The 141,711-nt window shown below is 38.6% G+C and overlaps 14 protein-coding genes and 1 pseudogene across 16 annotated transcripts in view; 11 read left to right on the top strand and 4 right to left on the bottom strand.

Moving 5' to 3' along the window:
• Positions 1-5,459: 5,459 nt before the first annotated feature.
• LOC117815518 (dual specificity testis-specific protein kinase 2-like) lies at positions 5,460-31,308 on the top strand. The gene is made up of 10 exons (XM_034687278.1): positions 5,460-5,666; positions 17,215-17,267; positions 21,332-21,380; positions 21,611-21,757; positions 22,553-22,635; positions 23,919-24,009; positions 24,235-24,318; positions 24,612-24,698; positions 26,338-26,431; positions 27,105-31,308. Exons 1-10 carry the CDS (start codon positions 5,460-5,462, stop codon positions 28,343-28,345), a joined length of 2,136 nt encoding a protein of 711 aa, XP_034543169.1. The 3' UTR covers positions 28,346-31,308.
• A 2,045-nt stretch (positions 31,309-33,353) lies between these two features.
• Positions 33,354-34,849, bottom strand: LOC117815524 (annotated as a pseudogene).
• Positions 34,850-36,527: 1,678 nt separating this feature from the next.
• Positions 36,528-37,969, top strand: LOC117815525 (GTPase IMAP family member 4-like). The gene is made up of 2 exons (XM_034687287.1): positions 36,528-36,592; positions 36,948-37,969. Exons 1-2 carry the CDS (start codon positions 36,577-36,579, stop codon positions 37,967-37,969), a joined length of 1,038 nt encoding a protein of 345 aa, XP_034543178.1. The 5' UTR covers positions 36,528-36,576.
• A 5,867-nt stretch (positions 37,970-43,836) lies between these two features.
• LOC117815526 (GTPase IMAP family member 4-like) lies at positions 43,837-46,799 on the top strand. The gene is made up of 2 exons (XM_034687288.1): positions 43,837-44,343; positions 45,997-46,799. The coding sequence occupies exons 1-2, from the start codon at positions 44,316-44,318 to the stop codon at positions 46,797-46,799; spliced, it is 831 nt and encodes a 276-aa protein (XP_034543179.1). The 5' UTR covers positions 43,837-44,315.
• Positions 46,800-50,465: 3,666 nt separating this feature from the next.
• LOC117815527 (GTPase IMAP family member 9-like) lies at positions 50,466-51,748 on the top strand. Its single transcript, XM_034687289.1, has 2 exons — positions 50,466-50,556; positions 50,916-51,748. The coding sequence occupies exons 1-2, from the start codon at positions 50,487-50,489 to the stop codon at positions 51,746-51,748; spliced, it is 903 nt and encodes a 300-aa protein (XP_034543180.1). The 5' UTR covers positions 50,466-50,486.
• Positions 51,749-51,924: 176 nt separating this feature from the next.
• LOC117815528 (GTPase IMAP family member 9-like) lies at positions 51,925-52,846 on the top strand. The gene is made up of 2 exons (XM_034687290.1): positions 51,925-51,935; positions 52,060-52,846. The coding sequence occupies exons 1-2, from the start codon at positions 51,925-51,927 to the stop codon at positions 52,844-52,846; spliced, it is 798 nt and encodes a 265-aa protein (XP_034543181.1).
• A 4,781-nt stretch (positions 52,847-57,627) lies between these two features.
• On the top strand, positions 57,628-58,476 carry LOC117815529 (GTPase IMAP family member 9-like; the record flags this gene model as incomplete). The annotated part of the gene is made up of 1 exon (XM_034687291.1): positions 57,628-58,476. A coding segment is annotated over one exon (849 nt), but the record flags the coding sequence as incomplete, so codon positions are not given.
• A 172-nt stretch (positions 58,477-58,648) lies between these two features.
• On the top strand, positions 58,649-61,841 carry LOC117815530 (GTPase IMAP family member 8-like). Its single transcript, XM_034687292.1, has 4 exons — positions 58,649-58,683; positions 58,788-59,635; positions 59,988-60,819; positions 61,802-61,841. Exons 1-4 carry the CDS (start codon positions 58,649-58,651, stop codon positions 61,839-61,841), a joined length of 1,755 nt encoding a protein of 584 aa, XP_034543183.1.
• A 903-nt stretch (positions 61,842-62,744) lies between these two features.
• Positions 62,745-66,627, top strand: LOC117815637 (GTPase IMAP family member 4-like). The gene is made up of 2 exons (XM_034687445.1): positions 62,745-63,259; positions 64,913-66,627. Exons 1-2 carry the CDS (start codon positions 63,232-63,234, stop codon positions 65,938-65,940), a joined length of 1,056 nt encoding a protein of 351 aa, XP_034543336.1. The 5' UTR covers positions 62,745-63,231; the 3' UTR covers positions 65,941-66,627.
• A 2,649-nt stretch (positions 66,628-69,276) lies between these two features.
• LOC117815531 lies at positions 69,277-77,498 on the top strand. Its single transcript, XM_034687293.1, has 4 exons — positions 69,277-69,501; positions 69,859-70,969; positions 75,277-75,371; positions 76,006-77,498. Exons 1-4 carry the CDS (start codon positions 69,405-69,407, stop codon positions 77,085-77,087), a joined length of 2,385 nt encoding a protein of 794 aa, XP_034543184.1. The 5' UTR covers positions 69,277-69,404; the 3' UTR covers positions 77,088-77,498.
• A 4,185-nt stretch (positions 77,499-81,683) lies between these two features.
• LOC117815638 (UPF0687 protein C20orf27 homolog) lies at positions 81,684-92,397 on the top strand. Its single transcript, XM_034687446.1, has 6 exons — positions 81,684-81,943; positions 83,866-83,946; positions 85,221-85,354; positions 86,624-86,777; positions 88,374-88,499; positions 90,310-92,397. The coding sequence occupies exons 2-6, from the start codon at positions 83,928-83,930 to the stop codon at positions 90,408-90,410; spliced, it is 534 nt and encodes a 177-aa protein (XP_034543337.1). The 5' UTR covers positions 81,684-81,943; positions 83,866-83,927; the 3' UTR covers positions 90,411-92,397.
• A 5,887-nt stretch (positions 92,398-98,284) lies between these two features.
• Positions 98,285-106,515, top strand: LOC117815634 (sterile alpha motif domain-containing protein 9-like). Its single transcript, XM_034687443.1, has 4 exons — positions 98,285-98,424; positions 100,090-100,158; positions 100,307-100,361; positions 100,456-106,515. The coding sequence occupies exons 1-4, from the start codon at positions 98,324-98,326 to the stop codon at positions 105,319-105,321; spliced, it is 5,091 nt and encodes a 1,696-aa protein (XP_034543334.1). The 5' UTR covers positions 98,285-98,323; the 3' UTR covers positions 105,322-106,515.
• Positions 106,516-110,336: 3,821 nt separating this feature from the next.
• btr01 (bloodthirsty-related gene family, member 1) lies at positions 110,337-116,035 on the bottom strand. The gene is made up of 11 exons (XM_034687444.1): positions 115,980-116,035; positions 115,060-115,638; positions 114,569-114,749; positions 113,883-113,978; positions 112,506-112,595; positions 112,244-112,387; positions 111,951-112,098; positions 111,581-111,625; positions 111,428-111,454; positions 111,151-111,326; positions 110,337-110,714 (listed from the first exon to the last, which is right to left on the bottom strand). Exons 2-11 carry the CDS (start codon positions 115,632-115,634, stop codon positions 110,352-110,354), a joined length of 1,845 nt encoding a protein of 614 aa, XP_034543335.1. The 5' UTR covers positions 115,635-115,638; positions 115,980-116,035; the 3' UTR covers positions 110,337-110,351.
• Positions 116,036-124,805: 8,770 nt separating this feature from the next.
• On the bottom strand, positions 124,806-128,185 carry LOC117816479 (G-protein coupled receptor 35-like). The gene is made up of 4 exons (XM_034688765.1): positions 128,125-128,185; positions 126,227-126,609; positions 125,505-125,563; positions 124,806-125,400 (listed from the first exon to the last, which is right to left on the bottom strand). Exons 2-4 carry the CDS (start codon positions 126,577-126,579, stop codon positions 125,021-125,023), a joined length of 792 nt encoding a protein of 263 aa, XP_034544656.1. The 5' UTR covers positions 126,580-126,609; positions 128,125-128,185; the 3' UTR covers positions 124,806-125,020.
• An 8,563-nt stretch (positions 128,186-136,748) lies between these two features.
• The window catches only part of LOC117815664 (zinc finger protein 638-like), a 23,708-nt gene continuing 18,745 nt past the window's right edge, over positions 136,749-141,711 (bottom strand). For 2 of the 3 annotated variants that reach the window (XM_034687508.1, XM_034687509.1), the window contains exons 19-24: positions 141,624-141,711; positions 139,783-139,972; positions 139,420-139,683; positions 139,132-139,260; positions 138,919-139,040; positions 136,749-137,028 (exon numbers count right to left, since the gene is read on the bottom strand). The exon at positions 141,624-141,711 is cut by the window's right edge and continues 83 nt beyond it. In XM_034687508.1, coding sequence (XP_034543399.1) covers positions 136,972-137,028; positions 138,919-139,040; positions 139,132-139,260; positions 139,420-139,683; positions 139,783-139,972; positions 141,624-141,711 — 850 coding nt within the window. In that variant the 3' untranslated portion in view covers positions 136,749-136,971. The remainder of the gene's footprint in view (positions 137,029-138,918; positions 139,041-139,131; positions 139,261-139,419; positions 139,684-139,782; positions 139,973-141,623) is intronic. The other variant, XM_034687510.1, reaches the window with a different exon arrangement.

Genomic DNA, 141,711 nt, shown 5'->3' on the forward strand with positions numbered 1-141,711 from the left:
AAATGAATAAATAATAGTCAACTCATATAGGTGATTTTGTGTTGAAAAAAAATTATACCAAGCATGGGCATGTTACAAAACAAATTATATTGTTTACAAAAGCAAAAGCAAAATTACTCAAAATCTGTCAAAATAGGCCGAGACCTCTAAGGGTTAATGATAAATATAGTTATATTCCCACCAAAGGGAGTTGTTGATTAAGATATTGGTTTTTCAGAGGTGTGGTGTGACCATGTTGCTGATGTGTACATGAACCTATCTGGTTCTTTTTAACAGTAGAAGTTGCCATAGATGTTAAATATCTTTCTGAATGCATTCGTGTGCTCTTCAGATGGTCCCAGTTTCTAACAAGAGTGGAAAAGTCTGACTTTTGTTTGTTTGTGTGCTTTCAATTCAGAAAGTTAGGTTTTACTTCACCTGACTGTCTAAAGTGTGTTTGGGAACCAACTTAAACCTCCTCACATGAGCTTTAGAGACCAGAGAAAAGAGATCTCTGTGTAAACCTCAGTTTAAATTAATAGCATTCATATTGTTGTACTCTATAGCGTAACTGAGTCATATATCATATTTTAAAGAATGTGACATTTTTCACTCCTGAGTGATTAGGTTCATAAAGGTGTATATTCACTTGTATGATGCAATTGTGAATCAACGTTATGATGTCATTAAAATGAAGGGGATGTATTACACCTGAAAGTGAAACCAAACCATGATGTCATCTTTTCTTACATCAGATCAAACTCTGTCACTACTTTCAAACCTCTGTTATCCCTCAATAAAAGGTAGAACAACATTATTTGTGGTGTTTTTGTTTGATATCACTGCTCTAAAATGAGGATATATGTTTCATGTATATGTTTATCTTAATAAAGGAGACAAAGGAAAATGTACATTTTGTGTCATGGCAATGCCCCATAGTTACAGTATGTTATTGTAATTATAGATTCAGCAAAAATTAGCTTTCTGTTTTCATCATTTTCCTGGAGTTTTGTAAATTCATTAATACTCATTTCTAAGTAATGATATGCATAAACCTGTGTATGATCTCATGTATGATCAAATTATGACTCAGAATTATGATGGAATAAAAAAGATGGGATGATTGCACCTCCAGGTGAAACAAAACCATGATGTCATTGCTGCATTTAAATCACATTTGATGTGCCACTATTTAGAAAAAAAGGGAAAGTCAAACATGATGTGATCTTCTGTATTCACTGCTCCTTATAAAACATGTGATAAATGCTCAGTTAAAATGATGACAGCATGTGCTTTTTTTCTGCAGCATTGCTAAAAGGAAGCTGTGAAAAATAAATATATAAATGCAAGTTCCATCATCACTTCCTCCAACGTGAGCAGGAAAATCATGTCAGTAGCACAGAGGAGGAGGGAGAGGAGGAGGAGGAGGGGGATGAGATATGGAATTAATCATATACATTTTTATTTTGAACTAGGTCTCTGAGATAACCCCTCTGTTGTCACAGAAAATCTTTAAATACTCATAATGGTTGTTAAAATAACATTTCACAACCTTTTAAATGAAATCATCGTCTTATTTATTTATTTTAGGGCTAAAATGTGTGTCATTGTCGGTGCTCCACTTCCGGATCAGCAACTGGTCCTGGATCTGGTTTTGGTCGTGAGTCTCATTCTTCCACTCATAGTAAACTGACTCCAGATCAGCTGTCAGAGCTCCACTTTGCCTTCTCCTCTTCTCCAATCAGAGCCGCTGGTGGAAGTGTGTCAGGCGTCAAGCTAGACGGAGTTAGGAAGAGATATACAGAAAGTTTACAGGAAGTCTGACTGATTCTAAAATGTAAGTGTTATAGGGATAAAACGAAGTCAATATAATACTGTTATAATCTGTGAAATGTACTATCACTCACGTTTTCATGCACAATGTTTAATATAGGACTGCAGACATTTTATCAAGAGCTTTCGGTCTTTTATAACTTTCTTTCCTTTAGGCCAGGGGTTCCCAAAGTGTTGGTCAGGAACCCCTGGGGGGTCGCGAGACACAAATGGGGGGTTGTGAGATGTGTTCCAGATGTATTTTTTCTTAATTATCTAAAAACAGTACATTTTACCCATTATAGTAAAAAAATATCGGAAAAATAGTAACTAAACCTGAAATAAAACCTTGAAAATAGAAAATGTAATGAGTTTTCTGCCTTTCTTTTTGTCAGATGACTCCTAAGTTTAGGGATAGTGAACAGTTAATTATCAAAAGCATCAGTAGCAGTAGTTTAGTTCATAAGGGCACAGGAAACACAGGCACATGCTCATATAGGTAGGCTAATTTTCTGCAGACCAGCTAAATGAAGCCACATTAAATCATTTTGAGGGACAGTGGGGGTTGTGATTCTTTGGCACAATGTGCTCCCAAAATAAATAAGTAATAAATAAATAAAAAATAAAACCACAAACAAAACAATATTCTACCTCAAAATGTTTTTCCCATAAGAATGTCAATGAAGCAAAACGATATGGCACTTTTATCTTCTATGTAAAAGGAGGTTCACTTACACTAGGAGGGCAAGATCGAACCGATATCTTAGATCATTTGTGCTCTCAGCTGTTGGGCTTTTAAACAAGCTGCAGGACCTTACCTTGGTCTCATGCACAGGAAGAATGATGTCATCCACGGGGGTCAAGTTATATGGATATGTACTTGAATTGATTTGTGAACTTGTGTGTATTGCTTGTATGTATAGGATGTGTGGACTGCTGTTGCAACACAAATTGCCCCTTGGGGTCAATAAAGATTTTCTAATCTAATCTAATCTTCCAATGAGAGGCACAGCTGACTTGATTATTATTATTATTATTATTATTATTATTATTATTATTATTATTATTATTATTATTATTATTATTATTATCATTAAAAAACAGACAGTTGACATTTTTTTTATTGTGAAAGGTCTAAACGGAAGTCTTCTGTGTCGCAGGAGCGAGCTTGATTCCGGGCTGTTTCATTATGGTCGCTGTCCCAACTAGCGGCTCGTAAAGCAGGAATCCAGACGGGATTATCAGCAGCAGACACTGCCGAGCTGCAGAGTGATATCTCCGGCCACAGATCACCTTCAACAGTCGGACCGCCATCAACACCTCCATCAGGACTTCATTTAGGAGAGAGGTAAGCATCCAGTCCTGCTTCTCTGCCTGCTGGTCTTTCACGGCTCTCGTTATTAACGATGGCGATAATATTCTTTTCGAAATGAGAATTAGAGACGCAGACGCTACATTATCTGGTTTATTCAGCCATTTCCGTATTATTATTTTAAATGTGCAGTTGTTATAATTAAAATTGAATTTTAACGTGTTTGAATGAGGCCTGTAATTAATTCTAAGCCTAACAGTCCGGCTGAGCAGAGCAGGTCGATGTTATCCAGTGGATAGTGATGGGCTGTACGAGAACGAGTCGGCTAAAAGAACCGGCTCCTGTTTTAGAGCCGAGTATTGTTCATTTCTCCTTTTTTGTTTGTAAATTATTATTATTATTATTATTATTATTATTATTATTATTTAATATTCATTATTATTATTATTATTATTATTATTATTATGATTATTATTATAAGTACTAAAATAGAGTTGAAGTGCTTTACAGCAATTGAAAATAATAATAGTTATAAAAACATTCATAATAAAAATTTGAATAAAAATAAAATAGACTAATGCACACCAACAATAAAATATGTGTAATTAAAATAAGTTAAAGCATCAAAATTAAGAATACAAATAGTTAAAATAAATAGATTTAAAAAAGGGTAAGGATAAGAGTTGAAAATAAAACTAAGGCTAAAAATCTCAATAAAACTGAGTAGATAAATAAAATAAATAAATGAATAAATAAATAAACAAATAAAATTGGAAGAAGATAACAGCTAAATTTACTAAAATAATAAAGCAACACTTAAATCAATATTACAGTAAAAGGTAAGTAATAAAATTGTTTAATACAACCCAGAAACATCTCAATTTGTGTGGCATTTAAAATCAATAACCGTGAGACTTTGTAAGTTGAGTTGGTTGAGTCCTCCTCCTGTCTTGCAGTCCTGTTCTCCTGTTAGGTCACTTCTAAAATAATGTTCACACCGTTACCGTTCATACATCATTCCTCCCATCGCGCATTATTTAGTAGTTAGTTTCTTGCCTGATTCTTAACCCTTCACATCAACATCCAGATTTCATAGTGTCTCACGGACGAAGTGTCTTTTAATTGCTTGCAGTATATAAGAAAGTAAACACTTCATGTGGCCTAAGTTTTATGTTTGAAATATGTATTCAAAGTAGCTTATATATTGTTGAACAAAATGGTTAATCATGGTTTTATTTGAGTTATATGGCATAAAATGATTATATTAAATAATTAGTCATATATGTGTACTCCAACAAAGGTTAAAACATTTCTAATTTTGAATTAATTTAACATTTCCAAAAGTGGTACAGAATGAAGAGCCATTTATTAGCTAAAAAAGTTGAATCTTAGAGCCAAGTGAGTCAAATGGTCGAACTCACTAAAAGGAGCTGAAATTCCCATCACTAAACCAAGTGGTGATTACTAGTGGCTACTAGCCGTCTGCGCTGCACACATCCCACAAAGCCAGCAGGTGCTCACTGTAGAGGAGGCTCTAAAGTGGGCATTACTATGATATTACTTATATAATTACATGGTTTTATATTTTATTCTTGTATTACATTATATAGCTGCTGTAAACCCTGTGTATGACGCTGTGTCTCTGTAACAGTCACATCATTCCTCCATACGGACTGCTTGTATGGCTACTGGCTGCTCTGCTCTCCTACCCTCCTCGGATGTCAGCTGCAGCATCCATCATCTCAGCCTCCACACTAACGCAGTGACGGAAGGAACCGAGCCCCCTCACGTACTGACACCATGCCAGGGAGACGTTCAAGGGCTGCAGGAATTCTGAACGCCCTCTCTAAAAGCCTGATTCGAAGATACTTCAAGCTTAATTTATGAGACTTTCAAACATTCTTGGAAAGGGGGATTCACTGAAAATCCAACCTGGAGCTGGTCTGAACTTGGAGTCTTGCTCAGGGTCGCTTTTACTGATTGGATGAATAAACCTGAGAGGAATGTTGGACTGTTTTCTTTAACTTTACCTCACATCTTTTCAAGAGGAGAACTAATCAGAATTGTGACTCTCTGTCGTAGAAAAACTAGTAATATTATCACTTTTTGTACTATTGTTAGATCTCCTGCAGCCCTCATACACCTCTTTAGCAGGTGTAGTCGGAGTATTTTCTAGAACCAATAAATTACCAGTTCAAAGGTCATCCATATAACCTACAGGTGACATTTGGATCATTCTGATACAATGATGGTGGCTGCCACTATCACCTTGTTCCTCAGGACTTTTGGGGTCTAACAGACCTTCTTGTTCCCCACTGGGAAAGAACAAGAGCATTGGTCCACTTGTGCCAGCACCATGGATTACCATGCTGAGTGCTTCCTCTGTGATCCAGAGGAGGGGCATGGCGACCCGGATGAGCCGCCGCTCCACAGTATCCATGCGCCCAACCGGATACGCCCATCATCGTACCGAGCCCTGAGGAGCGCTGTGTCTAGCCTGGCTCGCATCGACGACTTCTTCTGTGAGAAGATCGGTTCAGGCTTCTTCTCAGAGGTCTTCAAGGTATGTAAGCTTGTTGAGGGTCTATAGACCAGGGGCTGCTACCTGCAAGATAAGAGAAAAAATGTGGTGTGACTAATACTTAAAATCGAATTGTTTAGCCATTCAAAACTGTTTGGAAGAACATAATAATGTGAAGCAATTCTTACCAGTGCCTTGATTTGGATGAGTTTAGATTACTCATTGACATCCCTTGATCCCTGGTTAGTGGGACAGCATATTTGCACTTTTAGGGAGGTTCAGCTTGGTTACTTTCTCTGTTTCATTCAGGTCCTGAATCAGGAAACTGTGAATCTCAAAGCACTTGGTGATGTTTTAATTCTGTTTGATAAAAGGGGCAAATTACTTTTGACTTGTCAAATGAGCCATCTCTGGGAGGTGTTTAAGGTGAAATGTGCCATTCAGAAGTGCAGTGGTGTCGGTATTTTTCATCATGGAGGATGTAAGGGAAAGGCATCTGTGGCTTAATTATATTGTGCCCAAAGGGAATGGAAATAGCATGCATGAAAAAAGGCGTTCATTTTGGACCTTAATCACATAGTAATTAACACATTAACGCCGACAGCACTGGAAACAATTGACCTGTGTTGCTTTGGATCATACTTTCCAAAATACATGTGGTATTTTACATATGTTTTGGGCTCTGAATTTTTTCAATAATTTATTAATTAAGTGCCTAAAACTTCCATGACATGACGAGGTGTGACATGAATGCTTTTGAATATAAAATTTTAATTTAGATTACTTTTCTCAATTAACATCTTTTATCATATCTATCAATCCTTGCTTTCTTATACAGCATTTCACTTTGCAAGATCATCAAATTTATTGATTGTTTTTCATCATCATCATCACAATGAAAAAATACATAGGAAGATGCTGGTCCCTCATCTTCAATACAATTTAGATTTTTTAAGAAATCTAACACAATCCTAGTGATTCTATTTATCCTGCTATTTTCCAAATGATCTCTACTTTGCCTCTTACTGACACGAGTCACACAAGTGTTACACCTTGTGATGAACCACACCACTTCACATTTTTTTATGCAGAAACTTGTTACGCATGCGTTTGGAATCAATAGGTCAGTGGGGATTTTCTAGAGTTGAGTTAGAGCAGTTTTTACCTTTAGACTGACAGTCATTGGACAACTGGACTGAGTGCAAGAGTGGATCATACAGACAACTGAGCTGAGCCAAAAAGAGTATTAAGCAGCCAAATGTTGAGCTATAAAGAGAAAAGGAAAAGCTTGGACAATGTCAGGACCTGATCATTTAGGAGTTACTGGAATAAATCTGGAGTGAATGGCTTCGTTCTCATATGCAGCATCTTTGAGTAACTTTTAGTATAGTCTTGCAGGGCATGTGTAGCAGTTTCGTGTGGACTTTTCTTCACATGTCGTGCAGAGTGAGAGATTGATAAGTGTTAGACATGTTTCCAGCTACTGAAACACCTTGCTTGTTTTAGATGGTAGGTGGTAGGTAGAGCATGCAGGAGGAAGAGCTTCTTACATCGCTGCCCACGCACTATTACACAGCGTGTTTACAAATAATCTCACAAATATCTTATTGACTTTGTGTATGGGGGGTGGCAGGTTAAGCTATGTCCATTTCGGATGTGGACACTTAAAAAAAAAATTACTAAGTGATTCACAAAGGCAGTAAAATAAAAGAAGACGAAAAAACTGCATTAACCAGAAAAATCTGATATTTTCCTCGGTTTTTACGATAGGTCTTAAACAGTGGCTTTGAATGCATCTCAGTTTTTATAGTGACTCAATTAAATACAGGCTAATAGGGAGTAGACCAGTTAACAGCTTCAACTTCAAACTAAGTATTGTAGTAGTATTACTCCTTCTGTTCCAGGCTGATTTCAAAATATTTAGTAGGAAGTGTGACTGAAATGGTCATGACTGAAAAAAGAGATGATCTTTGCACCTAGTTCAGAGAGTATCATCTTCCTAATCCTTTATTTTAGCTTGGAACTTCTCTGATAGTGTAGAATTATTTCCCCCAGATTGAAAGAATTTCTGCTTGGTGTTGGAATGCAAATATTCAGACTTAACAACCATGTACAGAGATGGCTGGATTAGATGCGATTGAGCCCTTCACTCATAAACTCTTGAAGTTTTCGAGACAGTTTACAGAAATTTAAGTCCTGAAATGTTCCTGAATAGTTGGAGATTTTTGTCACACCCACTTTCATACCTTGAAATACTCCTTTAGGTTTAAGTTTGGTTGGTTCCTGGCTAGTGCATGCATGAGGGGTAGTGTTCAATAATCGGGACTGTTTCTCGATAATACCACTCCAACATGTATAAAGATGTTTTCACAAACACAGCTGTAGAAATCATAAGAAGGACACCTTGGCGAGCAGAGTAAGAGAATAAAGCAGAGAAGCTGAATACAAACTGTCATCACTCCAGCCACTCTGTCATCGTGACTGTTACCTGCTGTGTTATCAGCTCACCCCAACTTCGCTCACCACATCTTCTTTACTAGGAAAAAGTCTGCGTTTAATTCAGGTGAACAGGTTTGGTTGTTTGCGTTCACACACACAGTTGACGCTTGCTGTGAGTGCATGTGCTAAAGAAAAAAAGCCTGCACTCATAGCAACACTTCCCAGATAATACATCCACCTGCTCTTTTGATGCAGTGTTGTTGTTGATCTAAATTCTCAGTAAGCAGGTAGGTGGTAGCCTAATCTACACAAGTTAATGGCCCCCCCACTTGCATTACCTCCCCTGCAGAGAGGCGGCTCAATCCCATTAAGAAAAGCTGCTGTTTGACTACACCGCTGAGCTTTGTGTTTCTCTGTTGCTCCTCATTATCTGCAACAATATCTGAACAAATGGCTGATACAGTTAAAGCAGCTGAAAGACAGCAGGTGGATTACTGTCAGACATGGAAGCTTTACCTGGATACAGCCTCTTTACCTGGATACAAAAGTAAAGGGAGCTTGACAACTCCCAGGAAATATATGGATACATCTCACGTACAGGGAGATTATATGACATGTAATTTAATATGACATACAGGAGTATAGAGAGAGAGAGAGAGAGAGAGAGAGAGAGAGAGAGAGAGAGAGAGGAGAGAGAGAGAGAGAGAGAGAAAGGAGCTCTGTCCACAAATTTCTTGAAGTAGAAATTTCTGGTAATTAAAACAATAAGCAAAGTGATTAGATTTTTGCTACTGAACAGAGAAAACTGTACCACTAGAGAGCACAGTGTCCAGTTTCCCAAGTGCATTCAGGTTTTTGTGACAGTTTTGAGAACTGAAATGTATTAGGTAAAAGTTTTGCTTTTTTTTTTTTATCATGGAATACTTTACCGATATTGAGACTTAAATCATTTACATTTTAACTTGGGATGTGCTCGTTGACTCGAATAACATTGTCACTCTTGCTAGCACCAGAATTTGCTTACAGGTAAGCAAAGTAGTTATATTTTTGCAGGCCTGAAATGCCGGATGCATTTTGTGTCTAAGCTGTAGTGCTGCTAACTGCCACGACCTGGGGCCATAGCTCTTATTAATGGTAGCTGCTATAATGCTCTACGACCTGGATGTAAACACAGATGACAGATAGCATCTCATAGCGGGGTAGGGTTTGTCTGAATTTTTATGTAGAAAATGGGGATAAAGTTGTGCGTAGGCTGTGGAGAATGTGTAACCAGCACAGGCGTGTTGGCGTTAAACTTCAAGGAGGATTGAGGCTGGTGGTGCTAGCTCTGCTCGGGGTAGCCATGCTCTGCAAACCAATTGGACTTTGTTTAGACTTTGTGATCCCATGTTTAGCCATGTTGAATAAATTGTGGTAAATTGTGACTGTTTTCTGAGTATTTATAGTACAAAAAGTTACTTCAACAGGATTCACATTTCTGTGAAAACGACCAAGAAAATAGTTGCATCCGATTATGTGTTATTTAAGGGATAATGTACGGTTAGATTGTTGTTATGGGAAAAATTTCCCCAACAAGGTGAGACAAGACCCCTCCGCGACCAACCTGAAGTGGTTCTTTTTCTCATAACAACTGCTAACCATGCGTTATCCCACTAATTACCCGGCTACTAACTTAAAATACAAACACGCTGTCAAAAAACTTTGATTAAAGATGATTTTATTAATCTAAAATGATTTATGTACACAGTTTTTAAAAATAGTCCCAGTGATTCAACTGCAGTTAGCGTCCCATGGTGATGGATTCTTATCTGCCTGTTGCGGTGGATTTAACATGAAGCTGTCCTCATTCAGCTCTCCTTCTTCTCTGAGCGCTGTGGTTCACACACCTTTAAAAATAAACTAATGTCACAACTTTGAACCCTTCTGCTATCATCACCACCGCTCATGGTTTAAGTTTCTTTGTAGAGATCGGTAACGTAAAGTTTATCTAACCTGCTCCGCTCCTCTCCTCTGCTCTACAAACATCTGTAGCCTGCCGATTTAGCATGCTAACCGAAGCTTATGTTTTAGCCACATTGTTTACCAATATGATGCTAACAGAAGCTAACGGTTTTACCTCATCTTACGGTCTGTGGTGTCGACAAGCAGAAGCTAAATGTGCCGGAACTCTTTTCCACGGATTGATTTGACATGACATGTGATCAGTTTGACTCTGGTGTTGCTCATGTTAAAGAAAGTTATTAACCGGTGTCAAGGGGTTATCAAGGGGTTTGGACCAATCAGAATCAAGCATCCTACACAACCAGAAGATCAGTAAGAGAGCCGGGTAAAAATGTGAGGAGCTGTTTCTGGCTGTTTCAATAGATTCTGGTGCCCTCTGTGGTAAAAGCAGTACCCCTTATTTCTTTACTATTTTTTTTACATTTGGAAGTCATGTTTTTCAACAAAGAATCTTCTCCTTCCTATTGGAACTCTTTAAAAATATCAGTCATTGAAACTCTTTACAGTGGAAAATGCTATCAGAGGCTGTTACAGTGTGCAGTTACAGATGCACACCTCCCACCAGGGGTTTCAGACATTAAATATAACTGTATAGCTACAGTCAGTATATATGGACCATGACTGCAGCCCTGCAGAGTGTTAGGGTTATGTTTCTTTCATCCGTTTTCTACATAATGCATACATATGTGATATAGATGGGTCACGTGTCTGTTCCATCTGTGCCATGGTTTTCATGTCAATATGCGCGTATGTTCAGTGCTGTATATGGTATAGTGTTTAAGCATGTGAGCCTGTCTGTGGGTGTGGTTTTTGCTTTGTGGTGACAGTCTGGAAAGTGGGACTTGCCCTCCAATCAGCTTAAGTAGATTACTCACACACCTCCGTCCAGACGAGCGTTTTAGCACAGATTCAGGACTAATCTCTCTGTCCATTCTAACAGACCTGAAAACAGATGTCACATGACTGTTCGTGTACACTGAGCATGTGCGTGCCGGTGTACACAGCCATACACAAAGCTGATAGGGATGATAACACACAGGAATCATTCCAATAATAGCTTCCCTCTTGTGTATGTAGACAGTAGTAGAGCTGCAAACGCCGTACAACAGCTCGCATGGAAGGTCAGCAGTGCCTGCGTTGATTCATGCAGTTAACCCCTTCAGGCCAACACTGATGATAGTTATCTGCTAGTAAAATGTTAAAGTGCTAGGGGCATATAGAATCAGGAAAGGACACGTCATGACCAATAAGACCAAATCAGAAAGTGGAAGTCGTTTGTGTCACTATTCCCTAAAGCATTTGTTTTCAGGCTCCAAAATGTCACAATGAAGAGGGAGCTGGGCTTAAATGTAGTAAAAGTTATGTTTTTATTCTATGACTGTGCAAACAAAGTGGACATGGCCACAACAGCATCATCCATTGGTTTGTTACAATGTCATTTTACAATGTTACAATGTCATTTATCAGACGCTTTTATCCAAAGCACATACGAGAACAAGAAGAACACAAGCAAAGATCTAGACAAGAGGAAACAAGATCAGTAAGAGTAACAAAGTGCTTCAAGTCAATTTGGGTGCAGGTACTGCCAAGCAGTGTAAAGGCAATGCACAAAATAAGTAAGGAATTTTTTTTTTTTTTTTTTTTTGTGAACCCTTAGTGAAGTTTATAGCATCCAGTTTGGCATTTTAGAATCAGCATCTCAGGTTTTTCTAAACCAGAAGTGACTTGATTTAGACAACCTTGTAGATGTGCATTGCTGTTTCCCTGTCCCAGCATTGAGATAGACTGTATGAAACATAAATGTAGTCTCAGTGACGTCACCAACCCAACAATGGTGGTCACCATTTTGGAATGCTGACTCCAACTAACGCTGTCAGTCAAATCAGCAATGCCCCTGACTAAACCTGTCACAAACTCTTAGCCTTCATTTAATAGATTAATATAATAAAAACTCATGAGTTATGAAAACGACTACCTATAAAAATTATCATGAACAAATAAATTAGTTAAAGGGACCAAAACAGATTTTTTTGCATCAGGCTGTAAACATATTTAAGGACATGTGTCAGCCAAGTGGCAATCTCTGGTCTCAAAACATGAAGCCCATGCGGAATCCGCTTGAGGCTGGCTGCAAAAACACCGGAAGCCACATACACTCCAATTCAAAAAAGACGATATTTGCAGCAGAAATAAACATGTTTACAGCCTGGTTCAAAAAATGGCTTCAGTCTACATAGCTAATCTCTCTATCAGCACACACTGTACGAGTGGTGATTTTTTTTCTAACACAACGGTTCAGAAGATATTAAGATTACGAGTTTTGCCAAAATAAGGACATGACTGACTTGACTCCCAGATGGGAACACATAGCTAGTGGCTAGGGGGCTCAAACTCTGCCTCTTTACCTCACACTAAGTTTGGATGAGTTCAGCATCACCAATATGACACCCGCCAATGATTGGCTCCCAAACAGCGCTCAGGAACAGATGGGTGATGTCACGGATACTACGTCAATTATTTATACAGTCAAATGGTGTTTGGTACTCTGGCATTGCTCATTTACCGATGCTGTCTGTGCAAAAACACCCTCAGCGTCAGCATTTTTTTGTCCATTCACTGCACTCTGATTTAGAAATGGTTCAACCTTTGGAGCACTGCTGGGCTTGTCAATGTCCCTACTTCACCACTGACCAATCAAAACCAAGAAAGGGCGTGACTTCTGATATTTACTTTGTCATCAATGATAGTGGAGGTCTGTACAGACTATAGCTGCTGCAAATTTTGATTGATTGTTTTTGATAGTTTCATATTACATTTATTCTGACCCGGCCAAGATACTTCTATAAATACGCACGTTAAAAGACATTAAAGCAACACAACACAACATCACAACAACTTTAAAAGGTTTTCAAACACAGAAATGATTCAGTCACCACATATGATACTCCTTCATTTGATAAGTGATATTTGTATGAATCATTTTAGCTCTATTTCAACATTTTTGATGTCTGAGGTAGGGATGGGCATTTCAAGCCAAAATACTATTTGATAAACATTGGTATCTATTCAACAATTATTCAAATACCACCCCACCCCACACACACACACCTGAATATTTAATGTATTTTAGCAGAGTGTATTACAAATCAACACAACAACATCAACTCTGAGAGCAGGTGACGCTTACACTACCAGTTAAAAGTTTGTACACACCTTCTCATTCAATGTTTTTTATTTATTTTAATTATTTTAAAATTGTAGTTTAATACTGAAGACATCAAAACTATGAAATAATCTGGTTTTGCCATAATATGGATTACAACAGTAGTCAAACAGGGCTATCCATTGTGTACGAACCCTACCTCTGAACAACACAACTGATGGTCTCAAACACATTAAGAAGGCAAGTCATTCTACAAATGAACTCTTGACAAGGCTCATGTTAATTAGAAACCATTCCAGGAGACCACTTCATGAAGCAGACTGAGAGAATACCAAGAGTGTGCAAAGCTGTCATGAAGGAAAAGGGGGCTACTTTACAGAATCTAAAATGTAAAACATAAACATCACAACAATTTTAAAAGGTTTTCAAACACAGAAATGCTTCGGTCACCACATATGGTACCCCTTCATTGATAAGTGATATTTGTATGAATCATTGTAGCTCTACTTGAACATTTTTATGTCTGAGGTAGGGATGGGCATTTCAAGCCAAAATACTATTTGATAAACATTGGTATCTATTCAATGATTATTCAACGATTATTCAAATATCAGCCCACACACACACCTGTCCCGTTAACAGCTTGTTTGTGTGGCAGTTGAGTTAACCTGCACCGGGACAAGGTGCTGCTAGTAGCGGGCACTGACAGCGTCTGTCTCAACCTTTACATTGGTGTTTCTGTGACGTGGCGTGGCTTCTTCTTTTGGTATTTAATGCAGTTAGCATTTTCTTCTTCTGTTACTTAATGCGGTTAGGAAACAGCTTTAAGAGGCTCTATCGCCATCGTCTGGCGGGAATACTGTTTTACCAAAAAAAGGATGAAAAATTGTTCTTTTAAAATGAGAAAATATTTGAGGTAACTCATTGATTTTTACAAAGTGAGTGAATATTCGAATATTCGAAAATCATTATCTATCCCTAGTCTGGGGTGCATCATTTGCATTTTTCCCTAGATCCATCAAAACTCAGGGTACTTTGATAAATAAATTAGCTCCAAGTTGTTTATTTTTGTGGTCATTTAGATGAACAGGGGAAGAATATTTAGGAAAACTGGGGGGACTCGAAATGCATACAAAGCCTAATCAGCTCCTGAATGTGCCCCTATCAGTAACATCAATCAGATTATTAGTGTGCTCTCAGGTTAACCTGTTTCTTCTGAACTGTGCAAGGTGTGTCTGCATGTATTGTTGCCTCCTCTCTGCTGCTGGACGAGGCCTCAGTAATGGCCCGGTGGATTTGCGCAGATCAGGAGGGGTGATGGGAAATCCAGAAAGCCTATTAGTCCTACGCTATTAATACACACACTCTCACGCACAAATACATGCACACACACACACACACACACACACACACACACACACACACACACACACACACACACACACACACACACACACACACACACACATAAACCTGCAGGTCCAGACACTGAATGGATTGTTTTCTCCACCTTGGCCTGGTGCTGCTCTGTGTGCTGAGGCCAGAGCTCTACAGATCAGTATTTTATCTGCCTCTATGTGTTAAAGTTTCATTCTGGGACATGGTTAAAGATATGTTAACATCTTCCTCTCTTATTGGCAAAGAGCAGTGGAGAAAACATTAAGGTTGATGCTATTTGAATTGCTGGCAGCAGCATACATAAGCTTATTAAGGATAATGTTTTAATACTGATCAAGTTGTAAATAAAGTTTGGTTGTTGTTGAGTTGTTTGCTTTCTGAAAGCAGAGTTTAGGCTCAGATAGAGCTTGTACAATAAGTTGCATCTGCATCAACTCTTTGCAACTGTGAGTGCAGTCAGTCCAAGCTTCTCCAACAGAGTGAGACATCTTCTTTCTTTCTGAGTCTTAAGAGTTACACTAAACTTCACTTCAAACCAGAATTAATTACAAGGTGAACTCCATATGATTTTAATAAGGGCCCTTCATATTTTGGGGTCTAAATGTCTTTCAGGTGAAAAACATTTCGGAGTTATTCCATCAGATTGCTTAAGCCAGCAGTTAAAAGAGGCAGTAATGGCTCTTTCATGGCTTTTAAAATCTGCCTTCTTTGTAATACAATACAACTTAAATCTCCTCCATGCTCACAGGCTAACTGTAATGTTGCACATGATGATGCCGGTCTGTCTGTCGCCTTCTCTGGCACCATCTCTGTCTTAAGGCCTTTGTGTTTTTCTTACTGCCTTCTCCTGGTCTGGCGGTGCAGTACAATCACTTTTGTTGCATCTCCATACATCACTGGCCTGATTTGCATAATATTCGCGGGACGACAATGGGCCACAAAGACTCTCAGTCCCCTAAAGAGAAGTTCCTGTAACTAAAAGTTCCTGGTACTTCTGGCTCAAAAGCACCTTTATTGTTCTTGTTTCTTTAACGTCAGGCTGAGGTTGGTATTCTAAGATTTAACAACATTACGGAGAGGATCCATACAGAAATATACATTTTACTGCTGTTATGTTTCATGAGGTAAAATCACTGTTTTTATCTGGTGATTCTTGGAAAGAAAAAAAATCTAACTTTTTGACAAAAATGTCTCTTTCTGTCTTTAACTAGTGTTGTAACACACTAATAGCAATCTGAGTCTGTTAGTGACAAACACAAGCACTTTTAGTGGATGCACTTTGATTAGGATCATTGCTCTGAAAGATTAAGTTGCAGCCTTTAAGCCTATTTTAACTGCCTCCGGCTGAAGCATTCTGCTGAAGCAAATCCAGAAGTTTTTTTGTACCTTGTACATTTGTTCAGTCCCATGTTAAGTAAAACTACTACTAACACTATTTTAATAAAATATATGATTCTGTCAAGTCCGTTGTGAGTATGGAAACCCCAAGCAGACATGCATCCATACACTTTGTTCTCTCCATTTTCCAGGGATAATGTGTTATCTCCAGTTGTATTCTTAAGATCTTGAGTTAACATCAGCTGATCATAACTTGTATTTCAGAGTTTCAAAAGCACAAAACAAACACAGAAACAGGCTTAACCTTTCTCGTTAGTAGAGGTGCAAAGATCACAAACCTCATGGTTTAGTTCACAGATTAGGATCGAGTAGCAGAGCATTCCCACTCTGCACTCTTAACGAACTTGTAGCACACTTAGTCCACAAACATCTGCTTGGCATATTGGAACATTCTGCACTACTTGATGTCCTGTTGCTGCCACTGTTTTTTCTGAAAGAGCCAGTAATGAGGATCACCCCTGTTAGAGCTAGTAAAATGCTGTTCTTCTTCTTTTCTTCAGATATTTTGTAATCATCTATAGAACACTGAAGCATGCGCTCCCACCTTTCTTCCCTCACACACTCTCAGCACAAATGGGACATCTTTCACTTGCTCATATGTATTGAGGAAAAAGCAACTTCTTATAAAGACAGGAAATCAAGCTGCTCATTGTTTTTGTGCCGTACACCATGAGGATAAAATTTCCATAGATCCTTGGATCACTGTTGAGAGTGTTCCTAACAGGTCACAACTGTGATCCGTCTCACGAGCAGTAATTAGCGTGGCCTGTTGCAGCATGGCATGTTGCGATCTGGCTTGTCACATTGACCAGACGTTTGTTTTCAAGAACACCAGAAATGAATCCCTTTTTAGAAGCTAGAAAAGCAGCTTTAGCTTTGTTAGAAATTCACACATTTGCAAGAATAATGCTGTTTAGGACTGAGCAAGACACAGATGATCCGTTAAGTGACCAAAAGCTGAGATGATTTAATGTCCCTCCAGTGTTTTGAGGAGCAGCAGGCTCAGCATAGTTCAGCCTGTGTTTGCATCTTTAAGGTAGTACAGGAACACAACTGTTACTCATGTAGCTCATCATATCCCTTTCTGTGACTTTCATTAAACCTCCTCTGCTCGTTTCCCAGGTGCAGCATCGGATCACAGGGCAGGTGATGGCTCTGAAACTGAACACCCCTGGCCAGCAACAAAGCTAACATGCTACGAGAAGTGCAGCTAATGAACAGGCTTTGTCATCCCAACATCTCAGGTATGTCAAATCCCTAGCCTATTCACTCTGCTCATAGAAAGACAGTAAGCCTTTTACTGTATTGCATCTTCAATAATTAAGTTGATAATGTAGTTTTTCTTTCTCAGCTGCAAGTAAAAAGTGGAACAGCTACGTCACAGCCTTACAAACACTGCAAACAAATAGGAATGAAAGAAAATCATGGTACTGCTCTTGGCCCATGTGTAAAAATTTTTACACATTTTAAACTTTCTGATCAAGTAGCTCTCCATTGTTGTCATAAGATGTTCTTTTAAAACAATCAGGAACAGCACAGCACTTAAACTAAGGTAAAACTCGGTACTCATGTTTATTATCCTTTTCTTTGGATAGTATTAAAATGAGCATGTGCAAAATTAGTATTTCAGTGACTTACACATTTAATTTTGAATGATTACATAGAGATCTACAGAGTCCCTGATGCCCAACAAAGGTGGTCATTTTTTATCCACAAAAGAAAATAACTTGTGTATAAAAGATAATGAGCTACGTTCTCTTATGCCATGTGTGATGAAAAGGTGTAAACTTTCACTTTTGGCTTGAACACAGAAGGTAATAACTTGACTAGCTAACTGTTGCAGGTAAGATCTAACATAACGAGGTGAGCCACAATTCCTCTTCTGCAAATCCATATCACCACTTGAGTGTTTGACATTCAATCCAGAGGTTCTCTCAAAAAAGATCACATGGATAAAAGATCCTCTACTCAGTAAAACTGACTTATTTAATGCATTTTAGCAGAGCGTATTACAAATCAACACGATATGGGCTCAACTCTGACAGCAGGTGACGCTTACACTACCAGTCAAAGTTTGGACACACCTTCTCATTCAATGGTTTTTATTTATTTTAATTATTTTCAACATTGTAGATTAATACTGAAGACATCAAAACCATAAAATAATCTGGTTTTGCCATAATCTGGATTACAACAGTAGTCAAATAGGGCTATCCATTGTGTACTAACCCTACCTCTGAACAACACAACTGATGGTCTCAAACACATTAAGAAGGCAAGTCATTCTACAAATGAACTCTTGACAAGGCTCATGTTAATTAGAAACCATTCCAGGAGACCACTTCATGAAGCAGGCTGAGAGAATACCAAGAGTGTGCAAAGCTGTCATGAAGGAAAAAGGAGGCTACTTTACAGAATCTAAAATATAAAACATATTCTGCTTTGTTTAACACTTTGTGTTCATTAAATAATTCCATATATGTTCTTCATTCATTGTTCCTCAAATCAAATCACTGAAATTATTTGACCTCGTAGATTGTAAAACTGCACAAATTGTGTACAAGGCTAGAAAAATCTCCTTCCAGGAAATATTCAAAGATTATTCTTTGAAAGAGAGGGGGGTTATAACTTCAGAGGGAAGTTGAGATTAAAGATGATGAGTGTTTGGACCACAAGGAAAAGCTTTTGTATTTCAGTCTGTGGTGTTAAACTATGGAACAGTCTCAGTATGGAACTAAAGCAATGTCTGAACATAATTCAATTCAAGAAGTACAAAGAAATGATTTTAATAAGGTACAAGGAGGAAGACAAGTGTATATAATCACGAGGGGTTTACTTTTGTTTGTTAGCATAAATACGAAGATATAGATGAAGATTTTACATGTGGGACTGCACTCATATAATGGCAGAAAATAGTGAATAGAGGGGTAGGATTAGATAAGTTTTAAACTTCTTCCTACTCCTTTTCGTACATGTAGAGTAAATTGTTTCACTGCTTGCTATATTGATTTTGTTTCTTTTGTAAAACTGTTTCTTTTTATTTTATGTTTGTATAACTCTTTCTTCTTTTCTGCTTTTTTTTTAATTGTATTTTTTTTACTTTTACATGTTCGAAATAAAGTCATCAAATCAAATCAAATCAAATCTTTCATAGTTTTGATGTCTTCAGTATTAATCTACAGTGTTTCAAATAATTAAAATAAATACAAACCCTTGAATGAGAAGGTGTTTCAAACTTGTGACTGGTAGTGTATGTGATGCACAAAATACCAGTCCCATCGTAATGCTCAGAAAAAAACATTAAAAACAAAGTTCACACAACTGAGAAAAACAATCAAATTGCTGGCAAATGATGATAAATAATGGCAGTCAATGGCAAACAGAGTCATTAAACCCACTGCAGGTTAATTACTTATGCACACAAAAATGCTCTCCTTATGGGACTTTAGGGGCTCTGTAGAATAAACTAGAGTTGATGTCAGAAGACAACAGCTCACTCATTCAATTAACGGCTTCAGCCTTGGTAACTCACATTTGGTGTTTCACTTGTTACATGTGAAATGAAGCTTTCACTGCATTTCATTTCTCAGGTATTTCAGGAACAGGCCCACTAAATCCAGGAGAGACTGAAAACAGTTGATGTCAGACTTTTATAATCAATTGACATCAGTTTTTATCTCAAACTTATAGTGAGATTGTTTTATCATCAAGCCTTAGTAAGAGTAGCTCATAATCCATTTAACCAGGTTTCAGGTAAGAGCTACAGATCAGCTCTTGACCTGCACAGTCTGCAGTATAAATTAGCAAGAGTGAGATTTTGTGTTATTTTTGGACGTCTCAGAATCGCTGCTAATCACTGTCATCCAGTCTTTCAGTACGTTGTCATCAGTTCCTCTGTCAGTGTTCATTTTACTTCAGCAGGGAACATAAAATGCTTTTCAGCCTTAGTTTGATTATCTTTTTTGCCTTTAATAGAGTCAAATATAAGACTTTGAGTTTTTGAAGAGGAGCCTCAGTCCAAATGTTTCTTATCAACAGAAATAAAAAATATAAAGCTGGACATCATTTACCAAAGTCCCAACATCAAGACAGGATAAGATCCAGTCCCATCTTAAAGACATGAATCAGTCTGATCTCAGTAGAGTAGTGTAGTATGTATTGGATAATAGTTGAACTAGAATTGGTGATACCTGCATGGACAAACAACAACTCTAAAAAAAAAATAAAGCAATAAAATCAGCAAAATAAACCTAAAAAATGAGCACAATTACAGCGTATGTGACTATAAGTGTGTTATCCGCTGTCTCCTGAGTCTCCTGATATTTTGGGGTCTTTTGTGCCTTTATTTAGCGAGGATAGGATAGTGGATAGAGCAGGGAGAGAGAGTGGGGAGTAACATACGGGAAAGTGGCTGTAGCTTGGAATCCTGCCTGGGACGCCCAAATTGAGGACTATAGCCTCTGTACACGGGGACCAGTACTTAACGACTTGGTCAAACCACCAGCTCAAATCTCCTAATATCTTAAAACTAGTTCATCCACACTGAAACCAAAGGATTTCTTTAAATGAAGAAGGATCACAGATCACACAGGGAAGGTGCTCTAGTTTCCTGATCCTGTACTTTTACCCTGAAAATAAAGCTTTATGTTAGTAAAATATATCTCATTAACTGTTTCAGAGATTGAAGGATCGATTTTGGAGTCTGTATTTAAAAAAAAAGTGAGGCTGCAACCAACTTTATTGCCATTTACATTTTGGAATGATGGAAATATAAATTTAAAAACTTGTGATTCACTTTAGTTTTCAAAAAAATGGTTCACATAGCAGTTTTGGAAGGCTTGAAGTGTTCATGATATACTTGTTTTGTTTTGTTTTGTTTCATTACACTTTAGTAGCTGGTAGCTTTATTTAGGAAAATGTAGGCTAGGCTTAAATAAGCTTTATTATTCTGCCTAGGCCTTTTCAGTCATCACTAGATGCACTAATGGTGCTTTATTGAAAGTGTCTGTTCTGAAAAAAATATTTTGTTATGTTTGATGACTGAATAAAACCCACCTCTACTACTACTATTATTATTGATAAATCTTTGTAACTTTAATCTTGGAATGTTACTCTTCTCCTCCGGCTCCAAATGGCTGTAATACACCGTATGTTTTGGCTGTTTGCAGGTTGATTGAAAGTTTGGATGATTCTGCATTTCCAGCCCACCATGTTCCTGTTTAATCCAGTGATATGCACATTGTTGCAGCTCTTTTGTAATACAGTGTAAGGTGCTGTATTTGTAATACACTTGTTCATCTCTCTTCAGGTTCCTCGGGGTATGTGTGCATGAAGGCCAACTCCACGCTCTGACAGAGGTAAAAGAAACCAGCAAATAGCTTCTATGAGAGCCAGACCAAAAATACATGTAAAGCGTAACACGACACCACCAAAACTACCAAAATATCAGTATTCACATATGAGAAAGTGTATGATTTTAAATCAAGGGGTTGTATTTATAATTGTAGTGATGTGTGTAGTTTGGATTCAGCAGAGAACAGGGTTAGCGTGAGCTGATCCTGCCCTGTTGTTGTCTCTCTCTCTGTAGTATATAAACGGGGGGAACCTGGAGCAGCTGTTGGATAGCGACCTGTACCTGTCGTGGGGCGTGAGGATGGGTCTGTCTCTGGACATCGCCCGAGGGCTACAGTACCTGCACAGCAAGGGCATCTTTCACAGAGACCTCACCTCCAAGGTACAGCACACAGGAATGACGCACGGTGTGGATCAGGGGGATGGAAAAGCCACAGTTTGATTTGACTCTGTCACTGCTGGATGGATTCATGGAAGGATTCATGGTCGGACGGATGAATGGATGGTTGGCTAGATGGATGGGTGGAAATTGAGTTTCAGCAAAAGGTTATCAAAGCAAATAAGCCACAGAGAAAGAAAAACTCTATTTGCACCAACATTAAAAAATAACTAATATATACACCATGGATTTTAGAACAGTAATAAATAGCATATTCAAAGATAGCAAAACTTCAATATAAAGTTGAATATTTATAGAAATGTAATATGGTAAGCCTTACAACATATCTGGAGAATTGAATGTTATTTTATGTTGATGCTTTGGAACCCGAAAGATATGAATAAGTTATGAATAACTTCAGATACAGGTGACCTCTGCTCACCTCACTGACAGTCTTTGTTTTTATCTTTAGGTTTTTGTAGAAATAAATCAACAAAGAAATGTGATAATAAAGAAAAAGAAAATCACATATTTATTTTTGGGTATTTTATGTATTTGCACATATTTCTTCTATTGTAGTCTCTTTAAATTTCCCCTTTAAATTTTTGCTTTTTTTTTTACAGATTATTATTATTTATTTTTTATTCATTCCCAGAAATGAAAGCTATTAGGACCTTCCTTGTGCTGATGTAGTGCTGTAAAAGAATTACAGTTGTAGTCTGAACAAGAGTTTAGAGCATTTGTAGTAAAAAGTGATGTGTGATATAATAATTACCTCCTTACTACTTCTCTGTGCAGAACTGTCTGGTCCGCTGTGATAACGGCACATTCACTGCTGTGGTGGGAGACTTTGGCCTGGCAGAGAAGATCCCTGATTACAGGTCAGTGGAGGAGAATGAAGGATCACGTTGTTTTTCTGCTGTATTAAACTTTGTTTCAGTACAACAGCAAAAAAGCATTAAAAACTAAAACAGTGCCATCAAAATGGAACATTTTCTCAGCTTAATCTGCGGGCTGCAAGATGGTACATGTTCCGCCTACCAGTAAGCCATTGTTGCGCGTTCTGCCCACAAATACAACATCAGTACAGGTTACGCCCACTACAAGTCTTTTTAAAGATACCTAATTGTTACAAGTTACGCCCACTCGCCTTTTTTTAAACCAACTTTATTCCACCCACGATAAGTTACTCCAACTGTGTTGATAGCGGCAATCATAACGGCCTAATGCCTTGATTATTTTTATTTAATTTAAATCATTAAGTATATTATCTTGCAATTATTTCCTCAGAAGATTTAGTAATTTGCTCAATCTAAGCAAACTATGCACTCACTCCAATTACACATGGTTGTATTACTACTGGAGTTGAATAGCTTTGTTTTGAAGTAAGCAATCTTAATGTTTATTAAATTAATAATGTTAATCAACATTCAAAAAATTTACATTTCTATCACCCAAACAAGACTTAATAATTGCCATCTCGTGTGATTCTGTTTGATTTGGACAGCGATAAGGTCCGACCCCTACCCTGTTACACATTTTGCCCACTCATACATACACACTCCACCCCTCTATCGTGGCCTGCGACCCCTCTCAGCACAGAAGCAACCTAGCTGGCAGAGCTGCAGGACTGACATCACACCCCTCAGAAAATGTCAGGGATTCCTCTGGTGGGTCCTGTCCACAGCAGAACAGATTCACGTGAGGGTTTGAAGCAGACACTTATGGTCAAGGAAAGTTAATTGACTCTTGTGTTATTGAGAATGCTGCCGGGGTCTAATTTCTGTCAAATTTCACGTCACATACCTCATTTTAGCACCAAATAACGTAATAATACTTATTGTCTCAAGAAAATCAACACTTGGAATTAAATCGACATGAAAAGAGCTGACTGCTTTGATAGACACCATGTTTAAGAAACAATTATTTGACGCATTGTTTGGCTTTATAGTTTGACCCATGTTGCATCTGGAGGTCAGCATTTTTTTTTGGTTATTTATTGGCAGATCTTATTTCATGCCATGAAGATATAACTCATTCTTAACTTTTGTACTCACACACAGCCCACCTAACATCATTAAAGCTTGTGAGGGATGGTTTAGTGAGGGTTTAGTGCTTTAAGGTGGATATTTAAGTTTGTGTGAATGTCTTTGTCTCTTTGCAGTGACTGTGTGGGGAAGCAGCCTCTGGCCATTGTTGGCTCCCCCTACTGGATGGCTCCTGAAGTTCTGAGAGGAGAGCTGTACAATGAGAAGGTAGCCCTGTTTTTTATTGTGGAACTGCAGGTGTTAAACAAACTGGAGCAGTTTTATCTTGACTTAAAACTGATTTTATGTTTTGATTAAGTATTTACTGAAAGATTAGCAGGTCTAACTAAAGACTCTTCTTCGTGGAATCAGTAATCTACCTCTCTGAAAGTAGTACCATGTAATGTCTGGCTTCTAGACATATCTGACATCCACTCCTCTATCTCTGTTCAGGTGGATGTGTTTGCGTACGGCATCATCCTCTGTGAGATCATTGCCCGGATTGAAGCTGATCCAGACTTCTTACCGAGGACAGAAGTAAGTGCAAACTGACTTTTAGACTCCAGATTACAGAGCCATGGACACTGATTATAGTATTACTGTGTAAGACTGAGACCCATGAAGTGTCATTCTATCGTTCTAAATACATTCTAAATCTTTTAAGCTTACTAACATACTTATGACTTTTTGTTTTATCATTTGTAACAAAGTATGGAAGAATACATTAAATATACCAAATATCAAAAACCCTTGGTTGATTTATTTAGACTTTTGACTCTGTATTGTATTTATTACACTGACAAAAGTTTAATTTGTGTTTTTCTGTGCAGGATTTTGGTCTGGATGTGGATGCGTTTGAGAACATGGTTGGAGATTGTCCACCTGTGTTCTTTAGTCTTGCTGTCACCTGCTGTAACGTAAGTGTACACACACACGTACACACGCAGACACAGGCTTAGAAGCTGTTTTAAATGTTTTCACTTTAATGTCAACACATGTCTGACACTGTCACAGGTTATGACACCTCTCAGAGCCACTGTGTCTTAATTTTTATTTTCACCACAGAAACTTTCCAAGGGAACCAGGGACCTTATGTGTAAATGGTGTGAACATACTAAGATGTTACATATGCTATGTTTCATGCACACGTCTGGGTGTATAAAAATCTGTGTGACGTGTCACGTGACAATGTGTGATCCCTGTCTCTAGACCAGCCGGATAGATGTGCAGGCCATCCCGTAAACTCTATCGAAAGCACTGAAACTCACCAAATGTGCCAAAATACATTTTCCACTCAACTTAGTTACTGAACTATATTTATGAATCGAAGAACCAGTCTGGGTTTTCTGGATAATCTCGATCATGTTTAAGACACACAGCAATGTCTGCCTTCTGATCACGCCCTTGTCACCTGCACAAATGTATTGAGTTAATGAGCAAAGACTGAAGTTAAACCGGCGGCTCTCACACAATTACCAAATATTCTCATAATCAGTCTCAACACAGGGCAAGCTGTCCACGATAAAACCAACACATTTAAACTTAAATTCACAGATCAGACCTCTGTCACAGTACATCATTCAGAGGGAGAGAGACCAGTGGTTAATGTGAGCACTCTGGTCTCATGTTAAAGAAACCCTTGTGGGTCCTGTAAACATACATACTCTACAGTGACACTCATGCATAATGATGAATGATGGGTGCACTAACACTCCTGAAGGACTAAGTGAATTTGTCTTGACTTGTTTTTTATTTCCCTTCCTACTGTATGAGACAAATGAAATGTGCTTCATTAATGAGCACCTCGATTTCTGTGTTAAAAACGTAAGTTTCTACATCCTCCACTGTGTTGTTGCTGTGATTTAGCGTAACCTTTGATCTGCCGGCTGAAGGTGCCTTGCATTTAATGTCTATGGACGAATGGGAGCATGTAGAGGGTGGAATATAAGACTGAACCATGTGCACATATTCCCACTTGGATTGTGATTTCTAAAGGGAACATTTCCATGTTTTTGTTGTGAATACAACTTTAGTAAGAATTCTACTCACTGTTTTATACATGAGACCCCAAAAACCTGTTGTTTCCACCAGAGGGAACATAGTCTAGATGACACAGCCCCTGACTCAAAAGTAGTACTTTCTTAAAGTACAGTTATTTGAAAGACTGAACTTTTCAGGCTTCTGTCTTTCACGTCACAACTTTGCGCATTCACTGATGGCATCATAACATTACTTCTCACGCCATGAGTTTGATGCCTGTTATTTTACATGGTGTCACTAGTCTCAAGTGTAAAACAGACGCTACGCTTCTTAATAATTTGACTTCCTTAAGGTTAACAGGTTAAAAACACAGACAACCTCAGGGCATAGGAAACGTTTACTTCTTGAAAAAGTTGTTCTTCGAGCTCAAAGTTCTTTTTACACAAGTACTTTGTGTAAAAATGGGACTTTTGTTTGAAGTTTGTGACCACAAGTGTTTGACTGATGTAAAGATACTCATTTATCAACATCACTACTGCATGTTTTGTGAGCTTTTTTGTATTATTTTGCTTTCAGATGAATGCAGAGAGGCGTCCTTCATTCTCTGATATTGTGTTTACGCTGGAGAGCATAGAGCGAGAAGAAGAGGGAGAGAAGCCCATCGCACTTGGTAAAAATATCAAGTCAATGCTTTTTTTCCCCCTGCTCTGTAATACTGAGATCCAAAGTTTCAGCATGCTGTAAGAGGGATAGGGCGTTTATCAGAATTTCTGTGTCACATGGGGGTGTGTATTATTTTAAATAGCTGTACAGCTACCTTTTTAACCACTGTTTAGCATTAATGCATACAGTCATTCTTACAGACAGACAACTTGTTCTTGCCGAAAAGATGCTACCTCCATAAACATAGTGCCCCCCCCCAACCTTTGGATCTCTTGTTATTTAACATTGCTCATGTGTACATTTAGCATCAAACTAAGACTGAAAGTTGGGTTCTTTACCTGAATGTGACAGAAAATAGAAATGAACTGTGTTAAAAAAAAAACGTTCTTACCCAAAACTAAATCAACAGAGCAATGCAAAACCTCTTGATCACCCGTAGAGGATGTTAGTGATGAGAGGGCCTGAATTCTATCAGAGTTTTATGCAGTATTAGCACACATCTTGAAACATACATATTGCTGTCAAGTTTATTTGATAATGGGAAGGCCAAAATTGGGATTAAAATCTGATAGATTTAGCTGACCAGCTTAAGACCCTTATTGCTACTGTAAAATGTGGGCTTTAGTTGTCTCATTTCTACTCAAATTTACATTTCTTTCCCTTCTCTCTCTCTCACTCAGAGCTAATAGCCGTAGACGTCAGTCCATACCGGCGCCTCAGCTCTCCTTGTCATCTCAGTGACCGCAGCCAGCAACGGCAAGGCTTGGCAAGAAGCCAGTCGGACATGCTGCCCCCGGCAAGCCTGGCTTCTCCTCTCCTTGGGACCCCAGCTCGTGTCAACCCCTTCTCTCTCAGACAGGACTTAAATGGGGGGAGATGTAAACTCTTAGACACCCCCAGCAAGTCTGTCATCTCCCTGACTTTCACCCTCCCGGCACTCCGGGACCCGTGTGCCTCCCCCCACCTCCTGAGGGGCATGCCAGGGACGAGGGCTCCACCGAGGAGATGCCAGTCGCTCCCCTGTACCCCTGAGCTCAGCCGGACTGTAGCCTTGTCCAGAGATACTGTAGAGAAGGAGGAGGAAACAGAGGAGAACGTCAGTGTTGGGAGCATTACAGAAAGGACAGGGGAGGAGGAGGAGGACAACTTGGGGAAGAAAATTTCAGAGCAGGATGAAAGGTTGCTGGTAGACCACATAAAGGAAACTGAAAAGAAAGAGTTGTTAAAAGAGAATGGTGGGATAGAACAGGACTCAGGTCCTTTTGTTGGACTGGAGATGGTGTCTCTGGAGCGGTTGGAAGAGGAAGAAGAGGATGACGAGGTGGAGGAGAGTGTGTGTCTAACTGAACCTATGGACTGTACCAAGTCCCCAGAGCCAACAGAAAGAGCCTTGGACTCCACACCTGGAAGGACCCTGCTCACCTGCACTTCCTCCTCCTCCTTACAGACCAATGGCTGGAGACTTCCCATCTCCAATGGCCCGCCCTCTTTGCCTCCTCTTCCGCGACTGGACAACAACAATGGCACAGCTGCTGTGATTGGCCAGCAGGTGCAGTGGGGTGTAGGTGGGTGTGCTAATGGTTACAACAGAACCCAAGTCCTGTCCTCCGAACCGAGTGGCTCCTCTGAGCAGGATGAGGTAATTTCCTGTCCTGGTTGCTGTCTGGTTGGTCTGAGTTTCCCGTCACTGTGCCTCCGTGGTTCAGCTGCCATGCCTCCCCCTCGCCGAAGGGCTTCGTTACCACGGCAGCGCCCTTTCCGGAACCTCAACGGAACCATAACTGGTGGCAGCGCGTCATCAGCAACAGCAGCTGCCACAGCAGCCAAAACTCTACTTTGTCGCAGCTCTAATGGACTAGTAGCAGCTGGGCCCTCAGTGACATGTGAACCGGGCCGGTCTCTTCCAGAGGCCCAGACATAAGCCTGCTCAGAGTGCCGTTCATCATTAGCACTACATGTGACAACAATGCAACTTTAAATGTTGCGTTTTTAATACTGAGAACCTAATACCTACCCCTGCATACGAGTATGTTGTTAATTCTGGGCACAAAGTAATAACTGTTGATTGAGCGCCACCTGGTGGGCAGGAGGATTAAACATAACAAATCACTGTGACAGCAGAGAACATGGTGCTGTGAAGTGTGAGGGCCTGAAGGCAGATAGAGGTTACCTGGCCCAGAGAGGTTCAAACTAAGGGAGGAACCGACTCCCAATTCTGTCAGATGAATCAGTTTGTCTTTTTGATACAAAGCTTTGGCTATTTGTTAACTTTTTGTTGTTGTTGATTCTTGTTTCAGTTACCAAAGTGGTTTTTCCATAAGCAGACATTTAAACAAAATCAGCCATCTACCTTTTCGGTACTGCGATTGAAGAGACCCATCAATTTTTTTAACTAAATCAATCAAGCAGATGAAGGATTTCAGAGAGCAAGAGAGATCACGTTAGTTGCAGCTATGGCTCTCGCACTGAAGAAAAGCAGGAGAAATATTCATTAAATAGGGGCATATCTCTGCTGACATTCAATAGCCTGTTATTGAATTGATACAGGGGGGTTCAGTTAAAGCTTTGAAGGTTTATAAAGTCTACAGCCTGCCATGCTTTTGTTTCTTTATGCAGTGAGTTCTCTGCTTTGTCTGACAGAATGTGAGTCGGTTCAGTCTTTTTGGTTGACGACTGAAATGATCAGGTGTTAAAGTGGCAGCTCTGGTTCAAACACACAGCCAGGGCCAGAAACTCACCACTGGTCCTGATCCAAACGGAGCAGCTAGTCCGACTGACAGTGATGCACACGTCATCTGTACTGAACCAAATCAAACTGAAATCAGTTTGCACTCAACGGTGCTAAATCCTGTTCTTGAGGCTGTCATGGGGGGAGAAAAGAATTTGGGGCCAATTGAATAAGCTAATTTTTAGTGAACTTACAGTTTCTTACAACTGAGGTTGTATATGGCTTTTTCCTTCTTTCTAAGGACAATGAGAATATTGTTTTCATAAGATCTGTGAACATGTTGACTTGATTAAAAAAAGGCTGTATTTGAAGAGGGTGGACAGCATTATGATCTTATCTATTCCTTGTAAACATCCATTGAAGTTTACAGACAGGCGTCCTTCTGTAACTTTGACAGAACTCCTGTTGGATACACTGCTGCTGCCCTGCACTGTTAAGCGGTGTTCAGATCAGAAGTTTAGCAAATTTAAGCCCTGCACTGCTTATATGTTTGATAGGGGGCGATGATGCTTGTGACAAACAGGTGGTTAGTTTCCTGATGTGTCTGTGTGAACTGTCCTGCTACTCCCAGCTGACCAGCGCTCCGTTTCACCCAGCTCAAGATTGTGACAAAACTGGGAGACACACACAAGTTGGCATTTACAAAAGAGTAATTTATTTTTACAAAGACATGAGTTAAATCAACATAAGATGTCATCAGTAATGTAAAGTGTGTGTGGGTGTGTGTCACATGTCACAAGGTCTGAAAGGTCTATCATGTAGAGCACACCAGACCCAGATGCAGCTCGTACAGCTGATTATCTCCAGCCAGGGCACACCTCTCTCTGCAACACAACACAGAACCAGGACAATCCAGTGGCCAGGCAGAGAGGGGTCCCACCGGTCAGCAAGGAACAGTACCATGATTTCTCTGATGGACACTAGCTACTGTTTTAGCTGTGCAGCGCCCATCATCCTGTCTAAACTGATACTCAGTTTCACCTCAGAAAAAACAAAACAGACTTTGTTGACTTAGCAGCAATATTTAGATACAATAATGTTTTGAGAGGTTACTGAAATAATTAAAGGATGATGCTGTTTTTTAAAAAGTAAATGTGACTTGTAACATCGGCCTGCAAGTTAACGTACTATTTTAATATCAGTTTCTAATGCAGCCTCATAATGATAATTGTATCTCAGTGCTTTAAGACTTTTAAGACAAAGTAACGGACAAAATGAACACCTGTATTTAAGAAATTCTTGTAGTGTGAAAGCGTTTTATTGCACAATTTTCCTATTGCCCTCGATTTGTATTGCTCAATTCAAGCGAGAACTCTATCCTCGTCTATTTTCCTCTTCTCATTGACTGAGAATGTAAAAATGTCCTTTACTTTTTGTCTGAGCTCAAGCGTTAGTTCTCACGGAGCGAACAGAAGATGATGAATAGAGTTGACCTCAGCCAGCATTGTGTGGCTGCAGGTTCATGGACATACAGTATGTGACTTTAAAAAAAGGTTTTGACTCTATTTAACTGATTAACCGTAGCTTAGTGGGGGATATTTATAAAATAAACAAAGATGATCTACTTCCTACATTTTTTATAGCAGTTGACCTTGAATGAGTGTGTTTGTGTGGGTGTGTGTGTGTGTGTGTGTGTGAGGGAGGATGAAAGAGAGAGAGACTGGTTTCTGTCACAGGGAGAAGTTCCTCCTGAGCTCGTCATGTGAATTCTTTATTTTTGCACTTCAGTTTGGAGCACTTTGCGGTAAAACACCAGGCTTTTGCTCAACGGTGCTTTATTTAAACCTGTGCTACTGGTGTTTTACATTTGTGTGCTTCTGGCCCAACAATAACACAGCTTTCATTCTTTGACAACTGTTCCTCTCTTACATGTATCTCGTGTATGTACATGTACATTCTGATTACTCTGTTGTAATTTATAAGTGGCATGTGAAGCAGGTATGACTATTTATTGTACAGATCATTCCACACACTGTGTGTGTACAGTATGTGCTTTTGAGTGGAAGGAAGAGAGATGGATACTCACAGGATCATTTTTATCCCGTCATTTCTGATGTTTAACCATGTTTCTCGCTTTATTTCTAGTTTTGTTCTGTTCTTACAGCTAGAAACCTGCGTGCAATAATCTGTAATAAACACATTTGGTTGTGCATAAACCTCTTTTGGCTGCAAATTATTTGTAATATTTATGGTAGTTGTGTACACATACATGCGTTTTTTTTCATTTAAATTAATAGGGTGATAAGTTGCGATGATGAGACATCAAAATTTGAGAGTTGAGTTTTAAATCAACTCGAATTTTGAGTTTCATGCTTTAACAGTCTTACTGGAGTTAGTTCTTTTTAACTGGAGAACTAGAGACACTTGTATTTCATTATGTATTTCATGTGCAAATAGCAGTGAAATGGAGTGAATCGTTTTTATGATAAAACAACATTTTTGATTGGGTTGAGATTTAATATATGACAGAGTTTTAACACTAATAAAATAAAAATCATAAAGCAAATAACTGGTTGCTTTTTATTATTTACTTTCCGATTCATTTATTTTATTTCAAATTCTCTGGGGCTCCATTCAAGAAAATTATCAGTCAGGGATGATCTAAAGTGAGCAGACTATTAACTGGCTTTCTTACTAATTACCTGGTTGTGTTAAATGCTTTATTCTGATTGGTCAAAACAGCAGACAACAGTTATTAATTGTAGATAGCAAAGGCAACACCAGGAAAAATCTGATCATACACATCACACATGCCAAATCAATATGTTGAAAGGAGTTCCTGCACATCTAATCTACCGTGTATGATTTCACCTATTCCTGGTGACAATGTGACAAAAATGCTACTTGTGGGTATAGGCAACTTGGAGGATGTTTTTAATATTACTCTCAATTTATAGAGAGTGAACTAGGCAGCTACAAACCTTTGAGGTTTAGATTGGACAGCTTATTAAGAAATTGAAAAATTTTCAGTCTCAGTATCACATCTTTATTTTCTGATTGAGTTTGGTGAAAACACATTTGTTCTTCATTGACACAGATCATCATAACTTATCATGACATTAATGATCTGATTAAACTGAAAATAACAGGAGGAAAAGATCAAATGGCAGGACTTACAAATGTTACAACACTTAAAAGTAAATCTGACTTAACAAAAGGGAATCAAAAACAGCTTATACCATATGAAACATACAGTACATCATTAAATCTTAAGGTTGCACCATCTCTTATAAATTAACACAAAAGGCCCTCAGAAGACTAAGAATCTGTAGTAAAACAGTAAATGTTGTCAATGATCATCAAAATTTAAAACAAATCAAGTCTAATTTTAAGCATTGCCTGAGTTATGAAAGGATCATACAAATGCCAATCATACCCAAACAATTCAGATGGAAAGCAAAAGTCTAATTCGCCTCCTCAGAAAATGATGATTACATGATTAAGAGCTTCTTCAGGGTTCCTTTGTGTGAAACAGCCTGCATATTGGAGTACTCAGTCAAAGAGACTATCAATTTTCCCTGCAACCTTGAAGCAGTGGCGGTTCTAGACCAGTTTTATTGAGGGGGCCATGCTGGGGCCAAGGGTGTTGTCAGAGGGACACATTCAACCCTGACAAAAGAGACTGAGAAGGGTGAGGACTGGCTGAGAACAAACTGGCAAAACATCAGTGCATCCCTATATACTAGACATATACTGTGTACTATATCGAAATGCAGACTGACAGCAGCTGGTTGGCTGTTTACACTCAACACGAGTCCCTTAGCGCTCTAAGAGACTGGGATCAAGTGCCACACGCGTGTTCCGCCTGTAACAGTATCGGCACGATACCGAAGCTTTTTTTATCGTATAATATTATTTTGATGTGGAGGGGGGGGGTCACAGTGGGGTCCAGGTTCAGTTTTACAGGGGCACTGGCCCCTGTTGGCCCCTCCCCAGAACCGCCACTGCCTTGAAGACACTATTAGAAAGCAGTTTTCCAGTTCCAAGTATTCCATTCGTTATATCAAGAATTGGATTTGAATCTTCGGCTTCCCGTCTGACAATGATCACATGCCTGTGCATCAGCAAATCTTTTTCATCTCTTATCTTCCTGTCAGACTGTTCACTTAACTCATTCCTCATGTTTGTCAACTCCCTATATCTGTCCTCTCTCTCTCTATTTCTCTCTGATTCCATCTCTTCGCTCATCCTCTTCATGTTCTTATCCATCTCCCCCTTCATTCACTTCCTCTGCTCCTCTCTCTCTCTTTTTCTCCCTTTCCCTCTCAGCCTTGACTTGATCATTGATTTCCTTTATCTCTTTTTTGTTTTTTAGCTGTACTACCTTCTCTATTTCTGCTCTTTCTTTACGTATTTGCACTTCTTTCTTTTTCGGGAGGAGCTGTTTCTCCTCCTCCAGTTTCCTCTCAGCCTCCTGAAACATCTCGTTGGTGTAGTGTTTTCCTCCATTCTTCTTGCAGATCTTCTGGAGCAGCTTAGTGACCTGAGAGCGATCTTTTTCCCTATTATTAAAGACATGGTACTGGCCGTGACATGTGTCCACTAGTCCCCGCAAGTCTTTGCTTTCATCCAAGAATTTCTCAATCGTAGTTCCTTCCGTCTGCAACTCGTCACCACCAGTGAAGAGAACCATGCTGTATCTGTCTGCAGCCTGGCCAAAGATCTCTTGAATCATTTTTACCGTCTGCTTCTCCTCTTCAGTGTATCTGCCCAGCCTGATGACCACCAGGAACACATGGGGACCAGGAGAAGCATAAGCGACGCACTGGCTGATATCTTTGGCTGTCTGTTCCTTTTCAATCTTGGTGTCACACAGGCCTGGGGTGCCACCTTTTGTCCATCCACTGTGCCATTGCCCTTAGAACACTTTGTAGTAATAGACTCTGCACAGATCTTCGATACAAAGCTCTTTGGGCCAAGAATGGTGTTTCCAGTTGCGCTTTTCCCAAATTCCAGTCTTCCCTACCATCACTATCCTCAGCTCTGTGTAGTAGAATGAATAATACCAGATACAAATTAATTCTCCAAGTATTCACAAGTCAAATTAAAGTCAGCATTGGTCTGCTTCCTGCATGCCGGGACAAACTGTTTGGTCTATACTCAAAGTTTGATGAGCCCCTGTGGGAAAATCTTTAAGAGCTATTTTTTTTTTTATAACTTTGGGATCAATAAACAACTAATTTAGGGACTGAATTATAAAAGCTGTTTCTTAATGGAGATATGCATCAATGTTGGATGACCATGGTGATCTGGACACTGAGGATTCAAACATTAATGCCTGTGGCTGTGGAGCTTTGTTTTAAGTCACTCTCAATCTTTGTTCTGTTGACTGAATTCCACGGTGGCCCTGAGAGCTCACAGCACTGCAACTTATTTAACATCCCTCGCCTCATCACAGTAACCAATGGACGCTCGGTGAAAGAGAAAGTCAAGCTTTTATTGCAGTTACATAATCTTTATCTATTAGTCATTTATCTTTGTTGCTTTTTTAGGCCAAAAGAAACTCTGATGGAAACATGTCGTTCAGCAGAGCAAAATCACAAAACTGTCTATCGGCTTTAATATCTTTGAACTTTGTTATCTGACTTCTCTTGTCTTTCAATACCTGCTCTATCTCCAGGTATTCACCTTGTTAACTTTACCACTCCCAGCTTTGCTACCCTCCCCTCCCTTACCATTTACAAGAAATGGTGGCATTACTTCAAACCAGCAGACACAGCTACACAAAGCAACACACAGCTCTCTGGTTATCTGCGGCAAAAAGAGTTCAAACTAATAATGAGACAACAGCATCACATTACATTACACATAAATACCTTTATAAAATTTTTGCTCTTTTTGGCTATCTTTTAAAGTTATTCTAAAAAACATTAGTTTTTACTTTCTGTTTAATTATTATATTATGTTTATGAAATCAATCAATCAATCAATCAAACTTTTGTATAGCAACTTTCATACAAATCAAATGCAACCCAAAGTGCTTTACATCGATTGAAAACAAGAAAGAAGCAGAAAGAAAATAATGGCAATACATTAAAAAAAAACTTAAATTGATTTTTAAATATAGACTAATGCACACCAACAATAGTAAAATATATAAAATAAAATATGTGTAAATAAGTTAAAGCCTCAAATTAATATTAAGAATACAATAGTTAAAATAAATAAATTAAAAAAGGGTAAGGTTAAGGATTAAAAATTAAATTAAGGCTAAAAATATCAATAAAACTGAGTAGATAAAATAAATAATTGAATGAATAAATCAATAAAAAGAAAATAGATATAGAGTTAAGATTTAATAAAATAATAAAGCAAAATTTAAATCAATATAATAGTAAAAAGTAAGTTAGTATGTACACAATGATGAAGCACACATGTTGGCCTTAGTTTTCTACTAAGAAAAACAGTCAGACTGTCATCCAAAATATAGTATTAAATTTACAAATAATGTCAAATTCCACCAGAAATTCTTAGTTACCCAGTATTATAACCAGCTCTACTAAATGTCCAGCAGAGGTCTCCCCCACCTTTGATAAAAAGCGTGAGTAACATACATTATGCAACTATTCAATGGCATGATGGAGCAACAAAAAATGAAAACAACACTGTAGAGTTACATGAGGCATTAGTAGTAATAATCTCTGTACTGCTAATAAAAGTGAAGACAAAGTTTAAATTAAGACTCATTTTTTCAGTCAAAGTGTTGTATACAGTACTTGATATTTTTTAAAGAACGTCTTAATTTAATATCAAACACTCAACTGATGATATGGCTTTGCTGTGTAGAGTAACTGCAGATTACCACATTATGCTTTATTAACTAGATTATATCTTCATCATTTATCCCTATGATGTGGCAATGCAGGTCCACAATTAGTCAAATGAATGCTGTCAATGTTCAAGCATTTCTTAAGCTTATTACTTCCACAATTTCAGGGTTAGAGACCTCATATACTCCTGTTGCTATCCAAATAAACATTGTGGGGAAGCCAAAGTTAAATGTTTATGTTATGTCATGTTAATTCTTAGCTACAGTATCAAACCAAATGTGCTTGATAAATTGTGTTTCAAATATGTCAACGTAGTTTTGGGTCCATTTACTGAGAAATGTTTTTTAATCTTCTTTATTTCATCAGGGGAACCAAGTGAAACTGTCAAGAATTCATCAGAACATTCTGTATCATCAAAAAGCCTGCATGCAGTAGGTGGAGCCGTTTAAATCATATCCTCAATCAACTGAAAACAGCCAACAGAAACTTTAGTTTCACATTCATCTGACATGTGGAAGCCGTTTGTTTGCTGATGCTGATTCAATATATAAGGAGCTGCAGCAGGCTTGTGAGCACAGTGTCTTCACTTCAGCCACGGCATCTGCTCAGCACTCTCCAACACAACAAACAGACAGCAACTCTTACAACCACAACATGGCCGGCAACTTTGGTAAGTCATGGTAATTTCTCCATGTTATAAATATCAATAATGCTCCTTGTTTTTGGATACCCACACAGTTTCCAATGTGTTGAGTTTCTTCCATTTTTTAATACCCTGTATTGAGTATAATCTAAGATCAACTTGTCATACATCATAGTTTGATGTTCTTCCTTTTTCCTAGCAGGTGAAATGAATGACTCTGAAGTACATCGCTAAAATTATATGTCAGAAAAAGATGCATCAATCACATCAGGGCACAGCAATAGATGCTTTTTTCCGCATCTATGTTTTAATTTTATGCAGTCCAACAGAATTTGCATTTTTTATTTTAGCTTCTTATTCATTGTCTTTTATTTTTACACAGGACGCACTTTAACAAATGATGAGGAGCTGAGAATAGTGATGGTGGGAAAAACTGGAAATGGGAAGAGTGTCACTGGAAACACCATCCTGGGTAGAGAATGCTTTGAATCAAAGTTCAGTTCAAAGTCTATGACTGTAGACTGTCACAAGGGCAAAGGCACAGTTGAGGGACAAAAGATTGCTGTTATTGACACCCCAGGTCTGTTTGACACCAGGTTTGGAATGGACAAGACAGCTAAAGATATCAGCCAGTGCGTCACTTATGCTTCTCCTGGTCCCCATGTGTTCCTGGTGGTCATCCGGCTGGGTAGATACACTCCTGAGGAGAAGCAGACGGTGCAAGGGATTCAAGAGCTCTTTGGCCAGGCTGCAGACAGATACAGCATGGTTCTCTTCACTGGTGGTGACCTGTTGGAAGAAACCACGATTGAGGATTTCTTGGCTGAAAGCCCGGACTTGCAGGAACTTGTGGACAGATGTAACGGCCAGTACCATGTTTTCAATAATAAGCAAAAAAAAGATCGCTCTCAGGTCACTGTGCTGCTCCAGAAGATCAGAGACATAGCTAAGAAGAATGGAGGGAATCACTACACCAATGAGATGTTCCAAGAGGCTGAGAGGGCAGTGGAGGTGGAAAAACAACGCATCCTGAAGGAGAAAGAAGAACAAACACGCAAAGATAAAGAAAAGCTGGAGAGGGAAGAACAGCGTAAATATGAAAGAAAGATGACTAGAATTAGAAGGCAACACCAAGCTGAGAGAGAGAGGGAGAGGGAAGAGAGAGAAAGAGAAAGACAGAGGGAGCGGCAGAGGAGGGAATGGGAGAGGGTGATGGAGGGACAGAAAAGAGAAGCTGAGAGAAGAAGAGCCCAAGAGGAAAGAAAGAGGGAGACTGAAAATACAAGGATGCTTTTACAAAGACAGCAAGAAGAAGAGATGAAAGAGATGGAAGAGGAAAGAGAAAGGCAGAGAAGAAGGCAAGCAAGTCAATCTGAACCAGACAACGATTGTACTATCCTGTGATGACTTTATTGTCTTAGTATTTTATTTATGTGCCTCTGTTTTGAAGTGAAATAAAATATTCACCTATTAGAATTTGAAGTTTGATAAGAATCAAAACTCCCTCCGTGGTAAAGCACTTGATTAACCAAACATCAAAATGGCAAATGTATTTACTAATACATTCATAATTTAAGAATGACAGGAAAAGTCATGCACACTTTTGCCACTATTTATATGAAAAATGAATATGTTTATAACTTTTTGGTTGTACACCTTAAATCATTTGATTATTGAAATTCTAAAACGTCACACATGCTGAATAATACTCGAATAAACAGTGGTCAATGTACTTAAATATATACAATATGGGACACTTTAAAAGCACTGTGAGCAGTTTTTAATTGTTCTTTAAAAATTCACTTTCTTCATGACCTCAAAATAAAATGATCAATGATAAGCTTGGTTATTTCTTTGTACTGAATTTAAGTGCCTCTGTTCTGTCAGATTTTCTGTGTCAACTTTTACCTAGTCTCTATAACCATCATGGAGGATAAAAAGCATCAAACAGAAACAATCATCTTAAGTCTGAGCAATCTCTTTGCCCCTCTGTATCACAGAGCAGTCCAATAAATCGATATTTAATGCCTTTATGTGCATTAATCCCATGGCTGAATCTTAATCTGTTTGTTTGGTTTCTTTATTTTAATTTTTATGTGTAGAAGTGTTTTGATAAGAAGCCTTTTTCTGATATCTAGGCGTTGTTCAAATAAACACATCTTGGCTTACAGCCTTGCATCATGATGTAATTCCTATCTGTGATCTTATTCAACGGACCAGTGGGAACATGGAGAATATCAGATATTAAAGAATCATACAAATTATAACTAAAACAATCATAGACAAAGTAAATGGACCCAAAAAGTATGAAGTAGTGTTAAAAGTAGTAAAAGAGTCAAGGTTCTTATATATTCAAACTTTTAAAAACATTTCATCACAGTGGTATGAACCTATAACAACTTTTACCATCTGATATATGGTGCCATATGTAATTTTCTTTTCTTCTTTTCTTCTTTTTGTGTGTTTTGGTGTCTCCTAAGTTAAGTTCAGAGCTTTCAAAGTAGATGCAGCAGCTGAGGAGTTGAAACAGTTTTCAGAACATCTGCTGCAGCTCCTTATTTAACATCCCTCGCCTAATAAGAACAGTACAATACAACGGACTACCTAAAAAATTTGCACATTGTACATTTGCACCTTCAATTGCACTTCTACATACCAAACTCAAATCAGTCTATTCTTCACATACGCACAATATTTATATTTGTATATTTATGATGGTTTAGGTATGCTGCTCCTTGCAGTGAAAATGCTCTTCCTTGTCTTCTTTTTTATTTGTGTGTCATATTATTGTGGCTTTATACAGGACCTGAGAATCAAAAGTTCGTTCCATATCAGCTTGTGTTGGTATGACAATAAAAAACCTTGAATCCTTAAATCCCTGAATCACAGTAACCAACGGATGCTGGGAGGAAAGACGAAAGAGAAAGTCAAGCTTGTATTGCAGGTACATAATCTTAATCTATTGAAATCCTCTGTACTGTCCTTCGTTACTTATCTTTGTTGCTTTCTTAGGTCAAAGGAACTCTGATGGAAACATGTCGTTCAGCATAGCAAAATCACATAACTGTCTATTTGCTTTAATCAACTTTGAAGGTTGTTAGCTGACTAATCTAGTCTATCAATACCTGCTCTATCTCCAGGTATTCACCTTGTTAACTTTAACACTCCCAGCTTTGCTCCCCTCCCCTCCCTTACCATTTACAAGAAATGGTAGCATTACTTTAAACCAGCAGACACAGCTACACAAAGCAACATACAGCTCTCTGGTTATCTGCAGCAAACTAAAAATGAGACAACAGCATCACATTACATTACACATAAATACCTGTATTGTATTTCTTTCTCTTTTTGGCTGAACAAAATAAAAGGTCAGTTTGAGAGTGATTTGAGAGAGCAGAAGAAAAAACTGGAGGACAGGTATGACACTGAAGCCAGAGTGGAAGCTGAGGAGTCCGATCCATTACACCATTTGATGAAAGCTGGTGAAGCAGTTGTTGAGGTAGGCAAACATGTAGTCAATGGAGTTGCAGCAGTGGGAAAGACAATTTGGGGATGGTTCAAGTAAGTGGTGTAGTTTAACGGTGGAGAATCCCTCAAGAAGATCTCAGAGGACAGAGAGTAAAGAGTTAACAAATTTAATTTGCTGTTACCCTTTCTGTAGTTATCCAAGTGAATGAAGAAAAGAAATATATTTGTATTATTGCAACAGTGTATGTTGCAGGCTATAATACACTCACATTATTGCTGTTCAATGCATTTTACATAATCTTTGGCATAGGAAATAACAGCTCTGCATGTATCACATCAAAAGCTTAGATTAACTTAACATTGCTCTCTGTTTTGTTATTTCATTTTTGTCAGTTTCCACTGTGCTTTGGCTGATTGATAGTTATGCATTATCAGGAATATGTTCTCAGTCACAGTCTCAGTGTTATGACCTTTTGAGTTTTCTGAGACATGTTGCTAAATACAATCGCAAGGAAAAATCTTACTAAATGCTTGATGCAAACTGTATTAAATCTCCTGAGCTTGTTAGGTCAAACTTTTAATAATTTGTACGCTGTTTTTTTGTTGTAATGATGATTTATGCCTTTTGACAAGAAATACTTGGATGTGTTCATGGGCTAAACTGAACCTGAAATAAAGACGTGATAGTGAGACTAAACTTTTGTATAAGCAGCAATTGACTGATCTTACAGTTCACATAAGTTGTTTGAAACTTTTCATATTATATTCTTTATTTTGATTAGACTTTTTGTCTTCAATATCAATTTACCTTGAATCACCTCTCAAAGATAATCTGATAGTGTGATCTGATAGTTTTTAAGTTTTTAAAATGCTTACTTTTTGTGTAGTTTAGTAAAGTTTGGGTTTTAATTTAGTTTTTGGTAGTATGGAATACTTGTCAGAGTTAAGGTATTATTTCAAATCCATCACAAATACTCAGCTTGTGTATTATGTATTGTCTCAGTAAAAAGCTGAAGACATTTTCTCTCAATTCTTATCTTTGGTTAGTTTTGTAATCACACATTAACTTTCAGCAATTACTTTTTATAATGCTTTGTTATTATTTTATATCAGTTAATAAAAAAGCTTTTGACATCAAGTTTTTGTTGGTTTTCATCATTGACAGTAACCTTGACTTTAAGTAACACAGATGTGGTAACTCTGAAATAGCCCACTGCATTTCAAATAAGTGCAGATGAGAAAAATAATAAAAAACATGAATCTATCTTCAAATGTAATCTGAAATGAGTACAGCAAATTCCCCTATAGTTCTGATTTGATTTGAACAGTTACTGTTTGTACATAAAAAATAAACAAACATCTCTTTAACCCTCAGTTTTGCCTGAACAATTTTGTTAACGCTTGAAATGCATTGAAATGTGTTACTTGGAGACACTCAGCTATAAACAATTAAAGTGCAGTACCATGGTGTCAGATTAGCAGGAGAACTGTAACTGTTACACATATCTTAAAAGAACTGCTGCTGTTTCTTGTAAATGCGGATTAGGGGTAGAGCAGGGTGGGAGGGACAAGGCAACACGGGATGTTTTTGTGTATAAGGCAGGAAATAACCTATAAAAAACACCCAACAGGAACTCCACATGAAATCAGTCGCCCTTTATGGTTTCTCTTCTATGTTTGATCAATTTTATATTTAAATACTTAAACTGCCATACATTTTGAGTATAGCAACTAAAAACTATTGTAGAAGTTTGAAGTTTGAAGTTTTATTTTATCCAAGTTTTATCTGTCCACCACAATATTTCAGTTTTTTTACAGGCAATTTCTCTCTCATACTAGTTTGTGAGTTGTGTGATTTGAATGAAGTGGAAACAGAGACCCGTTTTCTTTTGTACCGTACAGTCTTTTTTCTACTGGGATTTTTTTTAATCAACAGACCTCAATGGCCAGAATAAGAATACCAGATCTTAACTGTGCAACCAAAGATCTCTGGCTTCTAGATAAAAGAGATGTTATAAGTAATTGCTTGTGATCCTTGTATTACTTGATTGTTGTGCATTTCTAAGGTTCAGAAATTATGCACATTAAGAAAAGTCATGTTTGATGTGCTACGCTGAACCAGAAATGTAACAAAGTATGACAATACTTTAGTTAGCTATTCATGCAAAACCTGGAATATGAGTGGCTCTGGCACATAGGGCTCAGTCTGTTTTTGGGGCTACCAGAAGGAAAAAGATATCATCTGCCTTCCTGCATGAAGACTTCTGCTGTGTTATAATAAGGTGTTGTCCTGTCCTTCTTTTACCATACACTGATTCTAATGAATATAAGAATAGGTCATCCTCGTCATACATTAAACTGCCAGATGACACATAATCATTAAGTTGACCGTGGGTGCAATGTCTTAAAAACACAACAAGTGACATTTGGCCCTCTATAAAGCAAAAGCACAACGAGGAACAGATCCACCGCAGCAGGTAACAGGAAACACTTGACAGAAAGCAATAACAGAAAAGACGTTAATTTCATTTTTTTTATTCAAAAAAAAAAATCAATGTTACAGTAAAATACCAATATCAGTCAATCTGTAGATGTAACTCAATTCAGTTCATCTGTAAAATAAAATAAATCAGCTGGATTTTTTCACACATTACAGTTTACATGATATAGATGATGTTTTCTCCTTTTTATTCAAACAAAATCAATTTTGCATTTTATAATTTTTGATCAGTTGTTCTGATCATGGCTTTAAAAAGTTCCTTACAGTTCTCAGGGGTGAAATCATTGGTTTTAAATTAAACAATAAATGGTCTCTTACTTGGTGATTTATGGTATATCTTCTGTTGCTTAAATTTAATATAAACATGGAACATGGATACATGTTGTTCAGCATAGAAAAATCACATAACTGTCTATTGTCTTTAATAAACTTTGAACTTTGTTAGCTGACTAATCTAGTCTATCAATACCTTCTTTATCTCCAGGTATTCACCGTGTTAACTTTACAACTCACAGCTTTGCTCCCCCCCTCCACTCCCTTACCATTTACAAGAAATGGTAGCATTACTTCAAACCAGCAGACACAGCTACACAAAGCAACACACAGCTCTCTGGTTATCTGCGGCAAGCAGAGTTCAAACTAATAATGAGACAACAGCATCACATTACATTACACATAAATACCTGTATTGTATTTTTTCTCTTTTTGGCTATCTTTCAAAGTTGTTCTAAAAAACATTAGTTTTTACTTTCTGTTTAATGAGGATACTATGTTTTTGAAATATATGTACACAATGATGAAGCACACATGTTGGCTTGAGTTTTCTACAAGAAAAACAGTCAGACTGTCATCCAAAATATAGTATTAAATATCAAGAAATTTACAAATGATGTAAAATTCAACCAGAAATTCTTAGTTACCCAGTATTATAACCAGCTCTACTAAATGTCCAGCAGAAGTCTCCCGACGCCTGAGATAAAAAGCATGACTAACACTCAACATTATGCAACTATTTAATGTCATGATGGAGCAACAAGAAAAGAAAACAACACTGTAGAGTAACATGAGGCATTAGTAGTAATAATCTCTGTAATGCTAATAAAAGTGAAGACAAAGTTTATCTTATTACTTCCACAATAACAGGGTTTAGAGACCGCATATGCTTCTGTTGCTATCCAAATAAACATTGTGGGGAAGCCAAAGGTGAATGTTTATGTCTGGTTCATCACACATGGCAGGCGTACAGCTTGTTATCTTGTTTGCACATGATTAAGTTATCATCTTTGTGGGGTTCAGAGTATTTGTAGGTTAATATGAATCTTATACTTTGAATATGTTCACTTCTTTCATCAGTGTAGTCTCATTCATGAACTTATTAACATCTTGACAAGTCAAATGTAGTTCTGCATACAGTGAGAGCAATGTGAGACAGATCCCCCAGCATGTTTAAGGAAACACGTGATAGGAAACCTGAACAGGAAGTTTTCACTGCAGTCTTACACTGTATTCATAAAGTCTATGGTCCTACACTGCAGTTTTTACAGTCTATGAGTTTTTAAAGGGAGCAAAAAATCTCTGAAGTTGATCCGACTGAGGCTGAAATGTGAAAACCAAAACGCATAGCCTTGACACAATGTGCCCTGAATAAAATTAACTTTCACTTTCGCTTTTGGGTGTGGTTTCCAACGCTGCCTGATAACGGAGAAAAGCGGCAGAAAGACGGACTTCTCAACCCTCGACTGAGCCTGTCTCAGTCTCAGTACCTGCATTTGAAGTCCAATCATGGCCAGCAATTATTACCACTCTTATGGTGAGTCATGACACCAAAGATTTGACATGTAGCCTAAAGCTAGGGCAGGCAATTTACTTTGTATCTTTTGAACCGTTCAACATCCAGTTACAGGCAGGTCTATCATAAGAGAGTCCAATTGTTTTATTAAGCCCAAATGAGATGACTGGATGGTTTACCTGCCTGCTGTCTGATAACATGCCTTTCAATGTCATACTCGTTGTGCTCCTTCATCACAAGCAAGAAAAGTTTCCTCATGGTGCAGCAAGGGGAGCTATTCACTAAACAGTGGTAGAAAAAGCTGGTGGAATACAACACTATAAAAACACTATTAACACTATTAACACTATTCTTGTAACACAATAAATAATCAGGGATAATAGGGTTATAGTTGTTATAGTTATGTTTGTTGTTATAGTTGTTGAAAACTATAACCTGCACTGTTATACCTGATTACTTCTTGTGGTCTCCTCTGGACTCCAACAACACCATAAGTTGGGGGTGTCCACATAAATGTGTTTGAGTTTGGTGTTGACATTCACTAGATTGCCAATTACAGCGTAAACACTTAAAGCTCTGTAATGAATTAGGTATGTAAACATTGGGAATCATTCACTAACAGTGCGTAGGCTAAAATATGTGCTTAAATGGTGCGTACAAACGTTTGAAGCATAAATCTGAGATTCATCAATATATTATTACTTGAATTTATTCTTAGACTGCGAAAAAAAATATCACTTCCTCAGACCATGCGTACGCACAAATGATGACGACCAACTTTCTCAGAAAATGTGATCACATACTCTTTTAACTAAATACATGACATATTTAAACTACTTTCAGTCAAAGAAAAAGACTTTAATATAATTAAATAATCAAAATATGGTTATAAACATAACTATGAACACAATATGAAATTTATTACAGTTCATGTCTTCCTTCTTTTCTGTTCTGCTAGTGTTTTTTTTTTGCGTCCACTTTAATATCAAACAATTTTTTCTTAACCTGAGCCACGGTGCGAACCTCAGGAGACACAGCATTAACAGTTTCAGTAATTGAAACCCAGGCTTCTTTTTTTCCCGTCATGGTGACTCCTCATGATGCGCTTCAGAAAAGTGTTGGTTTTCTTGCCTCGACCTCTGCAACAATCACCTCTATTTCTGACGAGGTGAAATTCTTCTGTTTTTTTTCCTTTCGAGGCCATCTTTAGCAACTTAGTTTTTCTACAACTCAGCGCTCTTGTCTTGATGCACTGAACAGAAGTCCTTATATAGAAGAATTGGGGCAAGGTATAATGCTAATTGCAGATTGCGGGCACGTGCCTGTCAATTCAGTATTATTCTGATTCACTAATATAAGCGAGGTGTTCAGAACAAAATTGGCTGGTACACACATGTCATGAATCCGACAGTGATTTTGTGTGCACACTTATTTCATGTGCAGAGTAAGAACATTTCCACTCATTTATTAGTAAATGAGGCCCATTGCACTTAGGGTTGTGTATGGTTAACCAAAGCTAACATGACGCTGGGTAAAGTTTTAGATCATCCAAAGCATCCATTCAAACCTAATTTAACATGAATTCACGTATCATTCATCCAAAGTATTATGGCTTGAGAAAAGTGATGGCGGGGGAGACTTTAATTTCAGTGTTTTTTTTCGTTTCCCACACAGTGTATGGCAGTACATATGATGAGGAGCTGAGAATAGTGATGGTGGGGAAGACCGGAAATGGGAAGAGTGCCACTGGAAACACCATCCTGGGAAGAGAATGCTTTGAATCAAAGTTCAGTTCAAAGTCTATGACTGTAGACTGTCACAAGGGCAAAGGTACAGTTGAGGAACAAAAGGTTGCTATTATTGACACCCCAGGCCTGTTTGACACCAGGTTTGGAATGGACAAGACAGCTAAAGATATCAGCCAGTGTGTCGCTTTTGCTTCTCCTGGTCCCCATGTGTTCCTGGTGGTTATCAGGCTGGGTAGATACACTGAAGAGGAGCTGCAGACAGTGCAAAGGATTCAAGAGATCTTTGGCCAGGCTGCAGACCGATACAGCATGGTTCTCTTCACTGGTGGTGACCTGTTGGATATGGAAGAAATCACGATTGAGGATTTCTTGGCTGAAAGCCCAGACTTGCAGGAACTCGCGGCCAGATGTAACGGCCAGTACCATGTTTTCAATAATAAGCAAAAAAGAGATCGCTCTCAGGTCACCGTGCTGCTCCAGAAGATCAGAGGTATAGTCCAGTGGAACGGAGGAAGACACTACACCAACGAGATGTTCCAAGAGGCTGCGTGGGTAATTGAAGAGGAGAGACAACGCATCTTGAAGGAGAAAGAGGAGCAAATACGCAAAGAAAAAGAAAAGCTTGAGAAGGAAGCACAGCAAAAATATGAAAAAGAGATGAGGAGAATCAGAAGGCAACTCCAAGCTGAGAGAGAGAGGGAAAGGGAAGAGAGAGAAAGAGAAAGATAGAGGGAATGGGAGAGGAGGGAATGGGAGAGGATGATGGAGAGACAAGAAAGAGAAGCTGAGAGAAGAAGAGCTCAAGAGGAAAGAGAGAGGGAGATAGAAAATATGAGGATGCTTTTACAAAGACAGCAAGAAGAAGAGATGAAAGAGATGGAAGAGGAAAGAGAAAGGCAGAGAAGAAGGCAAGAAAGTCGATCTGAACCAGACGACGATTGTACTATCCTGTGATGACTGTGTTGTCTTAGTATTTTATTTATGTGCCTCTGTTTTGAAGTGAAATAAAATATGCACCTATTAGAATTTGAGGTTTTATAAGAATCAAAACTCCCTCCGTGGTAAAACAGTTGATTAACCAAACATCAAAATGACAAATGTATTTCCTAATACATTCATAATGTAAGAATGACAGAAGAAGTCATAAGAAATGTTTCACACATGCACACTTTTTCCACTATTTATATGAAAAATGAATATGTTTCTAACTTTTTGGTTGTACACCTTAAATCATTTAATTATTGAAATTCTAAAACCTCACACATGCTGAATAATACTTGAATAAACAGTGGTCAGTGTACTTAAATATATACAATATGGGACACTTTAAAAGCACTGTGAGCTGTTTTTAACTGTTCTTGAAAAATTCACTCTCTTATACTGATGCCTCTTCATGACCTCAAAATAAAATGATCAATGATAAGCTTGGTTATTTCTTTATACTATGATGCCTGTGTTCTGGTCAGATTTTCCATGTCAGCTTTTACCTAGTCTCTATAACCATCATGGAGGATAAAAAGCATCAAACAGAAACAATCATTTGAAGTCTGAGCAATCTCTTTGCCCCTCTGTATCACAGAGCAGTCCAATAAATCGATATTTAATGCCTTTATGTGCATTAATCCCATGGCTGAATCTTAATCTGTCTGTTTGGTTTCTTTATTTTAACTTTTATGTGTAGAAGTGTTTTGATAGAAGCCTTTTTCTGATATCTAGGCGTTGTTCAAATAAACACATCTTGGCTTACAGCCTTGCATCATGATATAATTCCTATCTGTGATCTTATTCAACCGACCAGTGGGAACATGGAGAATATCAGATATTAAAGAATCATACAAATCAGAACTAAAACAATCATAGACAAAGTAAATGGACCCAAAAAGTATGAAGTAGTTTTAAAAGTAGTAAAAGAGTCAAAGTTCTTATATATTCAAACTTTTAAAAACGTGTCATTAGTGATATGAACCTATAACAACTTTTACCATCTGATATATGGTGCCGTTTGTAATTTTCTTTTCTTGTCTTCTTTTTTTTTGTGTGTTTTGGTGTCTCCTGTCCCTTTTTTATTTTCATTTTATTTTACTATATTTTTTGTTTAATCTTGATCCTTTTAGGGAGCCTTTCTTACATCTTGCAAAGGACTACGGATGTAAACTAACCAAGAGTACAAGTGCTCGCAACAAGGTATCTGAAGCACATGCATAGGCTACGGCATTGGAATGAAGCAGATACAAGAGGCATTAGTAGTAATAATCTCTGTAATGCTAATTAAAGTGAAGACAAAGTTTAAATGGAGTCTTATTTTCTCAGTCAAAGTGCTGTATACAGTATGTGGTATTTTTCAAAGAGCATCTGAATTTAATATCAAACACTCAACTGATAATATGGCTTTGCTGTAGAGTAACTGCAGATTACCACGCTATGCTTTATTAGCTTGATTATATCTTCATCATTTATCCCTATGGTGTGGCAATGCAGGCCCACAGTTAGTCAAATGAATGCTTTCAATGTTCAAAAATTTGCTAAGGCTAGGAATGAAACAGATGAAATGCTCAAATATAAAAGGGTTTTTATGGCTTATTCCGCCACAACACAACTACACAACTGTTAGATGTAATGTTGTGTATCTACAATATAAGTAGTGACTGAAATACAATACTAGTCAAAAGTTTGGACACACCTTCTCATTCAATTGTTTGTATTTATTCTAATTGTTTTTCGACATTGTAGTTTAATACTGAAGACATCAAAACTATGTAATAATCTGGTTTTGCCATAATCTGGATTACAACAGTAGTCAAATAGGGCTATCCATTGTGTACTAACCCTACCTCTGAACAACACAACTGATGGTCTCAAACACATTAAGGCAAGTCATTCCATGAATTGACTCTTGAAAAGGCACCTGTAAGTTCAAAACCATGCCAAGAGTGTGCAAAGCTGTCATCAAGGCAAAAGGAGGCTACTTTAAAGGATCTAAAATATAGTTTGGTTTGTTTAACACTTTTTTGTTGATTAAATAATTCCACGTGTTCTTTCATAGTTTTGATGTCTTCAGTATTAATCTAGAGTGTTGAAAATAATGAAAATAAATGAACGAGAAGGTGTATCCAAACTTTTGACTGGTAGTGTATATTTTATACCATCTTATATATTCAGGTAAGTGTTAAATATGATTCCATGAAAAAGGGAAATGAAACCTTTAAACCACTTAAAGAGCACTTTTGTACTTGATCTCACAAAAAATTAAAAGCTTTGAATCTTTAATCTTTCTTTGCATTAAAAAAGAGCATGTATTCTCTTCCAGCAAAATGCACATGACATTAGTAAGTACTTAGAAACATTAACTTAAATTGAACTAAACTGAATCTTGAATTTTAATATGAAAAAAAAAGACTCATGGCTGAATTAACTGCATGAATAATACTGAGTGTAGCAAACTGTAAATGTGGAAACATTTTAAACTTGCTTTTCCATTTGTATCTGATAGGGGGAGCAGTGCACAGTGTTACATGGCAGTGAAAAGAACTGCTGCCTTTTCTGGTAAATGGGGACGGGAGGGGTGCAGGCTGAGAGGTTTACAGTGAGCAATAGGAGACAGAGGCAGGCACGGAAACAAGTCATACAAATTATAAACACAGAAATCTCTTGTCAACGTGTGCTAGGCGGGCTGCTTACATGTTATGAGAGGCTAATCTAAACAGAAAGTGAAGAGACAAGGGAGGGGAAATTTGCAGGGGAATGTTAAGAAGATTTCACAGACAGGTTTGGTCAATAACAACAACATACTTTTTTATGTCTTTACATTTTTCTGTACCTGCTGTACAGGACATGAACTAAGCAATGATCATCACAGTAGAAAACAACATAGTTAAGATTTTTAATAACATGTAGGCATTTAAAAAAAATTATTCAAATTACATCTAAGGTAGAACGTATGGTAGCACTTTCATAGGAAGCATCAGCTTTCCTGCTGGACACTACTGCAATAAAAGCAGTTTAGTGAGATTTATTAGCAAGTAATTCTTAGCTACAGTTTCAAATATTCTCGATAAATTGTGTTTCAAATATGTCAGAACAGTTTGGGGGCCATTCACTGATACATGTTTTTAATCTTCTTTATTTCATCAGGGGAACCAAGTGAAACTGTCAAGAATTCATCAGAACATTCTGTACCACCACAAAGCCTGCATGCAGTGTGGGAGGAGCCGTTCATACCAGATCCTCAATCAACCGCAAACAGCCAACAGAAACTTTAGTTTCACTTTGACATGAGGAAACCGTTTGTGGGCTGGTGCTGATTCAATATATAATGAGCTGCAGCAGGCTTGAGAGCACAGTGTCTTCACTTCAGCTACAGCATCTGCTCAGTACTCTCTAACACAACAAATGAACGGCAACTCGTACAACCCCAACATGTCCAGCAACTCTTACAACCCCAACATGGGAGGCAGCTCTTACAACCCCAACATGGCCAGTAACTTTGGTAAGTCATGGTAATTTTTCCATGTTATAGATATCAATAATGCTCTTTGTTTTTGGATACCCACACAGTTTCCAATGTGTTGAGTTTCTTCCATGTTTTAATACCCTGTATTGAGTATAATCTAAGATCAACTTGTCATACATCATAGTTTGATGTTATTCATTTTTCCTAGCAGGTAAAATGAATGACTCAGAAATACATGGCTTAAATGATATGTCAGAAAAAGACGCATCAATCACCACAGGGCACAGCAATAGATGCTTTTTTTTTTTCGCATCTTTGTTTTATTTTTTATATACAGTCCAACATAATTAGCTTTTTTTAAGCTTTTTTTCCCATTGTCTTTCATTTTTCAACAGGCCAGACCTTAACGAATGATGAGGAGCTGAGGATAGTGATGGTGGGGAAGACCAGAGTCGGAAAAAGTGCCACTGGAAACACCATCCTGGGAAGAGATTACTTTGAATCAAGGTTCAGTTCAAGGTCTATGACTGTAGACTGTCACAAGGGCAGAGGCACAGTTGAGGGACAAAAGGTTGCTGTTATTAACACCCCAGGTCTGTTTGACACCAGGTTTGGAATGGACAAGACAGCCAAAGATTTCAGCCAGTGCGTCACTTATGCCTCTCCTGGTCCCCATGTGTTCCTGGTGGTCATCAGGCTGGGCAGATACACTGAAGAGGAGAAGCAGACGGTGCAAAGGATTCAAGAGCTCTTTGGCCAGGCTGCAGACAGATACAGCATGGTTCTCTTCACTGGTGGTGACATGTTGGATATGGAAGGAACCACGATTGAGAATTTCTTGGCTGAAAGCCAAGATTTGCAGGAACTTGTGGGCAGATGTAACGGCCAGTACCATGTCTTCAATAATAAGCAAAAAAGAGATCGCTCTCAGGTCACCGTGCTGCTCCAGAAGATTAGAAACATAGCTAAGAAGAATGGAGGGAGTCACTACACCAATGAGATGTTCCAAAAGGCTGTGCAGGCAATCGAAGAGGAGAAACAACACATCCTGAAGGAGAAAGAGGAGCAAATACGAAGAGAAAAAGAAAAGCTTGAGAGGGAAGTACAGCGAAAATATGAAAAAGAATTGAGGAGAATCAATGAGCAACTCCAAGCTGATAGAGAGAGGGAGAGGGAAGAGAGAGAGGAAGAGAGGAAGAAGGAGAAGGCTAGCAGCTTTGGTAAGTGATGGTAATTTATTCATGTTATAGATATCAATAATGCTCTTTGTTTTTGGCTAACCACACAGTTACCAATGTGTTGAGTTACTTTCATTTTTGAATACACTGTATTGAGCATAATCTAAGATCAACTTGTCAAACATCATAGTTTGATGTAATTTAGTTTTCTTATCAGGTGAAATGAATGACTCTGAAGTAGATGGCTGAAATGATATGTCAGAGAAAGACGCATCAATCACCACAGGACACAGTAGTAGAGGCTTTTTCCTCATCTTTGTTTTAGTTTTTATACAGTACAACATAATTTTCTTTTTTTAAGCTTCTTATTCATTGTCTTTCATTTTTCAACAGGCCAGACCTTAACGAATGATGAGGAGCTGAGAATAGTGATGGTGGGGAAGACCGGAAATGGGAAGAGTGCCACTGGAAACACCATCCTGGGAAGAGATTACTTTGAATCAAAGTTCAGTTCAAGGTGTATGACTGTAGACTGTCACAAGGGCAGAGGCACAGTTGAGGGACAAAAAATTGTTGTTATTGACACCCCAGCTCTATTCCACACCAGGTTTGGAACAGACAAGACAGCTAAAGATATCAGCCAGTGCGTCACTTATGCTTCTCCTGGTCCCCATGTGTTCCTGGTGGTCATCAGGCTGGGTAGATACAGTGTAGAGGAGATGCTGACGGTGCAAAGGATTCAAGAGATCTTTGGCCAGGCTGCAGACAGATACAGCATGGTTCTCTTCACTGGTGGTGACATGTTGGAAGGAACCATGATTGAGGATTTCTTGGCTGAAAGCCGAGACTTGCAGGAACTTGTGGCCAGATATAATGGCCAGTACCATGTCTTCAATAATAAGCAAAAAAAAGATCGCTCTCAGGTCACTGTGCTGCTCCAGAAGATTAGAAACATAGCTAAGAAGAATGGAGGGAGTCACTACACCAATGAGATGTTCCAAGAGGCTGAGAGGACACTGGAGGTGGAAAAACAGTGCATCCCGAGGCAAAAATATAAAGAAGACATAAGGAGAATCAAGCAACTCCAAGCTGAGAGAGAGAGGGGGAGGAAGAAGGAGAAGGCCAGCAACTTTGGTAAGTCGTGGTAATTTCTCCATGTTATTGTTATGTGTCTATCTTAATACTGAATTAAATCATGAAATTAAGCTTCTAATTTTATTTATTATCACCTCTGTTATGTGACCTCTCTAACCAATACATGTGTTTCTTCAATAGCGTACTCCTGTTGGAGATTCAATAACAACTTGATTTCCTGTCTTACTCACGACTTTGTGTGGTTTTGTGTTGAACGGTGTTGTGAACTTGTCAACTTTGTCTTGCCTCACAAGTACTGCATCTCCAATGTCCACTTTTCAATACCGAGCTCCTCTGCGTTCATCAGCATACAGTTTTGATTTTCATTTTTGCTCAGCATCTCTATCACGAACCTCCCATTCTGCTCTGCTTGAATCACAGATGTCCGGTAACTTCCCCCCTAATTTCCGGTTAAAGAGAAGTTCAGCAGGGCTTTTCCCTATAGTAGCATGTTCTATGCTTCTGTACACAGTCACATACTTTCTCAGTTCACATTTCCAGTCACATCCTTCTGCTTGAGCAATTGTTATTCTTTTCATCAGTGATGCTGTCGCTCAACTTTCTTCATTTGCTTGTGCCCATTTTGGAGTTGTTCTGATGTGTTTGATTCCATTAGATTCACAGTATTCCCTGAATAGTTCAGACTTGAATTGTGGTCCATTGTCTGATTTGCAGGTGACAGGTAGTCCATGTCTGCTGATGATTGTTTCCAGGCTCTCAATAACCTTTTCTGCAGTTGTTGAAGTCAGAATGTCATATTCATAGTAACGACTGTAAGGTAAGGCAAGGCAAGGCAAGGCAGCTTTATTTGTATAGCGTACATTCATACACAAGGGCAACTCAATGTGCGTTACATTAAAAGATTAAAAGCATTGGTAACATTCAGACAAGCATAAAAGAACACAATTAAAAGACAAATATAATAAAACAGAAAAGAAAAGGACTGTAGTAGTCAACAACCACAAGTATCGAATGACTGTCAGGCAGTATTACTTGCAGGTCTATGGCAATATCCTGCCAGGGTTTGTCTGGTAAAGGAGTGGGTCTCACTGGGTCTGGTGGATCAGGTCTGGCTACAATTTGACATCCATGGCATGTTTTGCAAAATTACTCAGCTGCTTTGTCCATGCCAGGCCACCAAACTTTCATTCTGAGTTTCCACTATTCCCAAGTGTCCTTAATGAGCTAACATGAGTGCTCTGACATAGTTTTCCTGGTAGCACTATGCGATTTCCCTGCAGAACTATATATCCAGTTACACACAGTTCATTTGCGATAGGTGCATATGCTTTACTGTTTTCAAAATGTCCGTTTGTAATCGCCTTGCGTACCTCCATTACATCTGGGTCGGTAGCAGAGGCTTCCTCCACCTCTCTGGTTGTTAGCGCTTTTGGTGTAGCACTTACTGCTACGAACCTCACATACTCTTCTGGGTCATGTTTGTGTCTCTTTTTGTGCTGTCTCCCCCAGTAATCGTGACAGCGGGTCTGCTATGTCCTGTTTTCCAGGAATGTGTACAACTCTGAAGTCATATGACTGCAGTCTCAGGACCCATCGCTCTATGCATGCACATGGTTTGGATCTGTTGCTGTATATAACTTCTAATGGTTTATGATCTGTGACTAGATCAAACTTCCTACCATACACATATGGATGCAGTCTCTCACAAGCCCATACAAGAGCTAAAGCTTCACATTCTGTCTGAGAGTATTTCCCCTCACAGTTGGTCAAGCTACGACTCACATAGCATACAGGTACCATCTCCCCCTTCTGGTTTTGTACTAGTACTGCTCCTATGCCCACAGGACTTGCATCTGCTATTACCTGTGTAGGTGCTTCTTTATCAAAGTAGGCAATGGTACCTGCTCTGGCTAACTCATCTTTTAAAGCTTGAAATGCACGTCTCTGTTCCAGTCCAAAGTTAAAGGGATATTTCAGGTTTTTTTGAAGTGGGGTCGTATGAGTTACAGTACACTATTGCTCCTGTTAGCCACAATGCATGCCAATGAGCTCTTCCCCTTTAATGAGAAAATTCCCAGAGGACTGGGAGGTAAGCTGGGTTATTTTCTCTGTGGACGGGGCCTCCTATTTCGCGTAATTTTGCCAAAGTTAAGAAATACGGTCTAGGCACTCATCACCGTGTATCACGGTTGATCCAAACAGCTGATCGGCGTGTTTCCATGCTCATGCAGCGGAAGAACACCGGTCTGTGGGGTCCATCCGAGAATAGTGCCAAAACAAAGGGGGTTTCTGACGGCAAACTGAATAGCTCCAATTTTTTTTACTCGTGCATGCACTTGCACTATGATGAGAGCCTGAACCATATTTTCTGAACTTTGGCGAAATTACGCAAAATAGGAGGCCATGTCCGCAGTGAAAGTAACCTAGCTTACCTGCCAGTCCTCTGGGAATTTTCTCATTAAAGGGGAAGAGCTCACTTGCACGCATTGTGGCTAACAGGAGCAATAGTGTACTGTAACTCATACGACCCCACTTCAAAAAAACCTGAAATATCCCTTTAAATGGTATATCTTTTCTTGTCAAGCGTCTTAGTGGTTCTGACAATGTTGCAAACTGTGTTATGAACCTGCTACTGTAACCTACTAGTCCTAGAAAGCTTCTCACCTCAGTAGCATTCTTGGGTTCTCTTGCCTCCACTGCAGCTCTCATTCTCTCTTTAGTAGGTCCGATGCCTTTCTCTGACAGGAGTATCCCCATGAATATTAGTCTGTTCATGTTGAACTGGCACTTTTCTGCATTCACTGTCAGTACACATTGAGAGAGTCTTTTCATGACAGTATGTAGTCTCTGTCATGTGTTTCCTGGTCTGGTGCTTGTACAATGACACCATCTGAGATGTTCTCAACACCTTCAATACCAGCTAATGCATTTGCTATTTCGTGCTGATATTGCTCGCTGGCAGATGAAACACCAAATATGAGTCTTTTATATCTATACACTCTGTTGTGTACTGCAAATGTTGTTATCTCTTGTGACTCTGGAGTTGGTTCCAACTGATGGTAACCCCATTTAAGGTCTAGCTTGCTAAATACAGAAGAGTCGTTCATACCTTGAAGGATCTCGTCCACTGTAGAAATAGGGTAACGTTCTCTCACGAGCGCCTCATTGGCTTTTCTCATGTCCAGACACATCCTGATGTCTTTTTCCGGTTTTAGTAGTACTACTACCAGGTTCACCCACGGGGTAGGGCCTTTTCCTGTGGCACATATGAATTACATTTTATCTTTTCTGCTTTCAGTTTTTCCCAAATGTTTTCTCCCATAATATTACTAGTTGCACCAGAATCTACTAACATTTTCAAATGTACTCCCCCAACACAAAAGGTAAGTTTTTCAGGCATCTCCTCATCTTTTACAACAAATGCAAACTCTTTTTGCTCTGATTCAACAGTGTTCACATTTCTTCTTGATGCTTTTTTGCGACACATTTTTGAGAAATGGTCTTTTCCGTTACATGTGTGGCATGTTTGACCACGTGCAGAGCATTTAGGATCCTTACTCATGTGATCAGTGTAACCACATCTGTAACATTTCCTCTTAGTTTTACTTTAATCCTTTTCTTTCATCTTTCCTCCTGTTTTCATGTATTTTCTTCCTTTTTGTTTAATGTGATGAACCGTGTCTTTCTCCCTCTTTTCTTCATTGAGAGACATTGCTGCCATCTGTTCCTCGATTCTTTCACACTGTGATGCTAGTTCAAGTGACAGTGCATGCACCTCCTCTAGCAATTTTTTGCGCACATAGTCTGACATACACTTGCACAGAATAGCGTCCCTTATCTGGTTATCTGTGTCCGCCCGAAAATCACAGTCTCTTGCCGTTTATCTAAGGCGTCTTGAAAATTGTTGCACAGTCTCACCTTGTTTCTGACATAACTTGTGAAACGTCTGGCGTTCAAAGGCTGCATTCACTTGGGGAACGAAGTATGTATCCAGCGCCTCCACCGCGTCTCTGTAGTCCGTCGCCCCTCCGGTGCTCTGCAAAGTTGAAAATATATCCTGGACATCTGGTCCTGCGAGATGCAAAAGTAGAGCACGTCTCCTCTGTCTCGTAGTGTCGTATCGTCGTTAACGATAAGTCCCTTTCCCTCGGCGTATAACTCAAAAGATTTTAGCCATCATGTCTATCTGGGTCCAAGCGTGGCTGGGTCGGTGTAGCATGCAAACGGTTGTATCCCTGACTTCTCCATGCTAACCCTGATGCTAACCGTTGATTCAGCTAAGCAATCTATAACTTTTTCCCACTGCACTCACTTCATAAGTCCGCCGTCTTTGTCCTCATTGTTGTTTGCCTATCTTAGTCCTGAATTAGATAGTGGAAACTGAATTAAATCATGACATTAAGCTTCTAATTTTACTTGCTTTATTGCGGGACTCACAGGGCTCCATGCCGTGACTGAACAGTTTTTTTTATCTCCCTCACCTTTCACCTCTGTCATGTGACCTCTCTAACCAATACATGACAGTTATAAATATCAATAATGCTCTTTGTTTTTGGATACCCACAAAATTTCCAATGTGTTGAGTTTCTTCCATTTTGAATACACTGTATTGAGTATAATCTAAGATCAACTTGTCAAACATCATAGTTTGATGTAATTTTTTTTTCTTAGCAGGTGAAATGAATGACTCTGAAGTACATGGCTTAAATGATATGTCAGAGAAAGACGCATCAATCACCACAGGGCACAGTAGTAGAGGCTTTTTCCTCATCTTTGTTTTAGTTTTTATACAGTACAGCATAATTTTCTTTTTTTTAGCATCTTATTCATTTTCTTTCATTTTTCAACAGGCCAGACCTTAACGAATGATGAGGAGCTGAGGATAGTGATGGTGGGGAAGACCGGAGTCGGAAAAAGTGCCACTGGAAACACCATCCTGGGAAGAGATTACTTTGAATCAAGGTTCAGTTCAAGGTCTATGACTGTAGACTGTCACAAGGGCAGAGGCACAGTTGAGGGACAAAAGGTTGCTGTTATTGACACCCCAGGTCTGTTTGACACCAGGTTTGGAATGGACAAGACAGCCAAAGATTTCAGCCAGTGCGTCACCTATGCCTCTCCTGGTCCCCATGTGTTCCTGGTGGTCATCAGGCTGGGCAGATACACTGAAGAGGAGAAGCAGACGGTGCAAAGGATTCAAGAGCTCTTTGGCCAGGCTGCAGACAGATACAGCATGGTTCTCTTCACTGGTGGTGACATGTTGGATATGGAAGGAACCACGATTGAGAATTTCTTGGCTGAAAGCCAAGATTTGCAGGAACTTGTGGGCAGATGTAACGGCCAGTACCATGTCTTCAATAATAAGCAAAAAAGAGATCGCTCTCAGGTCACCGTGCTGCTCCAGAAGATTAGAAACATAGCTAAGAAGAATGGAGGGAGTCACTACACCAATGAGATGTTCCAAAAAGCTGCGCAGGCAATCGAAGAGGAGAAACAACACATCCTGAAGGAGAAAGAGGAGCAAATACGAAGAGAAAAAGAAAAGCTTGAGAGGGAAGTACAGCGAAAATATGAAAAAGAATTGAGGGGAATCAATGAGCAACTCCAAGCTGAGAGAGAGAGGGAGAGGGAAGAGAGAGAGGAAGAGAGGAAGAAGGAGAAGGCTAGCAGCTTTGGTAAGTGATGGTAATTTATTCATGTTATAGATATCAATAATGCTCTTTGTTTTTGGCTAACCACACAGTTACCAATGTGTTGAGTTACTTTCATTTTTGAATACACTGTATTGAGCATAATCTAAGATCAACTTGTCAAACATCATAGTTTGATGTAATTTAGTTTTCTTAGCAGGTGAAATGAATGACTCTGAAGTACATGGCTTAAATGATATGTCAGAGAAAGACGCATCAATCACCACAGGACACAGTAGTAGAGGCTTTTTCCTCATCTTTGTTTTAGTTTTTATACAGTACAACATAATTTTCTTTTTTTAAGCTTCTTATTCATTGTCTTTCATTTTTCAACAGGCCAGACCTTAACGAATGATGGGGAGCTGAGAATAGTGATGGTGGGGAAGACCGGAAATGGGAAGAGTGCCACTGGAAACACCATCCTGGGAAGAGATTACTTTGAATCAAAGTTCAGTTCAAGGTGTATGACTGTAGACTGTCACAAGGGAAGAGGCACAGTTGAGGGACAAAAGATTGTTGTTATTGACACCCCAGATCTATTCCACACCAGGTTTGGAACAGACAAGACAGCTAAAGATATCAGCCAGTGCGTCACTTATGCTTCTCCTGGTCCCCATGTGTTCCTGGTGGTCATCAGGCTGGGTAGATACAGTGTAGAGGAGATGCTGACGGTGCAAAGGATTCAAGAGATCTTTGGCCAGGCTGCAGACAGATACAGCATGGTTCTCTTCACTGGTGGTGACATGTTGGAAGGAACCATGATTGAGGATTTCTTGGCTGAAAGCCGAGACTTGCAGGAACTTGTGGCCAGATATAATGGCCAGTACCATGTCTTCAATAATGAGCAAAAAAAGGATCGCTCTCAGGTCACCATGCTGCTCCAGAAGATCAGAGACATAGCTAAGAAGAATGGAGGGAGTCACTACATCAATAAGAGGTTCCAAGAGGATGAGAGGGCAGTGGAGATGGAAAAACGCATCCTGAAGGAGAAAGAAGAGCAAATACGCAAAGAAAAAGAAAAGCTTGAGAGGGAAGTACAGCAAAAATATGAAAAAGAGATGAAGAGAATCAATGAGCAACTCCAAGCTGATAGAGAGAGGGAGAAGAAAGAGAGAGAGGAAGAGAGGAAGAGGGAGAAGGCCAGCAGCTTTGGTAAGTCATGGTAATTTCTCCATGTTATAGATATCAATAATGCTCTTTGTTTTTGGATACCCACAGTTACCAATGTGTTGAGTTACATCTATTTTTGAATACACTGTATTGAGTATAATCTAAGATCAACTTGTCAAACATCATAGTTTGATGGTATTAATTTTTCCTAGCAGGTGAAATGAATGATTCTGAAGTACATGGCTGAAATGATATGTCAGAGAAAGACGCATCAATCACCACAGGACACAGCAATAGATGCTTCTCTTCCTCATCTATGTTTTAGTTTTTATACACCACAACATAATTTGCTTTTTTTTTAGCTTCTTATTCATTGTCTTTCATTTTTCAACAGGCCAGACCTTAACGAATGATGAGGAGCTGAGAATAGTGATGGTGGGGAAGACCGGAATCGGAAAAAGTGCGACTGGAAACACCATCCTGGGAAAAGAATGCTTTGAATCAAAGTTCAGTTCAAAGTCTATGACTGTAGACTGTTCTATTCACAGAGGCACAGTTGAGGGACAAAAGGTTGCTGTTATTGACACCCCAGGTCTGTTCGACACCAGGTATGGAATGGACAAGACAGCTAAAGATATAACCCAGTGTGTCACTTTTGCTTCTCCTGGTCCCCATGTGTTCCTGGTGGCCATCAGGCTGGGTAGATACACTCCTGAGGAGATGCAGACGGTGCAAAGGATTCAAGAGATCTTTGGCCAGGCTGCAGACAGATACAGCATGGTTCTCTTCACTGGTGGTGACCTGTTGGATATGGAAGAAATCTCGATTGAGAATTTCTTGGCTGAAAGCAAAGACCTGCAGGAACTCGTGGACAGATGTAACGGCCAGTACCATGTCTTCAATAATAAGCAAAAAAGAGATCGCTCTCAGGTCACCGTGCTGCTCCAAAAGATCAGAGGTTTAGTCCAGTGGAACGGAGGAAGACACTACACCAACGAGATGTTCCAAGAGGCTGCGCAGGCAATCGAAGAGGAGAGACAACGCATCCTGAAGGAGAAAGAAGAGCAAATACGAAGAGAAAAAGAAAAGCTTGAGAGGGAAGTACAGCGAAAATATGAAAAAGAGTTGAGGAGAATCAGAGAGCAACTCCAAGCTGAGAGAGAGAGGGAGAGGGAAGAGAGAGAAAGAGAAAGACAGAGGGAGCGGCAGAGGAGGGAATGGGAGAGGTGGATGGAGAGACAAGAAAGAGAAGCTGAGAGAAGAAGAGCTCAAGAGGAAAGAGAGAGGGAGATAGAAAATATGAGGATGCTTTTACAAAGACAGCAAGAAGAAGAGATGAAAGAGATGGAAGAGGAAAGAGAAAGGCAGAGAAGAAGGCAAGCAAGTCGATCTGAACCAGACAACGATTGTACTATCATGTGATGACTTTATTGTCTTAGTATTTATTTATGTGCCTCTGTTTTGAAGTGAAATAAAATATGCACCTATTACAATTTCACATTTGATAAGAATCAAAACTCCCTCCGTGGTAAAACAGTTGATTAACCAAACATCAAAATGGCAAATGTATTTACTAATACATTCATAATGTAAGAATGACAGGAAAAGTCATGCACACTTTTTCCACTATTTATATGAAAAATGAATATGTTTATAACTTTTTGGTTGTACACCTTAAATCATTTGATTATTGAAATTCTAAAACGTCACACATGCTGAATAATACTTGAATAAACAGTGGTCAGTGTACTTAAATATATACAATATGGGACACTTTAAAAGCACTGTGAGCAGTTTTTAATTGTTCTTTAAAAATTCACTCTCTTCATGACCTCAAAAAAAAAAAATCAATGATAAGCTTGGTTATTTCTTTGTACTGAATTTAAGTGCCTCTGTTCTGTCAGATTTTCTGTGTCAACTTTTACCTAGTCTCTATAACCATCATGGAGGATAAAAAGCATCAAACAGAAACAATAATCTTAAGTCTTAGCAATCTCTTTGCCCCTCTGTATCACAGAGCAGTCCAATAAATCGATATTTAATGCCTTTATGTGCATTAATCTCATGGCTGAATCTTAATCACAGTAACCAACGGATGCTGGGTGTAAAGACAAAAGAGAAAGTCAAGCTTTTATTGCAGGTACATAATCTTAATCTATTGAAATCCTCTGTACTGTTCTTCGTTACTTATCTTTGTTGCTTTTTTAGGCCAAACGGAACTCTGATGGAAACATGTCGTTCAGCATAGCAAAATCACATAACTGTCTATTTGCTTTAATAAACTTTGAACGTTGTTATCTGACTTCTCTTGTCTATCAATACCTGCTCTATCTCCAGGTATTCACCTTGTTAACTTTACCACTCCCAGCTTTGCTCCCCTCCCCTCCCTTACCATTTACAAGAAATGGTAGCATTACTTCAAACCAGCAGACACAGCTACACAAAGCAACACACAGCTCTCTGGTTATCTGCGGCAAGCAGAGCTCAAACTAAAAATGAGACAACAGCATCACATTACATTACACATAAATACCTGTATTGTATTTTTTCTCTTTTTGGCTATCTTTTAAAGTTGTTCTAAAAAACATTAGTTTTTACTTTCTGTTTAATGAGGATACTATGTTTTTGAAATATATGTACACAATGATGAAGCACACATGTTGGCTTGAGTTTTCTACAAGAAAAACAGTCAGACTGTCATCCAAAATATAGTATTAAATATCAAGAAATTTACAAATGATGTAAAATTCAACCAGAAATTCTTAGTTACCCAGTATTATAACCAGCTCTACTAAATGTCCAGCAGAAGTCTCCCGACGCCTGAGATAAAAAGCATGACTAACACTCAACATTATGCAACTATTTAATGTCATGATGGAGCAACAAGAAAAGAAAACAACACTGTAGAGTAACATGAGGCATTAGTAGTAATAATCTCTGTAATGCTAATAAAAGTGAAGACAAAGTTTATCTTATTACTTCCACAATAACAGGGTTTAGAGACCGCATATGCTTCTGTTGCTATCCAAATAAACATTGTGGGGAAGCCAAAGGTGAATGTTTATGTCTGGTTCATCACACATGGCAGGCGTACAGCTTGTTATCTTGTTTGCACATGATTAAGTTATCATCTTTGTGGGGTTCAGAGTATTTGTAGGTTAATATGAATCTTATACTTTGAATATGTTCACTTCTTTCATCAGTGTAGTCTCATTCATGAACTTATTAACATCTTGACAAGTCAAATGTAGTTCTGCATACAGTGAGAGCAATGTGAGACAGATCCCCCAGCATGTTTAAGGAAACACGTGATAGGAAACCTGAACAGGAAGTTTTCACTGCAGTCTTACACTGTATTCATAAAGTCTATGGTCCTACACTGCAGTTTTTACAGTCTATGAGTTTTTAAAGGGAGCAAAAAATCTCTGAAGTTGATCCGACTGAGGCTGAAATGTGAAAACCAAAACGCATAGCCTTGACACAATGTGCCCTGAATAAAATTAACTTTCACTTTCGCTTTTGGGTGTGGTTTCCAACGCTGCCTGATAACGGAGAAAAGCGGCAGAAAGACGGACTTCTCAACCCTCGACTGAGCCTGTCTCAGTCTCAGTCTCAGTACCTGCATTTGAAGTCCAATCATGGCCAGCAATTATTACCACTCTTATGGTGAGTCATGACACCAAAGATTTGACATGTAGCCTAAAGCTAGGGCAGGCAATTTACTTTGTATCTTTTGAACCGTTCAACATCCAGTTACAGGCAGGTCTATCATAAGAGAGTCCAATTGTTTTATTAAGCCCAAATGAGATGACTGGATGGTTTACCTGCCTGCTGTCTGATAACATGCCTTTCAATGTCATACTCGTTGTGCTCCTTCATCACAAGCAAGAAAAGTTTCCTCATGGTGCAGCAAGGGGAGCTATTCACTAAACAGTGGTAGAAAAAGCTGGTGGAATACAACACTATAAAAACACTATTAACACTATTAACACTATTCTTGTAACACAATAAATAATCAGGGATAATAGGGTTATAGTTGTTATAGTTATGTTTGTTGTTATAGTTGTTGAAAACTATAACCTGCACTGTTATACCTGATTACTTCTTGTGGTCTCCTCTGGACTCCAACAACACCATAAGTTGGGGGTGTCCACATAAATGTGTTTGAGTTTGGTGTTGACATTCACTAGATTGCCAATTACAGCGTAAACACTTAAAGCTCTGTAATGAATTAGGTATGTAAACATTGGGAATCATTCACTAACAGTGCGTAGGCTAAAATATGTGCTTAAATGGTGCGTACAAACGTTTGAAGCATAAATCTGAGATTCATCAATATATTATTACTTGAATTTATTCTTAGACTGCGAAAAAAAATATCACTTCCTCAGACCATGCGTACGCACAAATGATGACGACCAACTTTCTCAGAAAATGTGATCACATACTCTTTTAACTAAATACATGACATATTTAAACTACTTTCAGTCAAAGAAAAAAGACTTTAATATAATTAAATAATCAAAATATGGTTATAAACATAACTATGAACACAATATGAAATTTATTACAGTTCATGTCTTCCTTCTTTTCTGTTCTGCTAGTGTTTTTTTTTTGCGTCCACTTTAATATCAAACAATTTTTTCTTAACCTGAGCCACGGTGCGAACCTCAGGAGACACAGCATTAACAGTTTCAGTAATTGAAACCCAGGCTTCTTTTTTTCCCGTCATGGTGACTCCTCATGATGCGCTTCAGAAAAGTGTTGGTTTTCTTGCCTCGACCTCTGCAACAATCACCTCTATTTCTGACGAGGTGAAATTCTTCTGTTTTTTTTCCTTTCGAGGCCATCTTTAGCAACTTAGTTTTTCTACAACTCAGCGCTCTTGTCTTGATGCACTGAACAGAAGTCCTTATATAGAAGAATTGGGGCAAGGTATAATGCTAATTGCAGATTGCGGGCACGTGCCTGTCAATTCAGTATTATTCTGATTCACTAATATAAGCGAGGTGTTCAGAACAAAATTAGCTGGTACACACATGTCATGAATCCGACAGTGATTTTGTGTGCACACTTATTTCATGTGCAGAGTAAGAACATTTCCACGCATTTATTAGTAAATGAGGCCCATTGCACTTAGGGTTGTGTATGGTTAACCAAAGCTAACATGACGCTGGGTAAAGTTTTAGATCATCCAAAGCATCCATTCAAACCTAATTTAACATGAATTCACGTATCATTCATCCAAAGTATTATGGCTTGAGAAAAGTGATGGCGGGGGAGACTTTAATTTCAGTGTTTTTTTCGTTTCCCACACAGTGTATGGCAGTACATATGATGAGGAGCTGAGAATAGTGATGGTGGGGAAGACCGGAAATGGGAAGAGTGCCACTGGAAACACCATCCTGGGAAGAGAATGCTTTGAATCAAAGTTCAGTTCAAAGTCTATGACTGTAGACTGTCACAAGGGCAAAGGTACAGTTGAGGAACAAAAGGTTGCTATTATTGACACCCCAGGCCTGTTTGACACCAGGTTTGGAATGGACAAGACAGCTAAAGATATCAGCCAGTGTGTCGCTTTTGCTTCTCCTGGTCCCCATGTGTTCCTGGTGGTTATCAGGCTGGGTAGATACACTGAAGAGGAGCTGCAGACAGTGCAAAGGATTCAAGAGATCTTTGGCCAGGCTGCAGACCGATACAGCATGGTTCTCTTCACTGGTGGTGACCTGTTGGATATGGAAGAAATCACGATTGAGGATTTCTTGGCTGAAAGCCCAGACTTGCAGGAACTCGCGGCCAGATGTAACGGCCAGTACCATGTTTTCAATAATAAGCAAAAAAGAGATCGCTCTCAGGTCACCGTGCTGCTCCAGAAGATCAGAGGTATAGTCCAGTGGAACGGAGGAAGACACTACACCAACGAGATGTTCCAAGAGGCTGCGTGGGTAATTGAAGAGGAGAGACAACGCATCTTGAAGGAGAAAGAGGAGCAAATACGCAAAGAAAAAGAAAAGCTTGAGAAGGAAGCACAGCAAAAATATGAAAAAGAGATGAGGAGAATCAGAAGGCAACTCCAAGCTGAGAGAGAGAGGGAAAGGGAAGAGAGAGAAAGAGAAAGACAGAGGGAATGGGAGAGGAGGGAATGGGAGAGGATGATGGAGAGACAAGAAAGAGAAGCTGAGAGAAGAAGAGCTCAAGAGGAAAGAGAGAGGGAGATAGAAAATATGAGGATGCTTTTACAAAGACAGCAAGAAGAAGAGATGAAAGAGATGGAAGAGGAAAGAGAAAGGCAGAGAAGAAGGCAAGAAAGTCGATCTGAACCAGACGACGATTGTACTATCCTGTGATGACTGTGTTGTCTTAGTATTTTATTTATGTGCCTCTGTTTTGAAGTGAAATAAAATATGCACCTATTAGAATTTGAGGTTTTATAAGAATCAAAACTCCCTCCGTGGTAAAACAGTTGATTAACCAAACATCAAAATGACAAATGTATTTCCTAATACATTCATAATGTAAGAATGACAGAAGAAGTCATAAGAAATGTTTCACACATGCACACTTTTTCCACTATTTATATGAAAAATGAATATGTTTCTAACTTTTTGGTTGTACACCTTAAATCATTTAATTATTGAAATTCTAAAACCTCACACATGCTGAATAATACTTGAATAAACAGTGGTCAGTGTACTTAAATATATACAATATGGGACACTTTAAAAGCACTGTGAGCTGTTTTTAACTGTTCTTGAAAAATTCACTCTCTTATACTGATGCCTCTTCATGACCTCAAAATAAAATGATCAATGATAAGCTTGGTTATTTCTTTATACTATGATGCCTGTGTTCTGGTCAGATTTTCCATGTCAGCTTTTACCTAGTCTCTATAACCATCATGAAGGATAAAAAGCATCAAACAGAAACAATCATTTGAAGTCTGAGCAATCTCTTTGCCCCTCTGTATCACAGAGCAGTCCAATAAATCGATATTTAATGCCTTTATGTGCATTAATCCCATGGCTGAATCTTAATCTGTCTGTTTGGTTTCTTTATTTTAACTTTTATGTGTAGAAGTGTTTTGATAGAAGCCTTTTTCTGATATCTAGGCGTTGTTCAAATAAACACATCTTGGCTTACAGCCTTGCATCATGATATAATTCCTATCTGTGATCTTATTCAACCGACCAGTGGGAACATGGAGAATATCAGATATTAAAGAATCATACAAATCAGAACTAAAACAATCATAGACAAAGTAAATGGACCCAAAAAGTATGAGGTAGTTTTAAAAGTAGTAAAAGAGTCAAAGTTCTTATATATTCAAACTTTTAAAAACGTGTCATTAGTGATATGAACCTATAACAACTTTTACCATCTGATATATGGTGCCGTTTGTAATTTTCTTTTCTTGTTTTCTTTTTTTTGTGTGTGTTTTGTTGTCTCCTGTCCCTTTTTTATTTTCATTTTATTTTACTATATTTTTTGTTTAATCTTGATCCTTTTAGGGAGCCTTTCTTACATCTGGCAAAGGACTACGGATGTAAACTAACCAAGAGTACAAGTGCTCGCAACAAGGTATCTGAAGCACATGCATAGGCTACGGCATTGGAATGAAGCAGATACAAGAGGCATTAGTAGTCATAATCTCTGTAATGCTAATTAAAGTGAAGACAAAGTTTAAATGGAGTCTTATTTTCTCAGTCAAAGTGCCGTCCGTATACAGTATGTGGTATTTTTCAAAGAGCATCTGAATTTAATATCAAACACTCAACTGATAATATGGCTTTGCTGTAGAGTAACTGCATATTACCACGCTATGCTTTATTAGCTTGATTATATCTTCATCATTTATCCCTATGGTGTGGCAATGCAGGCCCACAGTTAGTCAAATGAATGCTTTCAATGTTCAAAAATTTGCTAAGGCTAGGAATGAAACAGATGAAATGCTCAAATATAAAAGGGTTTTTATGGCTTATTCCGCCACAACACAACTACACAACTGTTAGATGTAATGTTGTGTATCTACAATATAAGTAGTGACTGAAATACAATACTAGTCAAAAGTTTGGACACACCTTCTCATTCAATTGTTTGTATTTATTCTAATTGTTTTTCGACATTGTAGTTTAATACTGAAGACATCAAAACTATGTAATAATCTGGTTTTGCCATAATCTGGATTACAACAGTAGTCAAATAGGGCTATCTATTGTGTACTAACCCTACCTCTGAACAACACAACTGATGGTCTCAAACACATTAAGAAGGCAAGTCATTCCATGAATTGACTCTTGAAAAGGCACCTGTAAGTTCAAAACCATGCCAAGAGTGTGCAAAGCTGTCATCAAGGCAAAAGGAGGCTACTTTAAAGGATCTAAAATATAGTTTGGTTTGTTTAACACTTTTTTGTTGATTAAATAATTCCACATGTGTTCTTTCATAGTTTTGATGTCTTCAGTATTAATCTACAGTGTTGAAAATAATGAAAATAAATGAAACCATTGAATGAGAAGGTGTATCCAAACTTTTGACTGGTAGTGTATATTTTATACCATCTTATATATTCAGGTAAGTGTTAAATATGATTCCATGAAAAAGGGAAATGAAACCTTTAAACCACTTAAAGAGCACTTTTGTACTTGATCTCACAAAAAATTAAAAGCTTTGAATCTTTAATCTTTCTTTGCTTTAAAAAAGAGCATGTATTCTCTTCCAGCAAAATGCACATGACATTAGTAAGTACTTAGAAACATTAACTTAAATTGAACTAAACTGAATCTTGAATTTTAATATGAAAAAAAAAGACTCATGGCTGAATTAACTGCATGAATAATACTGAGTGTAGCAAACTGTAAATGTGTAAACATTTTAAACTTGCTTTTCCATTTGTATCTGATAGGGGGAGCAGTGCACAGTGTTACATGGCAGTGAAAAGAACTGCTGCCTTTTCTGGTAAATGGGGACGGGAGGGGTGCAGGCTGAGAGGTTTACAGTGAGCAATAGGAGACAGAGGCAGGCACGGAAACAAGTCATACAAATTATAAACACAGAAATCTCTTGTCAACGTGTGCTAGGCGGGCTGCTTACATGTTATGAGAGGCTAATCTAAACAGAAAGTGAAGAGACAAGGGAGGGGAAATTTGCAGGGGAATGTTAAGAAGATTTCACAGACAGGTTTGGTCAATAACAACAACATACTTTTTTATGTCTTTACATTTTTCTGTACCTGCTGTACAGGACATGAACTAAGCAATGATCATCACAGTAGAAAAGTACATAGTTAAGATTTTTAATAACATGTAGGCATTTAAAAAAAATAATTCAAATTACATCTAAGGTAGAACGTATGATAGCACTTTCATAGGAAGCATCAGCTTTCCTGCTGGACACTACTGCAATAAAAGCAGTTTAGTGAGATTTATTAGAAAGTAATTCTTAGCTAAAGTATCAAACCAAATATTCTCGATAAATTGTGTTTCAGATATGTCGGAACAGTTTGGGGGCCATTCACTGATACATGTTTTTAATCTTCTTTATTTCATCAGGGGAACCAAGTGAAACTGTCAAGAATTCATCAGAACATTCTGTACCACCACAAAGCCTGCATGCAGTGTGGGAGGAGCCGTTCATACCAGATCCTCAATCAACCGCAAACAGCCAACAGAAACTTTAGTTTCAATTTCATTTGACATGAGGAAACCATTTGTGGGCTGGTGCTGATACATTATATAATGAGCTGCAGCAGGCTTGAGAGCACAGTGTCTTCACTTCAGCTACAGCATTTGCTCAGCACTCTCTAACACAACAAATGGACGGCAACTATTACAACCCCAACATGGGAGGCAACTCTTACAACCCCAACATAGGAGGCAACTATTACAACCCCAACATGGCCGGCAACTTTGGTAAGTCATGGTAATTTCTCCATGTTATAAATATCAATAATGCTCTTTGTTTTTGGATACCCACACAGTTTCCAATGTGTTGAGTTTCTTCCATGTTTTAATACCCTGTATTGAGTATAATCTAAGATCAACTTGTCATACATCATAGTTTGATGTCATTAATTTTTCCTAGCAGGTAAAATGAATGACTCAGAAATACATGGCTTAAATGATATGTCAGAAAAAGACTCATCAATCACCGCAGGGCACAGCAATAGATGCTTTTTTTTCCACATCTTTGTTTTATTTTTTATGTACAGTCCAACATAATTAGCTTTTTTTAAGCTTTTTTTCCCATTGTCTTTCATTTTTCAACAGGCCAGACCTTAACGAATGATGAGGAGCTGAGGATAGTGATGGTGGGGAAGACTGGAATCGGAAAAAGTGCCACTGGAAACACCATCCTGGGTAGAGATTGCTTTGAATCAAAGTTCAGTTCAAAGTCTATGACTGTAGACTGTCACAAGGGCAGAGGCACAGTTGAGGGACAAAAGATTGCTGTTATTGACACCCCAGGTCTGTTCGACACCAGGTTTGGAATGGACAAGACAGCTAAAGATATCAGCCAGTGTGTCACCTATGCCTCTCCTGGTCCCCATGTGTTCCTGGTGGTCATCAGGCTGGGCAGATACACTGAAGAGGAGAAGCAGACGGTGCAAAGGATTCAAGAGATCTTTGGCCAGGCTGCAGACAGATACAGCATGATTCTCTTCACTGGTGGTGACATGTTGGATATGGAAGGAACCACGATTGAGAATTTCTTGGCTGAAAGCCAAGATTTGCAGGAACTTGTGGCCAGATGTAACGGCCAGTACCATGTCTTCAATAATAAGCAAAAAGATCGCTCTCAGGTCACCGTGCTGTTCCAGAAGATTAGAAACATAGCTAAGAAGAATGGAGGGAGTCATTACACCAATGAGATGTTCCAAGAGGCTGAGAGGGCAGTGGAGGCGGAAAAACAACGCATCCTGAAGGAGAAAGAAGAGGAAATACGCAAAGAAAAAGAAAAGCTTGAGAGGGAAGTAAAGCAAAAATATGAAAAAGAGATGAAGAGAATCAATGAGCAACTCCAAGCTGATAGAGAGAGAGAGAGAAAAGAGAGAGAGGAGGAGAGGAAGAGGGAGAAGGAGGAGTTGAATGAGGAGAGAAAGAGGGAGAGGGAGGAGAGACAAGCAGAGAGAATGAGAGAGAGAGAGGAAAAAGAAAAGGAGCTGAACAAAATAAAAGGTCAGTTTGAGAGTGATTTGAGAGAGCAGAAGAAAAAACTGGAGGACAGGTATGACACTGAAGCCAGAGTGGAAGCTGAGGAGTCCGATCCATTACGCCATTTGATGAAAGCTGGTGAAGCAGTTGTTGAGGCAGGCAAACATGTAGTCAATGGAGTTGCAGCAATGGGAAGGAAAATTGGGGGATGGTTCAAGAAAGTGTGGTAGTTTAACGGTGGAGAATCCCTCAAGAAGATCTCAGAGGACAGAGAATAAAGAGATAACAAATTTAATTTGCTGTTACCCTTTCTGTAGTTATCCAAGTGAATGAAGAAAAGAAATATATTTGTATTATTGCAACAGTGTATGTTGCAGGCTATAATACACTCACATTATTGCTGTTCAATGCATTTTACATAATCTTTGGCATAGGAAATAACAGCTCTGCATGTATCACATCAAAAGCTTAGATTAACTTAACATTGCTCTCTGTTTTGTTATTTCATTTTTGTCAGTTTCCACTGTGATTTAGCTGATTGATAGTTATGCATTATCAGGAATATGTTCTCAGTCACAGTCTCAGTGTTATGACCTTTTGAGTTTTCTGAGACATGTTGCTAAATACATCGCAAGGAAAAATCTTACTAAATGCTTGATGCAAACTGTATTAAATCTCCTGAGCTTGTTAGGTCAAACTTTTAATAATTTGTACGCTGTTTTTTTGTTGTAATGATGATTTATGCCTTTTGGGAATTAATACTTGGATGTGTTCATGGGCTAAACTGAACCTGAAATAAAGACGTGATAGTGAGACTAAACTTTTGTCAATGCAGCAATTGACTGATCTTACAGTTCACATAAGTTGTTTGAAACTTTTCATATTATATTTTTTATTTTGATTAGACTTTTTGTCTTCAATATCAATTTACCTTGAATCACCTCTCAAAGATAATCTGATAGTGTGATCTGATAGTTTTTAAGTTTTTAAAATGCTTACTTTTTGTGTAGTTTAGTAAAGTTTGGGTTTTAATTTAGTTTTTGGTAGTATGGAATACTTGTCAGAGTTAAGGTATTATTTCATATCCACCACAAATACTCAGCTTGTGTATTATGTATTGTCTCAGTAAAAAGCTGAAGACATTTTCTCTCAATTCTTATCTTTGGTTAGTTTTGTAATCACACATTAACTTTCAGCAATTACTTTTTTATAATGCTTTGTTATTATTTTATATCAGTTAAGAAAAAAGCTTTTGACATCAAGTTTTTGTTGGTTTTCATCATTTACAGTAACCTTGACTTTAAGTAACACAGATGTGATAACTCTGAAATAGTCCACTGCATTTCAAATAAGTGCAGATGAGGGAAATGATAAAAAGACATGAATGTATCTTCAAATATAATCTGAAATTAGTATAGCAAATTCCCCTATAGTTCTGATTTGATTTGATCAGTTTGTACATAAAAAAATAAGCTACACCATCTTTAACCCTCAGTTTTGCCTGAACAATCTTGTTAATGCCTGAAATGCATTGTAATGTGTTACTTGGAGACACTCAGCTATAAGCAATTACAGTGCAGGACCAGGGTGTCAGATTAGAATCAAGAATCAAGAAAGCTTTATTGCCAAGTGAGCTTTCACGCACAAGGAATTTGACTTGGTGATTGGAACACTGGTACTTGGCAACAAGACAGTAAGGACAATAAATATAGAAACCTAAGATCTAATCTGAAATTATAAATAAAAATAAAAAAGCTATCTGTTCAAAGAAAGGTATAGAAGCATTTTTAAAATTAGCCTAAGCCAGAGTGCATATTTAGTAGATGGATATAATAATAAAATGGAATAAATTACAATATTGCACGTGGTTATTGAGGTCTTACACCGGATGTCAAGTATTGCACATATATGTGATATATCACAGGAGTCTTTAGTGGTTTACTGTTGATTGTTCATGAGGGATACGGCCTGAGGGAAGAAGCTGCAGGAGAACTGTAACTGCAACACAGATCTTAAAAGAACTGCTGCTGTTTCTTGTAAATGGGGATTAGGGGAATAGAGCAGGGTGGAAGGGACAAGTCAACACAGGAAGCTTTTGTGTATAAGGCAGGAAATAACCTATAAAAAACATCCAACAGGAACTCCACATGAAATCAGTCTCCCTTTTATAGTTTCTCTTCTATGTTTGATCAATTTTATATTGAAATACTTAAACTGCCATACATTTTGAGTATAGCAGCTGAAAACTATTGGAATTGCTTGTGATCCTTGTATTACTTGATTTTTGTGCATTTCTAATGTTCAGAAATTATGCACATTAAGAAAAGTCATGTTTGATGTGCTACGCTGATCCAGAAATGTAACAAAGTATGACCATACTTAGGTTAGTTATTACTGCAAAACCTGGAATATGAGTGGCTCTGGTACATAGGGCGCACTCTGTTTAGGGGTTACCAGAAGAAAAAAGATATCATCTGCCTTCCTGCATGAAGACTTCTGCTGTGTTATAATAAGGTGTTGTCCTGTCCTTCTTTTTACCATACACTGATTCTAATGAATATAAGAATAGGTCATCCTAGTCATGCATTAAACTGCCAGATGACACATAATCATTAAGTTGACCCTGGGTGCAATGTCTTAAAAACACAACAAGTGACATTTGGCGCTCTATAAAGCAAAATCGCAATGAGAAACAGATCCACCGCAGCACGTAACAGGAAACACTTGACAGAAAGCAATAACAGAGAAGTAATTCATTTCAGTTTGTCAGCATTAAAAGAAAAACAATGTTACAGTAAAATACCAATGACAGTCAGTCTGCAGATGTATCTCCTTTCAGGTTGTCTGTAAAAAAAAACCAAATCAGCTGTATTTTTTCACACATTACAGTTTACATGATATAGATGATGTTTTTTCCTTTTTATTCAAACAAAATCAATTCTGGATTTCATAATTTTTGATCAGTTGTTCTCACCATGGCTTTAAACAGTTCCTTACTGTTCTCTGGGGTGAAAACATTGGTTTTAAATTAAACAGTCAATGGTCCCTTACTTGCTGATTTATGTTACATCTTCTGCATTTAATACACAAACATGTACTATTACAACAAAGATATACAAAATGACACGTTAGTTACTAGGAGCTTCAGTCTTTCACACTTTTACAGGACCATATGTTCATTTTAAATTGGAATAAACTGTTTCAATATGGTATCATTTTGTAAATGTAGTTTTGTTTTCAAGCAATGGGGAATAGCATGTGCAGACTTGGTTAGCATTTCCTGTAAGTACTGAAGGGAGGGGTGAGCAGCTGCTGATTTTATCAGTACTCAGAGGGGCTTAAATAGTAACTGTTTGTGTGACAGAGAGATTAAGGACAAGGCAGGGTAGTTTAAAAGAAAGGCGTTATCAATTAAAAGTAAACATGTCTGTATTCAACCTCTACCTTGAAGAGAATGTATATTTCATCTTATATGAGTACCCAGTGACATTGTAATTGTAGAACACTTCATTAAAAATGTTTAAAGTTTTATGAAGATTAAAAGCAAGATGCATTCAGAGTAACAACTAAAACTTTCTTTGAAAATATTGTCAATGAAGTAATACAGTTTATCCTAAGTGCTGTCTTATGTTTGTTGACCTTTTTTGAGGGAGTAACTTTTAAATTTATTTGTTTAACCCACTTGCTTTTATTATTTTGCTGACTTGTGTTACAATCCAGTAATTTAAACATCTCAGCACAGTGCTGGTTCATTAAGATCACGACAAGCCACACTAGGCCCTAAAGTACAAGCACACGGAGGCTCATATCTCCCAGCAACAGAATAAATCATTCACATGACAGTTGTTCCACTACAGAGAGAACACAAAGTTCACTGCAAGTTGAGTTCAGTGCATTTGGAATTTCCACACATTACTGCCATCTTCAGGCTTGTTGAAAAACTCACTTCAATCACTTAACAGAGCAGATGTGAAGTTTTAAAGCAGCAATTGAACCGAGTTTGAGGAAATCGTGGCAAAATCCTGTTGGTTTACACAAAGAGTAAATGATGATGATGATTAGAGAAGCAGGAAGAAAAAGAGGAAGAAATGTAGAGTGATGGGTTTTTAAGTTTTGCAAATTTAGGACTGGTTTGTATGATGTGTGTATTAGATAATGTAGAATAGGATCATACAAACTAATAATAAACCACAGCCATTTTTCAAGTACCTCTAACTTTCTAAGCTGTATTCTACTGCGCATACAAATGTGTCAGTCAAAACTATTGACTGAATATGAATATGGACTCACTCCTCTCCTCAATGTAAAAGAGTAAAGCCAAAATACTGCTGCAATGGGTCCTGACATACTGTGCTAATGAAGTATTTTGGAGCCAACTTTTTTGGCATGCTCGGAAACCTTTATATAAAAGATATTGGCAGGAAATTTCCCCCAGTCAAAACAACGCAATGAAGTTTTAGTTTCTCTTTTCATCCCCAGTTATATATGAATGTGGGCGGGTACATCTAGTCATTATAAGCCGACCTAATACACTGTGAGCTCAGTCTTCAGCAGCAGAGACTACTTAATACTTTTGAACCTTAAGAAGAAGGGGGGCCATTACAACCCAAATATGGCTGTAAACCCAGGTAAGTTATAACACTGTCATATTTTAATGTTTAATCATTTAAAAGTGATACAACAAAGATTCCTGTCGATTTTTCTCTGTGCTACTGTAGCTCCCAGAAAACACTTTTATATATTTAAAATATTGTAACAGTAAAACTTACCATTTGGATATTTTTTTCCGGAAATGTTGAAATGATTCTTTTTGGTGGAAGATTCAGGAGGTTTTTTTTTCCACAGAATTGTGCTATCTGCCAAAAGTTTTTGTAGATTTATTTGTTGAAAATAAAAATGTATATCTTCTTAAGGAAAAGTTAAATCATTAAAATATAAATATGTTTAAACAACAGTGTAAGTGTGGGTGGGTGAGCGGCTTTTTATTACAGTTTCACTTTCAGTTGAAAGTAAAGGCTGTTTAAAAGAACTGCTGCCTTTTCCTGTAAATGAACTCCACAGCAAACAAAAGCCACATTGGAGCATGAACAGTGAAACATGAACCACTGAATAGCATGTCTCAAATGAATTGTATTAAAAACAACAGTTTTCCCAACCTATTACAGCAGCTTAAATTTTTTTCACTGATTTCTGTTAAATTCTGTACACTAAAATAAAAACGTAATGTAGCTTCTTATTCCATAACTTTAATTTGCTACACAGGAAACACCTTTACAAATGATGAGGAGCTGAGAATAGTGATGGTGGGGAAAACCGGAAATGGGAAGAGTGCCACTGGAAACATCATCCTGGGACGACAGTGTTTCAAATCAAAGCTTGGTGCACAGTCTATGACTATGGACTGTTCAAAGGGTAAAGGCACAGTGGATGGGCAAAAGGTTGCTGTTATTGACACCCCAGGCCTGTTTGACACAAGAATGGGCTTAGAAAATACAACCAAAAATATCAGCCAGTGCATCTCTTATGCTTCTCCTGGTCCCCATGTGTTCCTGGTGGTCATCAGGCTGGGTAGATACACTGAAGAGGAGAAGCAGACAGTGCAAATGATTAAAGAGATCTTTGGCCAGGCTGCAGACAGATACAGCATGATTCTCTTCACTGGTGGTGACATGTTGGAGATGGAAGAAACCACGATTGAGGATTTCTTGGCTGAAAGCCCAGACTTGCAGGAACTTGTGGCCAGATGTAACGGCCAGTACCATGTCTTCAATAACATGAAAAAAGATCCCTCTCAGGTCACCGTGCTGCTCCAGAAGATTAGAAACATAGCTCAGGAGAATGGAGGGAGTCACTACACCAATGAGATGTTCCAAGAGGCTGAGAGGGCACTGGATGTGGAAAAACAACGCATCCTGAAGGAGAAAGAAGAGCAAATACGCAAAAAGAGAGAAGAAATTGAGAGGGAAGTACAGCGAAAATATGAAAAAGAGATGAACAGAATCAAGGAAGAACTTGAAGCTCAGAGAGAGAGGGAGAGGAAAGAGACAGAGAAGGAGATAAAGAGGGAGAAAGAGGAGATGAATGAGGAGAGAAAGAGGGAGAGGCAGCAGAGACAAGCAGAGAGCATAAAAGAGAGAGAGGAAAAAGAAAATGAGCTGAGTAATTTGAGGGCTAAGTGTGATAATGATTTGATGGAGGAGTTTGAAACACTGCAGAGACAGCATCAAGCTAGATCCAGAGAGGAAGCTGAGGACTTTAATCCATTATTTTTTTTGCTGAAGGCTGTTGAACTGGTATCTGGAGTTAAGGTTTTGGGAACTGCAATAAGGGGATTGTTCAGATGAGTGGTCCCACATTCAGGCATTTTTACCAGAGCAACCCTCCAGAAGCTCTGTTACAAAAGAACAAACAAAATATTGGAAAAATGTGTTTGTGTATACACAGACCTTTAATCAGAAAGGGTTTGTGTTTATTTTCATTGTTAGAGTGCTTCATTATGAGTAAAGCTCTACAATATGGGTGTGTAGTCAATTGTCATTTTGAAGTGCAATACTGCCATCTAGTGATCATTCCCAAGAACGTTTAAACAATTAAATTGGCACATTTTGAGTGTAAATCAACTTTTTGAGCATTAACTTAACCCTTTGTCTTCTGCAGACTCATATTGTCCATGATGACAAAAATAGCACTCAGATTTAATTGAAAGAATTGTAAGTTTTTTAACATGCATTCCTTGTTCATGTTTTAATGTTTTAATGTTTCAACAATGGAATAATTGATTCATTTGATTAAATAAGAACCTGAATAACAAATGCATTTTATCTGTTGTTTTTATTTCTGTGCTTGTGAAACAGAAGAACAGAGAGAGGAGCAGTACAAAGTTTTGTATTGTATTATTTTGTAATTAGGGCCCGAGGACTGACAAGCAGTGGCAGCAAGGCCCTATTGGAACCCTAGGGATTGTTTTTCTTTTTCCTGCCACTTTTTTCCCTGTTTTGGAGGCCTGAACATTCATGAAAAATCACCAAACTATAACCCAAATTCTAAGTCCCTAAAAATGTGTGACTTCATTGGTTTCACAAAGGTACCTGCTCCAAAGCGCCCCCTAGGGATTTTAAAGTGATGCCGCTCCAATTTTTTAACCTATAGGCATGATTTTTATTTCCCCATATAGACCAGGCCAAGACCTACAACAAAATCCATAGGCGTTGTGGTGAAATCCCAACAGGAAGTGCAGAAATAATTTTTGAATGTCAGAATTTGGCTGATTTGTGCCATTTACAGGGTACCTATTAAAGAGAACTCAGGCTACAATTTATTTTCCCCTTCAAGTTCTACGATGCTCAGTAGAGAGAAAACACATTGAAGATTCAAAATTGTTCGAGGCATACCTTTCACTTCTGTAAATATTTCAGTTTGGCATACATGCACCTTGTTTAAAACCACACCTCTATTAAAGAGCAGCAGGTATCCACATATCTGAGGTGTTTGTGTCCAGATGGTTACCCAATAGCTGCAAACCACATAAACACTTGCTCTCTTTTCACCTTGGAGAGTGCAGTTCTTTTCCTATGAAACCATAAGCCAAAGCTTCAGAATATTGTTCACACTTGCTATCTACCTCTGCTTATTATTCTTGTATTATTTATAGTGAAGTGGCTTGAGTCCTGCTGAAGCTGAATATGACAAATGGCAGACAGTCATACAGAGTTTTTAAGGTTCATGTGGGTGGCAAACTACATCAGATTGAGCTGATGTATGAACAGAGTGGATAATTGTCCACAGCATTTATGTTGCATTATATGTATGTTGTTGCCTTCCCTTGCCTTAACTGCCTCACCGGTGCAGATTTTATTCCAGTGGTTATTTTATTTTAACCTACATATTATGCATCCAGAAAAGATGGTTAGATTGTAGTCTATAATTGTAATCAATTAACTCACCTATAACTCCAACCTAGTCTGCAAATGATCCAAACATATACAATGGGACTACCAAACATTATTCAAATATATTTACATTCTCAAATTGCACTTAGAAAAAGTAATTTATATTTCATCTGTCAAAACACCCCTCAACCTCATCCATACATGGTATCTTCCACTTAGCACACCTCTTCATAAACAAATGGTAGACTGCAGTTCTGTTTAGCAGTTCCTGGTTTTGGATGTGGAACTCAAGCACTACAGTGGAGGACAGGTGACAAACAAAAGCTACCTTTAACATGCTTAACAATGATTAAAATGGTGTATGTAAAGGAACAACCAGTGCATTTTTATTTGCTTTAAGGCAGGGTCTTTGTAGTCTTTCAACATGCAGGAATATGTGAACTTTGTCAAAATGTTTTCTCCAAGCGACAACCTCCGGTCTCAAATGATGAAGCCAATGCCGAAGTGTTATAAACTGCAATACATCGAGAATCCACTTGAGGCTGGCTGCAGAAACACCGGAAACCACATAGACATGAATGGGAAAAAGACGATCTTTGCAGCATTAATAAACATGTTTACATGAAGCTAATCTCTCTATCGGCACACACTGTACAGGGGGTGAATTTTTTTCTAACGCAACGGTTCAGAAGATATTAAGATTATGAGTTTTTGCCCAAATAAGGACATGACTGACTGGACTCCCGGTTGGGAGCTAGGAGGCTCAAACTCTGCCCCTTTACGTCACACTCTGCCTGGTTGAGTTCCGCATTTCCAATATGGCTGCCGCCGTCGATAGGCTTCCAAACAGCTCTCAGGAACAGATGGGTGATGTCACGGATACTACGTCCATATTTTATACAGTCTATGGTTTTCACACATAGTGGCAACATTCTATGCTAACTTTAACACAGGCCTCCCAGTTGGCTTCATATTTAAATGAGTGGCTGTGTAACCTTAAAGCATGCATATGAGCAATTAACAGGGCACCAAACATAGGCTCAAAGGTTCAAGCATAACAAGCTACTCAGCAGCCTTTAGTTCTCAACAAAGTCCTCCTGTTTTTGGCAGGCTAATCCTTGACAAAAAGTATTGATAACCTCTAAAACGTTACAATGACGACACACTCATTTCTCTCAATTTCTAGATGACATTAATCATATTTACAGCGGTTGAACATGCAAAGTGCAGAGAGCAGTGAAAACATGTACCCAACAGTCGTGTTGCAAAGTGGATATGCAAAATACCATACTCAAGATGATAACGCCAACATTTTCCTCTAAGGTTTTGTTTTCTTAACATAACCCTCAAAATACATCATGATAACAATTCAACTTCACTTACAGAGGATAGAGTCATGCAAAAACTCTGGCCTCCGCCTTTAAAATAAAACTCAGTTTTTTCCAAGCGGCAACCTCCGGTCTAAAAATATGAGGCAGAAGTGTTAAAAGCTGCAGTTCATCGAGGATTCGCTTGAGGCTGGCTCCGGAAGTACCGGAAGTCACATACACATGAATGGGAAAAAGCTGATCTTTGCAGCAGAAATAAACATGTTTACAGCCTGGTACAAAAGATGGGTGTAGTCTGGATAGCTCATTTCTCGATGTTCTCTCACTGTGAGGGGGGTGATTTTTTTTCTAACGCGGCAATTTCGAAGATATTGAGATTACTAGTCTTCCAATGAGAGGCACAGCTGCCTGCAGAAACACTGTAGCTGTTGGCTAGGAAGCTTAAAGCCCGCCTCTTTACGTCACACTGGCTCGACAGAAGCAATATGGCTGCCACTGCCGATCGGCTTCAAAACAGCGTTCAGAAACAGATGAGTGACGTCACGGATACTACGTCCATATTTTATACAGTCTATGGTTTTTCCCCCAAGTCATCTGAGCATACATTTTTAATTAAGTTTCAAAATGCATGACAACAATGTTTTTATCAAATGTTAATCAATAAATGTAAGACTCTAAATAGTTTATTTAGTAATGTGTTAGTTCATTGTTTTGATAGTAGGTCCCACTTTTTAACCATCATAAGGACAATAAAGCCAGTATAAGTAAAGAGGTATCTTGAATATTTATGACTTGCAATAAATAAGAAAGAAATAGATGCACTCAAAAGAAAAGACTTGCTTACAATTTTCCTTTTCTTTCTTTTTCCACCAGACATAATGCAAAAATAGTGGTATATTGAAAAAACAGGATACTCAAATCTAAAGGAAACAATGATAAAAACATGTCTATTTAAGAAACCTTACAAAACTAGTGATGTGCCAGGACAACAAATACATATAAAATGTTATACCAATGAAAAAAAATGTTTTGGGTTGTGTCATTATTTTTTTAACCATATTGAGTGTTAAATGCATAATACAACTACAGGAGGCTAACTGTTGCTTTCTATTTTTAATCAACAAAATGACCGAATAAATATTTATAAAAGATTTATTACTTCAAATAATTCTTTGTTGTTCTAAATCAGATGTCAATCATTAGGTTACTTTTAGTTAAAACATGTTTGCAATATTTATTATCTTTATTATTTAATGTCACTGTGCCAAACATTATGCAGATAAATAATATTCTGGATATTCTAACAAAAAATAAATTTCACAAAACACATGTCCCTTGTTGAAGTATTGCGCTATAAACTCAAGCTCCTCTTCCATCCTGGTAAACACTTGAAATTTCACGCTCGCTCTGCTATTGTTGTATCCAGTGTAAACAGGAAATGACTGATGCCGGACAGACTTGGTTTATCAAGTATCATGGTCCTACCCTTTACAGGATCATGAAATGTATTTTGTGATCTGTGAAAAGTTTTTGTGTTTTCTGAAATGTATTTGTGTTCTCTGAAATTTATTTTTGTTCTGTGTAATTTATTTTTATTATATGAAAATGTATTTTTGTTCTGTGAAATTTTTTTGTGTTTTGTGAAATATATTTTTATGCTTTTTAAATATTTATTACTATTTCCCTTCCAGGGCCACCGTAGAGATAGCTAAACTGCTGAAATTTCAAATAGTTACTTAAGCCAGTCCTCCAGCTGAGCCACATGATCCTGTTCACTGACGCGGACGTCTCGCGCGTGTCCGCTTTGAAGGCACACACCCGCGCGCGCACAGAGAATGTTTGATTCTCGTCTGAGTCGGTACAACGTAGCAGCATCTCAAGGACAGGCAGGTCTCTGCCCAGAAAGCGGACATGTCTCCCCTGCTGCTATGGATGTGAAACTGCTGTGCAGTCTGCATACGTCCTGTGCATCTTTAATGAAAGGTACGTCTTCTGTCTGTTTTTGTCAGCTATTAACTAATTCGACATAAGTGGCCATGACAATAGAGGGTTGCTGCAGGATACTAAAAAATAGGTGCGTGTCTGTGTTTTGTGTTCAAGGTGTCATAGACAACTGTAAAGGACTGATTCCCGTGCAGATCACACATGATCGTACAGTGATGGGATACATGGAATACTATCAGGGCTTTTCCCCTGTCCCTTAGCTCTCCATAAATCATCCTCACTCTACAAACAATGACCAAGCGTTTATGGCACCTTGCTGTTAGTGAATCTAAAATGCTTTATAAAGGGACACTTTGGTATGTTTTTCTCTGATTTTTGATAGATAGATAGATAGATAGATAGATAGATAGATAGATAGATAGATAGATAGATAGATAGATAGATTTCAGCAAATAAGAAAGTCATCAATTAATAATGATGTATGAAACATCTAAGCAAACAATCGTCTCTAGTTTTGATTTACTTGATTTTCCTGTTGTCAAAAGCATAAAATAAACACAGATATTGGCTTAACTTACTTCATCAGTGTGGACTATGACAACATGGCCTGTCCAGTGAGCCTATTGTTTTGTTGGAGTGAACAAAGCTGACTGGCTTGATACAATGGCACTTGTCAGTGGGTGGGATATGTTAGACAGCAAGAGAACATTGTGTTGTTGAAGTTGATGTGTTTGAAGTAGGAACAATGAGTGAGCGTAAGGATGTGAGGGACTTTGACAAGCACCAAACTGTGTTGGCTAGATGACTGCGTCAGAGCATCTCAGAACTGCAGCTCTTGTGGGGTGTCCCCGGTCTGGTCAGTACCAAGGGAGTAATACAGGCGAACAGGTGACAGGGTCATGGGTGATCATGGCACGCTGATGCGCAGGGAGTGAAGGCTTGCCCGTGTGGTATGATCTAACATAACAGGGACTGGAGCTCAAACTCCTGAAAAAGTGAATGCAGGTTCTGATAGAAAGGTGTCATAACACTCAGGGCATCACAGTTTGTTGTGTAGGGGGCTGTCAGGGTGTCGAAAGTGCATACCATTGGCGTGCAGCATCAGGACTTGACCACAGCTATAGATGGAGGCCTGAAGGAACACAACAACAAGGTTTTGACTTGGTCTACAAATTGGGGAAAACCTGTGGGATGTGCTGGAAAACCAAGTCCAAACAGTAGAGGCTCAATCTCACAACTTCTCGGACTTAATGGATCTGCTACTAGTGTCTTGGTGCCAGATATAAAAGCACAACTACAGAGGTCTAGTTGAGTCCATGTCTCATCAGGTCAGGACTGTTTTGTCCCTGACCTAATGGGCCTAACATTGCACAGGTGTTCATAGTCTTGATGCAGATAAGGACCTTTTCTCATACAGTGTTCTAATTCTCATGATTCTGTGATATTTTCGTGTCATTCTCTTGTCTGTGATGTGGCCCTTATACTCTGTTGTAGCTGATAATATATATTATGTGGTTTTGGCAGCTTGCTGTAAATCACCTTGTTTGACACCTACCCAGAATCAGGTGCTAGGACTAAAATAGGCTAAACAGAAATAGTCAATCTTCTCATTGATGCTCTTATTCTCTTCTGCAGGGTCATAAAGATGCATCAGTATTATTTTCATTCTGCTTTATAGCCAGCCGAAAGGTCCTCACTGGTGCTTCAAATTGGAAGTTAAAGATGACTTTGGGTTTCCCACTAGACACAGGAGTGCTCAGATCTTGACAAAAACTTGCAGTACTACAGCCAAACAAAACCACGCCCTTCTGTGGTTTCAGTGAACTCTGAACCGTCTCTTTAAGACCTCCCCACATAGAAACTATCTCCAAAATGAAAGCTGAAGTTTCAAAACTACATGATGGTAACCTTGTGTCATTTTGTCTCTCTGTGATTCACTTGCTGTCTGCATTGACTCTCAGGAGGTCAGTGATGACATCACTCAGATATCGCCTGACTGTTCCAAATTCCTAACCACATCATCATGGCAACGGGAAGAAAAGGTAAGATGGTCCGGGCCTGTGTTCATGTGTGTGTTTCTATGTGTTTGTGTGAGTGCTTCTGTTGACCTTCAGTAGTTTGGTGTTCATATCGTTATTCCTGGCTGTAGTCACCAGGGGGCAGTGTTTCTCCTGACAGTGTAAGGAGGATTCCCCAAGTTAAAAAGGCTTCTCAAATGGGTCATTGAAAAAGGAGGGGAGATAAATGTTTTTCTGCATTACTGCCTTTTCTTTTTTTTTCTGAAAGGTTCACACATCGAAAAATTAAGCACCCACTGAAATACAATAAGTTGTTGGGCATATGGGCACCTTGCAGGGGTGCCAAGAGGTCTGAGCCAGCTTCGGGCTGCGACTCAACACTGAAAAGACTCAATGTGTGAGTCATAATCCTTGGGAAGAAGTTCTGAGATGAATCGAATGGTTAGAAGGGTTCATTTCAGTTAAGACAAGATCAGTAGTGATTCTGTGTCCAGCGGGACAGCAAGACTCTTTAAATAAATAATAACACTCTTTACTATGTACGTTAAGTTACATAACGCTGCTGTCAGGCAGAAACCTTGTATCTCCATATTTCATTGTATATATATATATTTTTTTTAATGTAATGTTTTTGGTGTCCCTTAGTGCCTGTCAGAGGACATTAAAAAATGTAAGCAAATTAAAAGTGTCAAAAAGAGCTTGTGACTGCCTCCCATTAAGTGTTTTGTTATTTAAAAACAGTGTTTCTTATTTCCTGAAAAGCTGCAATTTTGGAGATAAGAGGTTTCAGCCTGACAGCAGTGCAGAGAGAGAGAGAGAGAGAGAGAGATTAGATCAAACATAACTAGCCATATAACAGCTGCATGTTTTTGTTGATTGTTACTGTGCTTTATAAATAAACTTGCCTTGCCTTGCAAAGATAAGTATTAAAATGGGAAAATGACCCAATTAAATAATAAAAATAAAACCATGACACAACATGACTGTGTCTCTGTTGTGAACTAGTTTGCTCAATTAGCTGTTGAGCTCGATATGCCTCCAAGTGTGTCCTTATAATCAACGACTTCTCAGTATGGCCTGTTATGATACTATTTCTAAACATGAATCTTTTTCCTTCTTAAGAGTATTTTAAGACTGTTGTAACCTTTTACCTCTCCTTCATCTTCACTTTCCTGTCATTGATTGATTTACATTTACTGGAAACCTGCTTTGTGTAGTTGTTCTCTTTATATCTCCAAAATTGTGCCTGCCTCGGTTCATGGTTGGTTTAAAAGCGTTTATTTTCTCTTTGTCTCCAGGCTCCACCTCCAAGGGTGGGGTGCATTTTCCTGACGATGATGAGCCCCCTGGTTCTCCAACACGAAGAGATGACCATTCAAACCTTTCAACTCTCATTGCTATCCTCGAGAAAGAAGGCAGCTACTTAGTCAAGGTTTGTCTTTGTGTGTGGCTATCACTGCCTGTTATTTGTACATCTGGACACTTAGTTTTTTCTCACAGGTTGAAGAGTATCACTAACTCAGAATTAGGAACTTCGATTATCACATAATTTCAACTTTCTATCTCATAATTATCACTGAACATTTGGTTTTTTTTAATCAAGGCCAAACTTCCCTATTTTTCTTAACTGGAGGAAAGGAGCTTTTATACTTATGAGTTTGTTCCACCCAGCTGCATCAGGTAACCCAGAATTATACAACTAAATATTATTTTAAATTCTCTTTAAGGTCAAAGAAACATAGAAGTCTCTCATCATCATCATTCACTTTATGGTGGAAAATATTACACACAGGTTTTGAATGTTTTGAATGGTGAATGTTCACCAAAATAAAACATTATGGTATTAACAAAATAAAATGTTCACCAAGTTTCACATTAACACATTTGCATATGAATTAGCGTAGGTTTGTCCAAGATATTCAGTTGATGGCAGGCCAGAGCTGTCACTGAAAAAGATCAGGGGTCCGCAGCAGGGATGAGTCATGAATAGTTTCATGGATTTATCTTTTATTTACTTATTTCTTAATTATTTCCCTTTGTTGTTTATTTATATACATTATATTGCAATTGGTGTGCGTTAGTCTCTTCTTAGTCTCTACTTCTATATCCATTTCTGCTTTATGCTGAATCATGATATACTAGATTTGTATTTTTCTTTAATTACTTTGAATTTCATTTAATTTATAGTGATTCTGTGGTTTTGGTTTTGCTTTGAGTCCAACTAAATTCATGTCTTTTATAAGCTTAGTAAAGATTTATATTAAATTTTTACTAATGATCATTAGAAGATACCTGAGGTGTAAAAACTCAAAAGAGATACCCACTTTGTAAACTTATAATGGGTCTTTTTTGTGACAGTGTGGTGTAATTTGATTTCAAATCTCTTTCTGATGCTGAAAGATGTCTGAGTTTTCTTTTTGATTCTTATTTCAACCTTTAACCTAATCCAAGAAGAAGCTAAAACTAACAAGATTTGTGTCTGGACAGCTCTCATCATAGCTTTTTTTTGATAACAAAGTGATTTGGAATATGTTTGAAAGAGTGTCAACATTGCATAAGTTTGTCCACCAAATTAAAATTTCAAGTTTAGAGTTCTACCTAACAAACATCAGGAAAAAAAGGAATCTTTTCATTCTAAAAGTGATTTTAAAACTACAGTCTTCTTTCCCTGCTCATCTCCCTCCATCTCCTCCATTACCAGGCTGGTTTCCTGAAAAGCCATCACTGTTACGAGATCATCTTCACCCTCCCTGATGTCCCCACAGTAGGAAAAGAGCTCTCCTGTCTTCCTTCCTGCTCTCCATCTCGGAAACCCCCAAACCTCCGGATTCATCGTATAAACTCAACATTAGAGGGTAAGTTCAGACTATGATGACAAACATTTTGACACGTGCCTGGGGATTGGACGTGAGCAATCACAGGATTACTACAACACAGATGGCCAATGGAAGTATTCAGGTCAGGAATATTGACAGATCTAGGAACAAAATAACACAATGAATAAGAAATAAACAGACATGTACAAATCTAGTATTAAGCAGTATATATTTTGCACAGTTAGGTTCAAAAGACAGTGTCATCCAGGGTGGTGACAGTATTGCACACTTAGGCTGGCTACACATTAGACAGTTTCTTGTTGTTTAGTTTTCTGATACTTTGTCTACCACGACAACTTCCAGACCACTTATGAGCTTTCTTCATATTGATCTGTTCACAAGTCTATTTGTCTGCCTCTTTGTTGTCATCAGACAGTAACCAAGACACTGTGCATTAATAGAGGATCTGGTTACAACACTCTCATGCCCACAAAAAGAAAGACAAACATGAGATCACCTCTGGGAGTTTCAAACCTTCCTTTTTTCTGCTAACACAGGCAGGTTTACTGTCAGATTATTGATCTAATCAACAGCTGCCAATATTCAAATTGGATTTCAGGGGCTTAAAACCAGCTTATCAGTTACTTGATCCAGAAAAATTCAAACTAAGCAAAAAGGAGTCAAGGTGAAGCTGAGGTAAAGTAAGCAAGATGGCTGAAGGCTGGGACTGATCTATCCTAATTTAACATTAAGTTCATCTGAACTCTGGCTTAGGCACATCTATTTATGTCTTTTGATAATAATTGTATACTTCTTTGTAAAGATTGTACTTTTATTTAGAATTTCAGGTTTAGATTTAGGTTTCTATATTTATGACCCTCACTGTCTTGTTGTTGAGTACCAGCATTCCAATCACCACGTCAACTTCCTTGTGTGTGCGAGCTCACTTGGCAGTAAAGTGTTCTTGAATCTTAAATCTCTGGTATTACAAGAACAGTTGCCATTTCTGAGCACTCCTCCTCTAGCTCCGCTTTGGATCAATCTCCTGCAGTATGGTAGATAAATGCAGACATTTCCAGAGGATGTCACAATATGAATGCCTGGAAATGTTTATAAATTGTTTATCTGTCAAAGAGGCCTACAAGAAGAAACCCCCTTGGGGTAAAGGAGGTAGTTGGACAGCAGCTTAAACAGAGTCCACCCCAAATCTCAGCTCACTCCCAGTCTGTGAATCCAGCCCTCTGAAGAGCCTGAATGAAGCCATGCATCCAAAATATCCTCTACAGTTCAGGGGACTGGCACTGTTTGATGAAGAGCTGAGCGAGCAAAAATCCTGCAGAGACTCATAATGTTTCAAAATACATCTGACGCACAAGAAGGCACAAAAATACACCTCCCTTCTGTCAGCACTTTGTTTGATGACCTTGCACTGTGGATAAAGAAAATACTCACCCCTTCCCTCTTCTTCTTCCTCTCCTCCTTTCTCTTCTTATTTATCTACGAGTCTAAATATCACTGCCCCCCCTTTAAGCAAGAAACAGTACACAAATGAATAAAACACAAAGTTATAGTCATAAAAAACTTGAGTGAATGATACTGAGGACTTCCATAAACCCTCTCCCTCCCTATCTTTAGGAGGAGTAAAAGTCCTGTGTGAGTACAGGACACATCAGGAGGGGGTGCTGCAAGAAGAGTTCACTCTGGCGACCAAAGGGAGGAAGGACAGCAGCCTGAAGGTCAGACTTCAGGCTAGGGTCATTGGTATGTACTGCTACCACACACTCACTCACACACGCACACACGGGATGCTCCTACCAGTGTAACATCACACATTGCATCACGTTCATCTTTAAAAAAAATAGAAAATAATGACAGCATTTATTCAAACAGCCCCTCTAATATCAACATTAAATAATTTACAATAAGAATAGCAAATATGTAACACAAATAGATTCATGAATGAATAACCAAGTGTGCTTCTAAGCGATTCAAAAGAACACTCATGGCTGGCAGCATACATAATACAGATTTGATTCTCTTAGATGTTTCTGAGTTTTTTTATTACCATCTATATTTAGATCAGAAGCACTTAAAGGGAAGCACTTTATAGATGTATAGATTCTTATGTTAAACTTAGCGCTGTAACAAAAGGTATCAACTTATAACTCCCTGCTGTTTTTCTTGTGATAATGTGGCAATTTATCTTTTTTAATCCAGAGAGCGAAGCTCATTTTTTGTTTTTGATCTTCAACCTCTAAGATAAATGTCTCGTAAGAAAATGCCTTTTTAGTCTTTTCTGAGGCAACATTTTCTGAACAATGTTTGTGGAAAAAAAAAACAATTAAAGAAACTGATAACAGGCCTTTTTTATTACCTGAAGTTACTTGGTTACCGTGTGTATAAATGTACTTTTTTATGTTTAAGCCCTAAAAGAACATGTTTTAAATACTTTTTTATTTTCTGTTTTCTCGAGATCTCAACTTATTTTTCTCATTATCTCGTGATACCAGGCTCTAATGCATAGAGTACCTCTCAACATGTTGGAATGGCATGAACAAATTAGAATAGGATTTTCACGAGACACAGCAGAGAAGTCTGTTAACCCATGTAATTGTTGCCAAGGATATGGACAGAGTGGGAGGTACTTAATGTGGACCACAAGCAGTCCCATGCCAGACCAATCTGGACAAATGCATTTCCATACAACCTTCATAAGCTGCCCGAGTGTCAAATCCCAGTCCAACCTAAGGATGCATTGAAGTGTATTTGAACCTGTAGTTAAGGCATCAACTACTGATGCCAGAGCCCAGAAAGCATGTTAATGCCTAGTTTAAACAGGCTCATATACACTTCCATTGCATCACTGTATGAGTCTACACATTACTTTGAGGACAATTATAAAGGTTGTGTGCCTTTTAACTCCTTATTGTCCAAAAATGTCTCTTAGACCTTTGTGGACCTGAGTCCTGGCTACAGGCAAAGAGTGATCAAGTGTTTAATGTGTTCTTACACAGTCTCCCAGTTAATATTCAATCTTCTGACTAACATGCCTCTTCTCTTGTCTTTAATTCTAAACAGTTTTTATAATACAGCTCTATTTTTGATGTATGCTCTATATTTAAACTTTGTTCAGAAGGCCTTTTGAAAGTACTCTGCTGTTTCTGTGGTTTTGAAATGTATATTTGTGTTGGTTTCTGTGTCGTAACAGAGCTATAAAAGTAAACTGTAATTCTGTCTGTACTTAAGCCATACTATTATGTTAACAATATTTAAAATAAGCTGGTATGTGTCAGTGCCTTTTCCTGCACCAGCACTGTGAGCAAGGTAACACGGGAAAAAAAGGGTAACATTTTCTGTGCATTAGACAAACTTGTTTGCAGTTTGTTTGAAAAAGTTGTCCAAATTGATTTCTAGTTTTTTTTTACTAGCATCATATCAAGGATTACAATTCAATAATTGTGTAAGCCCTGTCTTTTCTTGAAAAGAAAACTTATTACTGATTAACACACACTGTGTGCGTGTGTCTCTCTATCTCCTTGTTGTTCTCTTCTCTTTCAACCCCTCTGTCTAGACCCACATCACGGGACTCCCATGCTGCTGGAGGGGGTAAGGTGCCTGGGGTCCCAGAGAGACGTCCTCACAAGGCACAGCAGCGAGCGTAAGAGGATATGATGAAAAGATAATCAGATGTAATGTTGATTGATATACTGTAAATCTGCACCAGTGTTATTAGTGACTGAGTCTGGGCACAGTGTGGCAGCATAGAAAAACAAAAAGTGTTTCCATAAATAGAAACCTCTGTATTAGATGGGGAAATGTGGAGTCTGTTATGTTTTGTTTTGCTTTCGTGGCATACCAAAATATTTGTTGGAAAGTAACCAAATGGATTGAATAATGTCATAACAGTAGATTATTTTCAACAACAAACAAAAACTACTATTCGCTCAGAAAGAAAGCTGAAATACCACCAGCTTTTCAGTAAACACAGCCATGAAGCCTCTGTTGTTGGAGGTACAGTAAATCAGCACTTAAAATAGCTCTCACACATCACACACAAAGAAACACAAAAACACACACCGAGCAAAGTAGAAATTTGAACCTGCATCACACATATAATAGACTTTCAGGTCAATACATAGATTTACACAAAACAGCAGCACAACCAAGGAATGCTTTGTCTTATACTGTTCCATGTCCCTCTCCTCTACGCGCACTCATTAAACCACTGCAAAGTTATTTACATCCAAATAGCACGTCTATATATACTGTACAATCTACATATCTGTATCTACAGTTTAGGTACTGTAGAGCTGCATAATGTTGCAATAATTCATGTTCTTTGCACAAAATGTCAATGATGAATGTTGCTGACAGAAGCCAGTTGTTCCTTTAACGTTCACTTGTTAACTGCCTGCACTCAGAAAGCTTGATTTAATGAAAAAGTCAAATCTGAACATACATTCCCAAATCCAAATAAGCTGAGATGATGTGTAAAATGCTGATAGAATCCTACTTTAATGGAGTTTTTTTTTTGGTTAAACCCTATATTTAACTGAAAACGGTGCAAAGACAGCATGTCAAATGTTGAATCTGAAAAACGTCTTTGTTTTTTAAAATATGTATTTTGAATTTGATGCCAGCAACATGTTTCAAAGAAGTTGGGACAGGGGCATGTTTACCTTTGTGTTGCATCATCTCATCTTTTATCAACACTGTAAAAGTTTGGGAAGCTGTTGATGTTAGCGTAGCCTATTCCACAAGTAATGACAGCTTATATCTGCCAATTATACAAAAATGTTATGTTTTTGTGAGACACTGTTCGTGCTGAAACAGAGAAAGAGATTGTGAACTTGCATGATATTCATTGTTTGTCAAGGAGTGTAATCAAATGAGCTTTCATAATCAGATAATTAAGATCAGGTGTGTGTATTACTGAATTTATATTGCTACAGAAAAGTGTTGACTGTTTGTAACTTAACTGGATTTATTACATTTTAACTTCAGGAAACAAAGGAAGATGTAGCCAACAGTGTACATTACTGATAAGAGAAGCAGATCAAGTTCTTTGTTTATTTTGTAAACTGGATATTTGAGCAACACCAAAATAATGTGGGTATTGTTGGTTAGAACAGCAGACTCACGCCAACTACTTAGCATACAGCAAATAAAGTCACTGCAACTGTTACATCATCATCTCATCTATGTCTCCTTGACTCAAATGAGCACTAATCAAGAGCAGAGGGAGGTTTGGTCCATTATCTCTTGTCTTATGTGACCCATGAGAAATAAAAGTGGTTCAGTCTCACAATGAGTAAGCCCTGTGTGAGTGACTCTAATATTCCTAAAACCGAAATCTCAGCTTATAAAAAAATCAGAGCAAATTCTCATATTTGTCTTAATATGAAAGGTAAGACTCACAGTCTGTCATGAGCAGAGGATCACAGGTTCAAATCCTGGTTGGGACACAAAATGATCCAGTAACACCTCCAAAGAACAAACAGACAAACTGTTTACGATAAACTGAATGAATACTTTTTGTGTTGCTTTAAACTTTGTGATTTGTGTGACCTCTGGATCCGTGTCCCTCAGGACTGCATTATTTGTCATTGATCTGAATGTAAATAAAGAACCCACGCATCTCTATGCTGTACAAGTGGAATCTCTTGTTTTTATGCTCTTTGTTTTAACACTCTTATGCTTTAACGTCATAACTGATTCACTCAGCATCAGACCTGAATCACTTCTGTCACCATGCCTACATTTGCAGTGTTATTTGTTGTTTTTGCATGTATTTTTCATTTGTGCATTTCTGGATTTGTATTATTTATATTGTAGCTGTGCATTTGCTGTCAATACAGTTGTTGTTCTGTCTTTTTATCCCATTTTTATCATTTGCAGTATGTATTCACCATTCCTTTTTTATGGTTTGGACTTTTCATACATTTATGAATCAACATTATTTCTGAATTGGCAGGATGAATCGCCTTTTGAAGATGATTTTGGTCATTTTTATGGCCTTGATGATAGATAGCTATCACAGAACGGTAATATAAAGCAGCTCTGGCCGATTGTTGAACCCGGAGACAGGAGAAGGATTGCACCTCATGTTCAGACCCTGGAACAGTTGGCCTGCTCTTTATTCTTGCAGAGATGTAGGGGGGATCATTGGAGTCAAAGGAGGATGGTGCGTGCCAAGCCTGACTGAGAACTGCCCGAGCTGCACCCGGTCCTATCATATGCATCCCCATGAACATTCCCTGAGTGGTAAGGTTTGGACAACACAAAGTATAGATAGCAAAACTAAGAAACAGAAATTCATCAAGTTGTTTGCAGAGCATTAAAAACAACACCAACACAAACAAACAAAGGCTTTTGACAGGGAAATTAGGGAGGTCCAAAAACAGAACAGTCATTAAGAAGCTACATTATCAATGACATATGGGGAGAATTCCCTCAGTTTGATAGCACTAAGCAGCATTGATAGCTCAGAGCTGACAGCCTAGTTTGCACACAACTTAAACAGTACCTTGGTTTGCATGAAGCTCTTGAATTAAGTCAAACAGGACTTATCTGTCAAAATGTAACCATAAAATCACTTCTGTGTCTGAGTAGTGCCTGAACACTGATTACCCTCTCTTGCCTGGTTGTCTGTTCAATAATCATTCTGAAAACAAGACACACTACCATTGTATTTTTCTTTTAAGTCTTGTTACCATTATATTTTCTGTTTTTGTTACCTTAAATAGGCTCCCTAACTTACTTTCTACTCTAAGTCGGAGGTAGAGTATCACTCAGGTGCATGCAAAGCTGGTGCACTCCTTTTCTTGGTCATGGTAGTCAACTAATCTAGTCTAAAAATGCTTTTTGTGCTTGGAGAAGCCTAAACAATTTGCTAACTGTTCGCCCCATGAGGATGCTGTATACTGTAAACACGGGGTATTGTTTATAGGTTCCCAATGTGATTTCTAAGTGCTATCCAGTTTTTGCAAAACCAAAATGAGAGCTGTGTCTTTAACAAAAAGTCAAACCCACCCACCTGTTATTGTTGGACTCCCCTGGCGTTGTTCCTTGTCATCAATTCTATTCATAATTTGTTGACATTGTCATTCAGTTGATATAACAAAGCTGTGACGTCCAGCAGGTGAAGCTGGATGCCGACAGGCTTCTGTGTTTTTCGTCCAGTGTTTGTGTTTTTCAGCCACTCCTTTGCTTCATGATCATTTCAAGACAATTTCTAGACTGATACATTTTAAAATAGTTAACCCAAATAACGTTTTTTGTTTTTTTTGCAGAACAGGAAGAGAGGGAGACCTTCAACACTTCACGTTCAGCCCTTAAAAAAACCTTTCTCCACTGATATTGTTTTTACTGCCACAAACACTGGAAATTAGGCTGTTTTCTCAACATTCAACTTTATTCCTCAAAATGCAAAGTAAAAAACATTCCTTTACTGGATGTAGTGCATTTTCATAAGGCTGACAAACTTATAAGTAAATATATTAATATATGACCACAGCAACGAGCAACGCAGCTGAATTTCAGTGTTTTATTGTACCAGACCAACAAATTCCTTATCTGTTGGTCCAATCTGGCATGACCAAAAAATACCCTTTGAATTTAAAGCAGCTCCTGCACCAAAGGTCTCCCTTGCTGGCTCTGTTCCTAGAATGCTGACACACCTAGATACACTCACATAAACACACACTCACACACACAGCCACCCACTTCCTTGATATTAACCCGGAGTGATCAGGTATCGTCTATAGAGTTGTTGCAAAAGCTCACGGTCAACTCTGCTGTGGTATCTGTGACATATTGTAATTTTTGAGAAACAGGATAAGATGATTTGTCTTGTTTATTTACACGCACTGATGCCATGAGAGAAAAGCCAACTGGTCGCTAAGGTAAGAAACCAAGCAAAACCCACAGGTGCTCTTTTGAGGAAAGGATATCGTGAAAACAATAGTTTGTCATTGTTTTTTGACTGCATTTACACTGTCATGACAAATATTCTGTCGCAACTTAAGGCTTAAGGGTCATCTGTGTCTGTGCCAGCTTTTATTCAATGTAGGCGGAAGTAAACTGACATTATGCACACAAACTAGCTCCTGTTAGCATAACTTTATCGACCCACTAATCAAGCTTTTGATGTGTAAATGTACACTTGTGTTGACCCAGAATTTGAATAATATGCACTACCAGTCAAAAGTTTGGAAACACCTTCTCATTCAACGCTTTATATTTATTTGAATTATTTTAAAAACTGCAGATTAATACTGAAGGCATCAAAACTATGAAAGAACATATATGGAATTATTTGATTAACAAAAAAGTGTTAAACAAAGCAGAATATGTTTTATATTTCAGATTCTGCAAAGTAGCCCTCTTGGTATTCTCTCAGTCTGCTTTATGAAGTGGTCTCCTGGAATGTTTTCTAATTAACATGAGCCTTGTCAAGAGTTCATTTGTAGAATGACTTGCCTTCTTAATGTGTTTGACACCATCAGTTGTGTTGTTCAGAGGTAGGGTTAGTACACAATGGATAGCCCTATTTGACAACTGTTGTAATCCATATTATGGCAAAACCAGATTATTTCATAGTTTAGATGCGTTAATCTACAATATTGAAAATAATAAGAAATAATTAAAACCTTTGAATGAGAAGGTGTGTGGTTGACTGGTAGTGTATATTATCTTGAGCTGCTTTGTCAGGACAGGATCAAAGCATTCAAAAGATACTCCTGTTTTGATTAAAACAATACAGTACAATACAACCACTCTGCTTTAAACTCCTTTGAAACAAACATTATCCTAAATTGAAATGCCTTCCGAGAAACCTTACTTGTTCTTCATGTGATTTGATTGTGCCCTCTGGAATGAAGATAGACTGGCTAAAGGTATTCTGAAAGGTGTGGCATGGAAAGAAAAGTGTTACCAGTTTAAGCCTGTCATAACCTGGCTCTGAGGCCATGACTGTAAGTTATTATTATATTATGATGATAAAGAAAACAATGTAATGTTACTGTCAATAGATGAAATGAAGTGTTGGTTGTTGTGAAGCAGGAAACAGAGATGATGGTGGCTGAGATAAGTCCAGGTAGGAAGAACAGGAAGCCAGAGCAATACTTGGGTTGAACTTTTGTGCTCTAAAAGTGCAGAGCCTAAGTGCTCTGAATCTAGCAGCCTTTAAGGGATATTTCAGTGTTTTTTAAGTGGAGTTGGATGAGTTACAAGTCACTAGTAATTGAACTAGAAATATTAGATGCTGGTCAGCTAGGACCACTCAATGAGGAACTTCTGGGAGGATCAACATGCAAGAAGATTTAAGAGACTCTGACTAAAGACACTTTTCTCAGTTTAAGTTTATGCTGAACTGAGATTTTTTCAGCACTTAACTTTGCCATCAGAAACCCATTTGTTTTTGCACTTTCTTTCTGACGCAACACAGACGTGCTCTTCTGCATGCAACGCACTGATCAGTTGTTCTGGTTTCAAAGAGACAAGAATACAATCAAACAAAATTATAAGTCATTCTGATAGTGCCAATGACATGCTGATTGCAGTGGACACACACTCTCAAAGCTTGCTAAATTACTAGGCAGGCTTGGTGCTGTCTGTAGAAGACTGTAGAATGACTTTCCTGCTATATTGCCCAGCATTTTCTCATTGAGGGGGCTGAGCTGGCCAGCATCCATTGAGGCTCATGCAATTACTAGTGACATATAACTCATACAACCCCACTTCAAAACAACTAAAATATCCCTTTAAGAAAACTTGTTAATTGGATATTTTAGTGACAGTCACTGCCAAACTTGTCTCACGGTGTGCCTCAGGGATCCGTCTCTTGTCCTGGTTTGTTTTCTCTACATATGCTTCCATCAAGAAATCCTCTGTGGTCCTCAAAACAGGTGTCTAAAGTTCAGTTCCATTCTGCAGCCTTATGTTGCATGGCACTCCTAACTCTCTCTTCCCAGTATCCTACTCTGCTCTCTGTCCTATCCCCTGAATTTACCATCAAAAGCCCAACAATAGAATTTTAAAGAAAGGATAGACAATTTCAGGCCCTCTCATCCCACTGTTCCGATGAAACATTCAACATGCTTTACTGGCGAGTTGGAGATACTTGTCATGCTTTTGTATCTTTCTGGCTCATATTACAGCCCTTTACACCTGCCTGAATTAGTCCTCTTTCGACATTCAACAGATGATCCCAATCAATGCTGCAAGACAGTTAATTAGGTCCAGCAGTGCAAACTCCCATTACACCCACCTTATTTAAATTCAATTGAATTGAATTTGATTTATCTATAAAGGGGCCATGTAAAAAATTAACCATTACAATTCAAACTCTTACAAATTTTTACATATGTCGCCACCTTCTGGCAAAAGGAAGAAATTGCTTTAGTAGATCCCCTCCCCAAGTATATGCAGTTGATCAAATCCCACTCACGTTTCATCAGGTATATCCTAAAACATTTGTCATGCTCCATTACAAAATGTAAATGTCTATGCCTTACGTTGTTGTTTTTGCATTTTTGGCCACGAAATTGTTATTTTAGGGGGCTCAAAATACTTGTTCAGATCATCAGTGGAAGGGTCTAATGTGCAGTTTTGTCAGTGGATATGGTACATTGTACAGCACTTCAAATGTTCAGCCCTAAAACATGTTCAATATAGAATTAGATGTTTGGTAAGAATTGGAAAAAATGTGCCATTTAATAAAAATAACTCTTCCTGAGAGGTTAATCCAATCCACTTCAGATTTGGTCTTCACATAAAAGAGACATTAATAATGAAAAGTTATCAAAATGTTCTACAAAATTTAAAGGGCCTTGCTGTGGCAACTTGTTACATTTTGATGTCTAAAAACTTTTGATTTTAAGCCTTACGTGGGATCACACTCAGATTTACTCCTCAAAGACAGTTCAACTGATCCTTTTCAAATTCTATGTAAAGCTAGAAAAAATCCATGAATCAAAAGTTGTTCAGCAACTCTCATGCAAGGTTAGTAAATATCTTGCCATGCAACCAGGACTTGCCGTAGCAAGCAAAGAGGGTCCAAACTGCCAGAAAGTTCACAAACTTGATAAGAGTCTCCTTCTGTAGATTCCTATGTGCTGAAATTGCATTTCAGTAACACTGACATACAGTAAGCTTTCCATGAAAGATCTTAGTCAGTAGAAATAAAATGTTCACTGTGTGCTCTCACTAAATTTTGCAGGGCCTATTAAGTGCTGCTTGTAGCCTTAGTTTTCTATCGTTGTATTTTTTTTCTGTTTTGGGTCTATAAAATCGTTTTAAATATCGTTGTTTTTCATCTGTTTGAGTCTAAATGGAACCCATATATATATGAAAATCACGCTGCTTTTAAGTAGTCTTAAAACTATCAATTGAGAACCATCAACTCTTTTGAAAAATGTTTACCCTGATAAAAAAAATCTAGTAATAAATAGGTTGTACATTTAGACCATATTTTGTGTAGGTCTCACAAATAACAAACACTGACATAATTATCCCTCCGAACTGCAGGTGATAATGAAAATCAAGTAAAGGAGGCAAGTCCGGACTGGCCCGACAGAACAACAATGGAAGCTAAGGAAAAGGAGCAAGCCAGCTTTCCAAGCAGTCTCTCTGTTAAGACGTACAAATCCAGAGATGAACCTCCACACTTTAGCCTGGAAGAGAGGTATTTTATCATTTCTTCTCGATGTCATGTCACGTGTAAAGCTTGTTATACCGCCCCTGTGGAAAATCAGAGACTACTACTCTTGGACCAAAAAACCCCCACCCCATTTAGAACCTGAAGCCTGGACATATAACTAATTAGATGAAGGAACAGCTGCCTTTGTCAGCCTGTTTGTTGGATTGCTTTGTCAGGATCATGGTTTGTTGTTGGCTACTGGTCAATTGCAAATAGTATCAATCAATCAATCAATTTTTATTTATATAGTACCGATTCACAACCAATGCTATTTCAAGATGCTTACCTATGAAGCAATGTGACCTTGTAGCAAAGGTGACATTGCTTTGTACAAACAAAGGTGAGAGAGGTAGCTTTATTGGCTGTATTGTTATTGCAGAATAAGTGGATGTCTTTCCCTTTTAGGCTTGTAGGTGAGCTATTATCTCTTAAATGGCCCTGCTCACCAGCATAGGTTCATAGATTAATATATTATAATTAATATAAAATTGATATTAATGTAGTTATTTAAACAATAAATAATCATTGGGTGAATATACCAAATGTAAGTTTTTGTTTATCACAGTTCAGGTGAGTTGATGTGCTGTAGCTTTACAAAATAGCATACATATTTTTTACACTTAAAGGGCTATTCTGTTTGCCGTCAGAAACCCCCGGACGCACCTCGCAGACCGGTGTTCTTCCGCTGCATGAGCACGGATCAAGTAGCAGTATTGGTCTATAGAGTGAATTAAACTCACTTTTCTGCCAATTTAAAAGATGGGACGTACCTGTCTTTATTCCGACTGTTCAAACAAGCAAACCTCCTGTGGGGGGAGGGAACTCAGGATGATGAGTTATGCAGACTGGAGCCGTATGTGAGCCGCTAGTATCCTCTGATTCAGAAAGGTCCTGGAGTATTGTTGTCACTAAGTCCCTCTCCCGACAGCAGAAGCTCTCTGGGTTCGTTGGCATGGGCTCACAGTTTACACACCGGCACCACCAGGTAACATGGGATCGCTCCTGCTCACTCATTAGCACAGAACTTTCTCCCCTCTCTTCTTCTGTACGTTGGGTCTGCATCTGGAGTTCTTCCTCTGTACACTCTGGTTCACAGATAAATCCTCTTGTGTCCACAGTAAATGGCATGTCACCGTTGCTGTCAGAATCGCTCATTTTTGCAGTTCGTAGTTTTTGTTCCAAAAAGTGTCGGCTAATAATGCTACGTGCTTGTTCATCCAAACAGCTGATCGGCGTGTATCCATGCCCATGCAGCGTAAGAACACCGGTCTGCGAGGTGCATCTGGAAATAGTGCCAAAACAAAAGGGGTTACTGACGGCAAACTGAATAGCTCCAATTTATTTACTGGTTCATGCATTTGCACCATGATGAGTGCCTGGACCATATTTTCTGAACTTTGGCGAAATTACACGAAATAGGCGGCCCCGTGCGCAGAGAATTGTAGCATAGCTTGCCGGCTGGTCCTCTGGGAATTTTCTCATTAAAGGGGAAGAGCTCACTGGCACGCATTGTGGCGAGCAGGAGCAGTAGTTTACTGTAACTCATACGACCCCACTTAAAAAAAAAACTGAAATATCACTTTAGATAAGTACAATACCATTTTTACCTGCTCTCACCTTTCATCATTTGTATTTGTATATTTTTTGAAGGACTCCTTCAGGTGCTGAGACAGCCAGGATGGATGATAAGAGTCAAATTTCTGGAAAAACAGATGACAAGTAAGTCTTTTTTCTCCAATCAAGAACAAGATATGGTGCAAAATCAACCTTTTTTTTTTAATGCATGCATGCATCTTCTCTTACTTTGTACATGAAAGAAGTAGAAGTTACAATCATTTTGGTGATAAGTGTTCTTTTTCGTACACAGGAATGTCCGACCAGGTTCAGCAAAATCCCCTGCTGGTGAGCCACAGGCACAAAACGTATGTTAATGCTATTTTATCTTCATTGCAACAGTTTCTGTTTGGAAAGTGGTCAAAATATCAAACATTTTTTATTCAACCATTTGGTGTACAGGTGGACGACCTTGCACTTCCAACCCTGATGGAAAACTGGACCACAGAAAATGTCAAAGACTGGTTGATCGGTCGACTTAGAGTACCACAGGGAATTGCGCAGAATCTTTTTGACCAAGCTTTCTCAGGAGCTTGTTTGGTCACCTTTGAGAAGCAGGACCTTTTAGAGCTAGGTGTTCCACCTGCTCCAGCTATACAAATCGTACGACAGGTTGAGAAGTTCAAACGTCAGTCAGAGACTTCTTCCGGGTTGAGAATACCGAAGAGTCATTACGAGCCAAGAGAGTGTGATGGATTGAAACGTTTAGAGATCCAGGAAGTGTCAGGCAACATTGATGAATCTATGGAAACTGAAACAGTGTCATCAGATTCAGGAATCCAAAGTATTAGCTCCACACTATTCATGCTGCAGGAGGCAAGAAACAAAATCAGATCTGTAATGGATCAGAAATCATCAAACAACTCTACCTCTAACTCTAACTCTAACTCTAACTCACAGTTAGATTCAGAAGTTACTGGCAGTTCAACTTTACCACCACTTAAGAAGCCTATATGTGAGATTAGGCCCTTTGACAAAGATAACTGGTCCATTTTTTACACCCAAAATGGCATTCTTCCCCCAGTGGCTGGTCCAAGTAATCTTCTTGACCCTGTCCATGAGTACCAGCTGCTGCCTGGTGCAAATGAAGCAAGCGAAAGAGAGACCCTTTTTGAGTTTACCAAGGAAGTATTCTGTTTTGCTGCAAGCTGCATGAATTCACGAACAAATGGCACTATTCATTTTGGAGTCAACAACCAGCCAGAACAGGGACATGGTCAGGTAGTCGGGCACAAGCTCACCTCTTTCAGTAAGTATGCTGATGCATTTAAATCACATCTGAGTGATTTCTTTGAAGAAAAACATGTAAATACTGCAAGAATGTGCATCAGGCCTCCTAAGTTTGTTAGAGTGTACTGTGAAGATGGGACTGCTTCAGACAAGTGGGTGATTGAGGTTGATGTAGTGCCAACATATTCACAGACTCTAGAGAAAACTTTCTACACTCTTCTGAGTATTGAATCAACAGAAAAAAAGCAACAAAGCAAAATCAAATGCCTCTTCGTCCGGGATGGCCCAAGATCAATTAATATTTTGGCAGATACTAATCCTCGAAAAGTCCAAGAGGAAATGAAAAGTGTGATGGAGAAAGTGAAGTGCTGGGCATCAGCACGAAAGGCAGCAGAGGAGAAGAATGAAAAACCTCCCTCTCAAGGCAACCAGGGCCAAAGGCTGAAACAGCTGATAACTCGTGGAAGAGAAGCATTTGAAAACTCCATTCAAGTGATTCTTGTTACTGACAGATGTCACCCGGACCAACTGGAGCACCTTGATTTTTTGAAAGAGATTAAGTTGTTTGCTGTACTTGAGTTTGACCCAGAGTCCGACGTAAATGGAACATGCAGTTTGTACAGAAGGGATCGCATAGGCAATCTGCACTACCCACGTATGTTCGACTCCCAAGACAGTATAACTGCAACCATTGAAAAGCTGAATTTGTTTCACCAAACAAGTTGGGTCTTCTGCAACGGACGAGTGAATGAAGAGAGTGAGACAGACAAGCCATTGTCACAAAGTGAATGGCTGAAAAGACGCTCTGGTGAGATCAACAGCTTGGTTTCATTTCTCTTCAAACCCGATTTGCTCTCAAAAGATAAACTCCTTGTGATAATCATTCTTCACTCAGCTGTAATGGACATCTCAAGCCCTATTTTGGAGGCTTTCTGTGCGATCTATCGAACACTGGAAGGAGTCGACAATATGTTGTGCATATGCAAAGACTCCACTGTGTTCAATCACTGGAGGCAGCTTATAGATTGCCGCTGTAAGGAGGACATCACCAGCAAATGCATCTATGAATTGAGTCTGAATGAAATATCTAGCACCATCAAAAAGCTGAAAGAACCCCAAACACAGTCTTCCAGGAGGTTCTTGCCATCCACAGGCTCAAGCTCAGTGCTGCTGACAAGAAAGGATGAAGAGCTGATGACTGTTTTGGACATCTTGTGTGAAAATGAGTGTGAGAACACAGAAATCGAAACACAGGATTCATTCAAGAAGTTCAAGATAAAATCAGAGGAAGACTTTTACAGAGGAGGACAAGTCACATGGTGGAACTTCTATCTTTCTGAAAAAGACAACCTGCCATTCATCAGTCGTGACACATACAGTGAGTTGTATGACCTTATCACTCCTGTAGAAGGCTACACAAATCCATGTTTTATCATCAATCTCTTCCATCATCCTGGATGTGGGGGAACAACTCTGGCGATGCATGTTCTTTGGAACCTGAGAAGGAAATTCAGGTGTGCCGTTGTTAAAAATAACTCTGCAACAAATCAACAAATTGCAGCTCAAGTCATAAACCTCCTGACGTATGGCAAACAGGAGCAGTCAGGCTATAAGCCTGTACTTCTCTTGGTGGACAACTGGGATGATGTTGAGGATCTGAAGCAGTGCATCATGAATGTCGCCAGTGTTAAGAAGCCACATAACCAGCTCCTGGTGATCATACTGAACTGTGAGAGGACCAGGTTCCCCGACGAGAGCTCCAGAGATAGCCGCACTGCGAATGTGTTCATCACCAATAAGTTGTCAACCAAAGAGAAGGTTTTGTTTTCGGAGAAATTCGAACAACTCAAGGACAATCATGAAAAGCCAGAAACGTTCTATGCCTTCATGATCATGACAAACAACTTCAGTGAGGATTACATCACAAATGTGGTGAGCAACATTGTGGCAGATCTTGATGTCACCACCCAAGAGGGAAGGCTTTTCTCCTTCTTGGCTTTGCTGAACACCTACGTCAACGGATCCTGCATGTCGCTGTCTTTATGTGAGGAGTTGGTGGGGATAAGAAATGCTTTCTGGAAGCAAGAAAGTCTTGATGATAAAATGAATCCCTATTCAACACTGATGATCACTTTCACTGTTGAGGAGCATGGCAGCTATCAAGCGGTACGGCTCTTGCACCCAATGATTGCAAATAAATGCCTTGAAGTCCTTACCCAAAGACACAATCTTTCTCGGGCTGAGATCATTGTTGACCTTTTGCACTGTGACAAGCTCTACAAATCATGCATGGGAAAGGATTTCCTGGTCCAAACTATCCAAAGCATGCTTGTCACACGTCGCAGAAAAGAGCAAGGGGATGACAAGGACACATTTTTCTCTCCGGTGGTTGAGGAAATACATGAGACAGAAGGATCTGACAAAATCAAAGATGTCTTGGAAAAAGCAACACTCAGGTTTGACAAAAGTGCAACACTGCCACAAGCACTGGCAAGATATTTCTGCTTGAGAGAGAAAGACTTCAAATCAGCCCTCAAATGGGCTTTGGATGCACGGAGTAAAAAGTCAAACTCCTACATTGCAGATACTGTCGGGCAAGTTTATAAAGGCCACCTCAAAAAGGAAATTGAAGATTCTGAGGATCTCACTCCAGATACACTTGACACAATTCTGAAACTAGCACACTCTGCTGTTGGTGCATTCAAGGATTCACAGGAGTTAGCCAAGAATGATGTTTTGGACACCCATGATGTGCGCCACAAAAAAAGGCACACGTCCTTTAATACATCAGGCTATACTGGGGAGATAGATGTTACGATGACCGTTCTTGACATCATTACAGAACCTCCTGTTTTTGACTCAAGTGACAGTCACAAGCGGGATAAAATGCTACAGTTCCTCAAAGGTCAACACCCAGTGAGCAGTCTAAATGACTCAAGCAACCCAACCATTTGCCAGTTTGTTGCTGTCCTGAGAGTCCATGAGAGATTTCTTGTCTCTTTGATGCCAAGGCTAAAGGAAATCTTCAATTACTTTGAAAGCTACTTCACATACCTAAAACCTAGGTCACTTGAAAAGGAAACGGCTGATGATAGAAACAAACGAAAGGTTTCTGAGCACTTCAAAAAATACTTGCAAATATTTAGCATATCAGCAAATGAGAAAGCATCTGAAAAGGCCAGCAAACCCAATCTCAGTCTGCGGCAAGAGATAGTGGACCAGAGGTACTATCTGGAAACAAAAAGAGCAGATTCATTTGCTGGACTGCTGCAGCACTTGAATGACAAAAGTCCAACAGAGATGGAGCACATCCTCAAAAAATGGCAATTTGTCATTGAGAAATCCCCCACAAGGAGTGTATCAGATACAGTCAACTTTATCCTGGCAAACATTGTTCTTCACAGCCTCAAGCCCTCCTCCACATCGCTGAAAAAATATGAGGAGTTGGTTCTTCTCCTCAACGAAGCACTGCAAAAAGAGGGCACTCATTCAAAGCTGACAGAGATGTACTACCTCTCTATGTTGTTGATGTGGCCGTCAAAGGACCAGAGGCTTGAGAGTTTAGCAACGCACAGAAATATCAGTATGTACATCACATCAGCCAAGAAATCTTTTAAGCGCCGCTTCTCTTACATGTTTCCAGCAAGGAGTGCTATTGCTCATTTCTTCCTTGGGAAATCTGACGGACTCAAGCGAATTGTCTCCAAGGTGAAGCTTGATCACATTTTGATGAGTGTTTCGAGGCAGCAAGCCTCCTGCAGTGGCCAGAGTAGTCAACAACATAAACCTCACTTTCTGTGGCAGAGCGGAGCTGCATGGAATGAACCAGAGATCCAGAAGAAGTTGTTAAGAGTTCAGGGACATTCAGAACAGGGGGAAATTTTTGTCAACTACGGTGGCAACCTTAGAATGCAGGTGCGTCCAGTTTACCTGGGTGATATTCGAAGCGGATACAGTCGGGAGCAAGTATCCTTCTACCTTGGTTTTACCATGGAAGGCCCTGTAGCCTATAATGTCAAGTATGAAAATGAGCAATGAGGACAAGTAACTGGCACTTGTTTTAATGCACATACGAACACAAAAACGGTGCATAGCATAAAAAAGCCACATTGAGACTATCAAGGACATGGTACAGCTGTTTGATGACAAAAGTTGAAACACCGGTACTTGCAGATTCTACATGAGTGTCTTTTAGCCCAAAGCTCAGTGGCTTTGGGTGATTGTCAGTGGCATACTGGCCAAAATGTAAACTGTTCAAAAGCTCAGAGACTGACAGGAACGCACACTGTGGGTGAATATCTTTCAGCCAGGCTTTAGACTCTTAGTCTAAAATTGGTTGTAAAGAGTCCATCATTGAAGAGTCATTACTAAACCAAGCAGTCTTAGTTGTATGTCATCAACTGAATCCTCTATAGCATACGTGCCAACACTCCCAGGTTTTTCTTTTTCCTGTATGTCAATGTCCCCCAACCGCTTTGTTGTTTCCAGGAAAACTCTCCCTTCAACCAACCCCCCAAGACTATCACCACCTCCCATATTTAGAAACCCAAATGTATGTTATTGTTTGTTGTTTTTTTTTTTTTTGTTTGTTTACTGTTGCTTATGTATTATGTAATGAAGCACTTGCTGGCCTCTGAAGAAAACCAAGTTCAGACTCCAGCTTGGTGCATCACCGTGTACAGACACAGCATACTGTCAGCTGATTTTTAACAATGTAATAACAAAATGTTTTGAATCCACTTTTTATACAACACGTTTGTTTTGAATGAACATCTGGAAAATGTTAATAGATGCACAATACAATGCTGTGGCTTCCCCTCTGGTGTCAGTTCTGGACTGTTTGATGTCATTGACTTGTGTATCTGTTGAAGTCAGGTGATGAAATGTGAAGAGGTGGGATTTAGATGGAGAAGGAGGTCAATCAAATGCAGCACATTTATCCAGGTGTTTTTTTCTTGTGATTGATGATTGATGTATTGACCTGACCTGTCATGCATTTGTGCTTGAAATCAAAAAAATAGTTCTGGTGTCTGGAAAAAAACACACCAAATACTGCTGAACAAGAAACCTGTGAAGTGTTTTATAGTTGTTGGAACCCCAAAACTTATCAAATGTGAAATATTCCTCAGCAGGTTTATTTTGAAAGTTTAAAAAGATGTTGCATATTTGTCATTGTTAACTTTTTAATGTTTTTTTTTCATTACATGTTGAATGATTTTAGAACTTACGTGCTGTGGTATTGAAGTCAGTTAAAAACATAAATGTGATTGTTTTGTCATGATGATGCATGATTAAAAAAAGAAAATATTAAAAAAAAAACTCAAAACTTGTCTGTGTTAAAATCGAAAAAGTGCACAAACTGAATGTTGGCTTGAGAATGTCAGCACCTTTAATGTGGTGGGATATTACCTGTGTAGGCTGAAGGCAGCTAAGAGTAGCAATGGTAGTAGATTCACAGAACAGTCAGCAGCTCCCCCTGCTGAACAAACACCTGCGCAGTCCTGGAATCCCCCACCTATCAGCTGTGCGCAACATGTTCCTCTGGTGATGATGGCATACTTCAGACAATCTAGTTTATTCAGCAGTTAGTGATTGAGTGAGTGATGAATTAGCACCCGACTGCCCCTCCAAATATGTCAGCGAAATTATTTGTGAAATTTCTTCGTCAAGTAAATCCCACTGAGGAGCACAAGCAGATAAAATCTCAGGCCCCTAGGATTGCAACTCTGGCTGTAAGGGCAAAGACTCCTGGATGCCAAACCAGAGTAACAACATCACAACATCAGAGTTTTACACTTTCAGTTGCCGATTGCAAAGGGAGCTAAACTCACAAGTGGGTGTTGCAAGCTGGTTTTCAGCTTAGTCATGCACAGTTGTTTTTTTGTTGTGGTTATCCTGCTCACTATCACTTCATTTTAGCTGCTACAACCATGAGATGAGTTGCTATTAATATGTGAGTGATGAGTCCTGTGATAGATGTAGATTTCCTGGTGAAATATGACATTAATAGAGAAGTTGAATCAAGTAAAAATGGAATGTGAAAAACTATTAACTTTTAAACTATCAATTAAAAAAAAAAGTATAATGGTGGTGTTATGGATAGATCAAATATGTCCCAGATTAAATCAAATAAGAGTTGTTTTTTAATTTGTTAGGTAAGACAGTTTATTCACTCATCAGCAGTGAGTTGGAGCACCTGTGATGTTCTCAATCAGCTGAGGGAGGCCACATAAGGAGGTTGAGGTCTCCTTCTTCAGTTGTTTTTTGCTCACTGGAAGGTCAACACCATCAGCTGGCTTTCCTTCTTCACACTATGAAAGTCTGAGCTTGAGTTCTATTACATGACATTTCTTTCTGTTTATCCATTATTCTATTCATCCCTCATCACTGACTCCAATTTCTCTTTTATTTTTGGTCCTTTTTTTAAGTCTATCATTTTGATAGAGTTACTTGGTGTCTGTGTTGCATCAAACCTCCTCCGACACCTTTCAGAAAACACAAGGACTTATCTTTCTTTGACTTTCTATTTAAAGCTGCTGTGAGGAACTTTTGTTTTGTATCATTTCTGGCGCCCCCTTGTGGACAAAGTGATACCTCTTATTTCTTGTCCTTTACATGCAAAAGTAGTGTTTTCAACAAAAGCCTCATCCTGTTGTCTTCAACAGTCAACTTTATCAGGGAATGAGATTATTTACCATGAAAACAGTCAAATAAAGGGTGTTTCTGAAGCAAGATGTCCATCATCTGGTCTGGCACCTACCCCCCCAGGGCAGTTTCAGGCATTAACAATGACAACAGAGAAGGTGTCAGTGTTGCTGCTGATGGTCTTGTTTGTTATTAAAGGTCATAAAGAGGCATCAGTATCATTTTCAGTCTGTTTCTCAGCCAGTTCAAAACTCCTCACAGGGCCTTTAAGTGCAGTGATTTTGTTAGTTTCCCAAACCACGACCCCTGTCCTTCAGATTGTCATATAGGGGAAACAACAGTGGCCTCAGAAATGTTTATAAAAACGTTAAGTGGTGGAGTCTGTGTCTGCTGCTCTTTCCAAATGACAAAGAGTTGTTTCCTCAGGAGGCTTTAGCAGATAGTAACTTACAATAATGGCAGATACAAGATGTGTAAAATCAAATCAACTGAACGATGAATTCTCTGGCATAAATCACTTTTAATCATCATACTTTACATATTTAAAAATGATCAGATAGTATCAATCTTTTTTTTTTGTAAAGCACCAAATCACAGCATTTCTCCGCATTTTTTCAAAAATATCAACACGAAAAAACAGATAATATGACAGATAGAAGACGTTTATAATCTGTATCGATCACTTAGTAATTATTCAGCTATACAATATAATATGACTCATTATCATTGGTCCTTCATAATTTGTATTTCAAATCAAACTTTTGAAAAAATCAAATGATAGGCTCTTTTGAAAACTGCATTTCAACTTTTATATAAGATATAATATTGCAGTTTTAGGGCTGCATAAAATGACAGATACAAATAAATATATATAAAAATTCACTTCTTACATATCAGCACTGACTATCTGTGTATACTCATCCACATGTAGGCATAGTCACTGCACACTGTCTGGTCTGTTTTTTGGGTTGTCGGTATTTGAATAGATCTCGTTCTCTGTTGTTGTTTTTTTCTTGTTGTTTCCAAAGTACTCCTTGTCTAGATTTTTGGTTAGACACTATCATATGTCTTCATCTTAAAGCAAGATCTCACTCTGATATTACACGACAGTGACAACAGCATTATGTTAATTCATAACAGTGATATAAGTTACTCTGGAGAGAAGAGATGATAACCTAGAAACTGAAAAGAGAGGGAATACATTTCTGCAGTCATAAAAACTATGTCAGCTTTGAGTTTCAAATATACACACGTTTCACATGGTAAACAGCGTGTTCACCACAGCAGTAACATATTAATGCATAAACAGGGAAAAATACAAAGGATGCGCTAAGTTGATTTACTGATAATTGGCTACTGAGGGCCACCAATATTTCTATTTTACATTTCCAACTTGGAATGTGTAATTTCTGGACACCTGAGGGCGACATCCGTGGACATTTATTGAGCAGAGTTGCATCTATGTAAAGATGTTTGATACACCCATATCTCCTAGTCAAACTCATGTCACTGACGTTGTTGATCAGAATGTGAATATGTGATGAGATCACATCAAACTGCACAGGTAGGGATACATCTGCAAAATAGAATGATGATTCAGGATACTGCTCAAGTTGCGGTAAGCTTAGGAAATCCTTGCTCTTCTACATGGGATACAGGTGAGTCATCTAGTGCTGTAAATGCACTTATTTCGTCATTCATTGCTCTAGCTTTGGGCTGCCTCTGTTAAACTTTCTGCAGCTCTCAGATGTCTGGATCAACACCACAGTACTTGCATTTTTTTTCCGCTGCTAATGCTAGCTGTGACTACTGCTGCTTTGTATTTCTTCAACACATCTTTGTCGTGATTCATTGTGTTAAAACTTGAGGACTTTTTCCTCACCCTCTGGCTAATTGCATGATATGTTTTGCAAGTTGCAATTGTGTTAACTTCCTCTGAAACAATGAAAAACATCCTCACTGGTTGTGCCATTTTAATCTCCTGTCAGCTTGTTGTGGCTGCACTAGCCCCTCTGTGAGTAATGCTGGGTCTCATACTACCACATACTGTTGAAATATGTTGGCTTGTTAATTAATGAACAAAAGCCACTTTTATCATATTAATTTATTATTATGGTAATTTTATATTTATGGTATTTTTTTCCTGTGTCTCAGTACTTCTTATTTTCAGCATTAAACTTGAGCATTAAACCAGACTTGACAGTGCTGGTTTCAGTCTAAAATATTAGACACATCAGTGACACTAGCTTCAAATAACCTGTTAGCAATGTCCTGTTCATTTTCAACTCAATGCAGAGAAAGAATAAAGGGCAACGAAATCTGTTCAGGGAGTGGTTAAGTGTCAAGGTTCGTTCAATCTCAGTCTTCTAACACATAAACATTCCTCTGATCAAAAAACGTCCTTACCACATTTTTGATTGATTTTATTCTTGAACAGGACAAATGATTAGTGGTCCCTCGTTCCTTCCTGATTTATTCGTACAGGGACTGAAGAAAGGATGGATGGTGTCAGAAAACGTATCTGTGAAGGTATACATGAGCACTTTGGCCTCCACATTGTAGAAGGACACCAGCCCTTTCTCATAGTCCACGTAGATTCCAATACGGGAGGGTCTCGGACTGATGGTCAGGTTGGTCGAAGGTTCTGTTCTGAAGGCGTACTCGGTCCGATCACGCAGGCTGAGGAACCAGTAGCCATGGGCGGGGCTAACAGTGATTTTACCCTTCCGATTGACAGACCAGCTTGCAACCCCGAGGTCCCAGTCAGACTTTCCTCCAACCTCCACCTACAAGAGAGCAGTGTGGTACAGTTTACTGCAAATAATGCAGATCAAAACCATCACACTCAAATACACAGAGGTAGAGGCAGTATCTAACCCTTTTATTCAAGGTAAACTATCACTTCAATCCTGCTAAATGACTTCGGTTGAAAACAACTTGTGAATATTCCACTGTCCATTGGAAAATTGCTTTGATTCTTCCCCTCACTCTTCATTAACCGTGTCTGGATTAAATTCCCTGCTGCTTCCAGCCTCTTCAGGCTGACCAGTGCCCAGTTATTTATAATGCTATTTGTATCTAAATGATGGATGGATGGAAGAATTGATTGAATGGATGTTGCTTTGATGTTTAATTAGTGTGTTTGTGTGCCCACTAGTAGATAGATAATGTATTTAAAGAATACTGTTGACATGTACAAACCCTCACAACATGTCCACCTACCTCCCAGTAATGGCGTCCAGAGCTGAAGCCCTGGCGTGCGAGCACACACACCACCCGGTCAAAGCGCTCCGGGTTGTCTTGTACCGGCTGATGGCGTTCACCACAGTGCACCTGCCTCCCATCTACGGAGATGATGAGACGTGGGTGGGATGTGTGGGGGTCTAGGGTGATTTCATCTGAGTGAGATGGGGGGGGGATGGTTGGTGAATATTAAAAAAATTAACTCACAGATGAAAAACGAGATATCGTGAAATTCAATCAAACACCATACCCATACCTGCATACTCTTGGACCCTTCTTGTCTCTGTGTAAAGGAAGAGTATATATTTACATTTTCAATTACTGATCCATTACAGGTTCATTGAACTCGGCATGATCAGGAAACTGGATTTAGACAAAATTTTGTTCTGGTTGCATTTAAAAACCTTACTTGGGTTGGGTCTGGCTACAGTTTGTTCTGACAGGGATCTCTGACCTGTTGGTTACAATAAATAATCATTTACCATCAGCGTTTGGATCTCATAAACAACAGCATTTGTCAGTATTCATTTGATAGTCAATGCTCTGAATAACAGACATCATCAAGCTATTCAAATTAAATCAAATACGTTTTCATCTTTTAACAAAATAAAGGAAAAAACATCTTGCACACTGCAGGACTCCTATATGTTGGACAGTTCGCTATTGTGTGGCATATTGGACTTCTGGAGTGTATTTATTTCTAGTGTACACTGCTGTTTTGTGCACATTGGCTTCATTTAATCTTGGCAGGTTGCCACTTGGTAAGAATGCAGACTCACAGACTTCTGGCAGCTTCCTCATCTCTTCCTGAACGTGCTCCATCATGTGCGTGACAGTCCTGAGAATCACTCCCGAGGTCAGCTCAGACACCACAGAGACACTCGACCAGTCCTTGGATGGTGGAGGGGTGGAGAGGGCAGGGAACGTCTGCAGAGCCAGATAATGTTGAAAAACAGAAATGGTTGGAGCTAACCAGGATCTTCTGTGGCTAACACACTTACTATTGAGAATTACCTCATACAACCCAACTTAAAAAAAAAAAACTACCCCTTTAACATCCATTCATCCATACCTTGAGGAAGTGTACATAGTCTTCTGACAGAACCAGCTGGTTTAGTGCTGCACTCCTCTTTTTCAGTTCAGATATCTCCTCCTCCAGCTCTCTCAGCAGGCTCTGGGTTCTGCGCTCAGTCGCCAGTCGACTCTTCTCTATCGCCTTGAGGGAACAGGAAAGACACAGCTTAGTTAATGTTTTGAAAGAAAAATACTATGTTTTGTTTTAAAAAAAGGGAGGGCTGTCTTATTGTTAAGAAAAGAGATCCACTGCTATTTACCTCTAAGACCTCAGCTTGGCAGCGCTCCACACTGGAGATCAGCTTGGAAAATGCAGAAACAACTCCATCTGTCTCTCTTTCAGCAGCAGCCTGAATAAAGACAACCATGGTGTGATGATGGAAGGTGTTTGTAAGATGTTTGTGAAAGTTCTCAGTCATCCAGGTCATGGTAATTTAAAGCTTGATCCGAAAAGGTAACTACTTGGTAGAAATTCCATTTGCAAGCATGACATTTGGTAGAAATTGCCATTTGCAAGGTTTCCACCAATTTATGCAAGCCCAGCAGCCTGCTGAGAGGATTAAAGATATATTTTCTGGATGTTTTTTACCAACAGTTGAGATGGAGCAGACAACAGTTGAAAGTGGCTTTACCCTTTACTTCATTCTGCAGTTAGGCAGACTTAATCATGCTAACCAATTAACTTGGATCATAGTTGTTCTTGAATACGTTTATGGTGTGTTATACACTTGATTTCATTGGTCCAAACCCAATACTGACAACCATGGATTATTTTTTTTATTTTTTATTTTTTTTATTATTATTTTGGTACCATTGAGATCAAATATCTCTTTTCCAAGGGAGACCTGGCCAAGGCAGTCAGCAGCAAAAAAACACAAAGTTACAGACATAGACTCACAAAGAACCGAAGTACACTTTACAAGCACGTTTGTTGCAGAAGGAGCCATTACCCAGGGGGCAGTTGTAACAAGATACACTAAAAGCAACAACATTCTAAAGATTCAGCTTCAAGATCTTTCATTTTAGATTTAAAAACATTCAGTGACACCAGCTCCTTGAGTTTCAAGCCATTTTGCAATATATTCCAGACTGAGGGTGCAGAATACCTAAAAGCTCTTTTCCCAAATTCTGTTCAAGCTTTTGGGACAGAAAGGATTAAAAAGTCCTGGGAACGTAGTGAGTACTGTCTAGCACTTTTCTGAGTGATAAAGACACAGAGGTAATGTGACAGCAGACCAAGAATAGCCTTATAAATGAAAATGTACCAGTGTACCAACCTACGGGTCGCCAGAGACGGCCAACCAACCCGCGAGTACAACTCACAACAGTGAGTCAGAGCTTTACAATTGGTAATGAACCTCAAGGAAGCATGGTAGGCTGCATCAGTCTTGTGAAGTGGTGTGCATGTACAGAAGATCACCATAGTCAAGAACCGGTATAAAAGTTGCAGAAACAAGACACTCTTTTATTTTAAAAGATTAAAAGAACAGGATTTGTTTCGAAAGGATTCTTAACAGAAAAAAAACAAAGCCAGGGACATCCTGAGCACATACATACATCAAATGACTCAAATATGTTGACGCTCTTGAATTGGAACTAAACCTGAAAAATTATCAAGTTTGATAAAGAAAACTCACCCATATCTCTCGTAGTGAGTTCTGTATTTCCTCCACTTTCCTCTCCTTCTCACTTATGAGATCCTTCAGCTCCACCTCTGATATACCTAACTGGGACTGGAGAAGAAAGAAAGAAGTTCACCAAGAGCTACCTACAACCTAGATATCAATCATACAAACTTTAACTGTAGACCTGCAGGGCTTGACACAAGGGTGTTAAGTATTGGGTATTGGTTGAGGGCATGGTGAAGGTCGATGTAATCTAATTGATTCGGGGGACTTTTAAAAATACTTAAAAAGACAGAGTCATGTCAACACTTTTGATTCAACGCAGTATTGGTTGAAGGTTTTTTGCTCAGCTTGGTATTGGAAGAGAAAGGGTCTGAGGAGGATCTGGCAAAGGAAGTTGGATGTTGAGTTCAAACAAGCGATCTGGGATAATACTGTCAAAAATACAGGTCAACCAGTTTGCTGTGAGTTTGTTTTCTGATTTTTTCTGTGTTTTTTTTCTGTATTGTGTACTTTACTTGTAGACCACCAAAAAAAGGTTGAATTACTGTTTTTCTGTTCTGTACTGTAACAAGGTGTTTAGTTCTATCCCAGGTTTTTAAACCTGGGATAGTACCTCAGTGTACTAACCTGTCTTCTTGTAATTCAGCTGCAGGGTAAACACCACTGAATAAGCACACACACTCACACACTGATACCTTCTTGATGTGCCACTCTCTCTTGGCTGGGGTGACATTGTGTCCACGGTGGTCTTGTGTCTCCACACACAAGCTGCAGATGCAAGTGTTATCGGTGCGACAGAAGAACTCCAGCGCCCTCAGGTGGACAGGACACAGAGGCACGTTACGGGCCAGGTCACCGGGACCGCCCAGAGAGAACCTGTTACAGCATTAAAAGCAAGTTGAGACATTGTTTTTGAAGTTGATTAATGATTACTACAATAAAAAAACATTTCTGAGTTATTTTTAGACTTTGAGCTGATTGATTGATTTATCTGGAAACAATTTCTGAATCAACAATTTCTACATCCAAAACTCATAAAGTCATTAAGGATTTATTTTAATTTGGGCTAGAATATATATGTTGTTGCATAATTAGGGTTACTTGTCCTTGCTCTGTCTTTGTATGTAATTGTTCCAAACAAAAAATTTGCTTTAAAATTGGTATGCTCAGGGGTGTTGTTTGGTACCTGCGTGGAGGTGAGTAAGGTGGAGGCGGGTCAAGGTGCTCTGAGTTCTGGGTCTTGAGAGGTGGGCGAGCGTTGGCTGGACTGGATCTTTGAGGGTTATTGGGATGGGGGAAGGCAGTTTCAGGCACTCCAGCTGGTGACATCTGCTGGAAACGAGTCATCATCTCATCAAAGACACTCTCAGGCATCTCCCCTTGCCTCTGCGGTGGAGACAGGAGTGGTTGTTGCTCTTGCTGAAGAAACAAGTTTGGATCAACGACTCCTCTTCCTCCATCTGTTCCATCCATCAAAACGCCAGCGTCGGCTAACCACTTGAACTGTTCAGTGATTTCCTTCAGGGTTCGGTTGATGTGGAGCTCCGGCCTCTTACGGAAGGACTCCTTACAGAGAGGACACTGGTAGATCTTTGTTCCCCCACCTCCTCCACCTCCTCTTCTTTCCCCATCCCAGTAGGAAGAGATGCAGGCCTGGCAGAAGCTGTGGCCACATGGTGTAGAGATCGGGTTGTTGAACACATCCAGGCAGATTGAGCAGGTGAACTGGTCTTCAGACAGATAGGCAGCAGGTAACGCCATTCAGCTGTACAAGAGACAGTGTTGCATTTAGAAAAAAATACACTATTGGGTATACATCCATTTTATTGTTTGCTCAGTTGCATGTTTTATGTGAAAGGGTCATACACCATATTTAAATTACTGCTGTTTTCCTCTGGCCTTATGGTATGGGCCCAATAAAAGAGCCCACACCACAAGGTGCTATCTGTCATCTGTGCTTGTCTGCCGTGTCGTGGAGCATCATAGCATCATGGCAGTCAGCATTAAAATATTTTCATCTTTTCACACACATACTCATACATCCATGATTGTGCAAGGCCTATCATTATTTAATACACCTCAGAGCAGCTCAGTTCAGCGTCTTACCCAAAGACACTCCAGCATGTTGGAAAAGATGTGAGGGCAGAAGGTGGGGATTGAACCTTACAACTGAGCCATAGATGCACCATTATTATTCGGTAAAAATGTCTTTTAGTTGGATGCTGATTAATTGAGAACATACCGGTCCTAACTTTTACTTTTGAAAGAAAAAAAGTAAGATAACAGGATTTGAGGTTTCCTGTCAGAGACAAAGACTGTGATTCTGGTTAATCGCCAAACCGCTGACATTAAACAGACTTTTTCCAGGAAGAGGCCACTGAAACAACTCAAACTGGTTCTGTTTGGTTATGTAAAATACTGCTGGGACACTTCAGTGTTCAAAAATACTGTTACAGTGATAAATCAACACTTACAATCTCTGTGTTTTTATCAGATGTGCTGTGGCAGCAGAGGATTACACAATCAGTCACTGACAGGATAAGACGAATGGATTCCAGCACTACCTTATCACCATCTTGATGCTTTGTCACTCAGTAATGAAAGAATGCATCATGTGCAGGGTCAAATACTTGGTGAAACTGTACCTACTGCCTTTTTTATGTTTTCAAAAACAGTAAATCACTGAGCAGTACTCTATCATATCCTTTATCTTTACACAAACCACTGCCTTACAGCCACCCTGTTCTCATGTTGAGAGATAGTCAAAGAAAGTAAGTTCAACCAAATTGATATTCTCTCTCTACTCTGGTCGTAATTTATCTGAAAATCATCTTGGTTGTTTAGTTGAAACATGATGCATGAATATCAAAACAGATATTATGTAGCTTTGATTTTATGTCATTCATAACTTAAGCTACAGTACAACCTCAACTACAAATTAGTTGGGACGTTGTGTAAAATGTTGATAGAAACAGAATTCGCTGGTTTGATTTAAATGGTGCAAAGACAACATAAAGTTGAAAGTGAAAATTGTTCATGACTTATGAAAAATACATGCTCATTTTAAATTTGATGCCAGCAACACATTTCAAAAAGGTTGGGACTAGGGATGTCAACAATTAATCGAGTAATGATTAATTGATTGTTAAGAACTTACTCAAATACATTTTCTTGTTTCAATTTTCTATCACGTGGAACAAGCATCATGTGGTCTCATATTCCATTCATCTATCAGGGAGGTGTTTTAAGTTTAAAGCATGTTTTGATGTGAATCAGCTGAATGGTAGATCTCCACGAGCGCTTTTTTTTCTCCGTCGCCAGACTGATGATGACCCGGTTGCGCTCCCGGCTGACAGCTGACCACGTACACATGCTTATTATGCTCTATAAGAACGAGTAGACAGAAAACTGGACACTGTGAGTCTAAAATATGTTTCTGTTATGTTCTCTTGTTGAAGTCTGAGCCTTCACTTTTATGACTGTATGTCTGCGGAGATTATGAGCCTGCTCCACACGTTGATATTCAGCGTGTTTAACATTTTGAACACCTCGATACGATCTGTAGCTATTCAATACTGTAAATTATAAAGATTTTGTCGTGAAGGAAACTTTGATTTAGGGGAAAAACATATTTGGCATTGTTTTTTACGACGGCGTATTAGGGCCACTTAAAGAAATAAAAACATAGATACAAATTTGAGAAAGAAAACTCGAAATTTTCAAGTTTGTAAAGTAGTTAATTTACAACTTTACAAACTTGTGAATTAACAAATTTATAAACTCGGATATTTACTAGACTACAAAGTCGCAATTTTAACAGTGTGACAAGTGGTATATTTACGAGTTTAATAACACGTAAAATGACAAAAATAAAATAGAAATAATTCAAAGTTATATTAATGTGATGATTCTAGGCTAGAATCAGTAGTATCTCCTTATTGCTGAGTCCAAGTAGGAAGTACAATTTGATGAGGCTGTCAAGTGGGTCCACAATGCAGTGAAAAGGACAAAGGGCTGCTTCAGTTTGATTTCTCACAGATTTACGTCTTTAAAAACTCAAATTTTTTAAGTATTTTCTTGAAAATCTAAGACTTTATAAACTCTGTGTGATGCTAAAAAGACACCTGGAGGAACATCTCTCAAGTAATGTTCTATGATGATCTCTAATGATGTTAACTTGCCACATGTTTCATGACTTGGTAAAAAAAAAAAAGCGCACCCAAGAAATGCTGAGTCTCTAAGAAGTAAGGATGGGAAGAGCTTCACCACTCTGTTAGAGACTATGAGAAAATAGTTGTTGTAAGTTGTTGAGTAATGTTCTTCAGTGTTAAGTTTCAAATCATTTGGGGATTTCAATAGCTAAAATATTAAAAAATGTTGAGAGTCTCAAGAAATTTCTGGAGTGGACTAAAAGGACAAGGTCAATGGCCTAGTGATCATCGGGCATTCATGTGTCACTGCATTAAAAACAGACATGACTCTGTTGTGGAAATCACTGCTTGGGCTCAAATCACTTCCAAAAGCATTGTCTTTGATCTTTAAGATGGACTGAGGTGAAAATTTGACAACCTTTTTGGAAAACATGGATGCCACATCCTTAGCTCTAAAGAAGAGAGGGATCACCAAGCTTGTTTTCAGCTCACAGTTCTAAAGTCAGCATCCCTCATGGTATGAGGATGCATAAGTTCCACGGGCATGAGCTTACACATCTGGGAAGGCTCCATTAACGCTGAACAATACAGGTTTTGGAGCAACACATGCGGCCATGCAGACACTGCCTTTTTCATTGCATATTTCAGCAAGACTATGCCACTTAACATTCTACACATATAACAACAGCATGGCTCCATAGTAGAAGAGTCCAGGTGCTGGACTGGCCTATCTGCAGCCCCAACATGACATCTATTAAACACCTTTTGTGCATCAGGACACAAAGAGTAAGACAAAGGAGACTGTGAACTGTTGAGCAGCTGAAATCCGATGTCAGGCAAGCAGGGGACAACACTTCTCTTTCCAAACTCAAGAAACTGGCCTTCTTGATTATTTATGAAAGATTCAAGAAGTTTAACAAGACAAGGCAATTTGGAAAATGAATGAAGCCAAATCTTGAATCATTTAAATCCAGTCCTCACATAAAACTAACCCCTCTTCTAATCTCTTTACTCAATAGTCTGATTCCATAATAGGGATAAGAAATGACCCCAACAACACGCCGTCAAAACATTGTACTCCTGTCATTCTGCCTTGAATGAAAGACTCCCTTAGACACGCCCCCACACTCCAACAATACAAGTGTGTAATGTTGTAAGATCAGGAAATTCAGGCTTGGCTGGAACATTTAGACTATGTTCACACTGCAGGCAACAGTGACCCAAATCTGACTTCCCTGATATCTGACTGCGATCTGATTGTGGTTTTTTTTTTTTACGACAGTTGGAACAGCACAGGTCATATGAAAACTGATCTTTCAAATCAGATTTGGGCCACCTTCGTACGTGGTCTTAAATCAGATACTGGTCAGAGTTTTCAGGTCGGCATGCATGCAGCTTTGACGTCACTCTTGAGTAACAATTGCTTACGTCAGTGGCTGCCATGTTTAACTTCTATGAAAACAGTACTGTGTGTGACTATGTCCAGTTCAGGTGGGAATCTGATGCAGGTCACACTCAAAAAAGTGTTGTGAACAGTCAACCAAATCTAGGCAATTAATGCGTTGAGCATTGAGGCTTGCAATGACAGCGTAGTCTATCTCTCGTCCACATTGCCCCTTCTTTTTGTTGTGCACTCATATACCTTCACAGACAGAGGGTAATGTTTTGTCATCTTCTCCATTTTTAAAGTACATACTTTAATATTAAAGAACAAGACAGAAGAGCTTCATGAAACATCATTGTGAGTATTTAGACCATTTAAAAAAACCCACCTATATTTAACACTGAAATTATCAGCTCACACCTAAGATCCTTTTTGATTGTGTTGCTTTCTTCAGTTAGATAAGGGGTTTCCATTTTTCTTTTCACAAATCCTCTCCTTCTGTTCACATTTTATGCCACTTCTCTGGGAACAGGGTTGTTGTACTAGAGCAGATATTGAAAAAAAAAGTTGAAGAAATGCACATGGCGCTTACATCAACGTGACTGAGAAGCTGGCACTGCAGCAGGCTCAAGAGGCAGAAACTAGACTCCTACAAGGTAATCCTAAAGGTCCTCTGGATGGAATCCCATTTGCAGGGAAGGACAACTTCTGCACAGAAAACATTAAACATTATATTATATTATAATTGACTGTAAAACTGAATTGCACTTCGGGGACTAATAAAGTATTCTGAATCTGAAGAAATTCAGATTTTGCCAGCTTTTGAATCTATCTTCTTCTCTTGGATCTTCTCATTAGTCTAAGTGATACACATTAAGAAATTTTGACCCAGATACATATAAAAATAGGGCACAGGTTTAAATTGTTGCGGTGTTTGTTTTAGTGAGAGTTTATGCATCATCAGTTGTTTATTTAACTGCTGAGTCACAGCAAGAAGTGTAATTGCTCAATTACTTTTACTATGTTTATTTGTCTGTATCCTTGTTGGAAGTTTGCTGCAGACACACACACACACACACACACACACACACACACACACACACACACACACACACACACACACACACACACACATACACACACACACACACTTCTAAGAAAAACGTATATTTATAACATATCATAAAACGTATTTGAAGAACATGGACCTGAAGAATGAAAATAGTCCACATGTTGAGGTGCGTTTACTCTGCTTCTCTTAAATGACGACAGAATAACTTCACACAAAACACACACACTAAGAAAACACAAAAGCTTTGCAATACAGGTAACACCAGTTTCCCATTGGTGAACCAAAGTGTTACGTCCAATATAAAGAAAACAACCTGAGCTTCAAATCTGGAGCAGAAGAAAGGAGACGATGTAAACAGTTTTTTTTTGTGACTTTGGAGGCATATGGACAGTTTATCCAAATACTGTTTTAAACACAATACAGTAGCTCAGGTTTGTTTAATCCTTCATTAAATTTGTTGATAGCAGGTGACTAATGGGCCATTGTTAATGATTCTTTGTTATCAATGGATTTAAAGTCAGCTGATTTTCTGAAATGCAACATTAAAATGGAAGCTAAAGCAGTTTTAATTGGTTTGCAATCAAGATTTTTTTACCCTAGACATATAAATACATTTGAAATCTTCAATGAAGATTTAGGTAAAGGTTTTGAAATACTCTTTATATCCTGAAAACAGTCAATAAATCAAATGATAGATTTACATAAAAAGAAAAATCTGATATCTGTGGCTAAAAAAGAGTGATCTCCCTGTCTCACTACCTTCTGTCCATCAGTTCATTTCACTCACTGCCTATGAATGTTTTTTAGCTAAAGCCATGAGAAAGTTACACAGAAAGACTCTAGCCTTGGCATGTATTGGGTATGAATCAAGCGGCAACCTCCGGTCCAAAAATATGAGTCCAATGCGGATATGTTAAAGGCTGCAGTTCATCAAGGATCCGCTCGAGGCTGGCTCCGGAAGCACCGGAAGTCACATACACATGAATGGGAAAAAGCCGATCTTTACAGCAGAAATAAACATGTTTACAGTCTGGTACAAAAGACGAGTGGAGTCTGGATAGCTCATTTCTCAATCGGCACACACTGTGAGGGGGGTGAATTTTTTTCTAACGCAGCAATTTCGAAGATATTGAGATTATGAGTCTTCCAATGAGAGGCACGGCTGACTGCAGGAACACTGCAGCTGTTGGCTAGGAGGCACAAACGGCGCCTCTTTACGACACACTGGCTCGACAGAAGCAATATGACTGCCGCCGCCGATTGGTCTCAAAACAGCTCTTCAGAAACAGATGGGTGACGTCACGGATACTACGTCCATATTTTATGCAGTCTATGGTTTGAATCTACCCCTGCTGGTTTCACTAAGTTGCGTATCAAATATTTTCTGATAGGATATGTTGACATGGCCCAAAATCTCTGGTGTTGTCTCTATTTTTTGCTTTTGCTGAGGAACTAGTCAACCAAACAGAAGTCTTTCATTTCTATAAAAAAGTGGAATACTGAATGAGTTATCGCCTAAGGAGTGTAAGTGCACTATATCTGCTGTAAATGAGACCTGATGGGGATTCTTTTTTGTTAAGTGCGCTACAATCAGGATCAATTTGTCACGGCTATTTTGTTCCTATTTGCACACCATAGTTAAGGCTGCCACTTGTGTCATGTGAACACTGCTTGAAGGTTGGTCACGTCAAAATCACATTTTTTAACTCACTTATCTTTGTCCACATCTCAGGTGTACATTCAAGTTACAGAACACAAATCCATCACCGTCAACGGCACTATTCAATATTTTGTTACATAATAAGTCATCAGCCATGAGCTTAGTATTGTATGGTGAAAGCGCAGATACCGACAAAGTGAATACACCCCTGAAAATATGTGATCTGTGTTTCTTCTGTGCTGTTCATTCTCATCAAATCTGCTTTACCTCCATCCAGCAGTTTGAAGCGAGAGTATTCAACCTCTGCAGGAACACAAAACTGGCTCATACTGGGTGATTGGTAATTAATACACTTTCACTGAAGGTGTTCTTTCCAGCCACCCACATTTCATTGCTTTTTACATGACTTACAATGACATGCTTAACATTCCTATTAACATTCTTATGATAAAAGAGAAATTATTTTTAAAATTGACCCAAACACCAGATCGTTTTAACACCACAGGCCCTCAGACTTTGACCTCAACAATGAGATCCCTGATTGTTAGATACCATAAGTCTGTGGCATGTTCCAGTTACTGCCCAGACACTTAATATAATAACATTAAGAAAAATGCATGACATGTCAGACACAGATTCCTGTTGAATAAGAGAGGACTGTAGTGTGTTGCTGTCTCACCTGTTTCAGCAAAGGGAATATACGGTAAACAAATGCAGCGTATTTGTCTCTGTCCTTCTCTGTAGTCTTAGCTCCCTCTATTAATCCTGGTGTCTGCTTGTCGACTGTCGCATTCCTCTCCTTTTTTCCTGGCTCTTTCCTCTGTCATAGTGCTTTCAACTCCACCCTCCTAACCCCTCCACCTGCAAAGTTTACCCAACCCAACCTGCTCGACAGGTAGAGCTGTTCAACTAAAGGTATGCATCTCTTTCTCTATCCATAAGTCGACTTCTCTGACACTCCTATTTGCTCTTGTACTCACAAGGGAAAGTGACTCAACTTGTGCAGAGACAAAAAACTAAATGCTGATTCACACAAATGAGGAATTTATAGGATAAAGTTGGGATAGTTTTTTGGAAAGTAGCAAAATCATTTATAGTAAGAATGATGTGTGATGTTTATGTGAAGTGTAATCCTGACAGGCTGAGTTATTCTCTATGATTTCAGTGAAGCAGAGGGATCTTGCCTCACCTTGAGGGATTATTATTTGCATAACAACCCGCTCACAAGCTTATTACACAGCTACCAACTAAAGACATAAAGCAGTTGACACAAAATATTGATTAAATATGATTACATATATTTTAACAATTTCATAGGTAATGTAAAACAAGGTGAACGGGACTCTTTCAGGAATATTTATATTGACATTTCTGTTTTCATCCAGCTCTCCTTCTTCTCGGAGATTTGCGGTTAATACACCTTTAAACATAAATGAGGCAAAAGTCACAGCTTTGGTTGCTATTATTACTATGGTTCAAGTTACTTTGTAGTGATCCCAGTGGTGTAGCAAGGGGGTTGCCTGATCGGCACCCTCAGTGGGCACCCTGAAATCCTAAAGCATGATTAGCCATTTGCCTTTTCAGAGGTGGGACTTATTTTGGAATCAATTATATGGGTAATTTATATATTATATTAATATTAATATATTATTAATTATATATTGTCACTGTTGGGTTACCTTTTAAAGTTTAAAAATGATACACAAGAATATCATTTTTTTTTTATTATCTTATATATAGACTCTAAATGTGATTAGCAGAGATAACCCTACTAGGTTTGTTGTAAGCCCCTAATGTTTACCTCTACAAGAGTTATCTTATTATCACTGATGTCCTATATTTAGGTAAATACGGTAATGTTATGGTCTAATAATGTATATCACATGTTAAACTAGAAATTAAATCTGGCGTAACATAGACATTAGATTTGCAAGGTAACAATACTTTAAAGCTGCAAGCGGTGATGAACGGGCCCTTGTACCTTTGTGCAGGTTTGAGCTTGCTGCAGCTGCAGGATGTGCAGCTGAATGTGTCCGAGCTGCAGCCATGACAGTGCAACAGATACCTAGATGAGTTCAGGCAGATACTGTCAGCATACATGTTTTATTTAAAGCACAGAGAACAGTGAAGCTGTGGCTTTTACCAGTAGGTGGGTCTGACTTGAGTTCAGATTGTGAATTTGATCTTCAGTTTGTCTTTGGACTACTGTGAGAAGCTCTTTGAGGTTTATGAGAAGAAAGTATCTGTGATTTCTTTTGTCTGATCAAAGTTCCATCCATTATCTTAACCGCTTATCCCATTAGGGGTCCAGGGGGTGCTGGAGCCTATACCAGCTGGCTTTGGGTGGAAGGCAGGGTACACCCTTGACAGGTCACCAACCCATCACAGTTGTTTTCTTTATTAAGGTATATGACTCCAGAAAGATGGAAAAAAGTTTTTGCAAGCACAATCTTTGGAATCTTATTTTTTACTAGTGAAACTATTTCAGAAAAAAAAAACTCTGAACAAGCAATCTTTAGCTAGAAAACCTTTGGTCTTTCAAAATGCATTACAGAGGAGAAACATGAAGATACATTTAAGGAATAAACCACAAAGTAAGTCATTTTTTCTACCTGCCTTTTTAGATTTAAAGCAATCAGAAAATTATATGGAATAATATAGATACAAAACAGTTTTTAAAAACTGCTCTTCATTCACAAACAAGAGAGAAGAAGATATAGGTCAGACTTTAAGAAATGGATCATTATTACTTTTTCTCACTTGACTTTTAAAGCTTCTTGTAACACACACAAACAACTATATTCTAGATATATTGTATCATAAGAACACCATCTTTGTCAAAGTCAGGAGAATGGTCTTGTTAATATTTGACTTGGGTTGTTATGATTTGAGCTTCCCAGCCCTGTTGAGAAATAAGAACGCTTGCGCCGAACTTCCGAGACTGGATATAATGAAAGCTATAGTGATCATATCCACAGGTTCCCCATGGTTGATGAACAAACTTAATGTAAGGAATGGGGCCATATTGACAATTAGCATAGCAAGAGCAAGGCAGATGATCTTCATGGCTCTCATCTTCTGCTTGCTCCCTCCTTTTTTCTCGCAAGCCTTCTTGTCCCCTGGGCCAAACCTTTTCAGGATCCTGAGGATGGACAGACTGCAGAAGAGTTCAATGGAGAGGGCGGGGGCCAGAAGAAAACTTAAACCTGTGGTAACCAGATCTGTATCCATGGGCATGAAGCGACTGGAAAGTCCAAATACTATAAATCAGCAGAAACAAAACAGTGTAATTGTGAGGAAGCTTCATAAATCATGAGATATTAAATATATATTTGAAATAAGTACACATTTTCTCTTAGCTTACACAAAACCAACAGCCAGACAGCTGCAAGGCAGGCCCCCCTGTACCTTATTTTTTTGTACCTGAAGAAGAAGAAGAAGAAGAATATAACGCTTTTATTTTTTGACAGATCAGAGGCACCATTTCGAATTTAAAGCCACCCAGAGCGTGATATAAAGGGCCGAATCTCTGTGTACACATGGCAGCTAAACAAATTGATGTTCTGAGGTTTGGCTGTCAAAATGTGAAACCATTCTCGGCCCTCTCAGCTGATTATTCAGATACTTGACCACTAGGGGGATGTATATCACATGGCAAAAGATACTGAGGACTTCAACAACAAAAAAAATCCTAGGTAAAGTTTGGATTCGATATTTTAGCTCTGATTTGTTTGAGGTATTTCTGGATTTAATCTTGACAATGAGTGCAAAATGAGTTTGATTGCATAATATAACTGTATCTTTGTGGATACACCAAAATACTTGGTTACGAATTATTTCAATAACTGTAAAAATAACAGAGTCCCTGCCTCCTTTTAGAATGCAGGAGTGAAAATTATTCATATCTTGGTTATAGAATGATGAAGACTGATGAAGAACAATTAACGGAGATAGAAAATAAATGTAGCTTATTAAGGTTGATTTCTTTAGATGACAACTATCTCCTTTTTCAAATGATTAACAGATTTCTTTGACATCCTCTAGGTACTTTATATATTCATATCCTCTCTTTGAGGGTTTGGTTACCTGATGAAGAGCAAAGGATGGACAACTGCCATGTAGCGATCCACACAGATGTGGCACTGAAACAGAGCTCTTCCTGCTGCAGATCCTCCATGATAAAAGTCTATCAGAGGGACAAGAAATCTATACTTGAATAAAATGCATGGCAGCGACAGAAAAAAACACAAAGAAAATCCTAATTCCAGGGACACCAGGTGGAGAGTTAAAAATTCAGATTCGAAGAGGTTCTTGTTTCCGGAGGCAATCAGCCACACCGACCAGCAGTTAACAGGGATGCTGATGATGTGGTCTGCTGAGCCTATGATGCCGTACAGGTAGGAAGCAGGGGAAAGGTTTGCGGAGGAATTGTTGGCCATTTGTCCTTCTGTTTTTTAAATAGTTGTTACCTGAAATAGTTAAGAGAAAGATGTCATAGTTGGATTATTATTGTTAATTTAGCCATTTGTTCCTTTTTTTTAATTGAATTTCACAGGTTATTTCACTTATTTCATTAAAAGGAGATTATAAGTCTGCACACCTGCGCTCCTATAAGCATTTAAATGCTGATTAGAGCAGCTCTTGGTGTGCCGACTAATCTACTTTTTACTACTTCAGGTTCTGGATGTGGGTGCCACCTCTACCCTTGCTTATTTCACTTATTTCACAACAAAAATATAACACTGATTGTATGAAAATATGTGGTATTAAGCTACTGTATTACAGTTTTTCTCAGTCGCTTTGGTACATTTCTCGAATCATCCTCAACATTTGCAAACAGTAAGTGCATTTCTCAAAACATATTGTACAAATAGCAAAACACCATGGATTATCTGCAAAAGCCAATATCTTGCTCAAAATCCTTAGTTCATCTCTCAAAAGTAAATATCTGTGTCAATGAACATGTCAGTGCCATCAGAGTGACAAGTCTTTGTGTCATTGTGTACGGATAAGACAGTCAAATTGCTTAGTCATGTTGTCAATATAACAGTGTACTCTGGAGGGACATTCTGATATAAAGTTTTGATGACAGTTATTGTAAATTGTAAGTTACACCTTAGTGTATGTGGCAGATTGATTGCAAGAGACTGGACAAGATTCACATTTAGGTATAAGTAAATGATATATATATATATATATATATATATATATATATATATATATAAGTCAAGATGCACCTTGGAGCAATTTAACAATTCAGGACAAATTTTTAAAAAAGTCTGATTGAAATGTACAGAAATATGACTGACACATTCTGACAACATGTTCTACCATTTTGCATGTGAAGACTTATGTGATGAACTAATGCCTCAATGTTGTGGAGGGTGAGACTATTCAACAGAGACCCATTATAATACATTTTGATCAACATGACAGAAGCAGTTGATAATGTAGGAAACAGCAGAGAATTGTACATAATCATTTGCATGGATGTACCAAAGCATTTGCAACTTGTTCAAAAAAAACGAGAAACTGCTTTTCTGATGTGCACAAGTGACGCAATAATGTGAAAATTGAACAAATAGTTTTGAGAATTTCAATTCTGATCTGAGAAATGTACCAAAGCGACTGAGAAAAACTGTAATTCACTCGTATAAAAATAAATAAATGTCCAAAAAGTCTCATATTCGGAGCAGTTTGGAGGACTGGCTGAAGCTGAAATTTGACGATCTCTTTGTCAATATGTTATTACAGCTATTTTTTTAGCATCAATTAACAAAAATCTGTTACCGTTAATGGATGTGTTTTCTTTTTTTACTTATAAAAAAGTCATCCTCTCTAAATTACCACACACAACTACTGGAGGAGTCTCCATTGTCCACAATAAAAAAATGTACAAATGAAAAATTTAATTAACCAATGAAATCATTTCATTTTCAAGTTTTATAGCTAAAATTATGAAAAGAGGACGGAGTCATACCAACCTGCCGTGGTCACGGTGTCTCTCTTGTGTACAGCTGCTTGCACCTGGTTCTGTTTTTAGACACATCAGTAATTAATCCATGATGCTTTGCATGCACACTTTATTTGACTACTTGTCTTGACCTAACCTTAAAAGTTCCTCTTGTCTAAAACAAATGATGTAACAGATCTTTAATCACTTATAATTGTTTGCCCTGTCAAGTTGTAAATTGAACTCGGACATATTTATGAAAGAGGCGAGGGGAAAGTTCACATTTGTGGTCTTTTATTTTGTCAGTGGTTCTGTCAGTATAAAGTTTAACGAGTGTTCATAACAACTATGACTGGGTCAGTGATGTGGTACTCAAGTTCAGTCATAACATTAATTTTCATAGATAGATAGATAGATAGATAGATAGATAGATAGATAGATAGATAGATAAGTAAATAAATAAACAAATAAACAAATAAGTAAATAAATAGATGGTGCAGTCGGTAGCGCTGTTGCCTCACAGCTAGAAGGTTGCTGGTTTGAATCCCTGGCCGGGCAGGTGCCTTTCTGTGTGGAGTTTGCATGTTCTCCCCGTACATGGGTGGGTTCTCTCCGGCTTTATCTCACAGTCCAAAAACATGCTCACCACGTTGATTGATCACTCTAAATTGCCCGTAGGTGTGAGTATGGGTGTGAATGGTTGTCTGTCTCTCTGTGTTAGCCCTGTGATAGGCTGGCGACCTGTCCAAGGTGTACCCTGCCTTCCGCCCAAAGCCAGCCGGGATAGGCTCCAGCCCCCCTTGACCCCTAACGGGATAAGTGGTCAAGATAATGGAAGATAGATAGATAGACCTTTGCTGTCCTTTAACGTGAAGATGTGTTGCCACAGTCTGTCTATAAGCATACATACATAGAAAACATACAGACTGTTTTTGGATTAATACAGTTTGAAGTTTTGTACGTCATATTATTCTCAGGTAAAACTACATAAAGTCATTCCAGAAATATAACCAGGCAGAAGCAGATCCTCTACATATTTTTGCACTCTAAACTAAAGGAATTCTCCACTTTTGGTTATACTGGGTGCACTAGAAAACTCCCAAAATCTATAAAGTGCACAGCACCACCTCCCGTCCTATATGGCTTTATTTGAAACCAATGGTCTTGTTTATGAAAAGGTCTAATATTTAAGATGCACTGTCTCTAAAGTAGTCTCTATTAGCCCTAAATAGCACCACACTAGGTTTGGGGTGATTTATTTTGGTGATTGTATGTGGGTTAGTTTGTTCTTTTATTGTCTTTGCCTTGTTATATTTGTCTTCTGTGGTTGTAATGTATGTCCAAATATCTCAATGGATCCTGTCAGAGCTGCAGGTGAAATATTATGTCCAAGAATGTCATGTCTTGGTTTATGTGAAATCAAGGCACAAAAAACCCCCAGAGAAACATCAACAGTGAAATTGGAAGAGCGCAATACATTATATGATCACAACATACGGATACTAAAATAATTTTGTTGCACTGAGGAAACAATTACCATGATTTAACTTATGAAACAAGTCTATTAACATTTGAATACAGATACTTGTGTTGCTGTGCAGATGTACAGTTGAGGTCAAAATTATTAGCCCCCCTTGTGAAATCAGATAAAACCCTTGATTTCTCCATGAAAATTACCATTAAAAACAAGTGTTTATAGTTTATGTGTTTCCAAAATAACAAAGACAAATGTTCACTATGTTTGATTTGGATATTTTATTGTTGCAATGAATTAAAACAAGAAAAGGTAAAAATGGCATGTCCAAAATTATTAGCCCCCTGGCCCTAAGTAGTCAATAGTGAGCCCGTTCTGAGCCACACCGGTCAACAACCTCTTCAAATAGTTCTTTACAAGGTTGGCACATGTCTCTGGAGGGATTTTGGCCAATGCAAATTGTTCCAGCTGGTCCAAAATACATGGTTTCTGAGCATGGACATTCACTTTGAGCACCCACCACAGATTCTCAACAGGATTGAGGTCTGGGCTCTGTACGGGCCACTCCAGGACCTTGGTTTTGGTGTCCTTTAAGAACTGTTTGACCAATTTTGACGTAAGCTTTGGATCATTGTCTTGTTGGAAGACCCAGTGCCGACCAAAGCCTAGACTAAGAGCAGAGTTCTTCACATTATCCCTCAAAATGTCAACATAACTTTCTTTTTTCATGATGCCATGCACCCAAACAAGGCTCCCTGTGCCTGAGGCTGCAAAACAGCCCGACAGTATGATGCTCCCTCCACCATGTTTAATTCTGAGGACCGTGTTCTAAGGGTTGAAGGACTCTCCCTTTCTTGGCCAAACATGAACAACATCCATATTCCCAAAAAGTTCCATCAGATCAAAGGATGGACTTCCAAAACTCATCTTTACCTTTCAAATGTTCACGGGCAAACCTCAGTTTGGCTCTGATGTGCTGCTCTTTGAGTAAAGGGGTTCTTCTGGGAAGATGGTCCTGAAGCCCACTATGATGAAGATCCCTCACGACTGTGCTCCTTCAAACATCAACTCCAATGGAGGTCAGGTCAGCAACAATCATCTTGGCAGATATCTGGGGCTTCTTGCTGACATCTTTGACTACTTTCCTCCCCAAAGTTCTTGAAATATTGTGTTTTCTACCACGCCTAGGTTTGTTTCTAACAGAGTTTGTCTCCTTGTATTTTACAATGATGCAACATACAGCTATTCTAGACACTGTAAAACGCCTGGAAATGACAGTATAGCCTTCCCCCTTATTATGAGCCTCAATTATCTTCTTTCTGAGCTCAAGACTGATTTCCATTGTCTTTGGCATGGTTAGTATTAGTGGTCTCTCTCAATAACTTGTTCAAGTGCCCTGTTTGGAGTCCCTTAAGTAAATCTCAATGCTGTTTGAATGCTCAGGTGTTGTTAGGAAGCCAATTGACCGACAAGTGTTGTCAGGAAACAAAATGACTGCTCAGCAGTGTTTTAAAATCAAAAATTCACAGGGGGGCTAATAATTTTGACCACCCCATTTTTCACTATATTTTATATAAATTTATCCTAAAAATGTATTTTACATTCCAAAATGTACCAAAGCTACTAGAGAACTGTTGGAGGACCTCTCTGAATGCCTGGTCCTCGCGTGTTCGTTTGATGAAGAAAAATAGGAGGAGGTATTGAAGTTTCAAAAATCAGCTTTATTCTAAACACCAGTAGAAATTGCAAAGTGTACAGAGCTCTGGGTCTGACTATCGTGTCCCTGATCAACAACAGTGCTGTTCAGTTCGCGAAGTCTGAACTGACTACTTTTTCCCTGACCCAGTATTTATTAACACATAGGATGAATTTGAATTGTGCATAATTTGAGGGCGTTGCCTCCCCCTCATTGGCCCGAGGCGCGTCCACGTCCTCCTCGTTCTGACTCCCATCATACTCCTCAAGGCCTGAGAAGTTGTCCTGAAACGTGAAAGTTAGCGCACACACATTCCTGTCTACCCTCAAGGATAACGTTCTCTCATCATTCACCAATGCACATCAGCTACGTGTGGTCTGCCACCTGCCCCCCTTAATTTCTGGGATACTGAACCTATGTCTGCTGATGCATGGAATTCTCCCAAGGCCCTGGTTCCTGTTTTTGGCTACATTACGTCTTACTTTTGATATGTCGTTGTGACTACGACCTTCAGGTCCTTCTTGTTGTTATGGTTTTCCGCTATCCAGACATGCAGTCATGGCGTTCTTTGGTTCTCAGTACTTTTCCACTCTCTCAGATGTTCAGGGTGACCGAGGCCTCAATACTGTACAGGTCTCAGTTCTCCGTGGCGCCAAGCTGCATGGTTTCAGTACACGCTATATTTGTATCTAAACACTCGTGATGATTAGTATATTTGGCTATATGAGTAAAATTAATATGATATAATATGATTAAGTAAATGAATGTGATTGAGTAAATAGTGACAATTGTGAGTATGTAAGAGTGAGGTGTGGAGTCCCATATCCACAGAACACTGGTGAATGTTTGCTTATATCAAGTTTTATCAATGATTCAAACATTGGGCAGAATTTAAGGAAAATGTTCCAGAATTCCTGGGGGGCTAATAATTTTGTCCTCAAGTGTAGACATGGATAATGGACCCTTTAATATGAATGTTTGTTTGTTTGTTTGTATGTGTGTGTGTGTGTGTGTGTGTGTGTGTTTTAAAGGGACCCTTTCAACTTGCACATTGATTTTGGATGTAATTGTCCTAAAAACAGAATGTATGGACCGTGGATGTAGTGTCTGTGTTATCACCTATTTAGTATCTGGAGATCTTTTGAAGCTTATGGCGGGCCATAGACATGGACATTGGACTGAACCTTATTTTTGATCAATCTATAAACAGGCAAAGAGTTGGAGTGCCTTAAGCCTCTGGCAAACACCTACAATGCACCTTCCTGACAGTTCCACCCCTAATGTTGCAAATGTATGTATAACTTTTCCCTTTATGTTATTGTAACAGATGCATTGTAGAACAATCACCCCTGTAGAGTGTGTACAAAATAAAGAGAGGAGCTATGTACCCCAAACAGCATTTTATGCCAGGCTGTAAACCCATTCATTTGGCCATAAAATGGGTTCTCAACATCCAAATAAAGATTTCTTTGTTTTTGCAGCCAACCTCTAGTGGACACTTGAGGAACTGCAGTGTTTAACGTGTCTGCAGCCCAATTTGCACAATCATATTACATTCGCAGTCATATAAGCATGCAGGAGTAGAAGTCTACAGAGTTTCTTAATGCCTCTTTGCAAAGTTCACGATTTTCAAGTGTGTGTTGTCTTGTTAATTTGTACTCACTGCTCTGTTTAAAGGCTTTATGCCCAAGCCTGTGGTGTTTTTCAGGGGAGTTTCATTACCAATTTTTCACGTTGGAAAAATGTTTCTAATTTTCGCGTGTAAATGAGACCAAAGAATCTTCTTTTCTCTGGTGTAAAAACACCCTCAGTCTTTCTCAAGGGCACCAGAGTCAAAACACTTTTGAACTTTATGGTGTGTGCACTGAGAAGTTTTGAACACATACAGCTGTTTGAAAAAAAAAAGTTTTAAAGCATCTTTAAAATGTGTCATGCAAGAACTGTTTTGTGCCGTCTTTGGAATTATGTTGCTTCCATTCTTCTTCCATTTTATTTCAACCTATGGCATTCCATCCAAAAGGATGACACATTTAACACTCTGGGTTTGTACACTTTATTTCTTTGTTTTGTATGAAAAATGTATAAAGTAAGTACAAATATAGTAAAATTGCACAGGATAAAGATAGACAAAACAAAGTCTAAAGGCTCATAAAAGTAACTCACCCACCACTGAAAATAAAAACTGCTTACAACAAATGTAGATATAGTTTTAGAAAAGAATTCAGTTTCCATATAAATAGTCAAAATAACATTGTTTCTAATTTTCCATAGCATTCAGTAACTGACATACCTCTTTCTACAGATCATACTTTACAGTTGTCTGGACCTCCGTATGCTACAGAAAGTTTCCATCGTTCATTTAAGGCAAGGTAATTTATTCAATCTTTTCAGGTAGAGCAGAGGGTGAATGAGGCCAGTCAACATTTCGATCACTGTTATGAAACACACAGTAATGAAACATTGTCTCTGGTCAAAAAGGCTGAACTTTGGAGCAGTTACCAAAAAAGAAACATAGGAGGTCATAATTAGCATGTTGAATAAAGTGATGTTAAAAGCTTTTCTCTTCATGTTGTTCCCTACATTTCTCTCCTTCTGCCTCTCACTGTCCCCTGGTGCTGGCTGTCTTAGAGCCCTGAGCACAGACACAAAGCAGAAAAGTAGCAGAGAAAAGAGAAAAAAGTAAAAGGCTATCAGGCTGGGGAACATAAGCGATTGTGGGTCAGAAACAGTTAGTGAGTGAAAACCAATAGAAAGAATCCAGAGCACACTGAAAAAGGCGACCCTGTAACGGAGAGGTTTACACCTGAGGAAAAACACTGGATGAAGCACTGCCAGGTAGCGCTCCAAAGAGATCATGGTCTGAAAGAACGCCCGGAAGATATTTGAGAAAACTTGAAAAAACAAATCAGCTTTCACTAACATATCTGTTACTGAGGACAGAAGAGTTAATACACAAGCCACAGAGTTGAGAAGTTCATTCACAGCTAAGTTTAAAGTGCAAAACTCGGTGGCCATGGTCCCTGATGCTCCGGACACGATCAGCCACACGACGAAGCTGTTGATGGGGAAGCTGATGAGAAGGTTGAGGTAGCAGGCGGGATATCTGGCTGGGTAGGTCAGAGAGTTCAAACAAGAGGAAGTGTGATTACTGAAGGTGTTGTTCATTGTGACGTTCGGTTGAAAGTTTATGTGGTCTCTGTGGAACAAAATTCAGAAGGACACATCATAAACCAGCAACAAAATTTGATTGGAATAGTTTGTAAAGTGGTTTAGGCTGGAAGAAGTATGGAGCCCCTAAAGTGACACAAAGAAAAAAAAAGTTGTTCTTCAAAAATGTATGCAAGATCATGATTTTTCTTTTGTTCCCTATCTAGAAACTTTTGCAAGACCTTCAGAATTTTCTATGATCATAAGAACTCTTACAAGCTCCTACAATACTTTAACGAGATCCTGAAAAACAAAGCAGACGAAAAAAAAGCGTGAGGTAATTTTTGCAACCATTATTGAAATGTCTCGAGATTTTAGAAAGGTTTTTTGGGTTGCAAACATTTCTTGAGGTCTTCCATTATTTTTTGGGATATCTTACAAAAAGATTCTTGTTCTTCTTTGTTATTTTTTATTTTACAAAAGTTTCTAAAGGAACTGAAAAATGTTCTCTATATTTTACAAAAGTTACTTTAGCTTTTGAAAAGCTGTCTTGGCATCGTATAGAAGTTTCTCTGGATTTTTCAAAAGCCTTTTGAGATCTTGCAAAAGTTTGTCTTGATTTCACAAGTTTCTAGAGGTCTTGCAAAGGCTTCTCTAGATCTCAAATTTTTTTAGATCAAACAATTATCTAGATTTCACACCAGTTGAGATTCAACAAAAGTTTCTCTAGATGTTATAATGTGTTTTTTTGGTGAATTGTAAAGGCTTTTCTTAACTTAAAAAAATCCTTGTGGTCTTGCAAATGTTTTTTGTATCTTAGAAATGTTTCCCAATATTTTTAAAAGCTCCTTTTTTTTGCAAATGTTTCTTGAGATCTTGCAAATCTTTCTCTGCATCTTAAAGAAATCCATTAGATTTTACAGAAGTGTCATCAGATCTTGCAAAAGTCAGTTTAGTCAGACCTTCTAAAATAATGTCAGTTTACAAAAATATATTTCCCTGAACATGCTATCTGGTTTGAAGATCAGTAGCTCAACTTATACGTCTTTGTCTTATATCCTACCTAAAATCCCTGAATGTTGAATAACTACAATTTTGCACAACTTCATAAGCAATGACAATTACACTAGATTAAAAAAAAACAACTTTAAAATGGGCTTGAAGAGGAGAGGTATTTTACCTTAGGTGTCCAATCTCCAGGCAGGAGAAAATAGAGGTCTCTCTTGTCAGAGATAAAAAAAAATTGTCTCTGACAGTCAGTCTTTTTTGAGGTCCTTTAAATTCATGTTGTCTAAGAATTTGCACACCTGTGCTCATTAATCAGTCCTACATTGTGATTACAGCTCCCATTACATGAGGTGTATGTAAATGTTGATGAAAATTCATAAGCTCCTAAATACACAAATCTGCTGATGAAACGTAAACAGTATTTGTTTGGGAGGCGCCCTCTGAGTGAGACTGGAATGCATTTTACACCGAAGGAAACTGTGGTGGAACAATGAATAAACAGTATTCTCACATAATAAATGAAAGGTACTTGAATGATGACTTAATGAACTTGAGGATTGATTTTACACTCATCTTAATATCAGTTTGTCTTAAAGAAAGTGGCAGGTTTCTCTTTGTGTTGCTTCACCTCTTCTTTAAACAACACTGTAAATGTTTGTGAACCCAGGAAAGTGAAATTCTGTCACATGGATCAAGTTGTTTCATATATTTATTATACTGTATATGGTTTTCTCTTTGCATGATAGTTTCAACCTGCATGTGTGGTGCAGTGACAATCTCTGATTACAGATAATTGTTTTTGTTAATTATTTCGAGTCAATGCAGTGATTTCCACTGCAGTCATGTCTGTTTTAAGGCAGTGCTGTCTAAGGGCCTGAAGATCACAGCCATCCAGTATTGGTTATTGGCCCTTTGGTAAAGAAATTTCTCCAGGTTCTCGGAGTGTTTTAATGATATTATGTACTGTAGTTGATAAAATGAGGATTATGTTTTTCATAAAACAATAATTCAGTTTCAACAAATATTGTCTTTGCACTATTTTCTATATAATAAGGGATTTTTTAATGATTTGCGAAACATCCAATTATGATTTTGTCAACATTTTGGAACAGGGGTTGTATATAGAATACAGAAATAGAGATTAGTGATAGCAAAATTGTTTTTCTGGAAACAAAAGCCATTCTAAAGATTGCTTGCTGGCTAACATTGATTATACACTAGTTGTCTTTCATATTAAGAAGCTTTTCAAAACAAAAAAAAACATCAAGTAATACTAAATCTGTTGAAATGCGATGTAGAGGAGTAACTTTGTAAATAAATAATAGACAACTAAGTACAAACAATTTATTGACTGTTTGCAAGAAAGCATCCACTTTATACAGTTTCCACTCTTTTTTTTATAGTTTATGAAAAATCAGCATCACATATTCAAACAGAAACAGGAAATGAGACTATTCTACATCAATTTGAGAATCTGGACCCTTGGCGAAATGAGGAGACTTTACAAAAGAGGAGGGGAATGGAAAATCCTGTCAACAGTTTCAGAGTAACATTCAGCTTGAGACCGGTTTGGCAGTCTCGTCCGCCATCTTCGTAGTCTGCAGGAATTTCTGGAAGAGAATTAACAGGGAAGACAGATTAGTCCAGGACATTTTTACCTCTTGTCTGACAAAGTTATAGAAAGGAACCATAAAGTATTGATCTGTATTAGAGGTAAAGATGGTTTTCTAACCAGAAACAGTAGTTATATCACTCTCTTCAGCCATCAGACTACATAGACACAAACAGTAATTGAACCTTTGGTTCTATTGAGGAGGCAATTGAGCATGTGCAGCACTTAAGAATGGAGTCAGTGCTCTAACCTCCTCAACCTTTTTTGTTTGTGTTTTTGTCTGTCAAAAATATTTTGTTGTGTTGTGACTGTAGTCCCAATGTGTTTTTTTCCCCTGTTTATTTTTGCATAAACTATCAGTGTCTGTTTTCATTCTCTGTCTCGTGTACACAGGTGAGGGCCAGCCTCAGGAAGTGATTGGTGGATGCTAGGGATGTAAATTTCAAGTATTTTCCGTGATCGATCTTTGTAAATGTCAACGATCAATTATCGATTAATCATGAAAAAAAAAAAACCTTATTCGTCAAAAACAATTAAAAATGAGTCTTTCCCCCTAAATCAAATTTTCCATCACGACATAATGTATATAACTGACAGTATTGAATAGTTACAGATCGTATCGAGGTGTTCAAAACGTTAAACACGCTGAATATCAACGTGTGGAGCAGACTCAATCTCCACGGACATACAGTCATAAAAGTAAAGGCTCAGACTTCAACAAGAGAACTGAACATAAAAGTATTTCAGACTCAGTGTCCAGTTTTCTATCTGCTAGTTCTTATTGATAATAATAAGCATATGAACACGGTCAGGTGTCAACCGGGAGCACAACCGGGTCATCATCAGTCCTGTGGCGGAGCAAAAAAGCGCTCGTGGAGACCTGTCACTCAGCTGCAGCCCCCAGCTGAGTGTCTCCAGTCAGCTGATTCACATCCAAACATGCTTTAAACTTAAAACACCTCCCTGATAGCTGAACAAAGTGTGAGACCACATGATGTTTGTTCCACGTGATAGAAAATTGAAACAAAAAAAATGTGTTCAAGTAAGATTTTAACAATCAATGAATCGATACTCGATTAATTTTTGACATCCCTAGTGGATACACATTCAGCGCCAGCAGGTTAAAGGCAACACCAGAGATCCAGCTTCGCTGCAGCACAGGGGGAAGACTCATTTTACTCCTCTCATGATTGGCCACAACATCCTTTGTTATGTACATGCGTATGGTTACTTTATGTTCCAGGGTATAGGACTGAATTGACAGTTTATCAAACCTTTTTTTTTTCCTGTTTTTTTAGTTAGGGAGTTGTAGTGTCTTAAAAAACAACAACTTTTGTCATATTCAATATACAGTCAGTTAAAAATGAAAAAACAAATTCACCATGAAGTATGATAAAATACAAATCACTTTCATATTGAATAATTATTTAGAACACAAAATATAGGACCTGGTTTTAAACATAATGCAGTTCCCTTAAGTATTTTCTTATGATATGGATTACTTGTTGCAGTTCGTCAATAGGGGGAACCACCTCCCTCAACATGTACAGTAGAAGAAGGTCTAATTTATCATAAACTAATCAAATAAGGTGAAATAATGACACACCTCTCTGTGTTCCCCTGCTTTTTTAAGCGATTGGTCCTTTCTCTACACACTGGGATTGCTAAACAGAGGCTGAGCTGACGGCCAGTAAAGCAACTATAAGTGCACCCGAAAAAACTGATGACCATTAATGCCACACTAAGGTGTATGAGATTTTTAGTGAATTCCATACTTTTATCAGAACCTGGTTGATCATCTTCAATGAGATGACTACAATGAATTTTATTTTACATTACATCCTCTTAGATATCTGAGTTGTTGTGTCTGTGTTTGTGTGCCGCCTACCTGTAAGTTCTCGTAGTGTTTCAGGGATTTGCAGTGGCTGATCTCTGCCTCTTTGCTTCCACTGAAGAACCTGTTACACACCTTACAGAAGAAACCTGTCTTTGGGACCAAGAACTCCATACCTGTGGAGAGACACCAGACACAAAATCAGCTGCTGACTTCAGCTGCGTTTTTGAACTGCAACAGGCTGACTGAGAGAGGAACGCCTCTTACCGACTGGGTTACTTGGGTCAAAAGGAGGGAGGGAGTCATCTGTTATGGTTGGAGTTTCTGTCTTTAATTTCTTTGTCGCACTCTCCTCTTCGGTGTTTGTTTCATCTTCAGATCTCTGTTTTGTTCCTGCTGAAGACAGACAGACAGTAAAAAATGGATGACATGACCACTCCCAAAAGGGAAGTCAAAACATCCTAGCGGGAACTCAAGGTTTCTCTACTGACTGGCCGCAGTATAGGCCATAAAGTCCAGTTCCTCCATGTTAACAGATGAGACAAAAAACTGTACCTATGTCTGCAGCAGGAGCTTGCGTCTTATCGTCCTCTTCATCCTGCATTTTTTCCTTTTCCTCCGTTTTATCCAACACCACCAAGTCCTCCCTCTCCTTCTCCTCTTTAACCTGATTGTTATTGAGAGCATCATTCTCCTTCTCCTCTCCCACGCTCTCTGCTGTCACTACACACGTCTCACGGCTGTTTGAGGAGGAGTCAGCTGGCATGGGGAGGCGGTCGACCTCGGTGGTTGAGTCCAGAGCGGTGGTCAGTTTGGTTTCTGAACAATAATGAAAGTAAATATTGTAACGTAAAAATGTCTTGGAAAGTCAGTTTTCCTTGATTTCATAAAAAGGTTGAAATAATTGTCAGCTCGTACCTGTCTCAGGTGCTTCGGGTTGACCTGTAGGTACTGGCGTTTGGCTGTGGGAGGAGTCAGGCAGCTCATCAGGTGTACAAGATGCCGCCTTGTTCCCAGTTTCACCCTCTGGTTTAATCTCCTCAGACTTCACCGGGGTCACTGTGGCGTCTGGTATTCCTGCTTCTGTGGTTACCTCGGCAGGTGTTCCCTGGAACGAGATATCAGTAAGATGATCATGATGTGGAAATAAAGTCTTGGGGAGGAAATTCGCACAAGCTTTCTGCAGCCTGAGACAAAAATAAAATGTTTTTCTCAAAAGTATCCTAAAAAGTAAACACACACTTGACTGTGCTGCACAGCAAAATGCATCTCAGTGCTCTGGGCTATTTATACATATTTGAATGAGGTAATATGCATTGAGGTGGTACAAAATTAGAACTGTTCCATGCAAATGAGCCTCACTGCCCAAAAATACACCTCCTATCTGTCATGGAATTTTCATAGTCTTGTATATGTATGTTAGAATGTTTAACACTTGTATCTGTCCAGTCTAAGTGTCAGGGGCAGAGTAACTTCCTTCCATTGTCACCCGACGCTACTGGGTGATAGGGAGAGACAGGGTCACTGTTGTAATCAAGGTCTTCCTCCCTGCCCCTGTCTTAATCTGTATGTTGTGACTGACTCAGTGTCTCTAGACTGGAGCACTGCTCTTCTTCTCAATTGTTTTGTTTCTGATTGTCCAACATATATATAACTTTAGTGTCGTCTTTGGGGATAAATACCACGCCTGAGGGATTGTCTGACAGACTAGACTTGGCATTGCATTGCACTGCACTCTCCAGCCTGTGTATTGCTGTGTTATTTCTCCTTGATCAAGTTCTACATAAATTATTTTCAACGTAAGCCGTCAGAGTCTCCTGAGTCTTCTGTGTCCAGTGTCCACTTTATTGATAAATTCCACCACACTATCCTAATCTCCAGTACCAACAGGCACACACACAGTAGAGTTATACTAATTGGCATCACCTGATGATTGGTGGTAACTAAAGCCAGGATTCAAAAAGTTTCCAAAATGCCAAACTCAAAGCTTCAAACAAGAGTCCATAAACTGGGAACAAGATGACCCACTGATCCTCCAAGCTCTGTGTAAAGGGGGACTTATTTAGGGGCCGTGAAATAAATTTGATGTAAGATTTCCAACACTGATAGAATTGACAACCTCGAGCAGTATAGCTGACCAGCATTTGAGCTTCCAGCCTGAGCTGTGATGTCATGAATCTGATCACAAAACGTGCAGATGACGTTTTTATCAGCTGCTGCAACAATCCTTTTTTAATTCATCCCTCGGACATCCCATTAACCGTGTTTAGAAACTATTAGGGATGGACATTTCGAGCAAAAATACTATTTGATAATCATTGGCTTCTATTCGACGATTATTTGAACAATCATCAATCTTTATGTCAGTGTTTCTGTGACGCAGCGTGGCATGTGTGTTTACATTCTACAGCCATTCTCAGTCTCTGGAAACACGTGTGTCGTAGTGTGAGATTTAGAAACGGAGAAAATCACAGCGACTGTCGCTAATGTTTTCTTCTTCTTTTGCTATTTAATGCAGTTAGCGTTCTTCTTCTTCTTCTGTTACTCAATGTGGTTCGTAAACAGCTTTAAGACGCTCTATAGCCACCGTCTGGCAGGAATACCGTATTACAACCAGGCACCGGTAAAAACAATGAAAAATTGTACTTTTAAAATGAGAAAATATTCTAAGTAACTCTTTCGATTTTCACAAAGTTAACGAATATTCAAAAATCAGTGCCGATCCCTAGAAACTATGACAAACAAAAGCTAAATTGTACCTCTGAATCGTCTTTTTGGACCAATGAGGGAGCGTCCTCCTCCCCCTCTGTCATTTCCATTGGTGCAGCAGGAGAAGGAGAGTCAGGA

This window comes from Notolabrus celidotus, chromosome 7, assembly GCF_009762535.1.
Source record: "Notolabrus celidotus isolate fNotCel1 chromosome 7, fNotCel1.pri, whole genome shotgun sequence".
In the NCBI taxonomy this organism is placed as follows: domain Eukaryota; kingdom Metazoa; phylum Chordata; class Actinopteri; order Labriformes; family Labridae; genus Notolabrus; species Notolabrus celidotus.

What these genes read in the sequence shown, in the direction of transcription:
- LOC117815526 (XM_034687288.1), top strand. Translation starts at nt 44,316, where the DNA reads ATGGCCAGCAATTATTACCACTCTTATG. An exon ending in CAATTATTACCACTCTTATG is followed by an intron (nt 44,344 to 45,996) that starts GTGAGTCATGAC and finishes TTTCCCACACAG; the next exon opens with TGTATGGCAGTACATATGAT.
- LOC117815530 (XM_034687292.1), top strand. Translation starts at nt 58,649, where the DNA reads ATGAATGACTCTGAAGTACATGGCTTAAATGATAT. An exon ending in GTACATGGCTTAAATGATAT is followed by an intron (nt 58,684 to 58,787) that starts GTCAGAGAAAGA and finishes TCTTTTTTTAAG; the next exon opens with CTTCTTATTCATTGTCTTTC. An exon ending in GGAGAAGGCCAGCAGCTTTG is followed by an intron (nt 59,636 to 59,987) that starts GTAAGTCATGGT and finishes ATTTTTCAACAG; the next exon opens with GCCAGACCTTAACGAATGAT.
- LOC117816479 (XM_034688765.1), bottom strand. Translation starts at nt 126,579, where the DNA reads ATGGCCAACAATTCCTCCGCAAACCTTTCCCCTGCTTCCTACCTGTAC. An exon ending in CATCCTTTGCTCTTCATCAG is followed by an intron (nt 125,564 to 126,226) that starts GTAACCAAACCC and finishes CTTCTTCTTCAG; the next exon opens with GTACAAAAAAATAAGGTACA. An exon ending in TGTCTGGCTGTTGGTTTTGT is followed by an intron (nt 125,401 to 125,504) that starts GTAAGCTAAGAG and finishes GCTGATTTATAG; the next exon opens with TATTTGGACTTTCCAGTCGC.
- LOC117815518 (XM_034687278.1), top strand. Translation starts at nt 5,460, where the DNA reads ATGGATTACCATGCTGAGTGCTTCCTCTGTGATCCAGAGGAGGGGCAT. An exon ending in TTGCTGTCACCTGCTGTAAC is followed by an intron (nt 24,699 to 26,337) that starts GTAAGTGTACAC and finishes TTTTGCTTTCAG; the next exon opens with ATGAATGCAGAGAGGCGTCC. An exon ending in AGAGAAGCCCATCGCACTTG is followed by an intron (nt 26,432 to 27,104) that starts GTAAAAATATCA and finishes TCTCTCACTCAG; the next exon opens with AGCTAATAGCCGTAGACGTC.
- LOC117815637 (XM_034687445.1), top strand. Translation starts at nt 63,232, where the DNA reads ATGGCCAGCAATTATTACCACTCTTATG. An exon ending in CAATTATTACCACTCTTATG is followed by an intron (nt 63,260 to 64,912) that starts GTGAGTCATGAC and finishes TTTCCCACACAG; the next exon opens with TGTATGGCAGTACATATGAT.
- btr01 (XM_034687444.1), bottom strand. Translation starts at nt 115,634, where the DNA reads ATGGCGTTACCTGCTGCCTATCTGTCTGAAGACCAGTTCACCTGCTCA. An exon ending in GAGAGTGGCACATCAAGAAG is followed by an intron (nt 113,979 to 114,568) that starts GTATCAGTGTGT and finishes TTTCTTCTCCAG; the next exon opens with TCCCAGTTAGGTATATCAGA. An exon ending in GCCAAGCTGAGGTCTTAGAG is followed by an intron (nt 112,388 to 112,505) that starts GTAAATAGCAGT and finishes TGTTCCCTCAAG; the next exon opens with GCGATAGAGAAGAGTCGACT.
- LOC117815634 (XM_034687443.1), top strand. Translation starts at nt 98,324, where the DNA reads ATGGAAGCTAAGGAAAAGGAGCAAGCCAGCTTTCCAAGCAGTCTCTCT. An exon ending in CACTTTAGCCTGGAAGAGAG is followed by an intron (nt 98,425 to 100,089) that starts GTATTTTATCAT and finishes TATTTTTTGAAG; the next exon opens with GACTCCTTCAGGTGCTGAGA. An exon ending in GTGAGCCACAGGCACAAAAC is followed by an intron (nt 100,362 to 100,455) that starts GTATGTTAATGC and finishes TTTGGTGTACAG; the next exon opens with GTGGACGACCTTGCACTTCC.
- LOC117815638 (XM_034687446.1), top strand. An exon ending in TATAAACTCAACATTAGAGG is followed by an intron (nt 86,778 to 88,373) that starts GTAAGTTCAGAC and finishes CCCTATCTTTAG; the next exon opens with GAGGAGTAAAAGTCCTGTGT. An exon ending in ACTTCAGGCTAGGGTCATTG is followed by an intron (nt 88,500 to 90,309) that starts GTATGTACTGCT and finishes CCCTCTGTCTAG; the next exon opens with ACCCACATCACGGGACTCCC.
- LOC117815531 (XM_034687293.1), top strand. Translation starts at nt 69,405, where the DNA reads ATGGACGGCAACTATTACAACCCCAACATGGGAGGCAACTCTTACAAC. An exon ending in GGATGGTTCAAGAAAGTGTG is followed by an intron (nt 70,970 to 75,276) that starts GTAGTTTAACGG and finishes GACCTAATACAC; the next exon opens with TGTGAGCTCAGTCTTCAGCA. An exon ending in AAATATGGCTGTAAACCCAG is followed by an intron (nt 75,372 to 76,005) that starts GTAAGTTATAAC and finishes TTTGCTACACAG; the next exon opens with GAAACACCTTTACAAATGAT.
- LOC117815527 (XM_034687289.1), top strand. Translation starts at nt 50,487, where the DNA reads ATGTCCAGCAACTCTTACAACCCCAACATGGGAGGCAGCTCTTACAAC. An exon ending in CAACATGGCCAGTAACTTTG is followed by an intron (nt 50,557 to 50,915) that starts GTAAGTCATGGT and finishes ATTTTTCAACAG; the next exon opens with GCCAGACCTTAACGAATGAT.